Genomic DNA, 128,844 nt, shown 5'->3' on the forward strand with positions numbered 1-128,844 from the left:
TCAATACTATGTGACATTTATTCAGATTGGTACATACAACTCTAAAAAATTTCTTTTTATAGTATATTAATTGTTTAAATATACTACTGTTGACTGCTCCCAAAGACCACCCCCAAAATTTGTTGATCAAGTAAAGTTTATTGGACTTGAGTAAAGGAGAACTCAAGATTGGCATTGTTTTAAAAGTGTTTCAGAAGAGAAAGAAAAGAATGATATTTCCAGTTTTAGGAACTGGGCTGGATTTTAAGGTGGGCCTTGCAAGGCAGAAAAGTTTGGGACTGGCCAGGGTTTAGCATTATGTCCTTGGGGGCACAGAGTAGGGGTCTTAAAGAGAATCCTCATGAGTCTGAGAGTGTTGAAATGATAGAAACGTTAGATTTTAAAAGCAGATTACTTTAGATGATTCACAGGCTTATTTCCAGAAGTATTTCTCAGGGCAGGCTAACTTACTTTGCTTGTTCTCCATATCATTTAACAGGGCTATCGTTAATGTAGCTCACTTTTATTTAGCTGTAGGGCAGGAAAGTATTGTTTAACTTGCCATGATGTGATTCTGCCTAAATTCTCACCACAACTTTTTAAAAGTTTTAAAAAGTTTAAAACTTTATCAGTTAATTTTTTTCCAGGGGTACTATGAACAATTCTGTGATGCCATTTTCTACATGATTAAAACCTGGAAGTCTAATAGTTGGTTATAAGGAATGTGCATTTTTCAATTTATTAGATAATTGGAAAATTTGCTCAACAAATTGATCGTTATAACTTAAACTCCCATTGAAACAGAATTCTCTTTTCTCCACCCTTGCAACTGTTAGACTTTTTAAATTTTCCCCAAAGTTAAGTGATATTTTATTGTGGTTTAGTTTGCTTTCTTAGTTACCACTTGGTTTGTTCCCTGTCATATCTTTTGTCCACTATCCTACTGAGTCATTTGTTTTCCCCTATGTTGATTTTACATGCCCCGTAGTTTGATGGAAACAAGTACTGTCTTATGATATGCATTCCAATTTTTGGCTTGTCTTTTCATTAATTTATTTAGATTCCTATAAATGTTTCTTAATGCAGTAAAATTTATCAATCTTTTCATTATAATTTATATTTTTTGGTCCCATTCAAGAAGTGTTTACCTACAAAGAAGTTATAAAGATATCCTTCTGCATTATTTTTTCTTCTCCTTTTACAGGTTGGCTTTTTTCAATCTTTAGTTGACCAGGAATTGATTTTTGTGTTTGGTATAAATCAGGAAGTGATTTCAATTTTGGTTCCCATATATAGGTGACTAGTTTTCTCAGAATAATCAAGAACATCCTTTACAACTTTCTATCATATATCAAGCTTCTATATATGCGCTGTTCTACTTCAGGCTCTAAATTCTATTCCACTGTTCTATTTGTCTATTCCAGAACTGTTACTACATTTTCTTCATTAGTATAGTGCTAGGATACTTCCATATTTGGAGAAGTAAGTTTCCCACCCATTCTTTCTTCAAGCGTGTCTTTTTGTTTTTCTTTTCCATATAATTCTGGAGTCAGCCTAAGTTCTACAAAAACAAGAAAACCAACAACACACGGATTTTAAAATCCTGTTGCCATTTTAATCGGAATTATGTGACACTAGATTGGATTTCATAAAAAAAAAAAAATCTCAATTCTTCCCAAACCAATCTCTCTATTCATGAAGATGAAATCTCTTGCTACTTTTTTGTGGCTGTATGTTGTAGGGACCAAGAACATGCACTTCTCACTCTCTTACTGTAGAGGACATAGTGGGTTGATGAAGGCCTCAGTTGCTATCCCTCTAGATCTCTCACCATGGTGGGTGACGTGGCACTTGCCCCAGGCTGCCCCTAACTGATGCTTGAGCACAGTAGGGTCCTAAGGCAGACCATTCTGGCTGAATTCAGGTCTCCTCTGACAGGGATCTTTGGCTCAGGGACTCCCCGTTGGCCTGGAAGAAACTTCTCAGAACTGCTTTGTGGTCCAAGACTACTCCTACCCAACCAACCTTCTTTGCACTTTCCATCCACAGGTATCAGCCCCGTGTCACAGTCTACACTCTCCTTCTTTCCCCTTTATCCCTTAGACATTCCCCTCATCTATTTCACTGTAAGTGCATTTTGATAACTGCCTCTTGGAGCACCCAAACAAAACACAAAACAAAAACAATGCCTTTCAAAGAGTTTTGTAATTTTCTTCCAATGTAATCAGATTTTTATGAGATTTTTCATAAATACTTAAGGTTAAGAAATCATACTTTTGATTGCTATTGGGGTAGAGAGGTTGAACATAGGGACCAGCATATACCTTTGAGGACTTGCCTAATTCATGCTATTGTCTACCGAAAAGGTGTGAAAAGCAGTAGAAAGAGTGACTGTTACAACCACGCTAGGCCAGAATCTCTGAGGATCTACTGAAGCAGAAGCACACTTCTAGTCTTCCACCACCCTCACTTAGCGAGGATTTAGGTTGTGGGGAAAATAAAGGGCAAAGGGCAGGATTCCTGAGTCCCACCTGCAGAAAGAGGCTAAGGAACCATTGGGGTAGAATCACACAGCAGCTGAGCTCAGGAGTGGCATACAGACCTGGTTGTGTAAACCTGGAATCAAAAATCTAGTTTTAGTCCTGGTCTCTTGGCTTTTCAACATATCAGCCTCTGTTTTTGGAGGCTATCACAGTGAGGCAGATCCTATGGATAACTTCTGAGATTCTGGACATGGTACTTCAGCAATACCAAACTGTCTAGACAAGAAGCTATTGCAGGAAACACAACCTAAGAGAAACTGCCTAGCAACTAACCCTGAAGTAATGAAGACCATTGTCCAAGGGCTTGGTAGGGAAATACCGGAGGAGTTTATTCATAAATCTCTAAGGGAAGCCAAGAGCGAGTAATCTCTTTTTGCTGACAAAACAGCCTTTAGTTTGAATAGAATCTCACCTCGAGACAGGCTGTTCTGGAACAACCTCCAGGAAGAAGAATAGAAAAATCTCTTAGAATGTAATTACTGCCTTGGTTAGGTCAGGAAGGGACAGCGCAGCAGTGCCAACTCCTTGGCTCCTGTGGGGTATTGTGCTCACAATCCTTACTGCAGACCTCAGCAGCTAATCATGTCCCAAGGCTGAATGCAATGACCCCAATTGCTCACCGCCCTTGGGGTGATCTAGCTCATCCCACTTGGGTTCTGCCCCAACTTTGCAGGCTCCGAGGTGGCCCAGAGTCCTTTGTTTCATTCCATTGTTAATATCAGTTTGAGGTTTCATAGACCCTGTTCTCTTGCTATGCCCCTCCCTGTTTCACCTTTGGTCTGGAAGCCTCAATTCTATTATTTAGGACCAAAGAGGCTGACATCTGGTCTGCTGCCCTGAACCAGAGTACAACGCACCACACTTAGTGAAGTGTCCAATGAGGTAGAAGATTTCCATGGTTCTTTATAATTATTATGACATCACTATGAGAGATAAGACCAGTGAGTCTATGGAAGGCTGAATGACTTGCCTAAGGCTACATGAGTTGTCAACTCGTGAAATGCAGAGTCTGGATCTGAAGCCAGGTTTCCTGCACTTTGGATGCTGTGTTCCTTCCAAGCACTCAAATTCCCTATTTCTGTGTTCCCTCTGCAGGCTGGGCCATCCACTGCATCATTTCAGATATCCAAGAGCAAAGTGTGTGCCTGAACCTTGACAAAGCTCACTCAACAGCCAGGCCCACCTTAGGTTTCATTCAGCCCCGGCTTGAAGGGGGTGTCATTCTTCACCTCCTTCTGCTACGCTGCCTTCCTGATAAATGCTCAGAAATTGCAAATTCTAGGAAATCGTTTTCTTTTACATTTCTATTTATTTCCAGTGTCTTCTACATAGCCATTTCCATTCGACGAAAGCAATCGATTCCGAGATGCCATTATTATTTGAGAGAACAGTCTGCTAGAGAAAGTTTTATAACAAAGTTGTTATATTTACAGTCGTCTACTATTTAAGTCGTAATTTTTTTTCCGTTAGCTTTAATTTGCGCAAATGTGCTGTGAGAAGTCACAAAGTATTCAGAGAGCCCAGTTAAATAGGGCCGAGCACCAACACTCAGGAAAGGTTATGGCTCTTCAGTTAAGCAGATGCTCAAGTCATTTAAAGACTTACCTTAAAGCTCAAAAATTAAATTACCACCACATAGAGACATTAACGCAGGGCTTAAAGGGTATGATAGGAAAGCAATGAGTGATACAAATACCTTTCTATGGTCTATTAACAATTCCGTGCTTGAACTAGTAGTTATTCACATTATCTTGTAAATGGAGTATTGTTCAGAAGCACCGGGCTGTAATATTATGTATTACATTACCAGTAGAATAAAGTGATAAAAGAGTTGAACTACTTTCAAATGATAGCTGAAGAGCTACTGCCGCAGGATCAAGGAGTTTGGTGAACGAGAGTGATGGAGTGGGTGAAGAGAGCTCCATCCCTTTTGCATGCTACGATAAAGGGGACAGATATTCCACTGGGGTCCAAATAATCCGTTACAATACCAGAGATCAGGATAGCGGAGGTTGACACAAGCAGCGGAACATTCAGGTTTACTGGCCCAGAGGCTCCCACTGGACTGAGACAGAGACGTTGTTGGCAGGGACTAACTGGGATCATAGACCCCCAGCAAGGTCCCGGGAAGCCTTCGTACCAGGATTAGGGCCTCACTTATAATTTGATATCACACCTGTTGATCGAGTGGGTTTCTAACATGCGTTCAGCCTTCTTTCAACAACTACCCAGACCGAATGATTAAGCAACAGAGCCTATTTGCTAAAGCCTTCTGCAGATTACGAATAATAAACTCCTAGATCTAGAACCATCGTGATTTTTCCTGTCCATCTCTTGTTTAACAGTTGTATTTTACTCATTTTTGTTTTCCTCACAGAACCCAGATAAATTCTTGCCTGTTTTGAGTTCTTAATAAATGTTTGGTGGTGTTCTCTCTTCAAAACTAAACTAAGATGAGCAGCTCACAACAGATCCTCTCACAGAGAGTAACTATTGGGTAAATGTTGGTCAGTAGATTTAAAGAAAAGTAAGACTCCTTGGCAAGGGACATAGTGAAAAAAGGATGAAATAAAATGATCTGCGATACACAAGCAATAATAGGCTTCGGGCACCATGTGAGAGCCTAAGAAGAAAGAGCAAGAGGTAGGTATCTGAGAAGCAAAGGGGAAGTAAGGTCAACCAAGTAGACATTCCCAGTGGCAAGGGACTTCAACAGGGATGCTTATTGGGAATCGTCCCTGTTTCTTTGAAATCTCAGGCTCTGTGTGATATTTTGGGCATGATGGCATTCAAATGGTGTCCATAATGAGGCAAAGAAGGAAAAGAATTGTACTCTTGGAACACCAAAATGAATCCGAAATTTAACGAACTCAGAGAAAGCAGGCCAGGGAACCCTGGGTTGAACAGGTGAAGCCTTACTTCTGGTTTTCACTCCAGTAAATTTCCTGGAAAGACTGGGAGGGACGGACCTAGGTCTCCCTCTGCTGGTAGAGAGGGAAATCAATCCATTTAATGTAAATTTAAAGCATAAAGTTTTGGGGCACCTGGGTGGCTCAGTTGGTTAAGCCTGTTTCTCCCTCTCCCCCGCCCCCCCCCGCTTGTGTTCCCTCTCTCGCTGTCTCTGTCAAATAAAAAAAATCTTTTTTAAAATAAATAAAGCATATAGTTTTAAAAGACGTCCCGGTTCCAAGAACATTAGAGCAAAAAGAGATTCTCTACAAGCTTTATCTTCCAACTTTGTAATTCAATATGGAACTGGTATGAAAATAATACATATCCAGATCATAAAGAACTTCTGATCACCATAAAAACACATTTGTAATCCTTCAAAATGACGAATTCCTTAAATTAGCATACAACTACGTACTTTCATGTCCTGAAAGCGTATTTTTTAAGACTCTAGAGCGGAGAAGCCAGAATTTCACCACACACTAAAGTGGGTATATAGTACAGATCTCTGTCCATCAGCCTTGTTAGTAAAGGTTTTAATAAAGTCCCCTTCACTATTTTGTTGTTGAGAAACTCGTCTTTCTAAGTGATTTCTTACATAATACCAACCTTTAAAAGTCATCCTCAAGTCCTCTCACCTTATTTTATGGATTTTAACCAGAAGTCTGTAAGTACTTGTATTATCTGCATATACACAGGTGAGACAATTGATGCTCATGGATTGAGGTTTACAGAGTTTAAATCCCTATCTGGTGGAAGCAGCTCCAAACTCACAACTGGCCAGGAGACCCAAACAACAGGAGGTAACTGTAAGTGAGAGAGGAATCAGAGATGGCAGTCTGTGCCAAAAATTCTTTCCCTAAAACTTTCCACACAAAACTGTGCCTTTAATAGGCCAAGGTGGGCCTTGCTTAAGCCTTTTAAGAAAAATATGGAAATTAAAGCAGCATCTCTATTACTAACGAGGCCAGCACCTGGTAATGTCATAACATGAATTATACAATAAAGCAAGGTAATTATGCCACAATGATTAATCAGAACCACTAAGAAACTTGTATTATCATCTATTAAAAATTTATCCTATACACACAATTCTATACTCAGAATTATACCAAGCTAGACTCATGCCTTGAGTATGAAATAGAGACAAGTTTTCTCTGCTTCTCTCTCACCTTCTCTTCCTGGACAGCAGTAATAACAATGCTAATTTTAAATGTTAGGCTGTGGGGCGCCTGGGTGGCCCAGTCAGTTAAGCATCTGCCTTCGGCTCAGGTCATGATCCCAGGGTCCTGGGATCGAGGCCCGCATCGGGCTCCCTGCTCAGTGGGAAGCCTGCGTTCTCCCTCTCCCTTTCCCTTTGCTTGTGTTCTCTCCCTGTCAAATAAATAAATAAATAAAATCTTTAAAAAAAATGTTAGGCTGTGCAACTTCCACAGATTTTCATATCAGATTCTAATTTTATCATAACAATGACACCACAATAGGAGTCAAGGTATAAATGTATTATTTTGAAGACGAAAAAAAAATGTTAATCATAGAAAGTGCCATTGGCTTGCTTAATTTCATGCTAATTAATCAACAGGGGCATCGGGAGGCTCTAATCCAGATTTACCGACGTGCTTTAAATCTGTGGAGGAATAGAGAGGATTATCAGTTTCAGTTTAAATAAGCCCATAATCGAGCTAACGGATGCCTGGTGTTATGTACCACCAGTCCCTCAAGCCTGCAGAGAACCAGCTTTTCTTCTAGCCATGATCGTCCTTAGAAATCATTTCCCTTTCCATGACTTTGCAGTGGTTCCCAGATGCCTCTTAAGTGCAATTAAAATCTCCTGAGTTGGAGTTTTTGTTCTTGGAGTAATTGGCTTTCAGCTCCTCGTGTTCTCCTCAGGTTGGTCAAATTTTAGTTGTGGCCCTGCTTATACAATCTCCTCTGTGGCAAACCACATTTTTCCTCCTTTCAGATCATAACCACTTCCTTAAGAAGGGCTCAAGTTCTTCCCTTCCGCTTTTTGTTACTTCTCTGTAACTTTCCACAGCCCTCCCGGGGTGAGCCTGTGCTGGGTCAGATGCTGGCTCACTGACAATGAGTAAGTGGTTTGAATTAAGACCTTGGCAGGTGATCTTGAGGACGGGCCGGTTTTAGTCTAACAGCTTTTAAATTAAACCCCAAGCCTTTTCTGGAGGGGGAGGGGAGGTAAAGAAACGGGAGATGGGAAAGAACGATGTAAAGAGAAAAAAAGGGATTACTCAGGAAAGGGCTGAAAACTTCGGAAGGCAGAGGAAGCAGATTCATCTGCGAGTATTTTGGCCAATGCTTCTCAGTCTGGGATTTCTGATAGGGCTCCGCTTAGGATCAGTCTGTGAAAATTCCTCTTTCTCTCCCCTTTTTTTCTTTCTCAGGACTCCTGTGGATGTCAAGAGCTGAGTGTCTCCACCAGGCAAGCCAAGTACCCCCAGGAGGCCTTGGAAATGTCCCCTTACTGTTTTATGTGTTTTTCAATTTATAATTCCTTCACTAAATTAGACTAAGCTGATTCACACAGCATTTCGTCCTCCCTAAACAACTGAGTGAATGAGAAGTTCTAGATACACAGTGAACTCTCTATTCTATTTACAGGGCATTCTCAGAGCTTTCACTCCAATGAAGCCATGATGTGTGGGGGGTCTCAGAGTCACATCAAAATGAAAAGGAAAGTCTTGCAAACAATACCAACTTCAAAGTAATTCAATTTCTTTACTTTTTTTTTAATACCATTGGATGTGGGGAGGCTAGTAAATAGGAGCACTGCCTGAAAATGAGTCACTTCTGACCTGTCAGTAATTCACGTTCACATCTGGTCCTCGCAAGCATACCCTGAGTTAGAGCAGTCACATAGAATCAGTCCCACTTCCTGTGCTCGGGTGTGAGGACTAGAGGCTCGGTGACTTCCCTAAAGAACGTGCTGAGAGCACAAGGCAGAGCCGGGAGAGAAAGGGGGGTCTTCCTCCTCTGGGCCGCTCTACTGACCACATCCTATGGCTTCCCAATAAATATCAGCCTTTTTCCTGAAATGACAAAGCCTCCTTATTCACGTGGAAGGCACGTGGCAAATAATTAAGTCCATTTCTACAAGAAGAGCGTAAGCCACAGAGAATGTTATGCCTTTGTGTTTTATCTTAATGTGACATAATTTTTCTCAATAACAAAGAAAGTAACATTGTAATTCTATTTTAAAACAAAAAACACAACAATAAATGCCTTTCTGGTGCCTCTATGTGAGCATACGTCAAGTTTATGGGTGGATATCTCCCCCAAATATAATTCGAGTACACAGTCACTGGTAGGAAATTTTTGTGGTAAAGTTGTTCCCTTAAAGTTCTGGATTCCCTCACTACGGCAATGTGGAATGAAAGTGTTTTTGAGTAGGAATTCAATTCAGAACTTGAATGCTAAGATAAAAATAATTGTAGATTACTGTAGTTCCGCAACGCTTTTTTCCCCCCAACTCATTTGTTACCTCATTTCTTTAGCATAAGATGTTTAAAAATATCACAAACCGACCTACCTCATTCAAAATTTTCATCATAGGATGAAGAGATGATGAACAAATTTGCTGTTCCTCGTATCTCTTTCCTTCCCTCCTTCCTTCTTTCCCTCTTTTTTTTGCTCTAAACCCTCTCAGGTTATCCTTTTTATGCCCAATCACTCTGGCAGCTGACTTGGATATAGGACATATCAAGTCTCTAAAAGATAGCAGTCCTGATTTCTCTAACAGGCGCTTATTCAGAAGAGCTGTTTTCAATTTATTCTTCCACAGAACCCTTAGAGTGGGACAATTCTATGCGATTTGACAAAAGAAAAAAATCGGTTTATGTCAGTAATTTTATCAGCCTTTTTAGGGTAGTGTTGCAAGCATGAAGCATCAGAGATGTTTTCTGAAAAAACTGCAATGTTTTACAGGTTTGGGTGAACTTAACGGCCCCGGGGAGGTTCATAATGGATGATTAGCAAATGTATTTCAGTCTTGTTTTTCTCCCTCACCTAAAACTCCTCTAGGCATGGAATTCTAAAGTTTTTCATTCAGCGAACCCCAAAGAGCTTTAAGGGTCACATTCAATTTCAGAGTTATTAAAGTAATATAGTAAATCCCCTTTTTAAAATTCTTGGTGCAGTTCACATTTTTGTAGAAAAACCTACAGCACAAAAGTTTGATACTTTATGTAACTGTTAAAACCTGTGTTCATGTGTTTCCGTCTCAGAGAGCGTTGCCTCTAGAAAGCACAGTTCCGCAGCCAAAGTAATTAAAAATAATTTCAGTTTTTACTTAGATGCCTCATGAACTGGAAGAGACTCTAAATATCAAGCCCACGACTGCAATTATTAAATACCCTTATTCTTCTGTCCATTTCTGTGCCCCAGGCCAGTGGTTCAAAATCCAGAGCTACTCTTGCTTTTCTCCCTTTAAGGGATTTGGTCTTATGCAATAGTGGATTGGGGTTGCTGGTCAAGTAGTCTGTGCAAGTCTCCTGTTCTAGTGCCTGGTGCTGTGTGCTCCGAAGTCAGCGGGCTCAGCAGTTGAGAAGGGAGGTTGCACACAAATGGAGAGAGAACGGAAACCCACGCGGATGAGCTGGAGCCTGCATTTCCTCCTCATTGCCTTCAACTTGATGGCCCAGGTGGCCTGCTGGAGAAGGTGGCGAGTTCCTCAAGGAGCTAACCGTGTACCTGGTTCAGGAGTGAGAGAAACCGAAGGAGGCTCCAGAGGGAATTCTAGGAGCTCCAGGTTCTGCTGTCCTGCAAAGCTGGTGAACCAGCAGAGCAGTGACGAGCTGTGTAGACGTATTGGGCCCTGCTGTCCCTGAAGTGACTTTCTGAACATGAACTGTGGCTACGGCTAAACTCCCATGCAAAATGTCTTGTGTGGTCCATAATGAGCCAGAACAATGTAGGAAAGAGAATTCTGGAAAACGTAGTCCTAGTGTAAATGCTTTTCCTCCTCTCTCTCTCTCTCTCTCTCTCTCTCTCTCTCTCTCTGTGTGTGTGTATGTGTATTTCTGGGACTCTACAATGCATATAGTTTGGCTCAGTGGATGACGTCCCACAGGTACCTTAGGCTCTTTTTACTTTTCCTCATTTTTGTTTCTTTCTGTGTCTCAGATTCAGTAAGTTCAATTGTCCTCCTTAAATTACCTGATTTCCGGGTGCCCGGGTGGCTCAGATGGTTAAGCGTCTGCCTTCAGCTCAGGTCAGGATCCCGGGGTCATGATATCGAGTCCCACGTTGGACTCCCTGCCAGGCGGGGAGCCTGCTTCTCCCTCTGCCTGCCACTCCCCCTGCTTGTACTCTCTCTCTAATAAAAAATAAAAAATCTTAAAAAAACATGATAAATTACCTGATTCTTTTGCTTGTTCGTATCTGCTGCTAAACTCTTCTAGTGATTTTTTCACATTGGTAATAGTACATTATTTTTAAAGAGTTTATTTATTTGAGAGAGAGAGAGAATGAGAGAGAGCACAAGAGGGAAGAGGGTCAGAGGGTCAGAGGGAGAAGCAGACTCCCCGCTGAGCAGGGAGCCCGATGTGGGACTCGATCCCGGGACTCCAGGATCATGACCTGAGCCCAAGGCAGTTGCCCAACCAACTGAGCCACCCAGGCACCCGGTGACTGTACATTTTAGATCCAATGTTTCTGTTTGGCTCTTTTTTCTTGTTTTGTAATTTCTATATTATTATTGGTATTCTCATTTTAATACATTATTTCTGATGGCCCTGAGTTCTTCGTCTTTTTTAAAAAATCAGTTGTTTTACTTTGTTGAGTACGTCCAACCCTGGACTTCCTCAGGGACCATTTTCTGTCAGTTTATTTTGTTCTTTTTAGGGGGTTACTTTCCTATTTCTTTGTATGCCTTGTGATTTTTGGTTGTTGTTGAACACTGGATCTTTGACTCTTCATGTGGTAATCCCGAAAGGCAGATTCTGCCCCTCTTCTCTACGGTTTGTTCTGTTTTTCTTCCTTGAAGGCTGTGGTAGTCTATTTGCTTGGTTACTTCCCTGAACTAATTTTGCAAAGACCGCGTGTCTTTTGTTGTGGGAGGTCACTGAAGTCTCTGTTGCTTAGCATGTGTCCCACTAGTGTTTTTGAACGCCAGGAACTAGAAACCAAAAAAAAGCCCCCCCGTCAAAAAACCCATAACCAAACAAAAAACACTAACAACAGCAACAAAAGCCACCTGTCCTGGTCTTTGCAGATGCGCATGTATCTTGCTTTGGGCACGCGCAGAGTTTTCTGCAGGCCTCTGTACACATACATGGCTTTTTCAAAAGTGTGGAAGAACTCTGCCCCGCTTTCACTGGCCTTGTGCAGTCTACGGTATGTCTCAGCTGTAACCTTTGGCCCCCGGCATGTAGGGGTCGTTAATTCAGTTTGCAGAGTTTTTGCTGCTTTTCCAGCTTGAGTTCCAGGTTAGTTAGGCACAACAGGGTTGAGTGCAAGCTTGCATCAGTCCTTCAGGGAAGCCTCACAGGAGTAAGAACTGACCCACGCAAGCATTTGCAAAGCACGTTTGCTCTGCGTCTCTCTGGAATTGGGGACCACGGTCCCAGACAAGGAACCTCAGCTGTGGCTTTCTCAAGATCAAATCCAGGAGTGGCTTAGGACAAGGGTGAGTAAAAATGCGACAAAACTTCCCTGCTATTTGGAAGTTGCCCTTCTCTTGACTCAGCATTTGCTCAGTGGCTAGAAAATGACTGTTTTCCAGAGTGCTGAGGAGGTTGGTTCTGACAGTTTGTACTTGTTTCACAATGTTTCTGTGGGCAGTGAGCTCGCGGAACTGCCTGTTCCACCATTTTGCTGACGTCATGCTCCCTAATTTTTATTTTTGTTTCAGTAAATATACTAAATAATAACATATACCTAAAGCAAGTCCTTTGTTAACAGATATTACAAGTGTAAAGATAACTTTTTCAAATGATATAAATAAAATTCGAAACCTAGAGTACTCTGTAAAAACAAAAGAGCTGATAAAAATGAAAAGGAATAGTGTTCCATTTTGTGATGTGACAAGAAGATCGATTTGATTAAAGAAAACCATGTAAAAATCTGTCCCCTAACCTTCACTAAAGAAAAAGCAGACTTCAAAAAGTCAGGCTATATTGCAGTTATACGCTTGATAAAAAACTATATCTAGTGCCAAACACATATTCCTAAAATTCCTACATTCCATTTCAATGTATTAAAAAATATCTCAACATAAGCATCTCCTAAATATACTTTCTGTGGAAACAGTTAACTGTTCACTTGTTCCCGTTCTCTGCCAGAACCTTGATTTCATTTAGTGACGAAGGGCCCTTGAGCTTTCGTGAACCTTGAGCTTTTCCAACTCTGGAGCGTGAATAATTCTTATTATTCTAATCCGATGATGGTAAGTTTGTATCTCTTGCCAGTGATTGGTTTAGGCGTGAGCATCACTGCAGTCCTGAGCACACATACATGACTGAGGCTGCAAATGTTTCATTTCCCTCTTAATCACAAGCATTACTATATGATTTGTAATAGGCATATGCCTCAAGTGAACATTTTGAGTACAGACTACCATGGTTCATAATTTGTGGAAAAAATGGAAGTTTTTACTTGAAATTATTCAGACAACTGAGGGGAAATATGTTTGGTTCTCAAATATCAACTGATATTCTTATTTTCTACCTCCCCCCCCTTTTTAAATTTATTTTAATGCACGCTGCATTTATTTTGATGCTAGACGGCTAGATAAATGGAATGCAATGATTCTGGTCAGGTGGTCTTTCTTTTTTTCTTCCCTCTTTCCCTTCTTATCTCCTTTCCTCCCTCCCTCCTGTCCATCCTTCCCCAGATCACTGCTTCTTGAAGGAGTTAATGTCATTCACCATTCCAAAGGAAAGCTCCCAAATATAGTGGCACAGTTAAGCTCTTTTCTAGACTAGCTTGAGTTTAGTACAGTAAATCAATTACAAAAAGGACTTTATTGGTTTTAAAGACACAAATGTCTAGATTTAGGTGGAAAACCAGTACCCATATAGCCTACATCAATACAGCATGTGCAGCCCATAGGCACTGATCCTAGACATCTCAAATAGGCTGATATGCAAAGGATTCTTTTTCTTTTTCTTTTTTTAAAGAATTTATTTATTTGTCAGAGACAGAGAGAGAGAGAGAGAGAGTAAGTGAATACAAGCCGGGGGAGTGGCAGGCAGAGGCAGAGGGAGAATCAGGCTCCCTGCTGAGCAAGGAGCCCAATGCAGGACTCGATCCCAGGACCCTGGGACCATGACCCGAGCTGAAGGCAGACACTTAACCAACTGAGTTACCCAGGTGTCCCTGCAAAGGATTCTTTAATACTGTCTTCTTTACCATATAAAGGAAATACCTAGACAGTGCAGTTGAGCCCAAGGAATTAATAACCAGCTGAATGTAGAGCTAGGGTTTAGAGACAGTTTGTTCAGATTGTGAGTCTATTCTCTTAGTCACAAAATTACATTGGAGAAAAGTAGAAGACAAGTACTTAACAAGTAGAAGAATGTAACATGATAAAAGAGCATTTTCAGGAGGCCATTTCCAATAGTTCCAATTCCAAGAGAACATTTTTGCTTTTGCAAGTAAGAGGCAGGGAATCTACTCTTGGGTTACTATTTGTGAAGTGAGACTTCAGGAGTTGAAAGAAATGCATAAGCCCATTTTTTTGCTTATCACCATTAAAGAAAGAAGAGTAGAGCCATTCTAGACTAGTACTACTTTCTTTTTTTTTTTTTTTTTGAGAATGAGAGAGAGAGAGAGAGAGCACATGAGATGGTAGGGTCAGAGGGAGAAGAAGACTCCCTGCTGAGCAGGGAGCCTGATGTGGGACTCGATCCCGGGACTCTGGGATCATGACCTGAGCCGAAGGCAGTCGCTTAACCAACTGAGCCACCCAGGCGCCCCTAGACTAGTACTACTTTCTAATCACATGCCCCTCTGGGTTGGGGGCTTAGGAAACTTCAAAAGTATATTCTTCTCTAACCTAGATTTATATTTGATTGGGCTCCAGTAGTAATCACTGGTCTTTCTGCCTGTATACATAGACAGCTGGGGACAGGCACTGGGTTCCAGCTGACCTTCCACACTCTAAGATATACCCTGGTGATGGGCTGACCATTGGTAAGGTACTGTTTTGGCATGCTCAGGGTCACTGACCCTTGAGGGCTACAAATATCTCTCTGTCTCTTTCTTTGTCTCTTTCTGGTTGTAATTGTTGATGGACTTCATGAAAGACTTCAAAGAAGCGTAGTTGAAACTAGCTTCTATGCTCAAGATATTTGCATGCTGTTATTTAAAGTGGAGCAATTTACATTTAAAAATGTATTTACATTTTAAACAGTGTCCTAGAATGATGATAAATATTCAACTTAATTTAAAATGCACATCAAACTGAGCTCCATGTTGAAAGGACATTTTTGATCCACCAATTATCAAGATGCATATAGTGATGGGGGGCCTGTGCCTTTTCTCAGATGCACTGCTTTTTCTAACTTAAGGTTCAGTAAAAAGAAACAAACAAAAACTGTCAATACATGACCATGTAAAATAACCATGTTGTTTTTCTTAATCATCATATTATTACTGACCATGTGAAACCTAAGTTTTTCATCATCCCAGAATATATCATAAACCTTGCTACCTAACAGCCAAGTTATTGCGCATTCAGAGATTTTGATGGCCAGGATAAAATGTTTCCTCAAAAATGTATGGTTAGAGATTTTGCAAACTTGGCACAAAAAAACTCAACTCTTCCCAGTCCTCTCATTATTAAGAAAGTAATTAAATTAAAATCAATTAGATTACAAAGACAAAAATGACAAAAACTGTCATCCTGTGAAGAGCTCAATTGAAGTCCATGATTGGAAGGTGTTTCCATTATCCTTGGTATTTGTAATCTAGAAGCCTTAAACTTTGGAATATTCCATTTGATGTATGTCATATTAGAAGTCCCATTTAGAAACCAAGGAAGTTGAAATGGTTCAAATATAGATATATAGCAAGCATGAAGGTGTTCAATATGTTTATCCAGTGATTTTAAAATATTCCTTTTCTTTATTTTTTTTATTTTTTTAAAAAGATTTTATTTATTTATTTGACAGAGAGACACAGTGAGAGAGGGAACACAAGCAGGGGGAGTGGGAGAGGGAGAAACAGGCTTCCCACAGAGCAGGGAGCCCAATGTGGGGCTCGATCCTAGGACCCTGGGACCATGACCTGAGCCAAAGGCAGACGCTTAACGACTGAGCCACCCAGGCACCCCAAAATATTCCTTTTCTTTAGACAAGATTCCTAATCTCTTAAATATTCACTGAACTGATTTCAATGGAGCGAAATAATAAAATCATTTTGCAACAATGATTTCATAAAGGTGAAAGAAAATATGATATATTATGAAGTACAAGTGACTCCAGCATCTTCAGCGTGTGAACAGCCTCTCACACCCCATTGTCTAATTTTACAGTCTTCGATAGATGATTCTCTCCCAAAACAAAATACTTCATTCAGCCAAATTGGACCAGTACCTGCAAAAATCAGATACAAATGCGTTAGTAAGTCTGACTTTAGGGTTTATATTTGAGTGGGATAAAACCATTAATTTAATTTAACAACAAAGTATCGATCATTATATACAGGTTCTGTGCTTTCTGTTAGGATTCAAAAATTAATCTCCTGCCCCAGAAAACTTTATATTCTGTCAATGTGTAAACTACTAAAGTACAAAGTGATAAGAGCTATAACAAAGATACATACTCAGCTCAGTGCAATCATAGATAAAAGACTGATCGGTTTTAACAGACTGGTTTTGTTTTTAGAAATAAAGGAAATAAGCTTTACTGATCATAAATATATGCCGTGACCTGATGGTCTGAAGGCATCTGCACCAGGCATTCTCTGCAACGTTACGATATACTGGAGTTCTTTCCTTAGCTTCTGGGATTTTGCCATTTACATGTGCCTGGTTTACTAGATATGTTATCTATTTTTAATTAAACTAAGACTAATACAATCAGCAAAGGACTTACAAACTATCCTGAAAGAAGACCATGGATTATTAATTGCAAGCACAGGCAGACAACAACAAAATGGCAGAGCTAATACTCTCTTATCTTGAACTCTTCCTCAGACGCATTAGAAGGGAAAATGGCTGTCAGCAGTAGGCTACCTGGGAGATATTTAGCCAATTAAATACACAGACTTAACTGCCACTCTCAAGATAAGGACATTATTTTATCAATGAATACGAAAACAAGTGCTTTCTGAAAGGCATCCATGCATGCCAAAAAGAGTTCATTTTAAAAATAATGTGTGGAGGGGTGCCTGGGTGGCACAGTCGTTAAGCGTCTGCCTTCAGCTCAGGTCATGATCCCGGGGTCCTGGGATCAAGCCCCGCTTCTCCCTCTCCCAGTCCCCCCTGCTTGTGTTCCCTCTCTCGCTCTCTGTCAAATAAATAAATAAAATCTTTAAAAAAAATAATATTTGGAAATATTTTTCTGGTATTCTCTGAAGATTTTCTGCATGTATCATATATAAAAGTTCCCCTTTATTTTACACTTAAGACAGAAATGGAACCTTTGAAAAACTTCTAAATGAAAGATTGCATTGGGTTTTGTTTAATATATATCATGCAAACCTCCTGATGAGTTTTCAAGAACATTTCATGCCATCAGGAAACAGATGATTTAGCAGCTAAACTTCAAGAAACCCCTTAGCAAGACTGGTGGATGGTAAATAAATATCTTAATCCTGTCAGCATAATAATACATTTCTTCAATTTGGATCAATATGATGTTGAAAGGTTCTCTTTTGGTCACAGAGCTATAGAAAACCTATTTAGAAATAACTTCAGCTCACAAACAGACCCTGTGTAGCTATGAAACAGTGTTAGATGAAGACTTTTTTTTCCAAAGAGGCATCTATAATGGCATATATATAATGACATTACTCTTGCTGATTTTTCAAATATTCTGTGAGTTCAATAAGCAAGAGTTTATGTACATGGCTGACAATGTGCATAATTATATAGTAGTATGTGCATATATGGAAAAATTACAAATACTGGGAATTTTATAACCACTATGTGGACAACATTTGGCCTAACCTTAGAAAATGGACAGAGGTTTTCCATGTATAAAAAAGAAGTTATTCCATATAGTGGGGGCAGCATGAAAAGGCTTGATGTATTATAACAGTCAATGGTATCCTGGCATCTAAAACGCAAAGTACATTAATGAGTGGAGAAGGACTCATTGGGAAGGCTGGATATAAAGTCAGGGCCATGTTTTACAATATTCAGAATTTTATATTATGTCACAAAAGAAATGATGTCATCAGAGCTATATTTTAGAAAATATAGGTCTGACAGAAATGTGGAAGTTGGATTAAAGAAAAAAAAATCTGTAAACCAGAAGGACAGTTAATAGGATGTCTGTGGAGAGATTTTCTTTGAAGACTCATGTTTTGATTTACTCTTAGATAGGAAATTTGTATTTCCACCTCTAAAATACTGTATTCACTTAATCTTTAATGATTTGTTCCTTTACTAGAAATATCCAAACATGGGACAAAATTATATTTAGGTTTATGTGACCAAGGTAATTAGGAACTTTGTATTGTTCATTTCATATAATAGTAATTAAATCATTCGTGTCCAAACAATGTTTCTATTAGAAAAGAAAGGTTTTCCCAGGCTGATCAATTATAAAAGTAGTAACCCGGACAGCTCAAGTATTTTTTTTTTTGAAATGTTTATAACAGTATTGAGCCCTTTTTGGCTTGAAATGTTAAGGCAAATAAAAAGGAAAAGATTAGGGGAATATAATCTCAAAATCAGAAACCTTACAGGAATGCTGTTTTTGTTCCCAAGTTGCTTTTACTTGGTATAACCTAGTCTCTTTTGTGTCTTTGTGTTTGTATGAGTGAGTGTATTTGTGCATGTCTGTTTCTTTTTTTTTTAAGATTTTATTTATTTATTCATGAGAGACAGAGAGAGAGAGAGAGCGAGAGAGAGAGAGAGGCAGAGGGAGAAGCAGGCTTCCCAAGGAGCAGGGAGCCCGATACGGGACTCGATCCCAGGACCCTGGGATCATGACCCGAGCCGAAGGCAGATGCTTAACCATCTGAGCCACCCAGGCACCCATCTGTTTCTTTTTTAAATAAAGTTTATATAAACTTTTTGGGAGCTCCACAAGGTGACTCAAAAATATAGGCAAATAATCAATTGCACAAATGGTGAAGCTCCTCCCACGTGAATGTAGTAGAGAGCCCAAACAGTGGGACATTTATAAATTGTACTTCTTAGATGTGTAGACAAACAAACATAAATAAAACTTTTGGTTAAAGCAGGACTTGGTCATAATGGGAGCACAAGAACAGTCTGGCTGTCTGGCCTCTGTACCAGGACACTGTGATGCTTTCACTCCTCATTTTGTAGATCAAGTCACTGGATTTAGACCTCAGCAGTGCAGAAGTTTTACAACCCGGGAGAAGGGAATTAAGAATGAGAATCTTCCCAGTGACCGGAGCACCAGCAGGGGCATCCCCACAGGGGCAAAGAAGAAGATAGATTTTATTTCGTCAATTAACGTGCTGACATGTGAACACAAATTTTTAGAAACAGCAGTAAAGAAATTCATGAATGTGAGAATACCAAAGCTGTAGTAATAATAATGAGCATTTAAGCCCACTCTGAAGAATTTATGACACGGCTGAAAACATTCAAAGTACTTTTGATCTGGTACCTCATTGAATCCTCAAATGACCCTCAAAAGTTAAGTGCTTTCAAAGTGCCATTTTACCGTTGAGGAAAGGGAAAATCGGGGAGAATAAGTAACTTGGCCCAAGGCTATGTAGCTAATACAGGATGGAACCAGTATCCCCACCCGGTGTCTGCTTAGAGCCAGGGCTTTTCATCAATGATTCATGCAATCCCCTGCGTTCTCAGATTCAGTCATTCAACAAATCTGTTTTTGAGTGCCTACATAAGTGATCAAAATCGAAATCCATTCATTCTTGAACTGACTTCCTGGTGAAGCCTTCTGTTTTAGGTAGAGGCAGCAACTGAGGTCACGTAGGTCATTAGCAGCAGAGTTGCTACTTGCATCTAGAACCTCCAGCCCCTATTGCAGTGCCTTTCCACCAAGAACACACGGATAGGATCAATTCGCTGTGCAATTCATTAAGTCTGGTGTTTAGTGGTGTGGAGAAGATTCACAGGGAACACCCTAGGCCTTTCACATATGGTCTTTAAAATTTACATCTTCTAATAACCCTGGGAAATAATGGCAATTATCTCCATGTAACAGGTAAATAAACTGAGACTCAGAAAAAAATGTATGCTTTTCTCAAAATAACAGAGAATACAACCAAGGAACAGAACATGATGACATTTAAAACTTGGTGCTATTCACTGACAACACAGAAGCCCAAGTAGAATTATAAAAATAATTTTCCAAGATTTGTTTTTATTTTTACATTAATACCTTCAGGACTATTGAGCCTAAGGGAAAATTTATTTAATATGCATTTTCCATCTCATTCCAAATTGTTTTCTGTGTTAAAAATTAATTCAAAGGTAGCATAGAATTCATAAAATTTTACTTTCATGTAAACCCCAAAGATTAAAAAACAAATTTGTTTTTATTTCTTTACATAATAACTATTACTCAAGGATGTTTGGCATTGCTGCTTTCCTTCTTATTTGCCTCTGAACTATCTTTCCAGCTCATGGGAAACTATGCAAAATTGAGGTGTACAGTTTAGATGTTTTTTAATTTTCTAATCCTATTTATTTATCATCCATCTATCTACCTACCTAACCATGTATGCATCTACAATTCTCTTTACAATTTGGGGGCCGGGGGGAGGGCAAATTGATGATTTTGTGTTTCCAAAAGCACACAGCTATCAATGTGTTGTCCATGACTCCTGGAATTTCATGAGCTTGGTTTGTGATGCCTGAGAATATGATTGACCAATGATATCATATCCTCTTAATCTATTTAAAAAAAATAACAGACACTGATATCTATTTCAAGGATTTGAGATTTTTTAATCTGATCTTCAATAACTCACTACTTTTCTGAAAAAAAAAAGTGATCATATTCATGAGCCAGAAAGATGGTACAGTGATGAGATTTGAGATTAGCTGCTGAATAGATACGTGAAGAAGCAAAAACCACTGTTGGTTAAAAGTCTGAATGAATTTTAATTAAATCTAGTCATGGCTGGGTGATTTGAATCTGTATTTGAAGATTTCTAATTGGGAAGTGCTTTGTCAACCGCTTCCTCTTTGAGAGGAAAAAAAAAAACATCTTTTTTGTGAGTTTTTTAAAATCAAAGGTAGAATAGGAATCAGAATTGAGGATGGGTAAACTTAGACTATAGTTCTAAATTCTAGTGTAGCAGTTTGGAGAAGACACTTATTTTCCCTGTTTTAGCATATAGGCAGAAGGAGGAGGTGGGTCTAAGGTTTCATTTACCTTTAAAATTCTATAATTCTAAGACTTTAAAGAAGCAAGCCCTTTACAAATGAAATTCTTAAGGATAAAGAACTTAGAAGGGCATTCTGTTGAGTGGAGACCTAGGTTAAGGAGGGAATCTTGACCCCTCCCCTACAACCACCATAACAGTTCTATAAGTTTGGGCAGGTTTTGTGACAGCTCTGCCAAGTTTACTTCCAGAAATTTCTCTATGCAAATTGGAGCTCTCATGTCTTTTCTCACAGGCACTGTGAGCACCAAATGAGATTATACAGTATGCGCTTGGTTAACAATACTATTCCATACTTAGTATTGTCTTTGTTACCATAAGTAACAAAACAGATATGTTAAGAACTCTGTGGACTCCAAATCAGGTTCCTTAACACCCGCTGTCTAAACATCTACATTTTAAAACTTCCAGTGTACAGGGAGCAGTCTGTAAGAATTTGAGTTCTGACCCATTGATATATTTTATATCTGAGATTGTTTTTACTCCCTTTCGCTGAAGGATAAGTTCGGAGGTACAGTTATATTTTTGATCTCCTTCAGTTTATTCTTGTATTTTTAAAAAATTTCCATTTAGAAAATTGATTATGAAATATGAAAGGGGTATTAAATAAAAAAATATATTTAGGCTTAGAATTTTCTTTTGTTTCTGCTTTTAAGTTTGGAGTTGTAGCACAAAATCCTGTAAACTTAGAAGATGGGCTAGTTGCTCCAGGTCCAACTGCAACTCCCTGCCTAGCACACAGGCTCAGACACACCTGGGACAAATGCCTGGAGGACCACTATAGTCTGATAAAGCTCATTCAAGTTTGCTACCAGGAGGCCACTGGGACAGAGACTAGAATGCCTGCATAGCGAGAAAAGTGACTCACTCCCCCTGCCCATCCCCATCCCCCCCATGCCGTGACAAGGACCAGAAACCTCTCCATGCTTCCTTAAATTTAACCTTTTTTGTCTACTCAGGAAAAAGAAAGAACATTCCACTGTATGCAAAAGGTGCATCCAAATGAAAGAACCTATTTAAAGGAGTGTGCTGTAAGTTTTATTCCTATAAATCATTTTCCTTGCAGCTGCAAAGTAATTGTTCTTAAAGCTAACAAGGATTATCTCTGGTAAGTCAGGCTTGCTATTTTAAAACCAGAAGAAGAAGAAAAAAAGAAAGTGGGGAGAAGGGAGAAAACTATGTCCAGAAAATTGTGTTTTTTCTTTAAGGAGGGAATAACACAAAGGGTATAAATTTAAACTTTTTTTCTTCTTGTTTTAGTTCCAGTAATAATGTATAATATAGTGTTGATCTGATTCTTACTTTCCCAAGAGAACGACAAATAATTAAAACCTGAATGTATCTCTCTCGTCCATTCCCTTACCCCTCCACTCATATTTCTAAGTTTCCTTTTTGGTCTCCATCCTGCGTTCAGAATTATCTTTTCTTTTCCTCCTGAGTGAAACCATAAATTAAGGTGGAGGAGTGAATAAACAAGGAGAAGTTGAAACAGCTTCACATAAAAAAAGGTTTGCCATGTCTAATCCCATATCAGTTTACAATAGAAGCCTGTTTCTGAAAATACAACATACAATGAAGCAGATCATGAAATTTATTTCTCAGGTTCTTTTTCTTCCGAACAAATAACCTCAGTTCTATTATGTCTCCCAGCTCAGCTTGCTTTATTATTTTAAAATTCTCATCATCATTCTTCAATTGTTTGGTGTGGAACTCTACATAGAGTTGATACAAGAGCAGATTTGTCTTGAGTAGAGTGGGGACACTGTTGGATTCCCCATATGGGACACTTTCAGCCACACTTCTATAGAGTAGAAAATGCATGTGTTGTGATGAGCACTGGGTGTTATACACAACTAATGAATCATTGAACACTACAACAAAAACTTATGATGTACTATATGCTGGCTAACTGAACATAATAAAAAGAATTTTAAAAAATTCTAAATATTGTTAAAACACTAAAAAAAAAAAAAAATCACATTCAACTCCATGACCCATGGAACATCACTGATGTCACAAACAATCTAATACTAATCTGACTGTTTCACCTTTCAAAGAGGATGGCAAATACGCTTGGAATTATGCAGCTGGATCTGTTGCTAGCACTGATCTCTTCCACTGTATGGAGCAATGGTAGGAGTCAGGCTTTTTGTTGGGCGCTTTCTATATGCCAACTCATTTAAGATTCAGAGTAAATCTTATGGGTTGCTGTTATTATTCCTATTTTATTGGGAAAAAAATCTATTTCCTTAGTTACAAAATTCTTAGTCTTTCCAATTCACTCTAGTAGGCACTTAAAAATGTGAAAGGAAAAACCAATTCAGGCACACCTGGTGGTTTCATTATAATAAAACTCTAATATAATGTATAGAATCACCAAGTGCTTCGAATACACAGCCTCACTAAAAATGGCCCCTCATCTTAGAGAAGTAGTCAGTTATCTAAAGAAAACTTGAGAGAACCTGAAAAAGATGGTGGAGGAGTAGGGGACCCTATTCCAATGAGCTGGATATCTACCGCGGAATTGAGCTGGATATCTACCAGACCACTCTGAACACCCATGAAACCAGCCTGAGATTTAAGAAGGAAGATCTGGATCTCTACAAACAGAATATCGCAGGTGGTTGGTTTCGAGGTATGAAGCAAGGAGCTGTGATTCTGCAGGCAGATATCGGAGGATAAACAGAAGGGGGAGGGAGCCAGCCATGGGGATCTTACACCACCAGTGAGTGAAACCCTCCCACGCTGGGGAAAGGGCACAGACTCCCAGAGCAGTAGTGACGGGAAACGACTTTAGGGCAGCCCCACGGACGGAAACCCGGAGTGGCGGGGCCACCTGTGTGAACTGTGGGTGGCTGGCAGTTTTAGAAGCACAGAAGGCAGAGATGTCCTGACCTGGAGGCGAGAACTGGAAGCGCAGCTGAGGGCCGCACAAGTTAGGACAACACAGTTTATAGCAGCACAGACAGAAACGGAAATAGTGTGCCCTGGAGAGCTCACTGAAGAACAGACTGCGATCTCTCTGCGCTGAGGCAGAGGGTTGGAAATGATCTCTTCTGCTCTGACTCTCGGAAGAGATGCAGAAAGCTTGCCAGAGGAAAAAAGCCCCCCAAAAACCGGTTTCCATCAAGCCCATTCCCTGCCACAGAGGGCAGAGCAACTCTGCCCAAACAGGGTTGCCTGAGTAACAGCGTGGCAGACCCCTCCCCCAGAAGACAGGCTGGGAAAGCAGGCCAGCAAACCTAAGGTCTCTATAAAACAGTTGCATCTTGCTTGGGTTGTGGTCAATAATTTGGGCTCTATACATTCCCTCAGCCACCCCTCAACAGAATGGCTAGGAGGAGGAACCCCCAAAATAGGAAGGACTCAGAAACTATGACTTATGCCACAGATTTACAAATGGATTTAGATATAACCAAGATGTCGCAGATGGAATTCAGGGTAGCAATTGTGAAGACAATAGCTAGAATGGAGAAATTAATTAATGGGCAGAAATGAAAGCTGAATTGGCAGAACTTTAAAATGCTATCAGTGAGATCCAATCTAATCAAATTATCTAACAGCTAGTGTAAACAAGGCAGAAGAACAAATTAGTGATCTAGAAGACCAATTAATAGACAATAAGGGAAAAGAGGAGGCCAGGGAAAAACAACTCAGAATCCATGAAAATAGAATCAGAGAAATAAGTGACACCATGAAACGTTCCAATGTCAGAATTATTGGAATCCCTGAGGGGGTGGAGAGAGCGAGAGGACTAGAAGATATATTTGAGCAAATTGTAGCTGAGAACTTCCCTAATCTGGGGAATGAAACAAACATTCGTGTCCTAGAAGCAGAGAGGACCCCTCCCAAGATCAAGGAAAATAGGCCAAAGCCCCAGCATGTAATGGTAAAACTCAGAAATCTTAGAACCAAGGAAACCATCTTAAGGGCAGTTAGGGGGAAGAGATTCCTTATGTACAGAGGGAGGAACATCAGAATAACATCAGGCCTATCCATAGAGACCTGCCAAGGCAGAAAGGCCTGGCAAGACGTATTCAGGGTACTAAACGAGAAGAACATGCAGCCAAGAATACTTTACCTGGCAAGGCTGTCATTTAGAATGGATGGAGAGATGCAGAGCTTCCAAGACTGGCAAAAATTGAAAAAAATATGTGACCACTAAGCCGGCCTGCAAGAAATATTAACGGGGGTTCTATAAAAGGAGAAAGACCCCAAGAATGATACAGAAAAGAAATTTACAGGGACAATCTATAAAAACAAGGTCTTCACAGGCAACATGATGACAATGAATTCATATCTTTCAATAATCACTCTCAATGTGAATGGCCTGAATGCTTCCATGAAACGGCACAGGGTTGCAGATTGGATAAAAAGACAGGACCCATCCATATGCTGTCTACAAGAGACTGATTTTGAACCTAAAGATACATCCAGACTGAAAGTGAAGGGTTGGAGATCCATCTTCCATGCTAATAAACCTCAAAAGAAAGCTGGGTAGCTACTCTTATATCAGACAAATTAAGATTTTAAACTAAAGACTGTAGTTAGAGACACAGAAGGACACTAGATCATTCTTAAAGGGGCTATCCAACAAGAAGATCTAACAATTGTAAATATCTATGCCCCAAACATGGGACCAGCCATCTACATAAGCCAACTGTTAACCAAAATTAAGAGTCATATTGATAACAATACGTTAATTGTAGGAGACCTCAATATGCCACTCTCAGCAATAGACAGATCATCTAAGCAGAAAATCAACAAAGAGACAGCTTTGAATGACACACTGGACCAAATGGACCTCATAGATATATACAGAACATTCCACCCTAAAACAATAGAATACTCATTCTTCTTGAGCGCAAATGGACCTTTCTCCAGAATAGACCACATACTGGGCCACAGATCAGGTCTCAACTGATACCAAAAGATTGAGATTATTCCCTGCATATTCTCAGACCATAATGCTTTAAAACTGGAACTCAATCACAAGAAAAAACTTGGAAGAAATTCAAACACTTGGAAGCTAAAGATCACTCTGCTCAAGAATGTTTGTGTCAACCAGGAAATCAAAGAAGAACATAAACATTTCATGGAAACCAATGAGAACAAAAACACATCAGTCCAAAACCTATGGGACACTGCAAAGGCAGTCCTAAAGGGGAAATACATAGCCATCCAAGACTCAATGGAAAAAAATAGAAAAGTACCAAATTCACCAACTAACTTTACACCTTAAAGAACTAGAGAAAAAACAACAAATGGTGCCTAAGCCATGCAGATCTAATTAAGATTAGAGCAGAGATCAATAAATTAGAAACCAGAAACACAGTAGATTAGATCAACAAAACTAGAAGCTGGTTCTTTGAAAGAATAAGATCAATAAACCACTGGCCAGACTTATCCAAAAGAAAAGAGAAAGGACCTAAATTAATAAAATTATGAATGAAAGGGGAGAGATCATGACTCACACCAAGGAAATAGAAACAATTATTAGAAATTATTATCAACTATATGCCAAAAAGCTGAGCAACCTGGATAAAATGGATGCCTTCCTGGAAACCTATAAACTGCCAAGACTGACACAGGAAGAAACTGACAACCTGAATAGGCCAATAACCAGTAACGAGATTGAAGCAGTGATCAAAAACCTCCCAAAAAACAAGAGACCAGGGCCTGATGGATTCCCTGGGGAATTCTACCAAACATTCAAAGAAGAAATGATACCTATTCTCCTGAAGCTGTTTCAAAAAATAGAAACAGAAGGAAAGCTTCCAGACTCATTCTATGAGGCCAGCATTACCTTAATCCCCAAACCAGGCAAAGACCCCATCAAAAAGGGGAGTTGCAGACTGATAGCCCTGATAAATATGGATTCCAAAATCCTCAACAAAATCCTAGCTAATAGGATCCAACAATACATTAAAAGGATCATCCACCATGACCAAGTGGGATTTATCTCCGGGATGCAAGGGTGGTTCAACATTCGCAAATCAATCAATGTGATAGAACACATTGGTAAGAGGGGAGAGAAGAACCATATGGTCCTCTCAACTGATGCAGAGAAAGCATTTGCCAAAATACAGCGTCCTTTCCTGATTAAAACTCTTCAGACTATAGGGATAGAGGCAACATTTTTCAAGTTCATAAGATCCATCTATGAAAAACCCACAGAGAATATCAACCTCAATGGGGAAAAGCTGAGAGCCTTTCCCTTAAGATCAGGAACATGACAAGGATGCCCACTCTTGCCACTCTAGTACTATGTTTAACATAGTACTAGAAGTCCTAGCAACAGCAATCAGACTACAAAAAGAAATAAAAGGTATTCAAATTGGCAAAGAAGAAGTCAAACTCTGTCTCTTCACAGATGATATGATACTTTATGTGGAAAACCCAAAAGACTCCACCCCCAAATTACTAGAACTCATACAACAATTCAGTAATGTGGCAGGATACAAAAATCAATGCACAGAAATCAGTTACTTTCTTATACACTAACAATGGAACTGTAGAAAGAGAAATTAGAGAAACGATTCCATTTACAATAGCACCAGAAACCATAAGATACCTCGGAATAAACCTAACCAAAGAGGTAAAGGATAAACACTCATGAAAGAAATTGAAGAAGACACAACAAGATGGAAAAACATTCCATGCTCATGGATTGGAAGAATAAACATTGTTAAAATGTGTATGCTGCCCGGAGAAATCTATACCTTCAGTGCCATCCTGATCAAAATTCCAATGACATTTTTCAAAGTGCTGGAACAAACAATCCTAAAACTTGTATGGAATCAGAGAAGACCCTTAATCGCCAAGGAAATGTTGAAAAAGAAAAACAAAGCTGGAGGCATCGTGTTGTCTAATTTCAAGCTATATTACAAAGCAGTGATCACCAAGACAGCATGGTACTGGAACAAAAACAAACATTTAGACCAATGGAACAGAATAGAGAGCCCAGATATGGACCCTCAACTCTATGGTCAAATAATCTTCGACAAGGCAGGAAAAAATATGCAATGGAAAAAAGACAGTCTCTTCAATAAATGGTGCTGGGAAAATTGGACAGCCACATGCAGAAGAATGAAACTCGACCATTCTCTAACATCATACACAAAGATAAACTCAAAATGGATGAAAGACCTCAATGTGAGACAGGAATCCATCAAAATCCTAGACAAGAAACATAGGCAGTAACCTCTTTGACATCAGCCACAGCAACTTCTTTCCAGATTCATCTCCAAAGGCTAGTGAAACAAAAGCAAAAATGAACTTTTGGGATTTCATCAAGATTAAAAAGCTTCTGCACAGCAAAGGAAACAGTCAACAAAACAAAGAGGCAACCCACAGAATGAGAGAAGATATTTGCAAATGACACTACAAAGAACTGGTATCCAAGATCTATAAAGAACTTCTCAAACTCGACACCCAAAAAACAAATAATCAGGTCAAAAAATGGGCAGAAGACATGAACAGACACTTTTCCAAAGAAGACCTACAAATGGCTAACAGACACATGAAAAAATGTTCATCATCATTAGCCTTCAGGGAAATTCAAATCAAAACCGCATTGAGATACCACCTTACACCAGTTAGAAAGGCAAAAATTGACAAGGCAAGAAACAACAAATGTTGAAGAGGTTGTGGAGAGAGGAGAACCCTCTTACACTGTTGGTGGGAATGCAAGTTGGTACAGCCACTTTGGAAAACAGTGTGGAGGTGCCTCATAAAATTAAAAATAGAGCTACCCTTTTGCACTACTAGGTATTTACCCCAAAGACACAGATGTAGTAAAAAGAAGGGCCATATGCACCCCAAAGTTCATAGCAGCAATGTCCACAATAGCCAAACTGTGGAAAGAGCCGAGACGCCCTTCAACAGATGAATGGATAAAGAAGATGTGGTCCACATATACAATGGAATATTACTCAGCCATCAGAAAGGATGAATACCCAACTTTTACATCAACATGGATGGGACTGGAGGAGATTATGCTAAGTGAAATAAGTCAAGCAGAGAAAGTCAATTATCATATGGTTTCACTTATTTGTGGAACATAAGGAACAGCATGGAGGACATTAGGAGAAGGAAGGGAAGAATGAAGGGGGGGTAATCGGAGGGGGAGACGAACCATGAGAGACGATGGACTCTGAGAAACAAACTGAGGGTCCTAGAGGGGAGGGGGTGGGGGGATGGGTTAGCCTGGTGATGGGTATTAAAGAGGGCACGTACTGCATGGAGCACTGGGTGTTATAAGGAAACAATGAATCGTGGATCAGTACATCAAAAACGAATGATGTATTGTATGGTGACTAACATAACTTAGTAAAATAAAAATAATAAAAATACAATAGAAAAAATTTAAAAAAATTAAAAAAAGAGAACTTGAGAGAATTGTCTCCATACAGCCAAATAAATAATTTCACATGAGATGAAACTCTATTGTTTCATTTCTTATTTAAATGGAAAACATTTTCTTGCCAATAGTTCAGAACACTTAATTCCACCTTTTCTTATTAGTATTTGAGAAATGAAATTCCTAGAAATACAAACAGGAATGAATAAAGGCTTTGGGGAAAAGAATATTTTACTTGTGAGATGAGGCCTTAATGTTAATGCAAGCTTAACACAATCATCTCCAACTTTGTTTTTACCACCTGCATTTCGAACTCAATGGAAAACAGCTTTGTGCACCCCAATGTTTATAGCAGCATCATCAACAATAGCCAAATTATGGAAAGAGCCCAAATGTCCATCAACTGATGAATGGATGAAGAAGATATATATAGATAGATAGATAGAAAGATAGATAGATATAAATACACACACACACACACACACACACACACACACACACACACACACACTGGAATATCGCTCAGCCATCAAAAAGAAAGAAATCTTGCCATTTGCAGTGACGTGGATGGAGCTAGAGAGTATTATGCTAAGTGAAATAAGTCAGTCAGAGAAAGACAACAAATACTGTATGATTTCGCTCATATGTAGGATTTAAGAAACCAAACAGATGAACATGGTGGGGTGCAGAGAGAGGGAGGCAAACCATAAGAGATTCTTAACTATAGAGAACAAACTGAGGGTTGATAGAGGGAGATGGGTGGGGATGGGCTAAATGGGTGATGGGCATTAAGGAGGGCACTTGTTGGGATGAGCACTGGGGTGTTATATGTAAGTGATGAATTACTAAATTCTACTCCTGAAACTAATACTACACTATATGTTAACTAACTAGAATTTAAATAAAAATTTGAAACAACAATAACAACAACAAAAAGAAAATAGCCTTGAAGTCCAGGGCACTAGGCTTCATATTCAGTAACGAAATGAAACTGGGGAACATCTTGTTTGCTTTCCTTCCATAGATCATATTTTGCCAAACCTTATTAGTTTCCCCTTAATTAAGGTACATAGGCTACCGCTGTTGCTCTGAATTTGGTTTTCCCTTTGTAATAGATGAAGAGTTTACTTCAAGATAGAAGAGATTAATAAACTGCAGTATGGGGCTTATTTTGTAAAGATACAAAATTAAATGTCAACTCTTTGGATAATGTAAGCTATAAAATTAGTCACCTTGATGAAAGGTATTTTAGGATAGTTTTCTCTTTTTGGATTGAGCTATTTGGCTAGCCCATGTTGATTAAATTACCTGACTAAATGGCAAACTATATTTCACTTTGTCAACATAGGCACATCCTAATAGTTCAAATCACATGTTGTTATTCCTAAAACTGAAGAATTTTAGCCATCCACCAGGTAAGTCACCATCGATGAAAATTGTATACCATCTATTAGCACCACGGCTCTCCACTTCATAGATGCTAACAGTCATTTTAAATGTTTTAGGTGATTAAGTATTTGAAATAAATGGCCTTTATGCTGTGGGTCTTAGTTCCCATAGAAATAAATTCTCTCCCCATACAACATTGTGGAAACTCAGATTGGCGGTTTGGTCTTGCTAAATGATTGACTGATTCATTTGATTCTCTAGTGACCAAGAGTTGGGGATTTTTTAATTGTTTTCTCCTTCTCTGGGGGAAAAAAAAAAAACTGGCTTATTGACATTTAAAACATTTTGCTTTTTACAGGTGCAAGAATGATTTTAGCTCATACTTTTCAACCTGGGGAGAAAGTTCTAAAAATGTAGTCGAGATGGAACATATGGAAATTCCAAATATCTATTTGGTTGTGGCAATTATAGATCTTTTCTATTTCCTTTGTTTCTTCTATCCAAAACTATAAGGCACAAATAAAAAACTGGAGCCAGGGGCTGAAATTCTCACCATCACCATTCTCTTTTGTCTTATCTCATCTTTTCATAGGAGACTAAATGATATTTCTGACTTCTGAAGACTTTGGAACCTAGATCTCTGCTTTAATTTACCTCTTATATCTGATATAGTGAGTTCATTTAGGTAAAGGAATAAAGATTTAACTGTGAACTCTCATTGGTACTATTCACGTGTTTTGCACAATGCTGACCCATAGCAATAGCATAACATTACTATCTTTTATGAATTTAAGAATTCTATCTTATACTGTTGTAGTTTTTTTATATGATTTGACACACTCCCCTATTTTATCACTATAGACAGAATAGCAGCATCACCAGATAATCTTATCTCTATAATTTAGCACATAATTTATTCTTGCCCATATCTGTCTAAAATAACACTTATAAAATGAAGAGGGCCAATTTTCTTTGTCAACATCAACTTCAGAGAAGCCAATTATTTATTTATCAGATTTGGATGGTAGAATAAATAATAAAAAATATTGACTTTGAAAGTCTAATTTATATGCTTATTTTTTCTAATCTCTTTGTCATTTAGGATTGAAGCCCTTGTATGTTTAATTATACATAAAGCCTACTGTAAGGTACCTGTTTAGAAAAAAAATGAGACAGTAAAAATGTCCAAAGTATACATTCAAATATTCTGTCCTCTGCAAATTTTCTTCCCAGCTCTCTAATATGTTTATATAATAGGTTACTGAGCCATCCAGGTAAAAATACACAAACATGCATGCATCAAAAGAATTATTCAATGTTTCATCAACCTCAAATAGAGAGGAAAGTAACCTTCCTTTTCCCTTATTTCTCATCATGTCTGAAAGGATTTGGAGAAGTCATAAGTAGTAGGTATGGAGAACCCATATAATTGCTTCTTTCTCTTTTATGGTTCCTCACTGTCCTTTCAGAATATAGGTGCTCCATCACAGACCAAGAATAGCTCTCATTCCTGTGGGATATGACCAGGAGGTAAATGAACAAGCCAATGTCCTCCTTTCCAGTTCCACAGAAGACAGAATATGAGTGAGCACATGGGATTGCTCAGATAGATGCCCACAAGACCCAGATCCATCAAGTGAGCTTCCCAGGATTGTCTGTAGTTCACTTGTCCCTATTTCTCCTGTTCTGCTTTACCAATCACTCTGTTTTCCTCTATGTTAGTGTTCTCCAACTAACCAGATGAGTCTAAATAAAATTTAAACATTAAAGACTGCCTGATAGCATATGCCATTTATTTTTAATATCTTTCTTTTCATTTCTCCTTTCTAGGAAAGGCCATTCAAAAAACTCCTGTGTAGGATTTTTCTTCCTATTTTGTATGTTCCTGCCACTACTTTATTCTATGTATTAGAGAATGCCTACATTTCATTTAAATATGTGTGTGTGTATTTTTTTTTAATTACCTTGTCCAAAGTAAGCTCCTTTATGCACAGCTTGAACACCTTGGTATCCCAGACTCCTACAGATGACCTGTCCACCTCGCAGTTCCCAGTGGTCATCACAAACTGTGCCCCACTGGCCATTGTGGAAAATCTCCACTCTGCCCTCATGAGGAGCTCTACCACCAATCAGTCGTACTGTTTTAAGTGGAGCTGTAACAAAAACAACCGGTGGTTAATCACATATAAATATTGTTTTATAATGCTTAAAAAATTACATTTTTCCCAGTAAATTCCACTATTGAAATAAATATTAAACTTTCTAGCACCACCTGTTGGTCAAGAGTTTAATTACAAGTATCTCAGTCAAAACTGAAGAGTAAAATGTTTCAACATTTATGAGTTACACATACAATTTATATAAGTTACAGATAGGAGAACATTTCAAAGATTATGTTCCAATGACTTTAAAATTCAACAGCTACAAGTTTGTTAATGTCCTGTAGACTTTTCATACTATTTCGAAAAATTTATATAATGAATTGATTTATTTTCTTGCCACACTAACACACAAACTGGAACACATAATCCAGTGATTTTTTTGATATAGGAGGTTGAGGAGAAGATATTTTATAATATTATAAACACAAAAATAGATGACCAAACATCCTGTCTTTTACCAAGAGAATCAAGATAACCGTAGTGACAATATTTATTATTTTGGATATTCTGAGAAATCACTAAAGCAATAAACTTTGTGAAGAAATATACCCAGTTTGTAATTACAAAAATAATTTTGTTCTTCAATGTTTAGTCAAACTGCTATATATGATAAACTTTTATAAAATTTTGATCATGTGCAGGTTTAAATATGAAATGACTCCTATTTAAAAAATATATACATTATGAACCTAGAGAGAGAAAAATAAAAGTGTGTAATTAATGTTACAAAAACAAGTCACTTGGGGAGTCAAAATTTCTTTAAAGAACCTGTATTATTCTAGTAAGTTTTTGTTTAAAAATCATTTGGCTGAAGCAACAGAATGAAAGGCAGAGACAAAATATTTTTTAAAAAATTGTCTAGTGCTAAATAAAAATAACAGTATTCTCTAATAATCATAAAAGCCAATGAACAAGTGCAGTTCTATTTAAATATATCTTTTCGAATATAAGTTTGAGAAACACTGTAGTATAAAAAAGCAAGATATAACTTTCAACAAAAATATCCCTCTAATGTGAAAATGGAGCATTAGGAAATGGGTTTACAAAGCTCAATTAATTCAAGAGATATCCAGTAACTTTTTTTTTTCTAATTGGAATAAATCTTGTTGAAACCATAATCTAGTAACAAAGAATATCAGCCATTTCCTATGACAAAACTGACTGAACCACTCAGAAACACAAAAAGCAAACATGTTAATATGTGGTATTACAGTTATAATTATTTTCTTGATCCTTCCAAAATAGAATTCAGTGCTAAATACTGAATTAATGTAACCATGCCCAAGTGCATAAGCCATTCCTCACATAATAAATATGAGTATAAAACATTCTTAAAGGGAAAATAATTTGTTATTACAGTGTTCAAACTTTCAATTACCAAGTAAAATACCCATGTGACCCAATCATTCACTATAATTGCCTAAGAAAATGGGAAACAATCATCCAGGAGTGGATTGTTTGAAGTTTTAAAATATTAGAGTCATGTAGTATTAAGTAGTGCCACCCCCAAATGTTTGTTTTTACAGAAGTCAAATATAGCCAAGCATAATATGTTTATCATGATGCTACGACAAAACACACATCATACTCAAACATTTGATTACATGAGCTTGATGGTCTTATGGCCCAAATAAGCGTATGAAAGTGTTCTCACTGTGCATTCTTTATCTCTTACCCCTCCCAAAATGTCATTAAGAAGCCTTGTGTCTGGGGCGCCTGGGTGGCTCAGTCATTAAGCATCTGCCTTTGGCTCAGGTCATAATCCCAGGGTCCTGGGATCGAGCCGTGCATCGGGCTCCCCGCTCTGCGGGAAGCCTGCTTCTCCCTCTCCCACTCCCCCTGCTTTTGTTTCCTCTCTCACTGTGTCTCTCTGTCAAATAAATAAATAAAATCTTAAAAAAAAAAAAAAGAAGCCTTGTGTCTCCTGGGGCAGTAGTTCTCAAACTTTAGTATCTGTCTTATTCTCTGTTCATACTCTGTAACAGAATACCACAGGCTGAGTGGCTTAAAGAATAGACATTTATTTCTCACAGTTCTAGAGCCTGGAAGTCCAAGACTAAGGTGGTAGCAGATTTGGTGGCCAGCTTCTTGGCTTGTAGATGGTGTTAAGGCATTTCTGGAGTAAGAGCGGGGAGCCATTTCCTTGTTGAAGGTGAGTTTTGAGCAAAGACAGTAAGTCTAGGGGCGCCTGGGTGGCTCAGTCGGTTAAGCGGCTGCCTTCGGCTCAGGTCATGATCCTGGGGTCCTGGGATCAAGCCCCGCGTCAGGCTCCCTGCTCAGCAGAGAGCCTGCTTCTCCCTCTCCGCCTGCCTCTCTGCTTACTTGTGCTCTCTATCTCTCTGTCAAATAAAATAAAATCTTTAAAAAAAAAAAAAGACAGTAAGTCTAGACCATAAAAGATATTTTAGTAATCTTGGTGTATTTATGCAATACTAATTATAGTATGTTTTTGGATGTGTGTTCTTTTCTAGATTGTGACTGCAGAGAATAACTAAAGCAAAAAACCAAGAGTTGGATAATCTGAATTTTAGTTCTGCTTCTCTCACACGGTTTCTGTGACCTTATTAAACCATGTAACCACTCTAAGACCAAATTTTTCAACTGTCAAAAAGAGAAAATGATTATTTGCTGTTAGTTACATGTTCTTAGTTAATGCACAAAACTTCATGCCAGGCATTTTCCTGGGTTCCAGGAATTATTTGAAATAAACATGTCTCCCGCCTTTAGGATTTTTGAGGTCATTGTGAAAGTTAGAAGAAATAGCACATTCTTATTTATTTGTTTATTTATTTATTTAAAAAGTTCACTTAAGTAATCTCTACAACCCAATATGGGACTTGAACTCACCACCCTGAGATCAAGAGCTACCTGCTTTTCTGACTGAGCTAGCCAGGCGTCCTGAAATAGTGCATCCTTTAAAATGGTGTATAAATATTAGTTCTTATTTTTACAAGTTTAAAACATTTTGAGGTTGACATTTTGCTATGAAAGCATTGGAATGAATATTATCTGTGATATTAATTACCTAATTCATTAAAAAATTTTGTTTTACTAATTCCCTCTTTAATGATTATCCTTCTCAAAAAGGAGTTCTCAACCAACTGGGATAAGTTTCTGCAGATAGACAAAACCTACCCTATAATTTCAGATGTGAGTTTATTTGAGCTTTATTTCCAAACATGATTTTTTTACTATTTTGAAGGAACCCTTCTAGACCAGTAATGAGTCAACTAGGGTCCATGGGCCAATTACAGCCTGCTGTCTGTTTTGTAAATAAAGTTTTATTGGAATGCAGCCATGCCCATTAGTTTACATACTGTCTAAAGCTGCTTTTAGGCTACAACAGGAGAGGTGAATAGTTGTGACCGAGACCTTCTGGCATGCAAACCACAAATATCTACTATCTGGCCCTATGCATAAAAAGCTGACCAACCCCTGGTATAGTTGAACACACAATATGTGGACTAGACTGACGGAGGATTTCAGTAGGGATACTCCTGCCAGGGATCCTGGAACAAATAACATCATGACTCATTCCTGCTTCCTTCTCCAGTCTGTCTGAGAACCACTCCATCCCTGCACTTCTTGCTCTTTTCATTTCGGTTATATAACTGCTCACATTTCCCAAATAAGCCTTGTTCTCCCATATTTCTGGGGCTTTGATCCCTGTCTGGAATGCTCCCCCACACCCTCCCCTATCCCCCACACACCTTCCAGTTCTCTACCTTCAATCCCAGGGTTTGGATAGGGTTCCCTCTTCAAACTTCCACAGCACTCCTGACCCACCAGAGCACTCTACACTAGTGAATTTTCTCCACTAAATTAAGATCTTTACAGTTAACATTTCAGCGCCTGATAAAATGCAGGTTTTCACTTAGGAATTGATGAAGAGTTATGGTATGAATGAATGAATGAATGAATGAATCACTGTGAGCTCTTCCTGATGTGTAAACTGCATTGCCTGAGTGGATTAAGTCAGTAAATGCTTAAAATATCAAACAATAGAACACACAGAATTCAGTATTTCACAAGTCTCTACAGGGAACACTGTTTCTATGTATAGAAGCAATAAGAGAAACCATGAAGGAAAGACAGGTTTAACTGAGATAAACACGAATCCCATTATGGGGAAAAAAACCAAAAACGATGTGACTACTGAGAGCGCCCCAAGGTGGGAGGGATGATCAGAAGCCTTATGCATTCTAAAATGGTTTTGTAGGTTCAGAGAATTTATTTCTTATTGGCAGACTAATGTTAAATAGAATCTTGGGGCCAAATGTCAATTCAATTTACAATGAGAAATGTAATTGCCTCAAAAACTGAGATATTTGTATCTGCTTGACAAGGCCATTTTCTCCCCGAGGGCAATCTGCACAGAAAGTCAAATTGCAATCAGTGAATTACTGGCTTAATTAATTTATTAATTTACAATGAAACACCGCCGTGAGATTTTGCTTCTGGGACTGGCCAACACTGTTTGGTTAACACGTTTTTCCTTATATATGTTAATACATTCAATTTGACATATCTCTGCTCTGATTCATTGTAGTTTAACTTTCTACAAGCAATCTCACTCTTATTTCCCTGTTCTGAAGGGAGGAGTAGAGTAGTGATAATTTCTATGTATTCTTAAAAGTCTGTATATAAAATAAAAACATATAAAATATTTATATAGTAATAGCTTATTCATATTTCTATGACTGTAAGATACCAAAAGAAAAATATGTAATAGAGCAGATAATTTGCAAAAAGTTTTGTAATTTAAATCTGAAGAAATAATTCCAAATATAAGAAAAGTTAACAAGTTTAGAGGTTATTTTTGCTTTGTTTATTGTAGGCTTTTTTATTAAGATTTTATTTATTTCTTTGTTTGACAGAGAGAGAGCATGCAAGCACAAGCAGGGGGAGCAGCAGGCTGAGGGAGAGGGAGAAGCAGACTCCCCGCTGAGCTGGGAGCCCCATATGGGCCTCGATCCCAGGACCCTGGGATCATGACCTGAGTCAAAGGCAAACGCTTAATGCACTGAGCCACCCAGGCACCCTTAAACATAACTCTTGAGGAGTTTAGTTATTTCAACTATTATCATATCATTTACCTCATGGTCATGTTTTCTTTTTTCTTATTATTTATTGGAATTAGGATTTAGGGTTAAATTTATTTAAACTTTCTTTAAGATAATTAGTTTAATGAGGTATTTAGCTACGAAAGAAAGGCACAACCTGGGTATCAGATGTTTGGAGAAGTAGAGTTAAATTTCTCTGGAAAATTATTGTAACTGATTTTGAATCTTATTCTGGAAGTCAAAGGAGACAAACGTTTTGGAAATCCCTTGACAGAGCAGAGAACAAGGTAGATGGAGAGGGTCTCGGCGGAGAGCAGGTAGGCAGCGTTGTCTGATGTCAGGGGAGAGAATGACAATGTCCAGTGAGGAAATTTGAGGTGTAAGCTGGCTGGGAATTTCAAGACAGTGAAGTCTGAGGTTCAACTTTACACTGTGGACTGTTCTGCTCACGTTTTCCTATTATAACTAAACCTTCAGTAAAATCCTCTTAGATCCCCAGGTGGACCTAGGGTACTTCAAGTGAAGGGAGGGACCTGGTGCTCATTGTGTAATGAGTGGTGTGGAAAGAAAGTAGCAGCCAAAGATACCTAGGTTATTAGGTTCCTAAGGCAACTGTAACAAATGATCACAAACATGTGGCTTAAAACAACAAATTTAGGGGTGACTGGGTGGCTCAGGTCATGATCTTAGGGTCCTAGGATGGACCCTGAGCACCGGGCTCCCTGCTCAGTGGGGAGTCTGCTTCTCCCTTTCCCTCTGCTCCTCCCCCGCCCCTCATGTGTGCTCTCTCAAATAAATAAATCTTAAAAAAAAAAAAAAATTCTTCACAGTTCTGGAGGCCAGAAGTCTGAAATCAAGATGTCTACAGGGCCATGTTCCTTTTGAGGGCTCTAGGGAGAAATCCTTCCTTGCGTTTTCCTAGCTTCTAGTGGCTCCTGGCAATTCGTAACGTTTCTTGGCTTGTAACTACATCACTCCAGTGTCTGCCTCAGCATTCTTCCTGTATCTGTGTGTCCTTCTCTTCTTATAAGGATGCTAGTCATTCGACTTAGGGCCCACCTGAATCCAATATGACCTCATCTTAGCTTAATTATACCTGCAAAGATCCTACTTCCAACTAAAGTCACATTCTGAGGTTTCATGTGGATATGAATTTTTATAACACTCTTAAACCCAGTATCACAGAGGTGGCAGGGAAGACACATGGAGGGATACAATTTTTCTGTATTTTCGTCAAACTATTTTACATAGGAGGCACTTGAACTGCCTTAGAACATGAGTTTGGTGCTCAGTTTTATTTCATTATTAAAGAACAAACTGAACCCCAAGATTTGAGGACTGCAGAATAGCTGGGTGGTAGATATTTGGCTATACTGGAAATGAGTTAGCAAATTCCACCAGGATTATACTGAACACCCATAGTTCAACAGCTGAATAACTAAAATAAAGACTGAGAATCTGTTGCTTCAAAATCCACGGTACTCAACTCAGATGGTATTGAGCAAATCGAACTTAATTATGAGTGCGAGTAAATTACTTCAACGTATGAAAATTAAAAAGTGGCAGAAGGCTATTATTTCCTATATTTGTCAGTTTTGGAGCTGAATTATCAAATAAAACTTTAAAAAGAATCTTGCTAAAATAAGTGATAAATACTTAAGATGAAAGAAGAACTTTGTGTTTAAAAAGAATACCTCCCTAGTTGTGCAGATCCCCACAAAGGTGTGATGCTTAAGGATAAGTTTATGTGGGGGAAAAACAAACAAAATGGAAAGGTTGAGTAAGACAAGAGAAGCCAGCATGGTTGGGACTGTAAGTTGTCCTCAGAGTATCCTGAGCTATAATGTTGCTTCTACTACTGGATTTCCAAATCGCCAATTAGACATGTCTGCCTTTCAAAGACCATATTGTGTTCTTCAAGGGACTGTGCTCATATGTTAGGATATTTATTATCCTTTTAGAATAATTTTGTCATTATTTAGTATTTCATTTCTAAGTGAGTCTTAGTTTTTAGAGTTAGGAAAACTAAAAAAAATTTATAAAGGGGAGTTTTACCTACTTATTTTTAGACTGTTTACAATTTTGCTCTTCACTTAAAACCATATGGCATAAAAATAAGCAATCCATGAAGATATTGAACAGAGCTAATTTAGAACATGCACATCACAAACTGGCATAAATTACATTATCATTCTTTCTGATTTCTGAAAATGCAGGCCTCAGCCAGACCCCGTAAAGGTCCTATGTCCCTCTTTATAATCTGTTGAGACGTTGATAGTGATTTAGCCTACTTGATCCTTCACTTGCCTCTTTATAAAATACATATAATAACACCTACCTCCAACGATTGAGGTTTCAAATATGATAATATATGAAAAAATGTGCTTTGGGCTAGAAAGTACTACAGAAAGGTAGAGCTAGAATTTTTAATTATATTTCATTCTGAAAGTTACTCTAGGAAACTAAAATCATAGACTGTAGGGATTTTGAGTTGTGGATTTTGTGAAGAAAAATGTCTTAAATTTGGCCCAGGAAAGCTTAATCTGTTTAGTTATTGGCAGGACTGACAACTCAGTACAGATACTTTGACTTTTCATGAAGAGAAAATTATTTTCTAAAATAATCGAGTGCCCCTTGAATTGGATCGGGAGGTAAATTAAAAGAAAATATGCATTCTCCTTGTCATTGTGTGCTATATTTGGTTTATGCTCCTAACTGTTCAGAGCTCTAGAGTGTTATCAGGACTGCCTTGCTGGATCAGTAGGAGACATTAATGTATAAAGTCTCCATTCCCTTGGCATTTGACAGGAAAGGCCATGATTTCTGTCCAACAGCTGTGTCCACAGGTATTTAAAGATAGATCACCTGATGCCTCAAAAATCCAACAAATGAGCATTTCTCTCTCCTCCAGGAAACATTGCTTCCATTTGCTTAGCTTAAATTTTGGCTGTTTTAGTGTAATCAAAGTAGATAGGAAGAAGAAAAAAAGCATGGGATAGCAAATTTGGTTTGGGTAATCACAGAAAGCAGAAAAAAACAACTGTGAAGTGTGGGTTCTCAGTTAGGTTGAGGTACTAGATGCTTTATCTCCAAAGAGAGGGTCCCAGTGCTTGTTCGCCAGAGAAGGGGCACAGTCTGTATCAGGGAACAGGATGCTTCACTACGTGAAAAGCCAGGAGACCAGAGCCCCACTCTCCATTGTGATACAAACTTCCTTTATGACTTTAGACAAACTGTGTTGCCTGTTTTCATACTAATTTCTTCATGTGTTATGACATTTTTTGTAATCACCTCACAGAACTTTTGTGAGAACTATTTTAGTCAATGAATGTACTTTGAAGAAGTTTGAGAAAGAAAGTCAAGTTAAAGGGCGCCTGGGTGGCTCAGTTGGTTGGGCAACTGCCTTCGGCTCAGGTCTTGATTGCGGAGTCCCAGGATGGAGTCCCTCATCAGACACCCTGCTCAGTGGGGAGTCTGCTTCTCCCTCTGACCCTTTCCCATCTCGTACTCTCTCTTTCTCTCTCTCTCTTACTCTCTCAAATTAAAAATCTTTAAAAAAAATTCAAGTTAAGATGCAATATAATGTGATAGAATTTAAAAATGGGATAAACCAAGATTCAAATTCCTCCACATAAATACTAGCTGTGTGATTTTGCACTGGTTACTAAATCCTCAGGGGAAAAACAGCAGAGTGATAGGTTCCTTGTGAGGATGAAGTGAAGGAGAGCCATACAAAGTGCCCTGCAGAGCACCTGGCACAGAAGGGTCACTCTTTGTGCTATAGACATTAGTGTTATTGGTGTTATTAATTCTTAAAAATTCAGATTTGGGAATGGGTAATGGTAGCACAAAAGTATCTATCATGTGTTAAAGAAGAAATTTTCAACTACTCGTGCTTTGGAATTCCAAGGAGAGCTTTTGGAAATCACACATAGTGGTCCACAACCCAAAGCCCTGAAATAAGCATCTCTGTACGTTGAGTCAGCCATTCATATCTGATAGAAGCCTCAGAGGTCATTCTGATGCTCACCAGAGCCTGAGAACAACTGGGAATGATACAAGAACACAGTGTGGTTACTTAAGAGAGTTCTAAACCTCTCACATTATGGAGGAATTGACCTAATACATTGTTGTCCAGTAAGCACTAAGCACTTAACAAGAATATTACTGAATAGTATGTAATAGCAAAGTTAGGTTGATCCACGTTTTCAGGGCCTTTTACCCTATACTCTGAGATTCTGAAGGCGTGATCCTGCCTAACCCATCACTTGCTATTGACCCTACTTGACTGGGCAGTGAGTATGCCCCACTCCCTAAATACAACAGTGGTTAGTCAAGGGAAAATTCAGTATCCAAACAGAGATAACAAGAGTTCTTCTGAAGGAGAAAAGGTGGCATTCTTTCTCAGACATGGCTAGATGTGAATTTATATATACATATTTTATATATACATACACAACTTTGAATTTATATATATATAATATATATATATATATGCACATATATACACAGAGGAAGAGAGAGAGAGATACTGAGTCTAAATGACTTAGTTTGAACTCCTGGATCCATGCCTGAACACCATGCCTGAAGTAAAACCATCTCTTGGAATTCTTACTTATGTGAATCAATAGATTCTGTTTCTTGACTAAGCAGGTTTCTATTTCTTTCTATTTAAAAAGTTGTTACAAAAATATAAAATCTTTAAAAAATAAATAAAAAATTGTTACAAATACAGAGATGGTGATTATTTGACAATAAACATTGGAAGTGGGGCACCTGGGTGGCTCAGTCACTTGGGTATCTGCCTTCGACTCAGGTCATGACCCTATGGTCCTGGGATCGAGCCCCACGTCGGGTTCCCTACTGAGCGGGAAGCCTACTTCTCCCTCTCCCTCTGCTTGTGCTCTCTCTCTCTCTCTGTCAAATAAATAAATAAAATATTTAAAAATAAATAAATAAACATTAGAAGTAGCTTCCCAGGTCATTCTATTTCTCATTAATCTAGTCACCATTGGCTACTGTCTACTTAAACTGCATTAGCCTGACAATTTTTTATAATTTTATGGATTCCATAATGTAAAAGAAGATCCCTGAAATGTGAAAACAAAATACTGACAAGAAACAAATGAAAATGAAATTGCTTTCATAACTACAAGAACAGCAGAATGTCTCAAATTTATTTATGATACAATTTAGGCCTTGAGAACTGGTTGGCAGAGAGGCAGGGACACCCGAAGTAGATCTTCCTCATTCTTAAAGTTCCAGGCCCGCACAGCAAAGAATTAGACATGAGACTGCCCACACACATGGACATCAGTTCTTGATACCTTCCTGTTACGGACTGAATTATAACCCCCCAAAATGCATCTGTGGAAGTCCTAACACCCAGTGTGATTATATTTGGAGATAGGAGCTCGAAGGAAATAGGTTAAGGTTCTTTGAGACCATCTGGGTGGGGCCCTAATCCAATAGGACCAGTGTCCTGAGGGCACCTTGATCTTGTACTTCAGTCTTCCAGAACTCTGAGGGAATAGGTTTGTATTGTTTATGTCCAGTACCAGTCTGTGGTACTTTGTTCTAGCAACCCCTAGCCGACTAATAATACACTTCTCTCTCTTTTTTTTCCTCTTTGTGTTTTTGAGTACTTGCAAACAAAATGAGAAATAGAGTACCTCAATGGGTATAAATTTGGAAATACAGCTTTATCTTTAATTCATAAATGAGAACCAAGCACCCATCCCTGTTATGTCATGATCTGAACACAGTGAAAAACCTTTAACAAAAAATAATCACTTCGTCACTTAAATGTCTATTTTAAAGGCTTAGAAGTTCTATTTCTTTTTTTTTTTAAGATTTTATTTATGTGAGAGAGAGAGAGAAAATGAGCGGGGGGTAGGGGCAGAGGGAGAGGGAGAGGGAGAAGCAGACTCCCCGAGGAGCAAGGAGCAGGATGTGGGGCTCGATCCCAGGACCCTGGGATCATGATCTGAGCCAAAGGCAGACGCTTAACGGGCTGAGCCACCCAGGCGCTCTAGAAGTTCCAATTCTTATTTTAAAAACTACATAAGTATTTATTGAGTACCTACTAGATGTCTCAATAGTAATATTAATTATTCATTTGGCTACCTTCTGTGATTAATATAATACATGTTCTTTTGGGATAGAAATAGTGTTTCTAGGTATAGGTGATAGAGTAGGTAAGAGATTATAACAGGAGAATATAACAGGACAGTTTGGTGTGGAAGATGTTTTGGACTAGAACAATCATATTGTAGGAAAGGAATTATGCCATAAACCATGTGGAGTTCTGGTAAAAATATTGTGTACAGAAACTGAGTATTGGTGTTCAGGTAAAACAATTTACCTTCCAGCATTTCTAGGAAATGAGAAATCAGAATTACACAAAACTTCATTAGGACGAAGGGTGTTTTTCATTTTGCTAAAGAATTCACATTAGGATTCCTTTAACCAGTTCGCTTAGTGAGCATCTGAAAGGTTGCTGGGATTCAGGTGTTTCACTTGGCTGTGAGTGGATCAAGCAGATGTGAGTAATTCAGGGGAAGCTGGGAATGAAAGTAACTGGAGAGCCCCAGGAAAGGGCAAGTCTGTAGGATAAGCCACAACGGGAAATATTTCTTGGACACTTTATGTGCAAGTAACTGTGTGGTTCTAGGGAATTTGGTGTTGAGATTCCCACTGCAGGACAATGTGAACCCCTACTTGGACAGGCTTTCATTGGCACAAAATAAACAATCTTGGGTTGGTCTAAGACTAAACTGACTGCAGAATGGGAAGCCGGGACCCAGTTCTCTGAAGAGCAGCAGGAAAGCCATTTTACCCTCTGAGGTTGGTGTTGGGTTGATTTCACCTGCATTCCGGCCCAGAAATGGATGGATTTCAAATTTTGCTAGTGCAAAAGCCTGAGCTGGAACTGTACTGATTTTTTTTTTTTTTCTTTCCTTCTAATTGGCTCTGGGAGGAGTCAGGCTGTGTGAGCTGGGATAGGGACTCATTGGGGCAAGTGCTAACTGCTGGATCCATTCATCTTTTAAAGCTCTATTTCAGGGGCGCCTGGGTGGTTCAGTCATTAAGCGTCCGCCTTCGGCTCAGGTGATGATCCCAGAATCCTGGGATCAAGCCCCGCATTGGGCTCCCTGCTGGGCGGGAAGCCTGCTTCTCCCTCTCCCACTCTCCTTGCTTGTGTTCCCTCTCTCGCTGTCTCTGTCAAATAAATAAAAAATCTATAAAGCTAAACTCTATTTGGGTTTATAAGACGTATGAGTTATTCCCATCTATTGTGTTAGTGGAACGTTCGGTGTTTTAGCAACAATGCCGGGACTCACATAAAAAGAAAAGAAAAAAAGCTTTACTTTAAACACCACACGTGTGCTCCGCTCAGTCCTAACGGGGGCTGCCCAGAAACGTATAGTGAGGAGTTAAAAGGAGACACAGTAACAAAAGAGGAACATCAAAGCAGCCAAACCTCATTCAAAATCGTTAAAATAGAGCCAGGGACTGAAGACAAGACAGAATATTAACGGATAGCTCCTTCCCCGTGGGTCACAAGTAAATAACTCCTGTTACGGATAACGCAAGTTTCACGGGTATTCCAGGGAGACTGTGTTTCTGGATAATAGATTCGGGGCAGAGACTGGGCACAAGAGCCGAACTAATAGGTGAAGGTGGAAACATAAACAAATACGGATTTTTTGAATTTAAAATAACGGAAGTATATTGTAAGGATTTTCGTCTCCTTAGTGTCTTCAAATTATAGGCCCATTCTAGAAAACCAAATTGCTTATTACAAATATCTTTCTCAGGGCACATGGGTGGCTCAATTGGTTAGGCCTCTGTCTTTGGCTCAGGTCATGATCCCAGAGTCCTGGGATCGAGTCCTCATCGGGCTCCCTGCTTGGTGGGAAGTCTGCTACTCCCTCTCCCCCTGCTTGTGTTCCCTCTCTCATTCTCTCAAATAAATAATTAAAAAAAAAATTCTCTTTCTCTCTTTTCCTTCTTTCTCCACACCCTCCATGCTATGTATTTGTGGCATTTACATATAAAAATACATAAAACTAGTGTGGGGTTGTTGAATGGAGTCATAGTTACAAACAGGGCCTTTGGAAATTCATACATCTAGCTTTGAATTTCTGCTCTTCTATTTATCAGAAGTGAGCTTCAGTTTCCAACCTATAAAATGGGAATAATCATAGTACCTACCTCCAAGGCTCTTCTGAGGTTTAAATAAGAGAATGTGTCAAAAGCCCCTAGTGCACAGCCAGTGTTCTCTAAATGTTCATTGTTGTTAATTATTTAGTGTTTGGAGGAGAAGGTTTGACTTTGGTCAATTGAATGCTTTGAGAAAGACCAGAAATCACTTAATATCGTGCTGAGTCCTCAGTAGAAATCAACCGGAAGACAAATTGATATTTCGTATCATTGTATGAGTTTCAAAATAAGACACCTTAAATTCACATCCTAATTATCAGCATGAACAAAGCACAGTAAGAAATACTAACCAATGACATATTGCTAACTGGTATGTTTAGGACAGAGCCTCACGCAAAGTGTTTAACTGTACAGCAGGAATTGTTTTTGCTTGACTGAAACACCCTTCCAAGTTGGGTGAGAAAGAGCAGACAAACCCTTGTGACAAGCATGAGAGCTTGGGGTAGACTTCTCTTCACTGCACATTACTCAAGTTGGTATAACTTGTGCATTTGAACTGGGCACTCAGCATCTATTTTTGTCTAAACAGAGAAGAGAAGCCCTTATCCCCTAATCTGTGGTCTGGGCTGTCAGACAACTTGTGAACTGAGTCCCCCTGGAATTTTCTTCCACGATCTCTGGGATCAAGGTCATGCTGTGGCCAATGTTGACCAACGGCTGCTAGCAAGAGAAGAGGCTCCCCAGGTTTTAGCTGTCCCCCAGCGCAGAGTGGCATAGGAAGTCACATCTGATTAAACCATGGACAAAGAGATCCAACTCATCTCCATGTGTTTGCATTCATGGACTAGTCAACATTGCCAGTTTTCTAATAATAAGGACCATCTGAAGACTGGCTGATTCCTCTACCTCCTCTTTTTTTTTTAATTTTTTTTTTCTTGGAGACTCTGGTGTCACACAGGTGCAGACCCAGAGTACCACTGACCATTCTAATTCGTTTCAACCTTTCTTGGCGCTTTCTCATCCTGCTTTGTCCTTCAGAGCCTGGATTCTTGTTTTATTAGGCTGACATTTTGTTCTGACCTCTGTTGACAGCTTCTGGCCTCTGGCATGCACTCTGTTGCGTCACTTCTTTTATTTATAACTTATGTTCTTCAGCTCGGCTCAGACAAACTCATTGATTTGTGATCTGGTCACACTCGCGTTGCTCTATCTATCGTAAAATCTTATCTTATTCTCTAGCATCGCTCTTTTTGTCCGTGACATTTATTTGGCTTCTCGCATTTTCATTTTGCTTTCCCTCCTACCCTGATTATGGATTTTACATGTCTGCAGGATACCAGCAAGGAAGAGCGGTTCCAGTTCACAGAGACCACTGTGAAGGGTACCCCCGTGTTTAAAGCACTTTATGGTTTTACAGAGCATCCTTCCCCACACAATACCTTATGTGATCCTCACAACAACCCTGTGAGGTAGGTGTCACGATGTCCTTTTTACAGGAGAGGGAATGGAAGGGCTAAGAGACACATGCACACACGACTCAGAATTTACTAGAAATTTAAGACTATGAAGCTTGGGTCTATGTGTAAACCTTGAAGGAAATGAGAGGTGTGACAATGTGATCTGTTAATTGATAGAGAGACCTACACAAATATCACACTACCCTACATCTTCCCTGTTCCTTTTTTTTTTTTTTTGGTCTGTCTTTTCTTACCTTGTCTCCTTTCTCATTTTTATCCCTTTCTTCACCTACACAAAATATCTCCAGATGTACTGAAATATTTCATCTTCAGGATCTATAATTGATATTTAAAGTATAATATACAAGGAGCTTTTTAGAATAAAACATTTCAGTGTTATTTTTTCATGATCAAAATATTCTTGCTTCAGATAGCCAGGTCATTTAAGGAAACAAGTTCTATTTTTTGGTCTAAATGTGTTGAATGAACTGTCCAAGCTCTACTTTACTTCACTATAAACTTGGGGAAAAAAAAGGTTGTAATTTGTAGAATAAGAAGACAAGAAGGTAAACTAAGCTAATCAAAATCAATTTACTTTTTAATATTTTAAGGAATTTAATAATCTTGATCTCCTCTGAACACCTCTAAAGCCCTATTCCTCCCCTTATATAATTCTGCTGTATCGTAGAATTGCCCGTTTACATGCCTAGGGCTTCCAGGGACAATTAGCTCTGTAAGGTGAGAGGCAATAGTCATCTTATTAGCTCCTATGTCCAGCTCCAGGAGGTATGCAATGAACATATGCTGAGTGAATGAATGAGTGAATTAACAAATGCATTTTCTTTTATGTATCCTATCATTTATTGAGAGTATTGTTTTTAAATGTCAAGAACCCACATAGAATCAGTATCCAAGAGATGTCTCCTAGAACCCAACGGATTAAACTGGGTTCAAAAAACATAAGGTGAGTGGATGGCAGAGGGCTTCTGGCCTGGCTCTGAGAACTGGCATGAGCGGCCCACCAGTCAGTACATGGGAGGCATCCCAGCTAAGGGTGCTAGAAGATGGTGGTGATGGTGAGGTACTGGAGTGGGGAGAGGTAGGAACGTGGGAACAGAGGCCCAAACAGCACAAAGGACCAGGAGAGAAAGCCATGTGGAAGCTGCACACCACACAGGAACCAAAGCCATTTGGGGGAGCCACAAAGGGATCTTGGAGTTGGTTGTGCTGATGACTTGTCCAGAGGTGAAGGGCCTTTTAATGAGATGGTAGCAGAAGGTGTCTTGCCCAACCCACCTGATCTTAAAAGGGCCCTGCCCAAATACGATCAGGGGGTTGTACCGGTGCTGACATATATATAAAAGAGGAAATCAGTGATTATTCTTTTTATATTTAAATCATGCCTGAAAAATATTAAAATTATGTATTAAAATAACTCAATATAAATTATTATTTATCAGAACTAACTGAAGACGGGGAGAATCAGACACTTTCATGCAGAATAAATTGGTACAACCTTTTTGGAGCCATTTACAAGAAACCATCAAATTGTAAAATGCATGTCACCTTTGAACTATTGACTCTACTCCTAGCAAATTCTCTATTATGAAATAGTTCCACAAGGTCATGTATGAGACTGCTGAATGTAGCACTTCTTATTAAAGCCAAATCATGGCCAACAAAAATCGTCAAGTGTTCATGATAAGGGAATAGACTGATGTATTATGGGCACTATGGTATAGCTATATAATGGAATACTGCATAGTCATTGAGAGAAAAGAGCTAGAGCCACATGTCCTGACATGGGCAAGTTGACTGACATATTACCTTCAATCAAGTAAAAGCAGAACATACTGTATAAATGTTTGTGTCTATGATTCTTTCTTTTGGAAACATTATGGAGTTACCTATACTCTCTAGAGGGGGAGTGCATGGAGGCAAATCTGGAGGCCATAAACACTTATACACAGAAATATCTCTATTGTTGCTTTCACAAAGAAAGTATGAGCATAAAGTTCAAAACAGCCAGAAAATACCTATAGCTGAAAACATTTCTGAACAAATCTGAAAAAAAACACTCAAAGCATTTGATAACCTCAGGTACCAGAAGACCGGGTAGGTGTTCAGTTTAAAAGACTACAAAATAGAGAAGTTCTTTACTTGCCAAGCTTACCCAGAGTCAAGGTTAAGTAGCTCAGGTAAGTCTCAGGAAAAGGCGAAAAAGAGATAAAAACTGCATCAAAGATAACGATAAAGGCAGAGATAAAGACAGAGATAAACAGGAAGATAGAGAAAAGAGTTACACAATGAGCTCAAGTGAAAATAACCAGAGTGACAAGGAGAAAGGAGACCAGGTAGGATAGAAAGTATTACAGCAGACAAAAGTAATCACATTAAAGAAATGGACAGGAAGGAGAAAAGGTACACTAATGTTTCCATTATCTTACTATAATAGTAACACTAATAATCACTGAAAGATGCTAAAGCACTGTGAGGAGACACACAATAATGTTGTTCAATTTAGGGGCAAGAGCCATCAACAATGCAACAATTGTGAAAAGCATGTACTTGAATGGGGCTGGCATTCAAGGTGGTGAACCTAAATTGTCTAAGGGCCGTATCCATACACACTACAGGTTAAAATAATTACTTCTGCCATAAGGGAGAGAAATTGGTACTATATTTTTAAATAATAACTACAACTGAAAAATGCTAGATTTTTGGTACATTAAAGAATTAGCCATAATCTGTCTAAAGCAGACGCTGTTTGGGTAGAGATTAGGATCACCGTGTGTGTGTGTGTGTGTGTGTGTGTGTAGTGACGGCTATCCCCAGACTTGCACACATCACATGCAGCTCCTACTGGGAAGGCAGGAGGGGGGATTCCTCAGTTCCTTTTCATAATCCTTTCACTTGATCTGTGTGGATTCAGCCTAATACACAACAACTGACTTAAGAGTGTGGCATATTGAAGACATCCCATCTAATTTGTTTTTAAGGGCCAATGTATATGAGGTCAGCATCCGATCAACAGAGTTCCCTGTGTCAAATCTATTCTGCTGCAATTTTGAAAGTCTAGGATATAGAACACAACTTTTCAAGTTTTTAGTAAAACAAAACAAAACACAAAAACACCAGCCATCAGAGGATTATTGGTAGGCCAGGGTTCTCAGATTGTCCACATTCCTAGCTGGAGTCTTTCAGTTCGCTCGGTCAGTAGGTAAGGAGGATACAATTGTTTCTATTCATAAACTTGATTTTCCTTCAGTAGATTGAAAGTGGCTTGAAAGTTGAACAATTTTCTATGTGGAATTTTTAGAAAACTGTGCTCATCAGGAAAACAAAATACAAGTGGGTAATGAGAATCAGAGTTGTATAATTTAATCTATTTGTTTTACTCCAATTAGCATGCTTTATTTGGAGAAAACTGTGGCTGACTTCCACAGAACCTCTATGGATTGATGCTGAAGTTGCCCACACTCTCCTCGAGCCCAGACCACTATGATCACAGGCTTGTTTATTATAAGGCACACATAAAAACAATGCAACAGAAACTTACTTAGTATGCTTCCACTCCCTCTGTCCCCCTTCTGGCCTTTTGGTCCAGGATTTCCTTGAAAACAAACAAAGAAAAAGCAACATTTTTTTTTCGTAATTAGGGCAATTATTAAAAAAAATAATTGTTGTAAATGGAGACAAAAATGAATTGCTTTAAATGGAGACAGAGCATCACAAGGTAACCCGGAATATCAGCTTACCATAACCTACTGTATTCAAATACAATAATGTTGATGTTGATAATAATAATAATGGCTATCATTTTATTTTCATTATTGAAAAAAATTTTAAACTTATTTTATTTAAATTCAATTAGTTAACAGAGAGTGTACCATTAGTTTCAGATGTAATGACTATCATTTTAAAAGTCCTATTAGAAACCTGTCGTTGTTCTGAGTAAGTCCCTTCATCCATTATCTCAAATTATTTATAAAGGCATTAAATATCCCATTTTCCTAAAGCAGACAAAACTGAGGTACAGCACTTTTTGTGCTTATTTATCTTGTTTTTTCCTCTTCTTTGACTTTGCTTTTCTCCCTGCTCCAGGAAGTTTCATGTCGTATCATCTCATCTGAAACCATGATTCTGTATTTCCCATTACACTTTATCTGGTTTTCCATTTCTTTAGAGGGGAGAATCCCAAAGATGGGCTATGAATGAATTTCTGAGAATGCTAAGATCCTGATGACCTCATCCTGGGGGAAGGTTGGAAGGTCTCAAGGGCATCCAAGCCTATAGGCTACTTCCTTTGGCTTTGAGAAACCTCACCCATGTACAGAAGAGTATGGAACAAATGCTATCCTTTGATTTGAGGGTCAGGACTTCAAATAGGTACTGGAAACATTGTTAAGACCTTTGATGACTATTCACGCACAGCTCCACTTTCGAAGGTATATTCAGAAGATCACCTCTTAGTACCAACAAAAAGATTTTAATGGTAACCATGTCATCTCCTGAGAATGAGGCTATTCTTGTTTATTGATTCTTCTTCCAACATTCCTCAAATATTTACCTTGTAAGTAATCACCTTTCTTGGCATAAATGTAGGGCTGATCTTAGTACTCTCTTAAGTCAGAATCTTTGTTAATGTTCTTGACTTCCCCCAACAAAATCAAGACCCTCTGTCTCTTCATCCAAGAGCTCAGAGGACATAGTTTCAAATCCATGGCTTTGTAATAGCATACTAACAGCAATTTTAGAAATCTCTATTTGAATTATTTTGCTCTGCTACTTACCAGGTATGTGGCTCAAAACAAGTTTTCAAACCTTTCTGAACTAAAAGCTTATTTTTCTATCAAATGAAAAAATAACACCTTCCATTGCACAGTTACCTTAAAAATTAGCAACAATGTTTATAAAGCATCTTGCCCATAAAGAGATGAATAGAAGAGATGGTAGCTCTTACGTTTTTACATCTTCCAAAGCTTAACTAGAATGGTCTCTCTGTCATTTTATTCTCAGTGAATGAGAGAGGACTTTGTCATCTCTGTTCACTTTTTATGGTACAATTATTTTTGATTTTAAAGTTTTAAATTTTATTTGGATTTTGTTTTTTTCTTTCTTTCCCTAATTTACTTTACTTTGTCTTCATCTGTCTTTGTTCTTGAACATTTGTTCTTATTTACCATTTAAAGATTTTTTGATCCTCAATTTATCAAATTTAAAAATATAAAATTACACTGATAACATGAGAACTGAGATTGAGCACTTAAAAAGCATAAGTTGTTTCCAATTAAAATTTTATTGTGAAGATTTCGTGAAATGCCAACCATTCCTTATCCGTGTATGACAGAGAATGCCTCTAATCATTTTGCATATATGAGTACACTGTACATCATTATATTCACTTTTTAATTGTGATTTAGTCATTTCAGGTAATGTGAAATTGGCAAAAAATCATTAATTTATAAAAGTACTCAAAACCTTTCCTATTTTTTGGATGATATACTTTTATGAGATACAGTACCTAAGTTTCAGATTCCCAAGAGGAAAAGTCTAAGATATTAAACAAAAATTGGGAGAGGGGGGATTTAAAAGGATGTAATAATGATAAGTTCCAATTCTTTACAAAAAGATAATGTAATAAATCAATTTGATCATTTTAGCATTATTTAGTAAAAAGGAAGAGGCTGTACATTATTCTTGGGAGTCTTTTTATACCACAACTGGTTTTGGAGAGTTTAAGAATAGAAATGCTTGCTCTAGCCAGGGCACTGAGCAAATGACTCACTTAAATCCTGATAGCTCTAGGTTCCTATGATAAATAAAAAAAAAACTCAGGTTTTTTTTAATTTTGCCTTTTTATTTTATACCACTTTTTAAAAAATAATAAAATCTTCTTATCAAAAAATACAAATGTCTTATGTCACTTTAGCCTGACTCAGAGATCTCCTCAAAGAGGACACTTGGAAATTTTTTCTCACAGGTGAACACATCAAAAACATCCTTGCTAGAGAACAGGGGTATATTTTTCCTTTAGAATGGTACCTTTTGCTAAAAATGGAGCCCAAGAGCTTTGTCAAAACCTGGAGTTAATCTCCTTTATAAATGACACTCTTCAATCAAAAATAAGGAATTGTATTTCTGAAAGCCATTGAAAAATAAGAAATAGTATGTAATAAATTGACATTCTAACTAAATATAAGGGGAGATATTTTCAATAACATCATTATGATTTCAAATGTTTTTAGTGCCCCTTCTATTAGCTAGATGCTAGGTTAGTTATTTTTACAGACCTGTCATAATTAGCCCAGCTGTTTAGCTATTTCTTTTTTTTTTAGATTTATTTATTTATTTATTTGACAGAGAGAGAGAGAGAGACAGACAGACAGAGAGAGAGAGAGAGAGACAGAGAGAGAGGGAACACGAGCAGGGGGAGTGGGAGAGGGAGAAGCAGACCCTAGGCTGAGCAAGGAGCCCAATGTGGGGTTCGATCCTAGGACCCTGGGATCATGACCTGAGGTCTAAAAATTTATTTATTTATTTATTTATTTATCTATTTATTTATCTATCTATCTATCTATCTATCTATCTATCTATCTATCTATCTGAGAGAGACTGAGCACATGCAGGGGGAGCAGCGGGCTGAGGGAGAAACAGGCACCCCAATGAGCAAGGTGCCCGTGACCCTGGAATCACGAGTTCAGCGATTTCAATTTAGATGTGATCATCCTCCATCCTAAGCCTACAGCTGTTTCTTATTTCCTGAAGTCTCCACCTTCAACCTTCTCACTAACCTTACCCTCTTTCCTCTGTCTCTTCAACCATTCCTTTATCTTATCATCAGCATTTAAATAGTATTTAAATCTCTTTCAAAGAAAAAAAAATCAAATGAGAAAACGCAACAAACAACTGACTTCTTTCTTCTCTGAGAGTCAGATCGCTCAAGAACTGGCTTCTCCTCCTTGCCTGATCCTCACCCGCAGTTCATCTCTGAGCATCCCTGATCTGGTTTCCACTCACCCCACTGAAACCTCTCTCAATAAGGCAACGTCCTTACAGCAGCAATGCAAAGAGCTTTCTGTAGAGTTCATCTTCCTTGACCACCTTTTAAAACTCCCTCTTGCCTTTGACTTTTTCATCACTCCTTCCCCAGATTTTCTTCCTCACTCTGGCTACTTTTGTTCAGTCCACTGCATTGTTCTTCCTGCTCAGCCTGTACCTTCACTACTTAAGGCTTCATCCTGGGCCGCTTTTCTTCTGTCTACTCATGAAATAGTATTAAAATCAATGATTCCAGACTTGATGTGGAGAAAGGGGAACCCTCCTATGCTGTTGATGGGAATGCAAGCTGGTGCAGCCACTCTGGAAAACAGTATGGAAGTTCTTCAAAAAGTTGAAAATAGAGCTACCATATGATCCAGCAATTGCACTACTGGGTATTTACTCCAAAGATGCAAATGTAGTGATCCGAAGGGGTACGTGCACCCTGATGTTTATATCAGCAATGTCCACAATAGCCAAACTGTGGAAAGAGCCAAGATGTCCATCGACAGATGAATGGATAAAGAAGAAGTGGTATATATATATATATATATATATATATATATATATATACATATACAATGGAATATTATGCAGCCATCAAAAAGAATGAAATCTTGCCATTTGCAACGACGTGGATAGAACTGGAGGGTGTTATGCTGAGCGAAATAAGTCAATCAGAGAAAGACATGTATCATATGACCTCACTGATATGATGAATTCTTAATCTCAGGAAACAAACTGAGGGTTGCTGGAGTGGTGGGGGGGGTGGGAGGGTTGGGGTGGCTGGGTGATAGACATTGGGGAGGGTATGTGCTATGGTGAGCACTGTGAAGTGTGCAAGACTGTTGAATCACAGATCTGTATCTCTGAAGCAAATAATACATTATATGTTAAAAAAAAAAAAGAAGAAGATAGCAGTTGGGGAAGAATGAAGTGGGGGAAATTGGAGGGGGAGACGAACCATGAGAGACTATGGACTCTGAGAAACAAACTGAGGGTTCTGAGGGGCGGTGGGAGGGTGGGTTAGCCTGGTGATGGGTATTAAAGAGGGTATGTTCTGCATGGAGCACTGGGTGTTATACTAAAACAATGAATCAGGGAACACTACGTCAAAAACTAATGATGTAATATATGGTGATTAACATAACATAATAAAAAAATCAATGATTCCAATAAACATTTATATAATCATAGCTACAACTTTGTCTTTCCATCTCTGGCCTCTCCCCTGAACTCCAAACCCATATATTCACCGATCTACGAATATATCCATGAAGGACACAGAGAAAATGTTCAGTATTTGTCAAATAAATAAATGAACCACAAATGGCCTATAGTTTTAGATACTTCTAAACTTTTTGAAGTAAATATGTCAGATTATAACTGCTCTACCCTATAGATCAAGACACCATAAATTGTCCCCTTCTCTTAAGGACCGTTGCTGACTGTGTCTTATGTACCTCTCATTTCCTGGTGCTGGCACTGCACCTCGTATACATAGTAAGTAGGTATTATATGTGGAAGGAAGGGCACAGGGTGGGGAAGAAAAGGAGAGCAGAAGAGAAAATAGGGTGATCTTTCTTAAAACTTTTTGCTTTGAAATCTTTCAATGCTTTCAATATTATCCCGATAGTCTAGGCTATGTCGTTAGTTAGAATATGAGGATTATTGGATTTTATTTTTAATTTTACTACCTTCATTGGACTCCTTTGGAGGAGAGACTCTATTATTCATTGTTTTAATGTACAGTGTAACTAAAGTAATACCAGGCACTGATGCTCACATTTCTACCAAATTTGAGTTTTTAAATAAGGCAGTGGTATCCTAAGGATATCTTTTGTCAAAGGAAATCCTGCCTCTGCCCTGGCATTTATTTTTTGCAGAGTTCTCTTTCTCCACTCCTTTTTTTTTTACCTGAAGATTTGGTTCTCAAAATGTGGTCCCTGGAACAGCATCACCTCGGTCACCTGGAGACTTAGGAGGACTAAAAATTTTCAAGGGAGCGCAGACCCCAAACTACTGAATCAGAAACTCTGGGGGTAGAGCACAGTATACTGTTTTAATAGGCCCTACAGGTGATTCTTTTTTAAAAACTTTTTATTTATTTATTTGAGAGAGAGAGAGTGAGCATGAGCATGAGTGCGGGGAGGGGCAGAGGGAGAAGCAGATCCCCCGCTGAGCAGGGAGCATGATAGGGGCTTCATCCCAGGACCCTGGAATCATGACCTGAGCTGAAGGCAGATGCTTAACCAACTGTGGTGCCCCAATGCCCCTCCTACAGGTGATTCTAATGCCTGGCCACGTTTGAGAACCTCAGACCTAAAGAAATTATACCTTTTTTTTTTTTTAATTGAAGTGTAGTTGACATATGATGTTATAGTAATTTCAGGCACACCGCCTAGTATGCATCTTTTAGGCCAGCACTAACATGACTTCCTCTGTAAGAATTCATCACTCTCTACTTTCTGCTCCCATAGTATTTTGTCCTAATTCATGAATGTTTATTACTTACCACGTTGCATTACAGCTAATTGCTTCTCCATTTTTCTGTCCCTGCTCCTTAAGGGCTGTGCTATATTTATCTAGGGCACCCAGTGAACCCTCATAAAATTGTGCTGGATTGGTGACTGAATCAATGAATGCTCTCTCAAATACTTTGACTGGAAGGCATGTGTTGAACTGTAGGAATCTGATAGTAGAAAAAAATCCTACAGCTTGTGTAGGCAGTAGCTACTAACATAAATATAGAGCTTGCTTTGTGACAGAACTATTTGAAGCACTTTAAGACATCTATTTATTTGAATTCTGCAAAAATTCTAAAATATGGGTCCTCTTAATAGCCCTGTTTTTTAGATAAGGAAACTGAGGCACAGAGAGGATAAATGGGTGGGGAGGTAGGATATACGATGCTATTTCTGTCAAGTACCAACCATACTCTGCTATCCCTGTATTTCCCAAGAGTGTAAATAACAGACATGGAAGAATTATTTGCCAACATGAAATTCAAAGTCAAACCACTTGACAACTGTTTACCCTTCCCAAATGAACCACGTAAGGTTAGATAGTGCACATAAATGTTACAGAATGATCTTGTTGATTAAAGTTTAGAAGAGAGGTCATTGTGAGAAATTTCTGGGAGAAAACTCCAGGGTGGAGAGCTGGCTCATCTTGTATCCTCAGCTCCAAGCACAGTGTATGAGAAAACACAGACGCTCAAAACAAAGTGAAATTATTTTTCATTAAATCAGCTAAGTTGTGCTACAGTTACACATCCCCTCTGTGGGTTATTCTTAACATTGTCAGTGACCACATAGGAAGGCTATATATAACAGACAGATGGTTGTGAGAAAGAGTGAGGCCTTCTTAACATTCTTAAATTTTTTTTGCCATGTTTCCACTTCTTATGTACTTTCCAGAAAGACAAACTAGTAACTCTGATTTATTTAGAGTGCATAGTGATATTCATTTATGAAGTTACCTCTTATGATTTAATGTAAATAGAAAGTTACAAATAGATTGTACCAGAAAGTGCCCTGGACAAAATCTTACCATGATTTTGTGAGAGACCTATTTGAGAGAGATAGTAGATGAATATGCCATTTTAGCTTTAAACTTAGAATGCAGATAAAATATGTTTTCTCACTTCATGGAATTATTTTGAATTATCTTAGAAACTATAAGTAGCTTTGCAATTTTGTCAAATTCAGGGTTTTTAAATATATTTATCTATTGCACACAAATTGCCCATTTAGGAAATTCAGCAATTCCTGAAGGATGTGGATAATTTCAAACAAATTAACAAATGAACGCTTCTTCCCTTTTTGCCAAAAAGGCCTGATTAAAGCTAGACAGTTTTAGAGATGGTTGGTATATAAATATACCATTCGGTTCAGGTAATTGGGTCTGATTGTATCTTGCTTATTTGTGGCTAGCTGATTTTTCTGCAAGACCAATTGCCATTGACACAGTCCATAAACACTGATACTATCAAAAATAACTCAACACACCTATTAAAATTGCTAAAATCCAAAATGCTGACAACACCAAAAGCCAGTGAGGATGTAGAACAATAGGAACTCTCATTCACTGCTGGTGGGAATGCAAAATGACACAGGCACTTTGGAAGACAGTCTGGTCGTTTCTTACAAAATTAAACACAGCAATCATGAGATCCAGCAATCAAACTTCTAGGTCAGCTCATGTCAGCAGCTTTATTCAAGACTGCCAAAACTGGGAAGGACCAAGATGTCCTTCAAATAGGTTAGTGGATAAACCAACTGTGGTACACCCATTCATTAGAATATGCTGAGCATTAGAAATAAATGACCTATCTGCCCACAAAAAAGATATGGAGAAGCTTAAATGCATACTGCTCAATGGAATAAGCCAGTCTGAAATGACTACATACTGTATGATTTCAACTGTATGGAAAAGGCAAAACTACAGAGAATGTCAAAAGATTAGTGGTTGCACTGAGTGGAGAAGGAATATGGTGGTGATGAGTAGGTAGACTACAGGGGATCTTTAGAGAAGTGAAACTACTCTGTATGATACTCCAGTGGTGGGTACATGTCATTATACAACTGTCAAAATCCACAGAATGTATAAAACCTAATGTGAACTCTAGTATAAACTGTGGACTTAAATTACTAATAATGTATCTATATTGGTTCATCAGTTATTACAAATACACCATGTTAATAATGTTAACATGCAAGATGTTAACAATAGGGAAACTGGACAGGGGTTTATGAGAACTCTGTATTTTCTGTGCAGTTTTTCTATAAACCTAAAACTACTGTAAAAAACAAAATCTATTTTTAAAAAACATCTCAATGATAAGGATCCTATTCTCTTAGTCATCCTTTACTTTGAAATTAGGAAACAATAAGCCCGCCTCTTTGTAAAACTTCTGCGTAAATTTCACAATTCAAGCTTAAGCTACGGCCTTTTTCTAAGGAGTAGAAAAAATGTCATCATGTATATAAATTTTAAAGAACCTGAACAATGTAGTTTATTAAGAACTAATATATAACAGCAGTCAGTTTATCTTGCACAGAATAGGATTTCTGACCTATCCGTAGATTGCTAACTATAACTTTCCAAGGTTTGGTCAGTTTTGGTTAAAAGGGTATTTATACTTTGCTTGTTTGTTTTTCTTTGTTAGTCTTTCCATTCTCTTTGTTCTAACATAGACACCATTCTTCATGTGATTTATGGTTAGGTAGAGTTTATAAATCCTGTCGTCTTTTTTTTTTTTTTTTTCCTTATAGACTATTTTCCTTTGGGGCATAGAAACTTTCCTCAGATAGAGAGAAATTAGTTTCAACATGTTTCAGACCACAAAATAAACTTCATGTGAGTCTACTCTTCATACTAGGATGGCCATTGCTTTTGGTATACAAAGAAAATATACATCATCACAATACCTGTCCTCCCGGTCTTCCCCGGTGGCCCTGGGAATCCTCGAGGTCCAGAAAAGCCAATGGCTCCCCTATCACCTTTAAGACCTGGAGAACCTACATGGTTAATGAAGAAAAACACAGCAGTGATAATTCATTTTTCATATAGATTTGTGGTATAATGAAACAATTTAGTTTTGAATATGCAATAGGCAAATCTCCAAATGAAAGGATAATATTCTTTCCCAAAATTTCATGTGTGACATTGATAAATAATACAAGCAATTGGTAAAAATATTAGCGCACTTAGTACAAGGTAGATATCAATAAATAACATACTGCTATTACAAATAAGAATTCATGAGAAATGGGCGCCTGGGTGGCTCAGTTGGTTAAGTGACTGCCTTTGTCTCAGGTCATGATCCTGGAGTCCCGGGATCAAGTCCTGCAGCCCACTTCTCGCTCTGACCCTCCCCCCTCTCATGTGCTCTTTCTCTCTCACTCTCTCTCTCAAATAAATAAATAAAACCTTAAAAAAAAAAAGAATACATGAGAAAAAAAATCTTGGAGTTTTGACCGGAAGGCTTATGCAGTCCAATTGGGAATCCTCAAATGGCAGGATTTTGCTGTAGCTGAAATGGTAACTTTGAAATGTACAAGGTAGAAACTGAATTCTTAAGATTTGTTCCCAAGAAAGCACAACTCAAGCAATGAGAAATATATAAAAAAATATATATTTTAAAAACTATATTTGTATATATTATATATATGTATTTTAAAATTGGGGTCCTAATGCTGGAATATATTAATCTTTCTTTTGTGCACTTGATTTTACATATTCTATTATAATCCCAAACAATAATGTAACCCTATGTGTGTGTGTGTGTGTGTGTGTGTGTGTGTGTGTGTGTGTGTAGTATATGAAGATTCATTTATGGGTACATATTATATAAATATACAAACCCAGGTTTTATGTTCTCAAATGAAAACAGCCTTTCTCCCCCTCCCCCAATTACTGTGGTGACCATGAAAACTGCATATAAAAGTATTATTTTCCTGTAGAATAAAATATTTCATCCTGGAGCTCTAGCAGTTTGAAATAAACTATTGTAAAAATTTCATTTTAGATTTTAATATCAGTTCACAGAGATCCCATTAATTCAATTTTCAGTTAACTCCTTGGGAAGCACATTATGAAAAATTTAAAAATTATACATCTTTTTCTAATATCAATCTTTTAATATATTTTCATTACTTTATAAGTTCCAGGAGGCAGGACTTACACATATTGAGTAAAAAAAAAAAATCTTGGGGCGCCTGGGTGGCTCAGTTGGTTAAACGACTGCCTTTGGCTCAGGTCATGATCCTGGAGTCCTGGGATGGACTCCCGCGTCGGGCTCCCTGCTCGGCAGGGAGTCTGCTTCTCCCTCTGACCCTCTTCCCTCTCATGCTCTCTCTCTATCATTCTCTCTCTCAATAAATAAATAAAAATCTTAAAAAAAGAAAAAAAATCTTTTCTTGAGGTATATTCATACAGACACCTAAAATTGGGCTAACTTGTCTCAAGAAATGTTAAGTGTATCTTAAATTGTTAAGAAATATTATTCAACTGAGTCTAAACTTTGATTCCAACAGATATTAAGCAGAGATCTAGAACAATAAAATGATAAATTATGTTTAGAAATATTCGTAAAGTTAGGCTGTCTCAATTGAATTTACTCAATATATATTACTTTGTATATATATATAAATTCATATACCATATGTATTAAAAATACAAATGTATATATCTACATATGTATAACAATATATCCATATATCATCCATAGATTCATATATTCAACATACACACACACATACACACACACACACAGACATACTCATACACTCCACCTTGTAGTATCTATTAGCTGGACTTCGTAGCATACAGCCTAAAAAAGAACTAACATCACTTCTCAAGACAGGCTGATTGATTAATACTTACATCTTTCTTCCTCATCCAAGCAAGACAGTCAGACCTCTGTATTCAGTTATTAAGATCTGCCACTCAAATTTACATACAAAAATACTGACTCTAAATTCTCTCTTTTTTTTTTTACTCTTAGAACATTCCCAACTCTTTATAGAGACTCTCTCACTGGTGACTCCCATTTTTACCATTTGCTCCATTAATTCAACAAAAATACACTGAGCACATATATGCCAGTCCGTCTGTTCCTGGAATTACAAAGGTTCTTATCTAAACAGATCTCGCAGTGTGGAGACATATAGCAAGGAGGTGAACAAATAAAGAAAGAAGGTAATTTTGGAGATTATAATTTTAGAATAAAGGGAGAAATGCAATAGAGGATGCCTTGCTTTAGAGAGGGGGGATCATGAAGAACCCCTCCAAAGATGGCTTCCTGAGTACATTACAGTGATACTCAGGATACAGCTGTTCAACTAGGAATTCTGTCACATTGTCAGTGGGCAAACAAATGAATCTATAAATAAATAGAAGTAGATGTGATCCTTTCATAGAAATCACGTTATCTCTAGACATCTATTATGGGAGATGTTTAGGCAGGCTCTGTATGGCCTTTGGAGTTATATGACCTGTTTAATGATGTCTGAAAATATGACCCCTAAATGTAAGTACCATGACTGAACTTTATTCCACGACATCAGATTCTCTGAACCTTTCCAGTGACAATTAGCTAATGTTCTACAATAACCTGTGGCAAGCGGAAAGGGCCTGACACCTGCTGCTAACCCAGAGGCAATCTAAGTACACAGAATCTCAGTCATAGAAATTAGTGTTTTGAGGGACCTGACACATCATCTGTCATTTTGTAGAGGCAGGAACAGAAGACCAGAGAGATTCAACCATTTATAGGAAGCTGGTCTGATAATTAGTCACATATCCTGGGTTTGCAGCTCTCTATTCAAGCTTCTTTCTGTGGTCCAGCAGACTGGGGAAGAGCAGGGACTCTGAAATCATGCCCTCTGGGTTCAAAGACTTGCTCTGCCACTTACCAGCTACTGGTTGATCTTGGGCAAGTCATTTAACTCCCCTGTGCTTCTCTAAAATTGGGGCATTGTTTATCCCTAATCGTAAGTTTGCTGTGATGGTTAAGAGAGTTAGTAGTAAGTGTAAAACACTTGGAAAAGTGCCTGCCACACAGTAAGTGATTTGTTCGTCTTCTTTTCTTCCTCCCCCTCTAATTATTCTCCTTCTCCTTCTTCTTCATGATACCATCATTATTTTCACCAGCTTTTTGTCAAGTCCGCTAAAATTAATTTTATTTAATGATATGTACACAGTTTGCAGGCATTTTTGGATTCCTTGGCACAATGTGTTACCTCCTGAAGAAACCTGCTTTCGACGCTCAGAGCAAGAGTCTGCAGCCAGCAATGCTCCTTACTCATTTGTATATTTAGGGAGTGTGATCCTTGTTGAAGGCTGGGTGAGAGGTCTTTCTGGGACATAGACTGGGAGAAGGGGTGAGGCATGGGTAGATATAAAGATTAATGAAATACAGTTCTTGTCCTTTGATAACCACGGTGAGGATGGACTTTATTTTCTCCTCCAGAAGCATGATTCCTATGGTGGAAAATTCAAGCCAACTAAGAAAAGTAAACAGCACTGGATGATGATCAAAATTTTGCAGCCAAAGGAGCCCTTGGTTCCCTCTTGAGGTCTCTTCCCAGGTCTACAGGTCAGGCTACCCTGGTATTGATCCCAGTGGGCAGAAACAGCCCAGCAATGGCTATCCTGGGGCAATAGCCCAGAAAGTGGCCCCCAAAGGACCTCAGATGAGATCAGGAATCCTTGACCATAACATTCAGCACTTACAGAATTACTTATCATACTGAGAGTTTTGTGAAAGCAGAAATTCTCTCCTTCTGAGTATGGGATCCACAAGGCCTTGTAGGGCATCAGGCACAGGAAAGGGGCTCGGTAAACATGGTGTTGAGTAAAAGGCACTAGGTCATTCTCCCTGGCATGCTTCTAAGGAGCTGCCACTGTGAAATGAATTTCTATTATGTTATTTTGAGATAAAGCAAATTTTAACAGAATGTCCAGCCCAGTACCTGTAGTATATTTAATGCACTGATCATTTAGGGCTACTAGAATAATCCTTTAAGTTTCTCAGGTTTACATATCATGGTTGTGAATCTAGGGGACTTTGAGTTGGTCAAACTGAGTTTAATGAGCTCAACTGGAAGTATAGGTAGGATTTGAATGAACTCGCTGTAATCAGGAAGTAGAAATACAACTGCCCATCATATACTTTTTACTTCCTTATTCCAGTACTTCTATTGGGCAATCAGGCAATCTGGCAGAGAACAAAACAGAATGCAGCAATTAAGTAGGGAAGAATCCATGAGGAGAGATGCCTGGTAACCTGAATATTTCTGCTGCAGTGCCCTAAACCAAATGGCAACTTCATAATCTAAAATAGTCAATTTATTCCCCAACAACAAAATCTAACTCTTTTATATGAGAAACTGCATAATGCCTATTTGTGTAAATGAGCAGTCCCAACAGCAACAGACTAAACTCTCATGAAAAGAATCAAAGCAGCTTTGCAATGGGATCTGTTTAGGGTATTAACAAAAGCTGGAACTTTTAAATCCATCTTTCTATTTCACACATCCATAGTTCAGAAGCAGTTGCAAAAGATGCTCCCAAGATGAAGCTTTGTACAGCAAGTTGTAGCCCAGACTGAACTTACATGGTTGAGTTAGAAAGCTTTGACAATTGCAGTTTGTTACGGAGGTGCTGACAGACCCCTGATAGTATTAGCTCTGACAGCTGACAGCATACTGGTTACTTCCCTTGCTATGACATGAGTACACGATTGTGAGGATCTCCTGAGTGCTAGGCAAGCAGAAAGACTTTTCTGAATAAAGAATCTTACCTGGCAATATTTTCAAAGGCATACCAATAACCCACCTGATATACATATGTATACACACACACGTACATACATATCATATATAATAAAATAATTTTAAAATCTTTTTAATGTGAACTATGTACTGGCTTTTTAAGCATAATGTTGTTAAGGTCAGAGAGGTGTCAAATTCACATCTTTCATTTTTAAATACTATTTTTCTGATGTAACCTGGGGGCTAGTCAATATATTGATCAGAAAGAAGAACATTTTATATAACCAAAAGACAGAATAACAGGATGAAGTACATGGTATTTAGACATGATTCTGGCAGCGCAAACCATTCCGGTTATAATTAAGCCATGCGGTATACTCCCCACTTTCAAAGAGCATGCGGGTATTTGATTTCTAGCCAAGAATAACATGACAATCATGCTGTTGCTATTGTCTCCCCTATTTTTGTGAGAGCAAGGAAAGTTCATGCTCTTTCTCCTTTTCTGTCTTCTATGATCTTCTCTCAAAATATTGCTTTCAAGATTGCAACATCAACTGAGAAGAATAATTTAAGCCAATTTTGCTCTAAGTAAGATAAAGAGAGTAGCTGACAGTAAAAGTAAAAGTCATCCGTATTCTAGTCAATATTTACATTTAGGTTTCATTTTTTTTTAAGATTTTTATTTATTTATTTAACAGAGATAGAGAGAGAGCACAAGAAGGCAGAGCGGCAGACAGAGGGAGAGGGGGGAGCAGGCTCTCCACCGAGCAGGGAGCCTGATGCGGGGCTCGATCCCAGGACCCTGGGATCATGACCTGAGCCGAAGGCAGACGCTTAACTGACTGAGCCACCCAGGCGCCCCTAGATTTCATGGGTTTAAACAGATACATCCCAGTTAAGGACTATATAAGGAATGTGATCCAATTTCCTTTGAAACACACACACATGCAAATATATTCAATGTGAAGATGATTTTCATATTCTCCTTCTCTTGTGACCTAAAGCTAGGGCTACCATATACTGTGTGCGATCAGTAACACAGATAGCACTCCCCAGACAATGTGAAAACCCCCATGTGGTGGCTCTGGCTAAAGCATTTAACTTTCTTCAAAAAGCGAAAGTCAGTTACATTTGGTACATTATAGTGCTTAGGCTTTCGGAAAACACTTAATATCCCCCTTAGCACACACATGTCCAGATACACACATGTGTGCACCCCACGGGAGACAGCTCAAATAGCAATTCCCCCTACACACATATATGGATGTATATTATCAGGTCCTGAAGGATATGATGAAGTAGTACTATTACCATACCTACTGCACCTGGAATGCCTTGTGGACCACGTTCTCCAGCAGGACCTCTATCTCCTTTTTCACCAGGGGGTCCAGGAGGACCTTTAAAAAATAAGTGACAATTACCAATTACAGGTTTAAAACATAGGTAAAATGAATATGTCATGTTTCAAGACAGTTCTATAAGTAAAGCCAGTCTTCTATTTGTTGTGTAGTAACATAGAACGAGTAAGACTGACCTTCCTGAATGGAGGCGTGCCCGACTATGGAGGAGCGCAGTGCCCTATACTGACAAGGCTGAGATAGCACTAGAATAGATAACCTAATCATGTATTACATATTTATGTGTGCCTAGCACTTTTTTAGGTTCTTAGAACCCAGGAGCAGAGAAAAGACTTGGAGTCAATGATGCCATAAACCCAACTTAGTATTGTGTACATACTAGGCAGATTTCACTGTATTGATTTAAATGCTGTGTGGAAAATGTGGAAGGATGTAAAAATCATGTGTGATTCACACATAGTAGACAACCAAAAACCATGTTGTTGAAAATGACAAACTCAGACGTTTGTTAGAGAGATGCAGATCAGCAGGAGTAGCAATGGTTGAAAAGCCGTTGAGAGCAGGATTTGAAAGGTAATTTGAACAATGGAGAGAATGAGATGAAAGAATCTGGGTAAGAGGGAAAGACTTGGGGAAAGGTAGGAAGGTGAAAATGAGTAAAAGAATACTTTTCAAATAAAATATGGTTGACCCTTGAACAACATAATGGGTTTGGATGTTGGGTCCTCTCATATACAGATATTTTTCGACAAATACAGTACAGTACTGCAAATGTATTTTCTCTTGCTTATGATGTTCTTAATAACATTTCTTTTTTTCTAGAATACAGTATATTAAGACATATAACATACAAAATACATGTTAATTGACTGTTATTGTTAAGGCTTCTGGTCAACAGTAGGCTATTAGTAAAGTGTTGGGGGATTCAGAAGTTACATACTCATTTTCAAGGGCACAAGGGGTCAGCACCCCAAACCCTGCACTGTTCAACTAGAGTTGTATTAAGTGATTATATTAAGTAGAATCCCTAAATAGATATAGAGATGATAAAATCAGTTGGGAGAGGTTGCAGGGAAAATTTTGACTACCCGGCCTCACAATTTCCCAAGTGTCCCCTGAGTACTGAATTTAATCAATACTGATTTAGTCACTTGAATTTTCTGTGCCCAGCAAAATGGTTATCTAGTGATCACCTCTTGAGAATGATGGCACTTTGGAACTTAAAGGTAACCCTGCTAGTAGTCTATCTTCTACGCAGACCGCATAGGACAAGTATTAATCCCTTCACTTCAAGCAGAACACTTTGCAATTTCCTTTTCAACTCTAAAAGGAAGAAACAAACTTGGATATACTACAGAATAATAAATAGCAATGTTTTAAAAGAGGCATTTTCAATCGCTGTGGTTTAGCCAAATGCATAGTCCAAGGATGACACACAACTATATTTAGCATCACTGGTTGGAGAGCACTTGCTTACACATTTTAATCAGGTACGAGAATAAAATACCTGAAGAATTTGAAGAGAGGACCACATGAATAAAGATTATCTCATGAAAAAGTATATTCTGTTCATGTTCCTTATTTCTTTTGAAATCTTGTCCCTGCTTCTCTCCATTTTTCTGATCTGTTCCATTTTTCAAGGTCCAGCTTGGATTTTAGAACCTTTCTTCCCTGGTTACTCAACTTTCAAGATATCATTGTTCTTCTCAATGGCACTTTGCCCCTTTCTCTTCATATGCAACATGGGGCAGTAATATCTTATTATACTTTCATTACAAAAGCAACTCTACTTATTACTGGAAATACAAAAGCCTAGAAAACTATAATTCATAATTCAATCATCTTAAGAGACTAACCATTAACATTTCTTTTCTGTGTATTTTTTGTTTTGCTGGACTACATTTTTTTAAACATAATCACACACAAATTCCCCTAAGCTATAGCTTTATGTTGGAGACATATATTTAGATGTTGCCCGAGAAATGTCACAGTTCTACACCAGTGAGGAGTTACACCTCCACAACCATGAACATGGCTGCAGTTGATTCATCTCTACGTAGTGACAAAGTTAAGGGCAAGCAGGACAGAAAGACTCAATTTGCAGCCCGAATTTTGCTGAGCAAATTGAAAGGAAGCAAATCCACACTACTCAAGCGTGGTGTTTTGAAAAAAAAGTGGACAAGGAAAGACTTTGATTTAGTAATTAGAGCTCTAAAGCAAGACACAGACATTCCAAAAAAAAGTAGAATGTATGAGATAGGAAACAAGTCACTGACAGACTGGATCTTGGCTCTTAGCCTCTGTGGTTAAGAGTTTTCACCATTTATTCAGCCAGTAAGAGATGGAACTCTTTTATAAACACTTCCCTTTCAATTATTTTGCAGGTAACTCTGTAGAGTAACTGCATAAAGCTCTATTGTTGGAGAATTAATTCAATCATAACTAATACATGGGTTATTTTATATAATTCTGAGTCAAAGTTTTTTATATAAAATACTGACACTAGGTTTCTGAATCCCAGAGTAAGAAAACCAGGCATGCCTTGAAGAATTCTAACTAGGTGTGTTGGCTGTTACATTTTTATCCTTATTTTATTGTTCCTGTAACATTAATCTCACTTATTATGTTTCATTTTTATACATTGTTATATCTCTTCTACTGCCTAGAAAACATGGAAGTATCTCAATAAATATTTTTAGTGTCTTTTACATATTTTGGGAGAGAGAAGTACACAGATCATACACCAGTTTTCTCTTAGCTTTGTGTGTAGAACTTTTGAGAATACAGTCAAAATCACGCTATCATGCTACCTTCCAAAAGTGGTCTCCTCTCCATCCCTGCTGTAGCTCACACCTTATCATCCTGCACTTGGACTAGTCTAGAGATTTTTATCTGGTCTGAATGTATTCTATTTCACCCTCATCTTTCCTTCAGTTCCAGCTTTAAAAATATAGTACCTCTATCAACTATATATAGAAATATAGATATCTATTCTGCCATGTTGTGGAAGAAAGAATGAAGAACTTAAAAGTCAGGAGACTTGGTGTCTTTGCAGTCACCCTCTTTGCTCTGAATTACTAGCAAGCCATAAGAATTCACACTATTTTTCTTCAAATTTAATACCTTCTAACTGCAAAGTTACAGGGATAATTCATAAATGCTGCAGCAGTAATTTGCCATTCACAATTCCCTCTATAAAACATACATACAAAATCCACTACTTAGCTCCCTTCCTGTGATTTTTTTTTAAAAGGAAAACTAAGATCTCTACATCACCACAAAAAAGAACTGATTTAGAATACTCAGTAACCATAAATATCGGAGATCAAAATTACACAGTTTACTAGAAAAGCAAACCCAGGCATATCCCATCATTTAAAATCCTCAGATGATACCAAAGAACTAATAATGTCTGCCTAAATTTCCAGAGCTATGGTTCTCTGTGTCCTATTCATTATGATCACACATTTTCTACTTCATTCTCAATCATTCCTTGTCATCATAAAAATCTACAAAAATCTATTGCTGCTTAAACCTGCCTCTTTTTTTCTTTTAGTTTTCATGCTCATTGACTTAGATCTATCTTTAATCTGGAAGAGGCCTTAAAGATTTCTTAGTCAAACATACATATAGAGGGGTCAGAGAGAGTAAACTATCCAAGGTCTTAAAGCTAGTTGGGTAAAACCAGAACTAGACTACTTCTTTCCTGACATTCTAGGCTATCCTATTCTAAACTTAACTGACTTCATTTCTGGTATCTGTTTTTCTATTATTCCTGGGATGAATTTTTCCACTACACAGTGGTTAAAGACAACAATTTTTTTATTTTTTAAATCATGATAATTGGTTGCACAAATCTCCAGATTTATATTCTATCAATTGTTTATTCTTCTTCCTTGACATGAATATGTTTATGTTTGAATATAAATATGCTTTTAGATCCTGGAAAGAAAATTTGCTTAAAATTTCTTTTCAAATAAACATCACATTAGCTTTTCTCACCACTGAGCCATATTGTACTTTATTTCTCTTAACTCCTCTCCTGAAATGTTTACCGACTTTGTTTCTCTAAATCATGCTATGTCTCACCCCCTACCAAACTACTCCACTATTGCAGTGATGAAATTCCATTTAGTCCTTTAGACTCTAATGACTATAATTACTTGAAAATGTGTTAAATTTTCTTGTCTCTTTTATCTTCATGATTACTTAGCAACTGTTAATATCAAAAGGGGGGGCACAAAGATGGCTAATCCTACAACCAACAAATGATAGGGCACTCATTAATTTGTACAATTTGTTTTTCTTGGGTTATAGTTTCATAAGTACCTGTTAAAAATTTCTTTTATGCCTAGATTTGGTAGAGAATATAAAAAACAGTCCCTAATTTTAAGGAATGTATTGTTTCCAAGAAGAGGCAACACTGCTCTAGAAGACAATGTAAGGTACTTTTCGAGATGATTATCATGTGAAGATTTCTCTGATGAAATAATAACTAATGTCTAATATTAAGCAAGATACAGATGTCAGGAAGAGTATTACTCTGATGGAACTAGAGAAGGCTTCACATATTAGATGGACATTGAATGAGAGATACGATATTTTCAGATAGAAATAGAAGATAAGATATTTCAAGTGAAAGCAAAGGCATGAGGCAGGCTATAAAAACTACTGGGTGTTAGAATCACAGTTAAATCACTTGAAGTACTTGGTATCAAAAAGGGAAAAGGGAGGGAATCAGATATTCAAAAGTGGTTAAAAGACACATTATAGAAGACCCTGAGTGCCACAGAGAGAAATGTATAATGAGGAAGTGATAGGCTCATAATCTAGGGTTTCTCTTCAGGAAGACTGCATTTTAACAAGAATGTAGATAGGATTATAGTCTGAAAAAAAGAAATGAGGAAGGAAATATTTGGGAGACTATTTCAATAGTCTGGTAGAGTGGTGGTAAGAAAAGTTTACACAAGAATATAAAGAATCAACAAGGGGATAGAGAATATAGAACCTAAGAACTAATAGCAGTCTCAGAAGAAAATAAAAACAATTAAAATTGCTATGTTGGAAATCTGGAAAAATGACACTGTCATTACAAAGTGTGACTCAATAAGAAGAAAGTGCTAGTTTCACTTATTTATTCAATACATATATATTTGCTCACCCACTGTAGAGCAGGCCCTTTAACAGGCGTTGGGTAGGGGGAGACTGACAAGAGAGGTGAAACTCAACCTCACTGAACTCACATGCTATTAGAGAAGATGTATGCTAAACAAATAAGCCAATGTGTATATGGAAAATTTCATCAAGTGGCAAGTACTGTTAGGAAGTTAAAGCAAATGATGACACAGAGGGATGGGGGAGGAAAAACTAACCTCCAAAAAGGTGTTTTTGAAGAAGGAGTGGAGCTCTAAGAGAAGAATGTTTCAAGAGAGCGGGAGTGTAGTGCACATTACAGACAGCAAGAAGTGAAACTAACATTTCCTCCTTCGTTACTTATACTTTTAGGTAGCATTTTCACTTTTCCAGATTTCCAAGCTAGACAGAGGGAGTGCCAAAGGGGAAATGGGAAAATGAGGGCAGATACATAGAAGAGTTCCAGACCAAGTAGGAATTTAGATTTATTCCAAATCAATGGGAAGAATATCGAAGGGGCTTAAGCATGAGAGCTAAAACATCTACTAACTTTTTTTAATACCACTTTTTTGCTCTCCATAATATAGAATGAATTAGAAGTTGAATCAGGAGGAACAGAGAAGTTGATGTAGCGCATCAGACAAGTATAGTCACTTGAATTAGCGTAGTAGCAGAGGAGATAGCGAGAAGTGGTTTTATTTGAAATATTGTGTGTGAGAAGAATTAACAGGACTCATAAATGGATCAGATGTAGGAAGTGACAGAAAGACATCAAAGAGCTTCTGAGATCTTGGAGTGGGTAACTAGTTGGATGATACGGCTGATAAGGCTGGGGAAGCCATAGAGTGGGGCATAGATGGGGTAGGATGCTCAAGAATCAAGGGTTTGGTTTTGGATTTATAAAATTTTGGATACTTATTTGAAATCCAAAGTGAACCTGTCTGATTGTTAGAGGAAATGATGATTAATTCAAATTTTTCTTTGTCATCTGTATTAATGTAATAATTAAAGAGTGCATGCAATGCATTCCACATAAGTAAGCTATAAAGCACAATAAAACAGAGAATAACCCTGCAACGTCACAAATCAAGAAATAGGTCTCTATTTAGGTGCTCCCTGATCTCATTTATCTTCTTCCTTTTCAGAGTTAAAACATTAGCCTGAATTTTGTGTTTCTCACCTGCTTTCCTGCACTTTATAAGCCACCATTCTTATTATATATGTAAGCATCTATAAATCCACATTATTTGTTTTTGCTAAGTTGTGAGCATTAGAAACAAAATTGTACTATATATAGTTTTCTGTGACTTGCTTTACATTTTTTTTCTTGTAAACACTTGGATATTAGACAAAGTGTTTTTTTTCCTAAACTAGTGATATGTAATAAAAATCTTATGGATTTCTATTTATTACTAATACAATAAAAATATTAAAATTATAAATCAGCATTTAACAGACATGGAGGCTAGAATAAGAGGATCTAACACGAATTTAATTAGAATTACAGAAGAAAGGATAGGGAGGGTTGTGAAGAAGCAGTATTCAGAGACTGAAGCTGATAACTTTCCTGAATTTATGTTGGATTTAAATCCACAAATATGAGAAGTAAAAACAAATGCAAAATGAATAAATTATCAATATAAAAACACAACTAGTGAAATTGCTGGTAATGAAGACAAGAAGGATGACAGGCAGATTGGCAGTCATTTTTAAAATAGCAAGCAAAGCCAAAAGCCAAGGAAATATCCTCAAAATATGGATTGAAATAACCAGAATAGGTGTCAACCAAAGAAATATGTATGCAGTAGAACAATTTAAAGATCAAGGACAAAATTGAGAAGATGAAATCAAAAGGTCTCACCTTTTAGACTTTCACTAAATGAACCTCCAAAAGATATACTTTAGGAAGAAGGAAAATGATCGCACAAGTGATGTCTGAGGCACATTTAGAAGAAGGGAAAATTGGCAAACTCATGTACAAATTTTAATACTGTCCATATAATGTAAGAAAAATAATACTGACTAAATTCTTGGTTTTTCTTAAACTATATAAAATAGAAATAAAGTATACTCGAAAACAGAAAATCAGGGAAAGGGGCCATCAGACAAAGTTTTTTAAGTTCCCTGTATATTTAGGATCAAGGTGAAGATATCGATCAATGTTAGACTTCGTCAAGATAAAGTTTAAGGACAACCACGAACCAAACAGAAATAGATTAGAAAGTTTCCAAAATTTTTTTGGTGGAAAGAAAAATTCAATGAGAAAAATCTCAATCAATCCAAAAGTCGACAAGAAAGGAAAGCAAATGAAACACAGAACTGGACAAAAACAGCACAAAATAAGATGGTAGAAATAAGTACAGTGAAAAGAAATGGTTAGATTGAACATTTTTTAAAAAGTGTTCTTGGAGCGCCTGGCTGGCTCAGTCGGTAGAGCCTGAAACGCTTGATTTCAGGGTTGTGAGTTTGAGCCCCATGTTGGGTATAGAGATTACTTAGAAATAAAATCTTTAAAAAAAAGGGTTCTTTATGTAAGAGAAGCCTAAAACAAAGTAAAATATGAGAAAATATTTAAAATGTAAATAAAATCTAGAGTAAAAATGTATATGATGTGTATATTAATTTAAAAATCAGTAAGATTCAATTTACTATGGTTTACCAATAGCAACCAAAGCAGAAATTGACAAACTTATTGTTATTTTACAGAGTTCAAAGATCTTTCTAATTAATAATACAGTCAGGTAAGAAATAAAAAAGACTCTGGAAGTTTTGAAAAACAGAATTAACAAGCTTGATTTGTGGACAGGCAGAGAATTTGGTGCCTTATAGAAAATTTGTATTCATCTTCATTAATATAGCATATTTTGAACAATGACTCATTAGATCTTAAAGGCATTTTTTTATCACTTTCAATTAAAGAACACCAAGATACTGTTACCTTACTGTGTCTTGATAATATCTCAAAATTACTTTCTCCGGACATCTGTAGTAAACATATGCTCAAAAACTATTTTGCACCATAGGATTTCAAACACCAAATCTCTGCACATAACAGTATATTTTAATATATTATTTTCTGGAGGAATGAGAAAATATTTTACCTTGAATTAAAGTGATATTTTTCAATGTCTGAGAGTGTTCCCAATCTTTCAGTCTGAGATCATTAGTGATGTTATTCAGTACTTTCACTTCTCCTTTTATTTCCTGTTCCAAATTCACTTGTTTTTCTTTCACAGACATAATTTCTGCTGATGCATTGTACACAAGCTCCTCTAATCTACTCATGTCCTGTGAAATATAAGCATCCACAATTTTTATTACACACATAATTATCAATCTGTAAGTTTAAGAAGCCCTGAGAGCCAGGTATTTTTTTTTAATTATTACAGAACATTATGGAATAAGAATACGGACATTAGAGAACTGTCTTAAAAGAGTAATTTTTTGGCTTTGAAGCATTTCCTCTTTTAACTGAATGGCTGAATTGTTACACCCTCTGTCCCCTCAAAATTAGTTGAATATACCCAAGGTATGCTTCCATTCCTAAATATATAGATGTCAAAATGCTAAAAATGAAACAAAAAACTTGTATTTTTATCAGAAGTGAAATTTCTTTGTACTGTACTTAGAGTAACTACATATTCCAATTCTGTGAATTTGATAGAATTTGTATATTAAAATGTTTTATAGCAATAATAAAGTTTAATGTCATAATTCTCAGTGGTAATGGGAAATACTTCAGGATAGTTTTTCACATTCAGTAAAATCTCAACTAGAATTTTAACAATCTCTTACTTCCAATTTTTTTTTTTTAGATTTTATTTGAGAAAGAGAGAGAGAGAGTACAAGCAGGGGAAGGGGGAGGCAGAGGGAGAAGCAGACATCAGGGAGCCCAATGGGGGGCCAATCCCAGGACCCCAGGATCATGACCTGAGCCAAAGGGAGACACTTAACTGACTGAGACACTCAGAATGAGGTTAAGTATACAGTCATAATAAAGTTTTTGACAGTGTTTGTCTTTATTTTCCTTTCAAGACTTTGGCTTGGTTTTCCTTTGGCTGTTGGGCTGTTTCTGATGCAGCAAACCTTCTCATCCATTTTGGTGACATTTTCTGTCCCTCTGTTCTTTTATCGTATCCTCTGCTTCATGGTATGCTCTATACTTTTCTTTCTTTTATTTTTTTGAACAGATGTGTAAACTCTAGCACATTCTTATTGCCGTATTGATTCTGAAGATAAGCACATCCTACCCACAGCAGTGTTGTTCCAGGAAGCAGGGCAGGAATAGTGGTAAGTTAGAAAAGAGACTATGAATTGCACAAATACTGTAAAAGTAAAAACATGTTTCAAAACTACGATAAGCCCATATCCAAAGGAGTAGTCTATGTCAGTGGCCTGCTGGACTGTGAATCCCGCATGCCCGCCCTGCCTCCCGCCTGGTGGAGGGGGAATGCGCTATGTGGAGCTGGGAGGGTTGCTACGGGGTGGGAGAATTCACAGAGGTTTCCAGGTGACTCATGTCAGGATCATTCCTTGTGCAAAATCTCATGTAGATGAAGATGAAGTGGTTTCTTGGTCAGTAACTGCAATTTCTTTCTTTTAAAAGTCAGGGAGTTTCTTGTATAGTTTTATTACAATCGGTCCGGCTTTAATTTCACCCATCTCCATGAAAGCAAAGCACTTGGTGCTGGTGAACCTTTTTTTAGGCTTGTAGTGTTTGAATTCAAAGAAGATACCGGCACCTTTGGTTAATTTTTCAACATGCTTCTGGAGCTCAATGTCCACAATAAAATGAACATATGTATCTTCTTTTCTTGAAGCCACAGGAGTATCTTGCACAAGAGTTAAATCCATGCCATTCAGATCCTTTAGGCTAACTGTGATATAGGGATTGATGCACTGCCCCGCATCCTTCAGACTGATTTTCTCAATTCTGATGGTGAGTGACGTTATTCCTTGCTCTGACTGCAGCCTGGGTAGGAAAGTGCCAGGAACTCTCGCAGGAAAGGAATCAGGAGACCCTGCTCCAGCACCACCCTCTTCTTCATCTTCTTCAAATTCCCAATTCTCTTCTTCACCAGGTGCTAAAATTTTTCTTAAGGGGACAGGCTGCATGTCAAATGGGAATTCCTTTTTATATGTAATATTCTTTAGGATTGGTTCTAGCTTCTTCAGGTCCCCAAGTTTAAATTCTTGAGACTGGACTATAAAGCTGAACTTCATAATTCCAAACATGTTGCAATTTTGCCTATGGTTTTCTTTTGTTCTTCTGTGAATTCAGAATTATTGTGTTGAGCTTGAGCCTCTTTTTATCCTAATATCTGATACTCGTCTATTGCCTCCACCAGCTGGCCCCAAGAGTCGAAGTCGGTGCCTCTCCTAAAACTGGTGCCTCAGAGCCGCAGCAGACTCCAGGTCACCTCCGACATGGCTGGTGCCCACTCCGACCCCTCTCGCCCCTACCCCAGCAAGGCTGGGCTCTGGGGTGCCATCCTTCCCGGGACTGGCCCCGACATAAACAGGGCCAGGAGGAACCCCTACGGCCACCACCGCCACCCACTGAGGAGCTGCCCAAGCCCATCTGCCCTATACTTTTCTAAGGACATGTCTGCTTAACTGCTGATGTTATTTTCATTTCCCACTGGCATATAGAAATAAGCCAGCGGTATATTGCTCCCGAATCCAGGTACAAAGAGAAAATTACACTTGCCTTGACTAGACTGGGCAAGTGACTAGACTGGTCAAGGGAGTTAGGGTGTAAAGCCTTTGAAAGGAAATGAGCAGATACCTAGATTGGCCTCTTCGGTGGCACTACACTCAAGCAGAGAAGCTTATCAGTTTTTACAGCTCTAACTGCACCTTCCCCTCATCCAAATCCCTATTCTTGTCTCTACTCTCTATCTCCTCCTTCCTTGACTATCTGACATTTCCATATCATATGCTACAAGTCATGATAATGAAAAGTACAGCACAAGGAATACAGTCAATAATATTGTGAGATGTATGGGGATGGATGGTGACTACACTTTTTGTGCTATTAATGTATAAAATTATCAGTTCACTACGTTGTACACCTCAAATTAATATGACATTTAAAATAAATACAATTTAAGGACATCTGGGTGGCTCAGTTGGTTAAGCATCTGCCTTCAGCTCAGGTCTTAATCCTAGGGTCCTGGGATTGAGTCCTGCATCGGGCTCCTTGCTCAGTGGGGAGTCTGCGTCTCCCTCTGCCTCTTCCCCCCACCCCGCTTGTGCTCTCTCTCTCTGACAAATAAATAAAATCTTTAAAAAAATAAATACAATTTGGAAAAAATATGTTTAAAGCTTGGATATGAGCATGGATGTTTGTAAAGCACAGCAACATAAAAAATACACTCACCTTCATTTGGGTCGCTCCAGATAGCCATGGAGCAGACGGCAGGGGGCTAGCATTGATTTCGCTACCAAAAAACCAGGAGTTGTCCATGTTTTTCATACACAAAGCTGAAACTACCTTTTTATTCCCTTTTTTGAAAGCTGCATATGGTGCTCATATTAGCCAGATTTCACTTGAAATAATTTTTACTGGGAAGAAGGAAAGTGTACTTTATTTTTTTTTTTAAACCCTATTCAGCATCCATACACACCTTCCATACTCCACCATCAGCAGCCCCACTGGAAACTGACATTTAATTTTGCAGTCTTACAGTCCTTTTTATGAATAATGGACATGATGAATTCCCACCTCTCTCTTTTCTTTTGTGCTAGTGTACTTTTTTTTCCCTCAAACTGATGTTTGGTCTGTCCTTAATAGGCATCATACTGGTATCACTTATAAGCCCTTTCCTTCAAACAGCATTTACTGATTCAGGCATTCATTTAATTTACTTATTCCTGCATTGGGCTAAAGATTTGAAGATGAATAAAATTGTTTAAGCAGGGGCGCCTGGGTGGCTCAGTCGTTAAGCGTCTGCCTTCGGCTCAGATCATGATCCCAGGGTCCTGGGATCAAGCCCCGTATCAGGCACCCTGCTCTGGTGGAAGCCTGCTTCTCCTTCTCCCACCACCCCTGCTTGTGTTCTCTCTCTTGCTATGTTTCTTTCTGTCAAATAAATAAATAAAATCTTTAAAAAAAACTGTTTAAGCAATGGAGATGAGAGTCCAAATATTGTTTTCAATGAGCGCATGTGTGCAGACACACACACACATCCATATACATACCTAGTACTGACCCAGTTTCTAAATCTCTACCAGCGATTGTTGCCTGGAAAAAAAAAAAAAAAAAAAGCTTTGGAAGTCCCTCCATTCCCTTGTAATTTCATTTCTAATGCTGGGACCCTCTCTAAAACATAAGTGTGATCTACCCAAACTCAAAGAGTTTAGTGATCACCAGAGTTTAATTATTTACAGTAATTATCACTTCAAACACGTTCAGGACTTCTACTGTCTTCCAAATAGTTTCCAATTTGGTTTCAACTCTTGATGTGAGTTCATAGATATCCTATGGTCTCTACTGAATCTGGGACATTAGCAATACCAAATATATCCTGTCTGTGCATCTGGTCCATCTTAACTTTCTCCTTGCTCTCTTTCACTGCTCTTCTGTTTTTACATAAAGTAGTATTTCTTTTCCCTTCCTCTTTCCCTCCAACTTAATCAGTTATTACTCTCATAACTGAAATTTTATTATCTCCCATATTCTTCTGCCCTGCAGATAGTTACTATCTTGTGACTCTCTCTGCCCTTCCATAGCCTAAGTCCTTAATATTTCTTTTTTTTAGGATTGTATGTATGTATGTATGTATGTATGTATGTATGTATTTATTTGACAGAGACAGAGAGAGAGCACAAACAGGGGGAGTGGGAGAGGAAGAAGCAGGCTCCCCACTGAGCAGGGAGCCCAACACGGGGCTTGATCCCAGGACCCCAGGATCATGACCTGAGGTGAAGGCAGACACCCAACCAACTGAGCCACCCAGATGCCCCAGAGTCCTTGATATTTCAGTAGTAAGGAATATACTTAGATACTTATTAACAGTGTGGGAAATGCTTACAGTCAGATTTTGGAAGATGTGACATGGATTATCAAGGCTGGTGTTGGGATGAGGTTTACCAGCAAAGTCCCCATATTTATATAGCTATGCTGTTGTCTTCTGACATCTTAAAACCAGGATCATGTGAAATTCAAAGTTCTGAGTGATTGTACCTTACATATAAAAATGTAGACTATTTCTTCTTAAACGTTTTTTTTCTATTCCCTAGTCAATACTTTAGTTGGTCTTCATCTGATGTTTTAACTCTAGAGGTTTATTGTTACTCTGTAAGTGACATCCACTTTTAAAAATCACTACTGCTAATACTGTCTCTATACAGAAAACAACTTCAATAATCAAACATGGGTCTATTCAAATAAAATCTACTACCAAGATGCCAACGTTGCTTAGCTAATGGTGGAAACTTTATAGGCTTCACATTAATTATGATCTTAGGTCTTAGATATTTGATAATACAAAGATTATTTTTTTACAAGAGTAGTTAAATTTTAGTCATATGCTTATTTTTCATGGGATGGAACAATTGTAATTATTTAACAACCAAAAAAAATACAATTTTAAAATAAGGGGTTTGCTTTTTAATTTCTTTCTCATCAATACAAAGTAATCTGGCGGGTTGGCCACAGGATAGTCTATAGCAGAAGTGAGAAAATTATGATCCATGCGCTGGTCTGTTTTTGTAAACAAAGATTAACTGGACCACAGCTTCCCTCCTGTGTCTACATAGTGTTTCTGGCTGCTTATGCACTAGAATAGCAGAGCTGAATAGTCACAAAGGAGACCTCGAAGTCCCCAAAGACTAAACTGTTCACAACTGACCCTTTACAATGAAACTTTTGTTGACAAGTTGGTCTAAACATGGCTTGCTCTCTTATCTTGTGTATGTGAACCTATGATAAAAATAAAATGTTGTAAGTATTATTCAAAATTTAACTCTTTAATTATAGTTATCTTTACATGTTAAAACTCATGTATACTTCTTGGGAATGCCAAAATAAACTATTTTAAAATGTAGATTCTGTATGTTACTCATGTAAATGAGGTTTCCATTTCTTTAATGATGAAGAAATGTGGGTCTGTTGTAAAATTTACAAATACAGAGTACCCACTAAGACAATCTAAAAATTGTAATTGATTTAGACAGTCTCAAGAAGTAGTATAACAGGATTTATAGAATTAAAATACCTTGAGAGTCTATATCTAATGGAAAAAAATCCCCCATTTTGTTGGGAACCTGGAGAAGACAGTAGGTAAATTCATGTACAACCTTTTGGTAAGATTGCCAGAGGAATCAGGGTTAATTGGATGATGTTGAAACGGGGTTTACAAATTTTGTTTTCTTGAACTGTCTGAGGAGATAGGATCTAGATGGATTCAATCCCAGCATGTGACGTTCTAATATAAAAGCTCTTACCTCTTGCTGTTTTAATGTATTGTCTTGGACTTTGCCATTCAGTGTTTCGATACTGAGCTGCAAATCAAGCAATGTGGTATTCAGACTTATTAACGACTTGAAGATTTCATCTATCGTGTTTCCGTGTCCCTGAACTGAGGAAACCAAGGTACTCAACTGGAGAAGAACATCATTAAATCTTTGATCAGTCACCAGACTAAAATTTTGGAAATGCAATGAATCTATGAGATTGGCTTCTGTATCTGAAATATATTGGATTCTCTTCTCCATGTTGCTCATTTGTTCCTTAACAGCTTCTTGAAATCTCATCTCATCTTCACTGTTATTTCCTTTTCCTGTGAGACTTTGAGATATTTCATTTGCATTAATTGGACCAACTGTGCAATTCTTCATTTCCCTCTTCAGAAGCTGTGCTGTATAGTTAAGTAAAAATAAACAGAGTCATGGCCTGTATCCTTAAATGCATACACCACTCCATTCTGTATCATTCCATTCCATTCTAACATTTTGAATGCTATCTGAAACTGGGTATTTATTTTAAATATACAATGTGTGAACCACACTATGCATATTGTTGAAAGGAAGACAGCCAGCCTCCTTTTCCCACTTTACATCAGAACTGATTCCAGGATCAAGTCATTCTTTCTGAATTGCTGCTTATATGCATCTTCTGAGCCACTGCATTTAGCTTTGACAGTAAGATTATGAAGTGCATTGTATCCTACTCTTCAGGTCTGTTAGGATAAAATGAGGTAATGCTTAACACAGTATCTGAAGCAAGCATGTTGAATACATTAGCTGTTACGAAGATAAATGATGTGACAAAAACGATATGTAGTAAAAATAGAAGTATTAGTGTTATCCACTGTATGCATAAATTGTTGGCTCATCTTCCTCATCCAATCACTTAAGCTGGCAGAGAATTGTCATTTTCAGTTGATACAGGCCTATTTATTATTGGTGGGACAGGAAATTGAGCAAGTAACTTTTTTTCACTTTAAAAAATATTTTTATAAGATTCCTCTTTACCTATTATGAAATATATATTCGTAACAGAAAACCTTTAAAGGATAGGTAATAAAGAAAAATAACTTACTCTTAATCTCACCATCCTGAGTTAAAATGCTAACATTTTGGTGTATATATATCAAATCTGTCTCTTTTTTTCACTAGCATATTATTATTACAAAAATAATTTTAATACTTACATTGTATTATCTGTATGGATCTACCAGATTTATTTAACAAAACTCCTACACTTAATTTGTTCTGTTTTTACTAATATATCCAATGCTTTGAGAAACAATCTTTTAGGTAATTATTTCCTAAAAAAAAAAAATCTATTAAGTTGTATTTAAGGGATATATAGAGCTGCCGATATATATTTCCAAATGTGCACATGTTCTCTAAACAAGGTAATTATCCTTCTGAAAAGATCTAGAGCAATATGTTTGGAGTTTCAAATCATGAAAAGCATAAACATCCGCTCTGCAAATAAAAATAATACGTATTTATACACAATAAAAAATGTTAAGTACCATTTTATCACTAATCAGTGATAGTTAAGATTGTTTTTCCTATCTCCCTCTATTTCTATCCATATTATTTTATCTATATATATATCACTTTTATTCATTTATTTTGAATGCATAAGATTTTTTACATTTGACCATTACTGAGCAATAAAAAGAGTAACTCTATGGTTTAAAAATATATCTACATAAATAGCTAGCTACACCTGATACATCAGCTTTCTTAATAAAAATGATATGGCAATAGTATCAGCCTTATGGATTTTTGAGAATTAGGTGAGATAACACATAAAAGATAATTAGTTCCACCCTGAGCTCAAAGTTACCTGTTATATAAATGAGAGGCTGGTATTTACTCAGGAACAAGCTGCCTGATTCTAGAATCTAGCTCCATTCCTCAATTACTAGCTGGGGTACTCTGGGAAAGTTCTCTTCTTAAGTTCCTGAAAGATTGAAAAGTAGTAACTGCTTCCAACAGTGGTGTTGAGGATGCATGAGGTAAGGATGTAAATCCCATAGCACACAGATGGCCCATAGGACAATTCTCTTCAAATTAAAATACCTTATCCATGAAAGATAGGATCTTAGAGAGTTTACAGTCTTCACCATCTTTACTTAAAAAAGATGTTTGATGATGGTTGCTATTGTAGGTATTATTATATTAGGAATAAGTATGAAACTATATATGCAATTAAATCCCAATTTTAAAAAGCCACATTATATCATATTTTCTTAGATTCTTTAAAATTAGCTTATTTGAATTAATACAATATTCGACAACATGTTTATATGATCCAGAGTATTATTTTACACTTCTTAATTTATTAAGGAAATGGACAAAAAATATATTTCTTAGTTGGATCTCATCACATTTATTACATTAAGTGTGGGGAGCAAGTTCTGGACTGACAGCCTCATTCAGGCATTTAATTCTATGATTTATTTATTAAGCACCTACTATGTATAGAGCACTGCTTGAGGAACTCTGGGAATGTAAAACTGGGAATGGATTTTGACTAAAAGAGAGACCCAAACTAACAATTTTTACAAAACTATTTCAAAGATGTCCCTTACAAATGTTCCCTTCATGATGATTGTTGCCTTTTTTAAGTAGCAGTTAAGAATCCAGGTTCTGGAGTGGAACTGCCTGGGTTAGCAATTCTTGCTCTTTCCTTTTTCATCTGTGATCTTGGGCAAATTATTCTGTCAGTGCATCTATTTTACTAACCATATGACAGGATACTAACAGTCAGTATTCAAATAATTAAATAAGCTAATATATAGAAGGTGCTTATACTACTTCCTGGCATATGATAAGCATTTGATAACCTTCAGCTTTTTTGTTATTAATATTTTGGATTCGAAATCTGTGACTTATGTGTCTGTATGTACAATACTGAAAATATTGAAGGGCAATTAATAATGTTTAATATAAAAAAACTGGGGGGAGGTTGGGTGTTCCAATGAGCACAGTAGTTTTTGCACTTTATTTTATTAAGCATAGTGATCTACTTGCTCAACCATGTCATTTTTCTTTCCCTGGAAATAATTTCTATTTCACATGGATAAAGCAAATCTTTTTCACAGTATGGAAAGGGAAGACTTCAACTGACAAAATATCATGTGACCAAAGGTTTCTATCTGACATGGACTTCAACATAAAGTTGACAATAAAGACTACATTTTTGCTTATAGATTTACAAACACAACTTGGCTTGTTTTCCCAAATCCTATATGAAAACTAATTTAATCCTAACTTTTCAAAAAACTGTTTAATTCTGTATCATAAATCTAGGTAAAGAATGCCAGAGTTCAGATCTTCAAATGCTCATTTCTTTCATTATCATTGGAAAGATGGCATTTTGTGACTTTTCTATTTCACATTTGAAAGGAGACAAACTTTTATGGCTTGTGTAAACCCCCAGGGAGAAAGTGATATTTGATTTCACAGATCACATTTACTCCTTAATGTTGCTAATATCTTCTCCTGCCAAAAGTTTGTATTATTGTGAGCTAAAGAATCTTCAGTATTTCAGCAACAATTATATATGCATTAATCCTAGATTGTACTTTATTGCCAGAGACATTATTATGTTGTTGTATTACGATAAGGATCCCGGAGTTCCATTAAGAAATGATAGCATATGGAGTAGCTTTCATCATTAAGAAGCTTCTTTCATCATATAAGATATTTTAAATTTAAACAGTCTTTCTGCACAACATTTTATTTCATCCATCAATTCATATTTGCCAAAACAGTAATTTCCATCTTTTACGGATATATTTTGTCTTTATTTACAATTTCTTGATATCAAGTGCAGATATGTATTGCATTTGTCTTGTTTTGGTTTTGGAAAATATTCTGATCTGTAACTTTAAATTAAAGTTGAAAATGGATTGTCAATTGTTTATTCAAGTGTGATAGAAACAGTGAGATCTATTCCAAGTTCTGATGAATTTGAGTGCTAATGTGACCGTACAGGATTTTAACATTTTTAACTTCTTGTCAGTCTTACTAGGTGCCTGCTATAGTGTTAGGAAACAAAGCTCCCTCCCTTCCTTTTCTTTCATTCTTCCATTCTTTCATTTTTTTTTCTAATAAAACTACTTTGGATCAGTCATTTCAACCCAACAATGAATGTGGAAACTTGGTAGTATTTTCTAATAGCCCAAAGATTTTGAGCTTGGTTAGAACCCTGAATTCTTTCCAGACTTCACTGGCCCATTCTGCACGTGCCTGTTAGATAGAAGTTGCATTCCCTGGCATTGACTCTGTATGCCCCATGGTTTGTATGAAAGGGATGGAATTTACCCAGACTCTAACTAGCTTATAGCTAATGATCCCAAGCAATGAAGCATCTTTCAATTGTGTGTTTCAAATGAACATAAGCATATACATAAACAACATACAGATAATCTCAATTCATCAGGAAGTCAGCTGTGTAATGACAGACATAGCAGGTCCTTTTCCAGAGATGGCCGTGGTTGGTTTGCTTGGTTGATCAGTTTCATTTGTTGTGGTGGGTTTTATTTTTTATTTATTTTTTAATGGCCAAAATAGGAATTAATTTTTACCTGTGGAAATGTTTTTTGAGCTAAACTCAAACTGTTTTGCATGTGTGTGTTTGTGTGTGTGTGTTTAATTGGCCAATCCCATTTTGTTCTAAAAATTCAATTACATCGGGAGAGAGTAGACCATAGAGGTTAGGAGTCAAGACTCATGGGTGGCACCTGCAGCTCTACTACTGAATAGTCTTAGTTTCCTTTTGTGGATAATGAGAATAAGTATATGTCTGCTCAAGGGTAATTGTAAAGGTATATGAAGATAATCTGTGGCATATTTATAAGACCAGTGTCTGAACATAGTAAATGCCCAAAAGTGACAGCTACTGTCACAGTTGTTGTGGTTTTATTATTATTTCTTAGCAAATTTTGGCTCTGTCTTAGAATATTCCTTTAGGTTGCCTCTTCACAGAGGAGGTTTGGCCTTGTGTTTAGGAGCACTTTTCTTGTTAAGTTGATTAGTATGCACATAAAAATGTATCTTACTCCCCGTTTGTTAGAGCCTACGTCCAGAAATTTTGCCAGTCAGAAAGAGGACAGCCACAGGCATATAAATTCAAATGCCAATCAAATCCATCAAAAAGGCTACCAAGCAGAATAATATTTACAGATCTGACTGAGTTATATGCAAGCTATTCACCCCTGTGGAAACTCAAATCCATCCCCTCCTCAAGTTAGACTTGCCAAAGAAATATATACTCTAAAGTGTTTTTTCTAATTTTTTTAGGTTGTGGGGATGTCATCAGGTTATTTTTAGAAATATTTTCAATAATAGCCTTATGAAACATGTGGCCATATAAACTGGAAAGAGATTCCTGAAGTACAGGCCATTATTGGGCAAGGTCTCCTCTCGGTGAGTACTTGCAGGAATATTTCTTTCTCCTCTCAGCGCAAGGAGCAGAAAAGCTTATTTTCAAACAACTGGCTTGTTTTCTTGTTGTTTTGCTTTGTTTTAGGCATTGTGAGTGTAAGTGGTCCTGCTTATATCTTTACATTGGCAACTGCAGTACTTATCATAAAATTCTTGACCCACCACAAGAAGTACATAGGACTCCAGCGGATAACATATTTTTTGGAATGGTCTAGTCCATTCCATCTCACCTTTACATAGCTGTATTTTTATTTTCATCTTCTATTTTCTATTCTATTCTTATTTTTTAAACTAATCACTTTGAAGAATCTTTTCTTTTAATTTATGAATTTGAGAAACACTTTGTAAATGCTTTTTGTTTCTACAATAACTAATTCACAGGATGAATTGCTGAGTTTCAAAACTCTAGAATACTATACCTGCCATTATTCCGATGATGGGTATGAGAACTACAAACACAAGAAGATAAAGGACAATCAGTGCAGCTTTGAGGGACTTCAGTTTCTCTTGAAGGGTAGGGCCATTTTTAGGATCTAAAAAAACAAAAGCCCAACCTACTATTAGAAAAACTTACCCTTCTTACTTAATTAACATTTTGATAATCTCCAATTCTATCATTACTACCAAGCCTATTGGAATAAAAGGGGAACAATAAATCTGTTCCCCGTTTATTCAGTAGGAAGCCAAAAGAACAGTCACAGGAAAAGCCAATACGGGCATCACTACTGATTTACTTTCCATTAACTAAACATCCATGACAAAGTTACTGTCCTCTACAACTTGTACTTGTCTCATTTGGGGACATTAGTTAGTTGACAAATTTTAATATTTTGAAACATTTTAATATTCATATCAACATATTCAAACATAAATTTTATTCTGTTTCATATGGGAATATATTCAGAGTAAAAATCAGATTCCTCAAGTAACTACATAATCATGATTTTTTTTCAGAGTTTAAATCCGATAAGAGACATCTGTTTTCAATAATTATGCAAATTTTCTTTTCCAATTTCATCTCAATAATTCTGTATTTGGATATCTATTATGATTTGCATACAATAAAAAATGAAAGAAAACTGCACATTTTGACTAAACTTTGGAATGGATCAATGAAACCCATCCTCTGGGTATTTCAGAAAATATTAATATTTTCATATTATACATTTATTTGGAACAGTGATTCACATAATGGGATCCTAACTGTGGAAAAGTTAACTCAATGTGTACGGGAATCTTAGTAGAGGACAACATTTTCTCTGATTAGGTGAATAAAATATCCACTAACAATTTCTTTCCAATGACCATTACTTTGATTGCACAATAAAAAAGAAGATTTTGTTTTCAGGTTGTAAGTTCCCAAATTAAAAATAAAAGTTTAGATATTATTCAATAATGTTCTATGAGGGATTGGAAGGAAAAGGAGAGAAAATTTTAAAGTAAATATAAGACCAAAAAAAGCTAAAAAAAGAGAAAGGTCTAAGGAAAAAGAAAAAGAACGACCCACAAAACAAGCAAGATGGGATATCCCTTTGCCAGGCTGAATGAGCCTGAAACTCATCAGTCATCTCCCTTATCTTTAATTTACAATCAAATCCTCTGCATTCTGCCTTTTAAGTAGCTCTCCAAAGTTCCTGTTGCCTTTTCTCTGTCCCCAGTGCCTCTGTCCTCCCTCCTCAATCTCTCAACATCTTTACCTTAAACAGCTTTTACTAGGATCCTTTTTCCTTTGGTCTCATCCATGCCACATTCTCTCACCCGTCAATAGTGTTGTGCACTTTACCCGTCATACCTTGGGGTTACGGTCTGTATTTCAGGTTTGTCTGTGTAAGACCTCATCCATCTTGTCCCCTGCATATGCTGCTTCCTCTGACTGAAATTTCTGTGGATCCTCTTTCGCCCACCCTACCCTTTTGGGGGAAATGTACTCAGCCTTCAAAGCTTAGCAGAATTATAAGTAACGCAGTCCTGCTGCCTTAATAGAACCTGTCCACATATAACCGAATAATGATTCTTTTGAGCTCTTTTGAGCTCTTCCAGCACTATTGTGGATTGAATTGTTTCCCCACAAAAGATACCACTGATGTCTTAACTCCAGTTGCCTGTGAATGTGACCTTATTTGGAAGTGGGGTCTTTGCAGTATAATCAAGTTAAGATGAGGTCATACTAGATTCAGGTGGGCCCTTGTCCCAGGATTGGTGTCCTTATAAGGAGAGTAGAGGACACAAAGGCACAGGAAGAAGACCATGTGAAGATGAAGGCAGAGATAGGAGTGATGCAGTTACAAGCCAAAGAGCAAGAACAGGCAGGAGCAACTAGGGTCTAGGAAGAGGCGGGGAAGAGCCTTGAAAGGGAGCACTGCCTTGCTGACACCGTGACTCCAAATTTCTGGCTGTCAGAGCTGTAAGAGAACAAATGTTGTTGGAAGCCACACAATTTCTGGTGATTTGTGACAGCAGCCCTAGGAGACTAATAAAAGTACATACCACCCATGATTTTCAAATATCAATTAATGGTGCTAGGGGTATAGTTTCTTTCAGGACTTCATCCAATGGCTGCTAAATCAGAGGACACCATCAACACTGTGAACTAATTTAACCTGTAACAAAGCTTCCTTAGTCCAACCTAAGCTTATTTTCTATTCTGTCTCAGAAGAGGAGAAGACCTACTTGTCCACTAAGTCTTCACATTCATACACATGAAAGGTAAGTCCCAGGACTGTAATTTTACATAATGTCACTAACTCTAAGGACAACTGCCACATGCACTCCCCTCTTGTACTTACACAGAGGGAGCAAGGCTGTCATGGAGCGGGCATCAAACTTCACGGATTCTGAGCAGTTATCAGTGTCATCCTGTTGATCAAGAAAGCTATTCCACCGTTCCATCTTTCTGTCAGACACATGGAAAAACACATTAGTTACACATGAAAGGTCTAGGGCCCTGTGGCATAATGTCTCAAGTTGAAATTTAAAATTAAAATTCAATTTTAGGGACGCCTGGGTGGCTCAGTCAGTTGAGCGTCTGCCTTTGGCTCAGGTCATGATCCAGGGTCCTGGGATCAAGTCCCGTGTGGGGGGAGTCTGCTTCTCCCTCTGCCCCTCCCCCCGCTTGTTGTCTCTCTCTCTCTCTCTCTCAAATAAAATCTTAAAAAAAATTTAAAAATATAAAATTCAATTTTATCAAGGGAACAAGTATGATTAATTACTTAAATTTATCTATTTGCCACATCTAGCAATATACCGTATCTACCCATAAGTTTTAATTTTCACACTGAAAGACAGACCTGCATGGAATCTACTCACGTATCTTTCTATAGACAAATGCATATCTGTCTTTATAGATGTGTGTCTTTTTTTTTTAAAGATTTTATTTATTTATTTGAGAGAGAGAGAATGAGAGATAGAAAGCACGAGAGGGACGAGGGTCAGAGGGAGAAGCAGACTCCCTGCTGAGCAGGGAGCCCGATGCGGGACTCGATCCCGGGGCTCCAGGATCATGACCTGAGCCGAAGGCAGTCGTTTAACCAACTGAGCCACCCAGGCGCCCTAGATGTGTGTCTTTTGAGAGTGAGAGGTAACATGTCTTCCTTACCTAAAAAAAAATAAAAATAAAAAAAAATCTTTTCCCAAGTGACAGAAAACAACTGTGTAGCTGGAAAGAAAAATAATTTCCCTTAGAACAAATAGTTGGGCAAAATTTGGAGCAAATATTTCCTGTGATCTTTCATCAGAGGTTCTGGATAAAACAAATAGTTATGCAAAATTTGAAGCAAATTTTTATCAGAGCTTCATGAGCCAGTTTTTCTTTTGCCAAGGCATCTGTTTATCACATTAGAAAGATAAAAGTCTAGTCACTAGATTGAAACCAAAGGAAAAACTTAATTTTCCCTTTCCCTTCTTTGTATTGTTTCCTTTCAGGGCTTCTCTCATAGATTGGTAGCATCACAAATATGTCTTTGTAGCTTTTTAAGCAGTTATATTCTAGGACATAATCTATGCCTACGTCTCTTTGCGATGCATTAGAATCCTCTGAGAGGCTTGATTGATGGGCCTCACCCCAAGAATTTCTGATAATTAAGGTGGGGTCAAGAATTTGCAATTCCAACAAGCTCTCTCTTTTTTTAAAAAAAAGACTTAGTTATGTATTTGAGAGAGAGAGCAGAGCGAGCGAGAGAGAGCATGAGAAGCGGGAGGGTAGAGGAAGACAGAGAAGCAGACTCCCCACTGACCAGGGAGCTGGACTTGGGGTTCCATCCCAGGACCCTGGGATCATGACCTGAGCCAAAGGCAAAGGCTTAACTAACTGAGCCACCCAGGCGCCACCCCCAACAAGTTCTCTAAATGATGCAGAGTGCCACCAGTCTGAGGACCATATTTTAAGAACATTTTTCAATGAAAAAAAATAATTGTAGGACTTTTTCTTGGAAACAGTTCAGTTCACTTGATTGATAAATTTAGCATAAAGTCAACATCTTCTGATCATTTCTTATTTTCTCTAATGCTGAGTTAGGGATTTAGTACAGCTGAGGTTTTAACGGAGTGCACAGGCAGCTCTGGAACACCAAACTCACATCTTGTCCAGCAAATGGAGGCCAATCATTCCTATGCAAACATTCATCCTGCTTTGGGAAGAGGTACTGACAAGTAAGGATGTGACTAAACTTATATATATATATTTTAAATATTACCAAAGTGATTTTTTATTTTGCAGTTTGCAATGACAATCTTTGTATATATATCATTCTGTAGATTGGCCGTAGTTCCTGTAAATCCTATTGATCTGACTAAGGACTATCTTTAAATGATATGGCTACTGTGGAGAAAGGGGACATAAGGGGAAAGTAAAGGACTTATATCCTTTTCTTAGGCAGAGACAAAGTAAAAGAAATAAACAATTATCTGGGAAAATTGACCATTATAGGAAACCAAATTGGATAATTCAGATGCAGACTCTCCTGCTATTTCCCCCCTTTTAATTTATTCTATTATTTATTCTATTATTATTTGATTTGATTCTATTATTTGCTGATAGCTTTACTTGCCAAGCAAAACAATTTTTGAAACGGAGATGACAAGAAAGCTTAGCTGAATCCATTTTAAAACTATAGTTCAAAGCAATTGGGACTATGTAGCAAAGCTGTTTATCTTTTAACTCAGTTTATAAAGAATGGGCTCACACATACGGAGGGGGGGAAATGGGAGGGAGCCTTAAGATACTCTTAATGCTAGAGAACAAACTGAGTTGATGGAGGGAGGTGGGGGGGCTGGGCTAGATGGGTGATGCAGAATAAGGAGGGCACTTGTGATGAGCACTGGGTGTCCTATACAAGTGATGAACCACTAAATTCTCCTGAAACCAATTTTACAGTATATGTTAATAAGAATTTAAATAAGAATTAAAAAATGGGCTCGTGATGTATACATTTATATATACCTGCTATTAACCAGAAATCTTTTCCTTTCAGGCTGCTTACTGGTCCCTTCTCTTTGGGCATGACCATGGCTTTTGTCCTAATACTTGTGATATTATAACTCCATTTTCACTTAAATGCAAAGGAAAGATCTCTTATATTACTCAGTCTTCAAAATGGGAATATATTTGTAAAAAAAAGAAACCTTTTGAATCTGATAAATGTCTCTAGACCTTGAGCCACATTAGAGGATGGACCATGTGTTTTCATTCGACATTCAATTAGCAGAGCCTAAAGCAACCTGTAATAAAGAATATACTTAATATTTGCTGAATGAATGGACTGGATTTTTTTTTTTTTTTTGGTAGGATATCAGTCATGTAATAGTTATGTTTTTGTTTTTTGAACAAGATGGATGTTTGGAGATACTGTGACCAAAAAGATGTGCTTCTTCTGATAAAGAACTTCCTCGCAGATGAGTTGTGTCCATGATTCAGATTCATTCTTTCTTTTTCTTTTTTCTTTCTTCCTCATCGTTGTCATCATCTTCTTCTTTTTTCTATTCTATATTCTTACTTTTCTGGTAGATTCCCTGAACTGAAGCAAATCTTAGGGCTGGGTGACTATGTCATGCTGTTGAGACACTGCCACTCACTCTAGCTTTGTCCTTAATAAGCCCCATTTTTACTTTGTCAGGTCCAGTCAGCAGCTAGCTGTGACCACATCCCCCTGTAGTTCTCAGGGGAGTGTTATTAGCACCGTGGTTGGAACAACTCTTTTTTGTGAAGGACTATCTTTGTTGTGGAGGATGTTTATCATCCCTGGTTGCCACCCTTTACGTGTCATTAGTATTTCCTAGTCCTTATATTACTGCTTCCCTTGCAAAAAAAAAAAAAAAAATCCAAAAAGTTTATCTCCACACATTTCCAAAGACCTATTTCTCTCAGAACTACTCTTCAACATAAATCCCTACTGTGGATCATTCTCAATGATCTCTCAATCCCTAATGTTAAACAATCTGATTGTTTAACATGTTTTTAATGAAGATTTGTTTTCATGAAAAAAAAATTATCTTCATGAGCTTCAGCAACAATAGATTCCTCAGATTGTCTTTGGAGATGGCTCTCAAATCATTCCCTGTGTGTTTATGTATACATATAGGACAACTGTTAAAGTCTATATGGATGCTTCTTACAGAAAACTTAAACATTTCATTATTTTAAAGAGGAAAGAAAGTGGCAAATCCAGAATAATGTACTGATCTAATCTTGGCCTCAATAAAGCAGGATGAATGTTATTTTTATCCATATACTTGTTTAGAAGCGCCACATGTTCTACTAAATTTGTAATTTTTTAAATTTAATTTCAATTAATTAACATATAATGTATTATTGGTTTCAGAGGTAGAGGTCAGTGATCCATCAGTCTTATATGATATCCAGTGCTCATTATATCACATGCCCTCCTTAATGTCCATCAGCCAGGTACTCCATCCCCCCACCCCCTTCCCTCCAGCAACCCTTAGTTTGTTTTCTAAAAGCCACAGGGTTAAAGGAGTTTTCTTGGGAGAAAGAAAGAATTCTACTTTTTTTTTTTTAAAGGTTGCTCTAGAATGCTAGATGCTACACCATGAAAACAAACAAAAAATAGATGGTATTAGGATTATTTCCCAACCAATGACTTTAAGATGGAAATACCTATCCCTTCATGTAGGCCAATCCAACAAATTCCTACTGTGTCATTGTATCAAGTACTGAGCAAGTCACTAGTATGTCAAGATCAATGTGCACAGAATATTCACAACTCCCAAAGATCTTACACATTAATATGGAAGAGTAAAATCTTTATAATCATCTGACAGTGATGTGTGTGTGTGTGTGTGTGTGTACATACATGAAGCACATAGTCCAAAAGGGAGTGATTAATTATTTGAGCAAGGGGGTGGTCAAGGCGGAAACATAGAACAGATGATGCCTTTATCAAAGTTTTGTCCCAGGGATGGAAAAGCTATTAAAGGGCATGAGGGCATGGACAGCATGGGGACTAAAGTGGATCAGCATCACAGAAGCAGCAGCTCAGGGCAGAGGGCCCAGCAGACAAGGCCAGAAAAGCATGTAGCTGGGGGCATTCTATTCATCAGCTTCTTTTCTTTTTTTTTTTTAAGATTTTACTTATTTGTCAGAGAGAGAGAGTGAGAGAGCAAGCACAAGCAGGGGGAGCGGCAGAGAGAGAAGCAGGCTCCCTGCTTAGCAGGGAGCCCGATGCGGGACTCAATCCCAAGACCCTGGGAACATGACCTGAGCCAAAGGCAGACGCTTAATCAACTGAGCCACCCAGGCATCCCTCTTCTTTTATTTTTCTGATTGCATAAACTTACCTGGCTTTCACAACCTACCCAAAATATAATATTGAGGAAATACCTATACAAATTAAGTAAAAAATTATTCTTTGCTTTGGCAGTAGTGACCTGGTTTATATTACTAGTGACAAAATATACACTGTCCATTACATATTTTACTTATTTCCCTTTCACCCTGAAGTAGAGATGAGGCTCAATTTTGCTTTTCTTTAGGCCTCTAAGCTTTGATCTATCTTTTATGGGCTTATGCAAATGATAAACATGGTACAAGTTATTGGATTTCAAACTATAGTTTCTTTGGGTAGATTTTTTAAAACTTTGAAAAAGACAAATAGACTAGCCTAACTGACTATATCTGGACCATATAAAACCCGAGAGGTACAGAGGGCTGGCAGGGAGATGAACACTAAAATCTGTTGAGTGGAATGATGAGTGTAAAACATTCCCTTCTGGCTACACTGGTACACCAGGGGAAGTCTTGTTTGTTTTCTGGGGCAGCGTATCAGAGAGGCTGGTGAATCATCAACTGTATGAAACATGGGTATATGCTTTTCCAGAAGAAATGTTTTAAAAAAGCTGCTTAGGTTAATCACAGATGGTGCTGTCATAAGACTGCTGGTATTTTCTGTCATTATTTTCTTTTGTTTTTAGACACCATCCTCTTTCTGAGAATCTCATCTACTTCTATGGCTTGGGATATTATCTGCATACTGACCAAACCAACATATCCAGCTCAGATCTCAAGTCGCAGAATCAGATTTTTTAAATAATACAACTCGTTACAATGGTGTATTTTCCACATTGACCTAACTTTTCCTTTTCTAGAATTTTTGATGTTGGCATAGCATCCATTCATATTAGTCTATCATTATTACAATCATTTATTATTATCTTCTATATATTGTGTAGTGGGGCATACATGATGCAGTCAGACATATAGATGGCTATATATCTGTAATACAGAGGTGGTAGCAAAGCATCATCACCCAAACCAGAAGCCAGGGCTTTATTCTAGATTACTGTCACCCACAAGACCCATATCTGATTGCAAAGCAACTTCTGACTTCCCAGGACACTTTCCTTCCTCTCTACCTCGATTTTTGGATTTCAGCTCCTTTTTATCTACCCCAGGCATGCATCCTGGTTAGTAGCATAGGGTTGGCAATTAAGGGGAGAATCCAGTGGCATCGGGAAAGAGGAACAAATTAAAAGAATTGATGAACCAGGACAAAAATGTAGCACTTTAACAAAGAATAGGATAAAAAAAAATCGGAATAGAAAATATTTTTCAGGAAAAAAATATGAGGGACATAAACTGGACAACCAACATACTGAGTGGGCAAGTAGAGGAAGAAGAGCTAGTACTAAAGATAAGAAAGAACCTTTGAGACCATGATAGAAAAACAAGTCAGGGCCATAAAAAGGAAACAAGAATTTCAAGATGTACAAGGACATTCATAACCTGCCACATGGAATTTGAGCTGTTTTAGTTGTACGGTAGAGGCAGAAGCGGACTTGAAAGGTCCAGAAGCAGTAAATGTGTAACAATGAAAGGTGCTGACTGTACACCAGAAATCTGGTCATGTTCATGCTTCTCTGCCGAGAAGGGACTGAAGATTGCATTGTGACAGTTCCCAACCCATCCCATCTTTATCTCCTGCCCAGACCTCTCCAGACCTGTATATGCAATTGCCTAATAACATCACTCCTTGGATTTTTGAGTATGGCCCCAGCCCAGGGTCCTCCTTGTCCCCCCACCTTCTCTCATCCTTCTGTCATCACATCTTGTTGGTTTGTTTTCAAATCCTCCGGAGAAACTGACTGCTTCTCATCACCTCTGCTACAACCATCCTTGTTCCAGCCCCATGATCTTGCTCACCTGGACTATTCTGATAGCCCCCCCTACTGGTCATATCACTCCTCTGCTCAAAACTCACGAAGACCTTCTCATCTCACTCAGGTCCTGACTAAAAACCTCACTGTTTCAAACCTTTCTTGAGCATCAGATTTAAAATTATCACCTCTTCTTCTATAAAATTATACATCCTCTTCTCCTTCCTGGTTGGATTTACTCCCCCCAATTTATCACCAACTAACATAAAAAACAATTTCCTTATTTATCTTGTCTATTTTTTTAAAGATTTTATTTATTTGACAGAGAGTGAGAGAGAGTGAGAGAGGGAACACAAGCAGGGGGAGTGGGAGAGGGAGAAGCAGGCTTCCCACAGAGCAGGGAGCCCGATGCGGGGCTCGATCCCTGAACCCTGGGATCATGACCTGAGCCGAAGGCAGAAGCTTAATGACTGAGCCACCCACGCGCCCCATTTATCTTGTCTATTATCTGTCCCTTTTGCCCCAGTAAGATCCAGGATTCAGGAGTTTTTTCCTCTCATTCAATAAGCAGAAAGTTCTTGGCACTTAGCAGGTGCTCATCATATACACAAATGCATTACAAGAAGTTACATGAATAAATGAAAGACAATTATTTTTTGCAAGATGATTAGTTTTCGTATTTGATGTTATGCCTCAAGAAAAGTTCTTATTTCACTCATGTGGAAATTTTAAAAGTCCTTTTGTTATCATGCAATAAAAGGTTTTTCTCTGAATTGTGCATAAACTGAAACAAAAAATTTCACCCCCAATGTTCTCACTTTACCTTAATGTCATTTATTAGACTTACCGTTTTACTTTAGTTCTTCACACTGATTATTATCATTGTAATTTTTTAGTCATATTAGAGAACATACACATGCAAAGTTTTGTCAGCAGCCAGTGAACAATTCAAACAATTCAAATGTGTCTTTAAATGTCATTTCTGAAGAGAAAAAGTAACCTCACATTTAGTTACAATTCCTATCAAATGTCAATGCATGAAAAAAGGGTTGTGAAATCTTTTGAGTTTGTATAATCCATTAAAAGCATGTTCTCATGAGAAGTGAAACACATCTCTGCAATATCAGCTTTTTATAAAGTGGGTGAAAAGTTTACAGAAGCTACAACAGAAAAACCATAATGAAAGTGTTTCGATGTTAACCTGTTTGGAAACATACCCTTCAGTTTTTCCTGTTCTTATTATAAAAATATTATAACAATATGAAAGATAAGTTGGGTCAGATGGGAGAAGATATTTGCAAATTATATTATCTGATAAGGGATCAATATTCAAAGTATATAAAGAACTCATACAACTCAACACCAAAAAAAAAAAAAAAAACCAACCCAAAACAAAAAAAACCACCAAACAAAAACAAAAACAATTGGATTAAAAGAAGGGGAGGGCAGGGGAACTGAATAAACATTTTCCAAAAGAAGACATTCAGATGAGCAATGGACACATGAAAACAATCTCAACATCACTAATTATTAGGAAAATGCAAATCAAAACCACAGCGAGATATCACCTCATACTTGTTAGGACAACTAGTAATAAAAAGACAAGAAGAGAAATAACAAGTGCTGGCAAGGATGTGGAGTAAAGGGAACACTGTGCACTGTTGGTGGGAGTGTAAATTGGTTCAAGCACCGTGGAAAGCAGTATGGAGGTTCCTCAAAAAATTAAAAATAGAAATATCATATGATCCAGCATTTCCACCTCTGGGTGTTTTTATCTGAAGAAAATGAAAACACTAATCCGAAAAGATATATGCATCACTTTGTTCACTGCAATTACAATAGCAGAGATATGTAAGCAACCTAAGTGTCCATCAATAGATAAATGGATAAAGATGTACTTCTTTTATATATATATATATATATATATATATAATGTATAATGGAATATTATTCAGCCATAAAAAATAATGAAATATTACCATTTGTGGCAACATGGGATAGAACTAGAGGATATTATGCTCAGTGAAATAAGTCATACAGAGAAAGACAAATACCACAATTTCACAAAACAAATAAACTAGCAGTTAACAAAAGAGAAACAGACTCATAAATACAGAGAACAAGCCAATAGTTGCCAGAGGGGAAGGAAATAGGGGGGTGGGCAAAATAGGTGAAAGGGATTAAGAGGTATGAACTTCCAGTATAAAATAAGTCACAGAGATGTAAAGTACAGCATAGGGAATACAGTCAATACTGTAATAATTTTGTATGGTGACAGATGGTAACTAGACTTATCATGGTGATCGTTTTGTAATGTACATAAATGCTGAACCATCATATTGTATACCTGAAACCAATATAATGTTGTATGTCAACTGTACCTATACTTCAATAAAAAAAAATTCTGTCATCCCATCACCTTTACATAAGAAAAAACACCTTCATTTTTCAGATGAAATTTCAGTCTTTGTACATATGTATCCATGTTACATAGCTGATACCATGGTGTATATTATCATCTGGTCTTATATATTTCCCTTAAAATCATACCAATATTTTTTTACTTCAAATGATTTTTTTCTTCAAATTTAAACCAATGGGCCAAATAAGAATACATCAAAAGTATCTACCCTACTTATGTAGTCATTTTCCTATAATGTAATTTTTAAGAAATTTTTCCCTTCTCTTTTGGAGGGCAGTGTTTTACTAATATAGATGATGATGTTATAAATATTTTCTTTTTTTAATCAAATTTTTTTTATTTTATGTTAGTCACCATACAGTACATCATTAGTTTTGATGTAGTGGTCCATGATTCATTGTTTGCATGTAACACCCAGTGCTCCATGCAGTATGTGCCCTCCTTAATACCCATCACCAGGCTAACCCATCCCCCCACCCGCCTCCCCTCTAGAACCCTCAGTTTGTTTCTCAGAGTCCATCGTCTCTCATGGTTCGTCTCCCCCTCCGATTTCCCCCCTTCATTTTTCCCTTCCTTCTCCTAATGTCCTCCATGCTCTTCCTTATGTTCCACAAATAAGTGAAACCATATGATAATTGACTTTCTCTGCTTGACTTATTTCACTTAGCATAATCTCCTCCAGTCCCATCCATGTTGATGTAAAAGTTGGGTATTCATCCTTTCTGATGGCTGAGTAATATTCCATTGTATATGTGGACCACATCTTCTTTATCCATTCATCTGTTGAAGGGCGTCTCGGCTCTTTCCACAGTTTGGCTATTGTGGACATTGCTGCTATGAACTTTGGGGTGCATATGGCCCTTCTTTTTACTACATCCGTGTCCTTGGGGTAAATACCTAGTAGTGCAAAAGGGTAGCTCTATTTTTAATTTTATGAGGCACCTCCACACTGTTTTCCAAAGTGGCTGTACCAACTTGCATTCCCACCAACAGTGTAAGGGGGTTCCCCTTTCTCCACAACCTCTCCAACATTTGTTGTTTCTTGCCTTGTCAATTTTTGCCATTCTAACTGGTGTAAGGTGCTTAGCTCAATGTGGTTTTGATTTGAATTTCCCTGATGGCTAATGACAATGAACATTTTTTCATGTGTCTGTTAGCCATTTGTATGTCTTCTCTGGAAAAGTGTCTGTTCATATCTTCTGCCCATTTATTGACTTTGATTATTTGTTCTTGGGGTGTTGAGTTTGAGAAATTCTTTATAGATCTTGGATATCAGCCCTTTGTCTGTAGTATCATTTGCAAAATCTTCTCCCATTCCGTGGGTTGCCTTTTTGTTTTGTTGACTGTTTCTTTTGCTGTGCAGAAGCTTTTTACCTTGATGATGCTCTGTGGTTGCCTGGTCCCCGAGTTTGCCCCTTAAGCCCCTGTGTTCTGTTTGAGCCCTGTTATCAGTCCCTTCCCGACCCTCGGCCACCGCTCTCCGAGCTATAGCTGGTCCCCAGGAGCAGGACGCTTTTGCACTGGGGTATTACTTTCCAAAGGCTAGCTTCTGACGGTCCCCTCATCCTCCAACATCTCTCCAAGCAATCACAACTCAGTATTTTGTACCTCTCGACTGAGGATCCTCTGCCCCTGTAGAGATCCAGACGTATAATCTTATCTCTTAGGCTGATTTCATGGGTGTTCAGAGTGGCTTGGAAGATATCTAGCTAAATTCAGGGGACCGGTTGAAATGGAGTCCCCCAGTCGTCCGCCATCTTGCCTCCCAATATTTTCATAATTTAGTTTTTTTCTTTTAAATATTTCTTTAGGATAATTCACTATATGTTGAACTACCAGGTGAAAGAAAAATTATCTTAAACTTCCTGGTATCTACTGCCTGACTACTCTTTAAAAAGATCATACAAATTTACAAAGATTCCAGTCACATATGAATATGGCAATTTTAAGCCAAATTAACCATTATTCAGTAATAATATTTATTTTAGAATCATTTAGATTTTGATAGGCATTCAATGATATCTCAAGGTGGCTTTTATTTGTCTTATTTACTATTAGTGTGGGAGAGAGAGTTCATATAATTATTTTTTATTATTATATATTTATTTTTCTTCTTAGGCTTTTGTTTATTCATATCAATTGCTTATACATCCCCAGTGGAACTTCCTTTATATGGATATGAATAAAGTCTTTATATGTAATATATATTTAATGTACATTCTTTTCTCCTAAGCTGTTCCCCATTCAGATTTATTATCAAACCCTTAATTTTATCTTTAAGATTTTGGGTAAATAAGAACTCTGTAACCTTTCTTATTATTTAAAAACAAAACCTCTGACTTTGTATGAACAGTCAAAAATATATATGAATGAGAATAGAATTAATGTATTCGTAAAACTGATAGCTCTATACTTGAGGAATATATCCATAAAAGGGATTAAGGTGAGAATGGAAACATCCATATTGTGCCTGATGCCAATGATGTTCATCCTTAGTAGTGAATTCATCCTTGAATTGGAAGTCTAGGTCTGAATACTGGTTGTGCCATTTCCTAGCTCTGTGACCACTAGCAAATATTTCAATTTATTTGATTACACTTCCTTTATATATGTAAAATAGGATTATAATATCAGTCTAAGAATTATTAAGAAAACTTACTATTTTTATAAATTGCCTGGTACACAGGTAACCATCAGTAAATAATTATTTTTAAGTACCATTTTTTTTTAATATGGACTTTTCTTCTTTTTACCCTCACAGACTCTCCATGAGGCAGACAGCAGTATTTTCTCCATTTTACAAGGCTAGGAAACTAAGACCCAGAATGTTTAAATAATTAGTTAATGTTATACAACTAGGAGGTAGGGAGGCTTGGATCTAAATATAGGCACTGTACCTGCAGAATATTAGCTCCTAAATACTGCATAAAACATTACAATCACAGTTCTGTGACTTTTCTATTACTATTCTCACATGGCCAATGAGAATGCTAACCCCCATTTTATGCTGTGTAAATCTCACCCATTCTTCAAGATGAACCTAAATTTAAACATCTCCATGAAGACCTTCTCAAATCCTTTCCCCTTGAGTAATTCTGGCCTCTCTTACATTCCCAGAGTAGTTATCATCTATAGCACTCTTACAACTAATTAAGGTGCTCAGATTATATTATGCCTATTTGCCTTAGATCATGAACTTCCTGCAGATAGACCATATTCTATTTTTCTGATCCCTTCCCTATGTCTAGTTCAGCCAAGTGCTTAGAGTAAATATCCACGCAATACTTGTTATATAAGCAAATACAGGTAATAATAGGTATTATATGACAAGTAGGGAAATGAGACTAATTAAAATAGCCTCAATCATATTTTGAATAAGGTCAATAATTCTTCTAAAAATATGGACAGTTAAATGCCCAAAATTTCTTGCTAGTTTAACCTACAAAGTATTTAGTATATTCCATATATATTTAGGCACACACATACATTTTTTTCACTCACAGAAAACCTAGCAGAAATCTCTATTTTTTTTTTATCATTGAAACAACCAGACCAAATTATTAGTGATAGGATAAGAAATTCTACCAAAAATTATTGATTATATAGAAACATATATGTACATATATATGTATAAACATATATACATACATGTTTATACATCTCACCTATCACACAAACACACAAACACACACAGACACAGAGCAGACACATATAATCAATAGAAGCAATTTTGGAAAAACATTTAAATAAACTTCTTTTACCATTTGTCCTAAAGACAGCAGCACTGATTTATCCACTTCTCTCTTTACAGTTGAGACCTAAAATCTTTTACCACATAGTATTTCAGCAACTGGTCCATGAAGAAAGGAAATGACATTTGTGTGCTGAAAATTTTTCTTAACAATGCATTTCAATACTACTCTCATCAGTGCACAAGTTTGCGAAATCTACATTTGTAAGATAACTCGTTCCTCTTCCCATTTAGGACATTACAAAAGAAAAGAGAAGTAAAATGAAAAAGAAACAAAGGGTTATTGTAACAGGGTCCGTGATGTGCACTGGATTTATTTTTCCCTTTTTGTAAAATCTGGATGCCTTCTAGAACACCCTCATTTTCTATTATTATTATCTCTTTATCTTCTATTAATCCTAATTACGTTCTCTTTCATATTCTACGTTGAGAGAAGACTCAATCCCGCTCATCTCTAGCTTCAAACACAACACACATGAGGGAAAGATATGGATACCTACCAAGTAAAAGTAATAATCCAATAATGCTCACTTCTCAGCTCTATCTATACTGATGTTAACGTGATTTATAGATCTCTTTTGAGCACTTAACAATTTGTTGATCTCCCCAGGAGTGTAGTGAAGGAAAGAGGTCTCGGGCATGGGGTTCGAGGAAAAAAGTTCCTGCACCTTCTACCACCCTGTCAGAATTTACACTTTGCATCTCATTTAATCACATTCAAATTCCAGTTAAGACACACACAAAAAACATACATTAATGAACTGATTTAGATCTAATTCTTCTGGGGGAGACTGTTAATGTTTCATAGAAACTTCTTGGTTTCCAAACAGGGAAGGATCATACTTCCTATTAAGAAACTGCCAAAACGGTCTTGCCATGATGCCCACGGACACCACAGAACACTATCTCAGAAGAACACTAGGGCTGGTAGAAAGATTGCCGGTGCAGGAACAATGCACACAGTGTCTGGGAGACAGAAATTACCAGTATCATTCAGCCATTCTTAAAGGCTAAGAGTAATACCGCCAGAGACATTTAAGCAAGCAGCAGAGCCGCTGAGCCAGACAGCTCTAGACAAGAAGTTAGGATCACAGACATGGGTGCAAACTGACTCAGCATGAAGTCTGTTAGGCTACTACTCCTTAACTACATTAGTTTAAATTTATTGCCAAATTCTTAGTGAAGAGGAACTGCAGATGACATCAGAACTCACTCTATTTCCTTTATAATCATTTGTAAATACATCATATTATAGAATATGGTCCTTTTGGCATCTTAAAAAATCAGCAGTTTAAGAACCCCTTCGTATATTGTTAAATTTATGTGCCCCTGTCAACACTGTGTGATTAGAAAAGTCAGACTCTGGGATAACAAGCTAAGACATTAAGTTTCCAAAATCCTCTCCTAATGAGATTTATTTCTGTCCAAGTGGACTATATTTCTAGGATGACTCTGTAATATTGCATGTATGTATTTTTACTTCCACAATGTGAATCACTTCTCTATTTGATTACTTCCACAATCCTCAGCCACACTATCTCCGTGTATTTGTGTACATACACACATACACACATACACACACACACACACACACACACACACACACACACATCACAGATGACCCTTGAGCAAAATGGGTTTGAACAAAATGGGTCTCCTCATGCATGGATAGTTTTTCAATAAATACAGTATAGTACCATAAATGTATTTTTCTTCCTTATGATTTTAATATTTTCTTTGTTCTAGCATACTGTATTGCAAGAATATGGTATATAATACACAAAACATACAAAATACGTGTTAATCCACTGTTTACAATATCGTTAAGGCTTCCAGTCAATAGTAAGCTATTAGTAGTTAAGTGCTGGAGGAGTCAAAACTTAGAAGATTATCTTCAGGTGTGTTGGAGGGCGTGGAAAGTCAGTGTCCCTAACCCCCATGTTGTTCAAGAGTCGGCTATATATATGTATATATTAATATTATACTACCTAACAATATTAGCTATTAGGTCTTACTATATGGAAGATGCCCTACCAGAGAGAACTAGGTGCAAAACGTTTAAGTCAAGCTGATGATTAATCAAAAGAACACAAGGAATGTCAAGGAGTTTGACATCCATTTGATTTCACAGCAACTTTATTGGGTCATTTTCCCAATTAAGAAATTGAGCCTTAGAGGGACGCCTGGGTGGCTCAGTTGGTTAAGGGACTGCCTTCAGCTCAGGTCATGATCCTGGAGTCCCGGGATCGAGTCCCACATCAGGCTCCCTCCTGGGGTGGGGGGAGGGAGTGGAGGGAGTCTCCTTCTCCCTCTGACCCTCCCTCCTCTCATGCTCTCTCTCTCTCATCCTCTCTCTCAAATAAATAAATAAAAATCTTAAAAAAAAAGAAATTGAGCCTTAGAGGTATTAAGTAAACTGGTCAAGATCATAGAACTATGAGTCATCAGAGCTGGTACTCAAACACAATTAAGTCTGATTTCAAAACTAGGTGAAAGACCCATTTTTTTTTTTTTTTATCTGAGATCAGTGTATGTATTCTCAGGGGATTTGGAAAACAAACCACAAACATGGGTACATACCAGACCATCTACATAGTGGCTTTACTATCAGTTACTGCCCTGGGATTTCAATGGCTTCATTTAGGTTGCTTATGAACATATGTGTCTAGTGTGAAGGCTATATAACATTATGCCAATGTGCAAATAAAGTTTTACAATTAAATAGAAAAATGGGCTGGAAAATTGACTTCAGTTTCATGAGGCTCACTGTGGTAGACGTATGCATACTGAACTAAAAAAAATATACATTTTACACTCATTAAGAGACACTTTTATATATCTAAAATTGCAACAGTTCATTAGTTATAAGGTAAGCTATACCTTATATTTATGTGATAAATTTGCAAATTATATTCTGAACCCAAAGCTGTGATTTAAATATAGGTTTTCATAATGTTGCAATGGACACATCTCTCCATGTGAATATAATGCATTTAAGAACTACCAAAATCTACTTCATCAAAACTGATATTGAAAAATTGCATTCTAGGGGCGCCTGGGTGGCTCAGTCGCTTAAGCAGCTGCCTTCTGCTCTGATCATGATCCCAGGGTCCTGGGATTGAGCCCCGCATTGGGCTCCTTGCTCAGCGGGGAGCCTGCTTCTCCCTCTCCCCACTTTCGCTATCTCGCTCACTCTCTCAAGTAAATAAAATCTTTAAAAAAAGAGAGAGAGAGAAAAAAACTGCATTCTAGCAGACCTTTGTTTGATGATTTTACACAGAAAAAAAGGAAAGCCTTAATGTTATCAGTAACATTTTATATAAACAGAAGTTTCCTACTGAAGTATTCACTGAAGCTAAAAGAGACTAAGTATGGTATCAGAATGGAACAGTACCTTCTTTTTATGAAACCTAATAAAAATGTTTTGGTTTGGGATGCCTGGGTGTCTCAGTCCATTAAGTGTCTGCCTTTGGCTAGGGTCATGATCTCAGGGTCCTGGGATGGAGCCACACATCTGGTCCCCTGCTCAGCTGGGTCTGCTTCTCCCTCTGCCCCTCTGCCCCCGCCCCTGCTTGTGTGCTCGCTCTCATTCTCTCAAATAAATAAAAATAAAATCTTAAAAAAAAAAAATGTTTAGTTCAACCACACAATCTTAAGGCGACATTGTTGATTGAAGTTTTAGTATTCTTGTAGGGTTTTTTTTTTTTAGATTTTATTTATTTATTTAACAGAGAGAGACAGCGAGAGAGGGAACACAAGCAGAGGGAGTGGGAGAGGGAGAAGCAGGCTTCCTGCGGAGCCCGATGTGGGGCTCGATGTGGGGCTCGATGTGGGGCTCGATCCCAGGACCCTGGGATCATGACCTGAGCCAAAGGCAGATGCTTAACGACTGAGCCACCCAGGCGCCCCTCTTGTAGGATTTTTAATTTGACTTACAAATGTTTTTCAAAGTTGGTTAGGAACCACAGATCTAAATTCCTAGATTCCATAGAATTTAGATCTAAATTTATGTTTAACATAAAATTGTAATAAAATAATATATCAACACTCAGTGAGATGGAGGGACCAATATAATTACTTTCTTTTGAGAAACAATGCACTTTACCACATTTAGGTTTTAAAAGAAAGTGTATGAAAGGTTTCTAGGTCCAGCCTCAACATCTGAAGAGCTTGGAAGTCATCAACCACGTCCCAACGCCAAGAAAAAAGCTGAAAACAAAACAAAGCAAAACCAAAACCTAAAATTTGAAAACAAAATGAAAAACAAAAACCAAAAAAAGAAAAAAAGAAAAAAGCTGGACACACTGAAAACCAATGACTTTTCCTGGAGCCATCAGAGAACTGAGGTCTTGGGGCAAAGGGCCACCCACATTTTAGAGAGGTAAGTACAAAGGCACACAGCTGAGGTCGGCTTACCTGGAGCAGAAGCCGCTGGAGCCACCAACTGGTGAGGACACAGAACTGGCAATTTTGACAAACTGTTGGAGGACTAGGGAGGACTCCTGTCAAGAGACTCCTGGGGCTAAAATCCTAAGGAACCCTCACACTTCTCTGGGCTTTACCTCCAGTAACCCCACCAGGCTTTTATAGGGAAGAGCCAAGGGCAATCACCCGGTGCCTCAGGCGGAGGGAGGGGAAAAGTAACCATTTTTAAACACACCCAGAGCATTCTCCACAATAAAGACTTCACCAGAGCCTTATCTCACCTGCCAGGCTGGAGGGTAATCACCCAGCTCCAGCTTCCTTCTCGTCCTGGAGTCTGACGTGGGGGGAGGAGCTAAAGAACAGGTGTGAGGGGCGCAGTCCTGGGGGAGGCACTGGGTTAGTCATGGATTATGGAACACTTCCCTTCCCAAATACCTTACCACCCCAGCCACCGGGCTGCAGGGTGATACCCGTGAATTAAGGCTCAAAGAGCTTCAAGGTCCTTTTTTAAGGGAAGCATGTAAGGAAACCAAAGGTAGCAGAGGAGACAAAAACAAGGAAGAGTAGAGGGATTTTCAGCCTCAGACGGCGACAGATCCAAGCACAACCCAATTCCTAGCCAGGTCATCATAAAAGCTCACATTAACAGGCCTGTTAACCTCAGTTCCTATTACCGGCTCTATCATCTCTAACTTTCAACACAAAATTAAAAGACAGGCTAAAAAGAAAGTGCCTGCCAGGGCCTAAAAGTCGCGCGGTCCTTGGGCCCTTAGGGAAGTGGAGGGGGTAGAGGGCGCACAACATACTAGTGACTCATTTCCTTGCAAGCTCAGCTGTCTCCCCAAAGCAACATTAATGATTCACCCTTTCCTCGTGATTCATGTCTTAATGACACGAAAATACCAGTTTGGAAAAAAAAAAGTAAATGTGAGCTCATTTTTAAGTGATATTTTAAAAACACGAAAGCACATTGCCCTGAGTTTAGGGAAGTGTGGCTTCCGAATTAAAATGGCAGACCCATGTGGTTTAAATAAGCTTAAAATTGGTAAAAGTGTCAATTAACCGATGCCTGAGCAAAATTCATTAAGTGATTTCTTACCCAGAAGTCTCCTGGAAATATGAGATGGCAGCCTAGGTGCTCAAAAAGAGCACAGGACTTGTACCATAGCCAAGGGAATTGCAGCAAGGTGGATATTTACTGTATAGCAATTTCCCCTGTTCTGTATCCTCTTTTTCTCAGAGTGAAACCTTCTCAATTTAAAATGACAGAAATATTATCAGAGAACAAAGAGCTCTTCATTTGTCTTTTGCCTTTCACATCTCTTGAGACCACCACAGACTCTAACCAGGAGCCTTTTGGGGAAAGTGATTCTGAGCAATGCAGTTTCTGGCATCTCCTCTGGGGAGCAGAAAAGACAAAATGGGGAGGCAGTGATGTGTAGTGAGGCAAACAGCAATACTCCGTATCTAGTTAGTCCAGGAACTCAGAAAAAAACACCTATCTTTTGAAGAAGGAGTGGAAACTGAATTGCTGAAGAAAAAGAAAGAACGTCCTGGGTGGAAAAAGTGCATTCAAATGCCTGAGGGAGACAAGAACACCAAGAGCATCAAAGACCCAAAGACCGAAGCAAGGCCAATGAAGCTGGGGTGAAAAAAGCAAAAGGTGGTAAACAAGGTCCAGATAAGGCTGAGAGTTAGGTAGGATGCCAGGGGGTTGAGGAGCTTTTCTTTATCTTAAGAGCAGTGGAAAGGCATCCATTTTACAGTGGGGTGAATGAGGCACATTTGGATTTTGAAAGTTGCCTTTGCAAGATGGAGAATAAATTGGAGGTGGGAAGTTCAATTCAGTGCAAGTAAAATTAGAAAGTTATTGCAAAAGTGCAGGGGAAGTTGGTAGCAGCCTGGACGTGACTGGTGTCATTGGTAATGGGGAGTAGGAGATAAGAGATATATTCAAAGGCAAATGTAATGGGACTTGATAATGGACTTGATGTGAGAGATGGTGGGCTTGAATTTTTTGCATTTACTACTGCATACCCACTTGCCACCTTGCTCCACCCTTCTATTTTCCCCAAGAGGCTTAACTTCCTGTACTAAAACCAATGGCTTCCTTGACCTTGGGCTTCTGATCAGGTTTGGCAGATGGGCAGCCCAGCAGGAGATGTGTGAAAGAAAGGAGAGTTCTCTCCTATTAGTTGTCTAGAAATGAAATAAATATTGATTGTCTAGGAATGTTGGGTGGCCTCTTAAGGAGCATCATGACCTTTATATGCAGAAAACTTCTTAGTCTGGTAGGCAGAAACCTAGCTCTCATTACTGTGGGGATTTTTTTTTTTTTTTTTAAATTTTGTTTATTTGTCAGAGAGAGCACAAGCAGGGGGAGTGGGCAAGCAGAGGCAGAGGGAGAAGCAGACTTCCCACTGAGCAAGGAGCCTGATGCAGGATCCTGAGATCATGACCTGAGCCAAAGGCAGACAACTGACTGAGGCACCCAGGCGTCCTACTGTGGGGATTTTAATACCTTAGCCAGTTCCTAAACTTCGAGAGTTAATGAAGTCCACTCCTTTTAAAATGATGGGCCCTTTGAGGAACAGCCCAGAAACCTGGTCATAGGACTTGTGGTAGGCAGAATAATGACCTCCCCCAAGAAAGACATCCACATCCTAATTCCCAGGACAATGTTATGTTACAGGGTAAAGGGAAATTAAGGTTGCATATGGAATTAAGGTTGCTGAGCAGCTGACATTCAAATAGGGGAATGATTCTGGATTATCTGAGTGGGTCTAGTGTGATAACCAGGATCCTTAAAAGTAGAAAAAGGAAGCAGAAGAAGAAAATCAGAGCAAGTGGTATGTTGATGGAAGAATGGCCACGGACATACAGGGTTTCAGGCTTTGATAATGGAGGCAGAAGGTCTCAGGCTAAAGACTGGGGGTGCCTTCCAGCAATTAAAAAAGGCAAGGGCATAGATTTTCCCCTCCAATATCGAGAAAGTAATGCAGCCCTGCTGATAATGTGGTTTTAGCCCAGTAAGATCCATTTTGGACATCCAACCTATAGAACTGTAAGAAAATCAATTTGTGTTCTTTTAAGCCACGAAGTTTGTGTCTTGTTTTTCCAGCAGTAGAATATGAATACAGAAATGTATTAGTTTGCTAGGGCTGCCATAACAAAGCACCACAGCAGATGGCTTAAACAGTAGACATTTACTTCTCACAGTTCCGGAGGCTGAAGTCCAAGATCAAGGTATTGGTTATCCCACTGGGATAAGGTGATCAACGTTTGATTTCTCCTGCGGTCTCTCTCCTTTTGGTTCTCTTTCACATGGCAAAATTCACATTTATTTCTTGATCTGTGGAGTAAAAACTCTCTTGGTGGAAAGGGTCAAATAGAAGCCACAGAAACTTTTCCCTTCCCACCAGGATAGTAATCCAAAAGCCGTATTGCACCCCTGGGAGAACTAGTGAGATCAGGGCACAATCAAATATTAATGTTGCAAAGTGGTTATTTCAGGGGGAATGACATGGGAATGAAATTTTCAGAATGGGCAAGGGCATGAAAACATTCATTTCCCATGTAAATGTCCACTAGAGGCCATCCACCATGGCTGTCCAATAATGTGGTTGACAAGATGACTTTCTCGGGTGAAAGTCAGCTTTATCCTCCAGTCACTGTATACACGAAGTAATGTTGCAACAGGGATGGAAGTGATTCATAGGCTGAACAACATGGGCTTTCTCTCAACACAGCTGATCCAGGTACTGCTGCTACTGAGTTTTTGATTTGTCAACAGCAGATGAAAACACTGAAACATCCTGATATGGCCCAACCAGTCATCTGATGGCACCTTGATCACACTGGACCTCTTCCAGGGAGGAATGTCCGATCTCACTAGGATAAACACTTGTTTAGGATGTGGAGTTGCCTCTCCTGCTTTCAATACTTCTCCCAGCACCACAGTCAGCAGATACACTGACACCCTCATTCAACACTGATGTAGGGACACCTGGGTGGCTCTGTCGATTAAGCGACTGCCTTAAGCTCAGGTCATGATCTCAGATCCTGGGATCCAGCCCCACGTTGCTGGGCTTCCTGCTCCATGGGGAGTCTGCTTCTCCCTCTGCAACACCCACCTACCCCCGCTACTAGTGCTGTCTCTCAAATACATAAACAAAAAATCTTAAAAAAAAAAAAAAAACTATGATGTATACCATGCAATATTGCTTCTGATCAAAGAGCATATTTTATAAATGGTTCTAGGTTTAAAGGCTTCAGGAATGAGCTCTGATTGGTTAGGCTTAGTGAGGCGTTTTTAACAAGCCCAATCACTTTTGTCTACAGGTGGGTTCTGTAAGACTGTCTCTCACTGATTCCGGAGAGCTAGGTTATTATTTCACGGAGTCAAAGAATGAATCTCCCAGACAAAGGAGAGTGAGTAAAGTGATAGAAGTTTATTAAGCAAGGATATAGAAAAAGTTCTCAGGAGTGAGAGGGGTCCTGACAGGGTCGCCACTGAGGGCTCTTAGGGATGGTCTTTTATAGAAAGCTACCCAGGGAACTTAAATCTTTTTAACATCTCTATTGATAGCCCCATTGAGTAAGGACTAATGATAATACCTTCAATGGCTTACTTCCTTTTTAGGGTCCAGTAATTCTTGGTTGGTCACAAGTAGCTGTTATAACAAGACCCCCACCTCTGACACCTAGGACAGAGTGGTCTGGTTTGTTCCCTTATGTCTGATTTGTGAGCCTGATTCCATAGTCCCCTGCCTAGCCCCACCTGTCCCTTACTCATCACAAAAACTGGATGGTTGGATTGGGAGAAAGAATATGTCTCAGAAGAGGAGTGTTAGTGGCAGGGGGGGGAATATATCCGCATTAATTTTCTGTTCTAAATTTCATATTTATCTGTCATTTGACTTTTCATCTATTTGTCCCATTTTTTAAACAGAATGATAAATAAGGGCTTGTATATTCTCAATGTATTTTTAAACTAAAGAATTAAAGTGTTGATAATAATATCTCACATATATTATTTAGAGCATAAATTTTTACTATTTTTTTTTTGCATTTTTGTCTCACACATAATAGGCCCTTAATACATATTTTTGGGGGGAGTGGGAGAGGGGTAGAGGGAAAGGGAGAGAGAGAATCTCAAGCAGGTTCCATGCCCAGCAGGAGCCCATTGCTAGGCTGGATCTCACAATCCTGGGATCATGACCTTAGCAGAAATCAAGAGTTGGATGCTTAACCGACTGAGCCACCCAGGTGTCCCTTAATACTTTTTTGAATGAAAAAAAAAATGAAAGAACTTTTACACAGTTTATCTCATTTCCTTCTTTACAATGACTTTATGTTCTGGACAGAATATTACCACAGTTTAGAACTCAGGAAACAAAGGCTAAGAGAAGGTAAGTGCCTTAGCAGAAGGTAAAAGATTGTTTGAATCAGAACAACTAATCCTTCTTTGATACATTGTATTATCTGTAAATCTGATAATGATGATCCCTGTGGGCCACTGTCTCCTGACAAAATGGCATTAGAGACCCTTTCCATATTTGGTAAATTCCCCACTGTGAGGATCCTTCGGGAGGTAGGGTTCCCCAACCATGCAAGTTCCCAGGCTCTCTCTCCCTGTTCCTTGATAACTGGGGTGCCTGCTGTGAGTCAGGCCAGGCCAAGACTAAGTCCTACCTGGGTTTTGAGTCTTGAAAAAATATAACAAAGTTGTTAGGATAGGTAAGAAACAATCCACGGTAATGGCAGGAATGAGGGTGTAGAGGAAGATTTGTTATCAAGAATCCTGTGTTGATGTGCTATTGGCATCATCCTTAAGTCAAAGAGGCTTTGGACCTATGTGCTTTGACTTTGCTTCATGCCCTTTTCTCAGGCTGAGTTCTCCAGCCTTCCTGCGGATTGTGGGAGGGACCAGTCTTTAGTAAAGTTCTTTGCTGCTTCCATTAAACAAAGTTCTTACTACTGTAGTGTTGATGATACTTGATGTAACCAAATAGAAGCTGATGTAGTCTCAAGAATCCCGATTACTCTCCTCTCTCTAATCACCATTGTCCAGAGGTTTTCCTTTCTTTTTTCCCCCTTCTTTCTCAATTCAATTGTTAAGAGTTAAAATGCGGGTAATTTACACTATTCCAATTGTAGCTTTATAAATGGCATGTTATCTCTCTTGAATCATAGGCAGTTTGAATAAATGGATTCTTATATGGAAATTGATCATATTCTATCTCTTCCCATTAGATACGTAACATGGATATGGGATAAGCTTTGCAATCTTTAATAACGATTCATTTAAAAATATTCACTCAATCCCTAACAGCTTAGAGGTAAACACCTTAATTTCCCAAATCTATGATAAAAAGAATAGTTAGAATTTTGTTAATTAGTTCAGGTGGCTGAACAGATCTGATGGGGTCCTGCAGCTCTGCAGGACACGGATGTCATCCAAAAAGCACCCAACTAAGGAGAACCGTGAATATGATAATAAGGATGAAAGGAAATAGCAACTTTTTATCATCAGCCAAAGTGAAGGATACCCCACAAAGGACAAAAAACACCACCATCTTTTGAATAATAGTTCAAAGAAAAGGATGATTCAGAAAAATGAAGAAATAAAACTAATGTAAATGGCTCAAGATTGCATTTTTCTTTGTAATATAAATGGCAATTGCAATGCTTAATCTTGAGCCTTCCATTATTTAGATGTGAATACAAATTATCTTAGGAAAATTCCTTTGTGAGGCAAAAGTTTTTTGAAATTTAAATGAGTTCTTTCCCATCTGTCATAATGCTTACAACAAATTTACACAGACTTCACATGGCATTGATCTTCACCAAAGGCAACAATCTTCCCTGGCTGCTTTTACATCATATGGAAGAGATTTTGTTTTTATTTTATTTATTTATTTATTTAAAAAAAATTTTTTTACACGGTAGACACTGGCATTTTAAATATTCCAGCTTGTCCTTAAAACCTATACCAAAAACATTGCATTACTTATATTTTAAAATACCAACTAGTTAAGACAGATTAAGAATTGTTAGGAAATTCGTTACTGACATTATTATATTTACATTCAAAATAAATTCCTTGCATTCAAATCACTTGCTATATTCACACAACACAGGAGAAAAGGAGGAAGGTGAGACCACTAATAACAAAATTAAATACATCAGCTAGTAAAAACTATTCAATAAAGAAACATGGTGTTATTTATTCAAGAAACACATTATGGAATCCTGTTTTCCAGGAACTAAATATTTTTATTTCCTTATGATAATTTACTCATTATTGTGCACAGGATTCTTTTTTTAAAATTTTTTTTAAAGGTTATATTTATTTATTTGACAGAGAGAGAACACAGCAGGGGGAGTGGGAGAGGGAGAAGCAGGCTCTCCACGGAGCAGGGAGCCCGATACGGGGCTTGACCCCAGGACCCTGGGATCATGACCTGAGCTGAAGGCAGACGCTTAACGACTGAGCCACCCAGGCGCCCCAATCATGCACAGGATTCTTATTTAAATAGCATGCAAGATTAAGTATGGATGCTAATCTTGGGAGTCTGGAATCCTGCCTCTGGAATTTACTGTGACATCAGGAAAGTTATTTTACTTACATTTTTTACCAGTAAAATGGGGATTAAAAAAAAAAACTACTAGAATTGAATAAATTCATATCTGTAAAGAACATATGACAGCATCTAGCACTTCCTCAGTAATGTGCATTGTTCAATTGTTAACAGCAAATTAAAATGTTAAAATTTGAAAACATAAAACCAACATTGAATCCTCTTTATTAATATTAATTTTTTCCTAAAAGATCAATTTCTAGGAAATATTAACTAATTAGCGATATTCTTTCATTTTTAGTAGCTGATTTTTAATATTGGCAAGCCATTTTACCCAGTAACCTCAACTGAGGAGTTGGTTTTGATTGTAAATGAGATGGATTGTTGCATTTTCTATTCTCTTGTTTACTTTTATCCCCTGACAAAATTCTTTTTGTCCTTGATAATTCAGTTATTTATTTATTTACTTACTTATTTTAAAGATTTTATTTATTTATTTGACAGACAAGAGACACAGCAAAAGAGGGAACACAAGCAGGGGGAATGGGAGAGGGAGAAGCAAGCTTCCCACGGAGCAGGGAGCCCAATGTGGGGCTCATTCCCAGGATCCTGGGATCATGACTTGAGCCAAAGGCAGATGCTTAATGACTGAGCCACCCAGGCACCCCTAATTCAGCAATTTAAATTAATGATTTAAATCTTATAGTGGTTGAAAGGATTCTTGTTAGGTAAATCATCATGGTTTCTTTGCTTATAAAGTCAAGCATTATAACATCATGGGAAAAATTAAAGCCAAACTATATGGCTTCAAATCCCAGAAACACCACTTACTAGTTATGTGACTTTGGGCAACATATTTAACCTCACTGTGCCTCAGTTTCCCTCATCTCTCAAACAAGGATAAAAAAGCAAGCTATCAGGATTGTTGTGAAAATTAAATGAGTTTTATAGCTGTGCTTTTGAAGTAGGGAAGTTGAAGGGGTTCCATTTTTAGAAAGGCTCTGTCTCCGTTGGTTTTCCGCTGTTTTATTCATGTCTATATTTTGCCTCTGAATAAGCCAAAGAAGCTATGTTCCCACTTTATGGGGGAAGCGAAAAAAAAAAAAAAAAGAATCATTCTCTGAGTTTTGTCCTAGGCCCCAAACACCTGATAACACCTGAGAAGAGCTGGATCCCAAACATGATCCAGCACATTAGCTTTAAAGACACATAGGCTGATGCTGGGTCAATACCCCTACCTTCAGTGTGGAATAACCTATTGTTCACCTGACACTCACCTTTGATTGGACCCTACTCCAGATTCCTGGAGGGACACGTACCCTAGAGCTTCTTCTAATATAAAACCCTTGCCCCAAGCAATGACAAGACTCCTTCCCTTTCCTTTATGAGTCTCCCAGGCTTTCTGTCTGCAATTCTCTACCTGTAACTTACACTATTCAGTAAACTCTATTTTCACTTTTTTCTGGCTAGCATTTGATTTCTATCCTTCGTGAAGCCAAGGACCTGTTGGCAGGTCCTGTGGGACCCTTCCCTGGGTTCTTGGACTCAGTCTGTATGCATCGCTTTTACAGAGTGAATAATCTTAAGTGTTAATTAGCATTATTGGTATTATTATAATAATTCTCATTGTGATGTCACTAGAGTTTGATTTTTGGTGTCTACTCCAGAGCCTTTGAAATGTATATTGGCTGTACTTTTTAGTAGATGTCAACTTCTTTGACATTTCAAAAATACATTTACTGAGGATCTATTATGAGTTAGACACTTGTGGGTGAAATAAATGTAACAATAAAACACTCCTTGTGTTTACATTTGAAATCTGGAAGGGAAACTTGTTAGTACTCATCAATAGTAGGTTCTCCTTGCTTTCCTGAGTATTTGGGAGATCACAATTTTATTTGAGTCATTTTTGGGCTAAGGCAATGAAAAGTACAAGTTCAGGTAGGAAGGCATACTAGAATCTTACACTTGCAAAGATTATTCAATAATGGATTACACATTGCAAAGAAAATGACATGACATCAAAAACAACATGGCATTAATATGCAAAAATACATTTGTATTAGTATTTAAAATACTATTTCTTAGAATAGCAACTTTGTCTCTTTTCAAATAAAACAGAACACCTTAAAACTTCAGACTTTCACAAAATGTCACTAAGAATAGTTTATAAAATTCCAAATAAAATGAGTTTTATAGAATTCTCAGAAATATTTTGAAATATCTTTAGAATAAAATCAATTTCATTATATTTACAGAGTGTGAAAAAGAATGCCATCTTGTTCATGAAACACAGGAACTCAAAATCACATTTTCTCTTATTTACTGAAACAAAAGGAAAATTATAGAAATATGTGTATCTATTTGAGTCATGGAATTTAATAAAATAATTTCATTTAAAAAACACATTTAAGTTTCTCAAAACATTTGACTCAAATGTTTATTATAACTTTAATGTTCTTATCCTTATAGTATGGGTCAATAATTTATGGTCAACTCCTTTTTTTATAAAATAAAGTTTTTTGGAATACAGTCATGACAATTTGTTTACATATTATTTATGGCTGCTTTTACTACAACTTTAGACGTGCGTATTTGTGACAGATGGTATATGTCCCACAAAGCTGAAAATATTTACTATGTGACCCTTAATGAGAAAAATTTGTTAAATCCTGCTTATAGAGTTAGTAATTTTTATTAACTTATCAACTTTTAAGTATTTTTAATTTAACTCACTTCAATGCACTAAAACAGAAACCTATAGTCTTTAGTGTATTGGGGAATTGTAAACAGAAAAGTTTTTTTTTTTAAGATTTTATTTATTTGAGAAAGAGAGAGTACAAGCAGGGGGAGCAGCAGAGGGAGAGGGAGAAGCAGGCTCCCCGCTGAGCAGGGAGCCCGATGTGGGGCTTGATCCCAGGACTCCAGGATCATGACCTGAGCTGAAGGCAGATGCTTAACTGACTGAGCCACCCAGGCGCCCCACGTGTTTTTTTTTTTAAAGATTTATTTATCCATTTGACAGAGAGAGAGAGAAAGAGAGAGAGAGCACAAGCAGAGAGAGTGGCAGGCAGAGGGAGAAAGACAGACTCCCCCGCTGAGCAGGGAATACGATGCGGGGCTCCAAACCAGGACCGAGGGACCATGACCTGAGCCAAAGGCAGACAGTTTTGACTGACTGAGCCACCCAGGTGCCCCAGAAAAGCATTTTTTAAAAGTAAACTCTACTCCCAATGTGGGGCTTGAACTCATGACCCTGAGATCACAAGTCACATGCTTACCTATTGAGCTGGCTAGGCACCCCTAAGCAGAAAAGTATTTAATTCAAAGAATAAGGTATCCACCAAATTTTTAAAAGAGCTGAAAGGGGCCAAATCTAGCTTGGGGCTCTTGGAATGTATCCCAAAACAATTTAGAAATGAAGTCCCTGGGGACCTACCACCTCTAAGGTCTCCACTGGAGGGATCTGGGGCCAAAGAAACAGGACTCTGCCTCTGCCTCTGCCTCCTCAACTGCTTCTCTCCCCATCCAGAGAACTGAAGAATGAACACCATTCTCCAGACCTTTGCTACAGGCAAGGTGTTAAGTTCCATGTATCAGCTTGCCAGAAGCTCTGGGCAAGGACACCAGGAGGACGGCCTCTATCACACTTCTGCCTCCTGATTTGCAAAAGAATTATTCTAACTGGGTCCTTTGCACCCAGGCTCAATCTGCAAGGGAGTCTGGAAAATGTTAAATGTAGTTTTTTTCTTTGTTTTTTGCTTTCAGTCTCCTTCTAGAAGAAGGGTGGGATGGGCAGATGTCGAATGAGACAACATAGAGAACTCACCTGGTAACATAATAAAAACAATGGTAATGCTCATTAAAATTATCTATTTAGAGGATAACAATTATAGGTTATTTAGAAAGTATATCTACATACATAGATTTACACATGCACGCATCTACATATATAAATGGTGAAATGCTAATTAATATTCCACCAGCAGGGATCGCAATCATATTTTCTGGTTGACATACTGCTTTTTTTCAGTTAACGTATTGCTTTCAGCTCACAACAGATTAAAATCTCAAAGCAAAGGGAGACTTTATGTGAACTTAAAATTATCCCAGGAAATCTGACACTTTTTGCTTTTATTCTTTCTTTTTTTCTTACCCCATACTCTTTCAAAGCCACCTCCTCTGAAAATTATACATATATAGTAGAATAAAAGTAAATACCTGCAAATATTTTTAACAGTTGCTCCTATGTGGTGAGATTATTGCTGGTTTTCATATATCTTTCAACATTATGACACAAAAACGTATGTTTAATCATATTGTTTATATAGGTAAGAATAGCTTTCATTGAGTTAAAATTAAAACTTAATTTAGTCAATACTGAAGTTGTGTTCCAGAATTATACCATTTTGCCTTTCCATTAGCAGTTTATGGAAGCAAATACCTGTTTCCTTAAACCTTTATTGCTTTGAAGTTTGTTCTGTTATTTTTAACTTTGCCGTTTAATAAATACAATTTTTTTCTTAGTAATATGTTTTATGCATTTAGTTGATGTAGGTGAGGTTAACCTAAACTTCTCAGTTCATTGGTCATTTACATTAATTTATGAATCTCTTGCCCATTGCATAGTCTTTTGAAGTTTTTCTTTTTTTCTTACTGATTTTATGAGAACTTATGTACTGAGGACCATGATTTCTTATGTTTTGATTATGATTATAATTATTTCCTTTTTTTGCATTTGGTTATGCTTGTGGTATTTTTATAATACGATTTTTAAAAATGTTTTACAGATCTATCAATCTTTTATGAGTGTTTTTTCTGCTTCTTTTTTTGTTTAAAGAATCTTTCTCAACTCACTATCATATAAACAATGTTTTAGTAAGGAAATGTCAAGAAAAGCCACAGAGTGAGAAAAAAAAAATACTTGCAATATACCTAACATGAAAAAACCTGATATTCAAACCCTATGAAATATTCCCACAAAGTAAAAGGAATGAAAGAATAGAAGATATTCTATTTCAGTAATTTCATTTTTAAGTATATACTTGTATTAGTCAGGGTTCTCCAGAGAAACAGAACACTAGGAGATATCCCTCTCTGTATAGATATAGATCTCTGAAGGAGATTGATTAAGAGAAATTGGCTCATGTGATTATGAAGGCTAAGAAGTCCCATGATCTGCCATCTGCAAACTAGACATCCAGGAAAGCCAGTCCAAGTCTGAAAGCCTGAGAATAGGAGCAGCCAACTGTGCAAACACTATTCAGGTGCCCAGTGGATTAGCTCATGTCCAGCTGATACACTGGGATGGGCAATTGACTTTACTGAGTCCACAACCCGAATGCTAATATCATCCAGAAACACTCACACAGACATACCTGGAAATAATGTTTAATCTGGGCACCTTGTGTCCAGCTAAATTGACACATAAAATTAACCATCCCAACACCTCAAAGAAATTCTTGCACATATGCAGTAAGAGATGTAACTAAACATAATCTTCAAATAAATGTTTTTGTAACAGTCTTAATTGGAAACAACTGAAATATCCATTAGGAATAAAATGAATAGATATTGTGGTGCATTGATTTTTAACCCTTTCATCTTAGGAAACTTTTATACTTTTGCAAATCACTAACTAGCTAAGGGCTTCCTTTAGGTGAGTTATATTTCAATATATATCATATCAGAAATTAAAATAGAAGATTTAAAAAATGATTTAAAATAATAATAAATCCATTGCATACACTCATATAAATATCTTATTTTATGAAAAATAAGACTATTTCCACAAAGAAAAAAATTGGCATTGCTTTATATTTATGCAAAATGTAAATCTCTTTAATGTCTGATTATGAGAAGATAGCTAGAAAATCTCATATCAGCTTCTACATCCAATTGATACAATATGTTTCATGGGTTAAAATATATGAAAAAAATACAGTTTCATACAGACTGGAAATTGGAAAAGCGAGAAGTATTTTAAAAGCTGTTAAGACTATTGTGGTTATTTTATGTTCATACTACACCACAATTTGACAAGGGTTGGTTTCTTTTTTTTTTTTTTTTTTGAGATTTTATTTTTTTGAGAGATAGCGAGAGAGCACAAGTTGGGGGGAAAGGGAAAAACAGGCTCCTTGCTGAGCAGGGAGCCCCATGTGGGGCTCGATTCCAGGACCCTGGGATCACGACCTGAGTGGAAGGCAGATGCTTAACCAACTGAGACACCCAGGTGCCCCATCAAGGGTTGATTTCTTAAAGGTTAACTGCAATGTGAAATCTGAAGCCATATTAATGAACTTTTTTTTTACTCTATTACATTAAAAACTATTGACCTGTTTTGTACTATGAATGAACCTTTTTCTCTGCTTGATTTTGTAACATCATGTAGGGTTATAAATGCAAATCTCCCAAATGTTTATATCTGTCTTCATATAATATTCTAAAAAACTACATTTTAAAAATATCACTATTGATCTCTTTAAAAGTCAGTAAGTTTTGGGACTCTGTCAAGTTCACATTTTTTTAAAATTTTTGCTTTAAGTATTAATTATATCATTGACAACACATATATCCCCCCTTTTCATTTGAAATGTAAGCTCACTTTGTTCTTTTTTGAGAACATGTCTGTCAAATACTCAAGTCTCAATAACCATATTTTGTCTGCCAATAGTTCTTTAAGTAAAAACAAATTTCATGAAAAAGTGGCTAATTGAGCTAACAACTCAGACAACTGCACAAGTGTTTTTCTTTCATATTTTGGTATATGGAAGAGTGCATAGGTTCACACATTCCCATTTTAACATGCTGAATGTTTTGAAAGGTGTACTTAGGCTTTGCGTTTAAAAACATAGTAACATTTAGGGCTTCCTCGAGGATACTCTGTAGTCAGACTGACAGGGTTATTTTTCCTGTGATGCGTGGCAGTGAAGAAAGCAATGGGTACTAGGATAGCTTGGTGTCACTGCATTGACTCTATTAAGGCACCAGCAATTTTACTCAACTGTGACTTTGACACATTGATGCAAATGAAACATAGTGAAAAAGTCAAATAGCATCATATTGTTATCATGAAAATAGCTCTGATCTCATGGACGCCCTGAAAGGGATTCAAGAACACAGGTATCAGCAGACCACACTTTGAAGGCTACTCTTTTAGGGTATTATCATAATGGTATATTATTCAGCAATGAAAATGAGCAAACTAAAGATCTGTATCGGTACAGATCGATGTTATACCTCTTGTTTAAAAAAGAAGCAAGATCCAAATAACACATGAGATTTTAGTCATACAAAGTTCTGAACAGGCAAAAGTAGACTCTTATTTTAGGGATGCATACATGTGGTAAAGAAAAGCAAATAGATAGGACACCTGGGTGGCTCAGTCAGTTAGGCATCTGCCTTCAGCTCAGGTCATGATCCCAGGGTCCTGGGATCAAGTCCCACGTCGGGCTCCCTGCTCAGCCGGGGAGCCTGCTTCTCCTTCTGCCTGCTGCTCCCACCTATTTGTGCTCTCTCTCTCTGACAGATAAATCAATAAAATCTTAAAAAAAAAAAAAAGCAAAGCAAATATATGCTTATCACAAAAGTCGTAATAGTAGTTACCTCTATACCTCTGGGGAAGTGATGAAGTTGTGGATGGGAACAAGAATGCTGGGCTTCTGAGAGGCTGTAAATGATCCATCTCTGAATCCGAGGAGGGGTTACATGTGTGTTCATTTGCTAATAATTCATTAAACTATATATATATATATATATAGTTATATGTGTAAATATATATAGTTATATACCATTTCATTTAATTTTTTGTATATGCATCACACATGAAAAATAAGTAGCAAAACTGGTGAATGAACATTTATTCTAGTTTTTATTTATTTTCTAATCTTTGTTGAGAAAGAGTCTAGCTTTCCTTTCTCAAATGTTAGTCAGATACTGTACTACCCCTTCTTAAATGGTTTATTTTTTTCTCCACTGATTTGAAAAACCACACAAGGAATGTTTATGATCTATATAACTCTTCCCTTTTTCATAGCAATGTCTAACACTGTATGTGGAGCAAAATTTCATATGGTGACGATAGTCAACTTACTTCATGTTGAATTTTTTTTTGCCTGGAGAGTTATTGCTTAATTCGTTTTACCTATTACTCATTACAGGCCACTGCAGCCCTGGTATATTCCTCTCGTCTGTTCCAAAGATAGCATAATGAGATCCCCTTAACCACATACTCTGTAAGTTTGCATATCTGAAAAAGAAGTTTACTTTTTAACCCCTCTCTAGAGAGGTTCTAAAGATCAAGAGAAGGCTGGCCTGCTCAAGAAAAGATCCAGTAGACTTTTGGTATTTGAGGTTTAACAATTCGCAAAAAACCTGAAGGTCCAGAATATGTAGTAATTTCTAAATTAGCAGAGGCACAAATTTAGATGACAACGTGCTGGGAGGGTGTTGTATAGGAGCATTACTTAGCTAATGAGAAAACCTCAGGAATCACACAGCAACCTTAATGTGACATCATCAATGTGACTTAATTATTCAGGAATGTATGTGCGAACATCTAATTTACTCTGTATTTTATTGAACAGGAGCCCTAAAAAGAATGTACTCAGTTGGTGCTCATATGGAAAGGTGATGCAGGATACATAAAATTAAAACTTAGGCAATAGTGCAAAATTATTTTAATGAAGGTTAAACTCATAAATATTAAAACTAAAAGATAGTATATATTGTTTTTGCTATGTATTTGTAACTCTTTTTTTTAAGATTTTATTTATTTATTTGAGAGAGGGAGAGCACAGGAGCTGGGGGGAGGGGCAGAGGGAAAGGGAGAAGCAGACTCCCTGCTGAGCAGGGAGTCCTTTGTCACAGGGCTCCATCCCAAGACCCAGAGATCATAACTTGAGCCAAAGGCAGATGCTTAACCAACTGAGCCACCCAGGCACCTCTGGATTTTTAATTCTTATTAATTTTTTGTAAAGTCCATCTGGGCATTACTTCATTAGAAATGAGAAATTTTATTTTGGAGAAGAAAACCAGTGTATGTTCTTAATTATGAGAGTTCTCAGGTGACCTTAATGGGTTTAAATCCAAGCCTAGCCCCATGATTTTCACCCCCATTTAGTTACTGACATGTTTTGAAGGGTAGGGACTGGATCTTGTCATTTTTGTTCCTGTTTACTTTTGAGCAGTAATGTATCTGGAATTTATTAGATTACACTAAACATCACCTGAGTTTATGTTAAAATAACACTAATATAAACAATTAGCATATATTTACTGTTTTCTAAATATTGATGCCCCCATCCATTGGCACATTTGTTCATGCATGCAGTCATGACAGCTTTTATTTAAAAGTGTTTGTTCCTGGGACGCCTGGGTGGCTCAGTCAGTTAAGTGTCTGCCTTCGGCTCAGGTCATGATTTAGGGGTCCTGGAATCAAGTTCCGCATCGGGCTCCCTGCTCAGCGGTGAGCCTGCTTCTCTCCGTCTGCCACTCCCCCTGCTTGTGCTCTCTCTCTCTGACAGATAAAAAATTAAATCTTTAAAAAAAAAAGTAGTTTGTTCTGACCGATCAGAAAACTCATAAAGGTCCTTTGCAAACTTAAATAGTACAAAGTAATAATTATTATTAGTAGCAGTATTTCTATATATTTCATACATATATGATTACTGCTAGGTTAGTTGACACAGGGCATGTTATGAAGAGATCCTTGATAATTAGGACAGAACAAGGCATGACAAATTATTGACTCTTACATAGCAGGTAACATTTCTTGAGGACAACAGAATGAAGGTAGGGAAGCAAGAATGCAGACAGTGAATTGGAGAGCATTTGGTTCAGGAATAAAGATGTGAAAAGAATCAATAATTAAATTTGAAAGGATTACTATGGGGACTCAGGAAGGGAATCATCAAAATATGAGGAGGGAAATAAAAGATTTCAGAGATGTGCACTTGCTGTGAAGAAGTCAGACGTTGTGATTTTGTAGTGAGGCAGGTCATCACAGTTCTGTGATAATCACTAAAAACATTTTCTGGACATATAAAAAAAAAAATCCCTTCACTAGTTTCTTTAACATTTTGTTACCATCACATCTCTAGTATATATGAAAGAAATCTATTCTAAGTGTGGAAAAAGGAGTGAATTAGTTGTCTTTTAAAAAAATTATGTAATTTGAAAGTAGTTTTTAATTAAATAATTCCTGGGTAATATTTTGATACTAAAATTTCAGCTGATGCTCAGAGTAAAAACTCAGCTAGATCTTGTGAACCTTCAAGTCAGGGAAGAATTTCAATGTTAATAAATCAGAGTATGAGAAAAATGAGTTATTAATCCTTTAATGTCTGTGTCAAGCTTGAAGCTAGTGAGCCATTAGTCTTTCTAAAGAAGAGAATATTCTCATTATTTTAAATGTCTATTAAACAGGAACTAGCACATTTTAATATTGATAAAGATAGTAAGTAAATATTTCTGAAAACTTTTATGCATTTGAATGTAAACTGAATCAAACCATATCAAATTTTATGTCATGTCATAGGCCATGTGGACCTTCAAAATATGAGAATGTATTCTGATTTCTTGTTATATTTTAAACTACAGAAATAAAATCTGGTTAAGAAAAAAATATTTTAACAGATAATCCAATCTTCTCTGTTGTATAATTTCATTTTTTCTGCAACCATTAATAAACAATACTGATTCCTTTTATGTTATTGCCCGAATATAGTAATTCCAAATCTTACTAGGATAGACTGTAAATCTAAATGAAAACTGAAAAACAAACTGAAAAATTGCTGACTTTCAACTTGGAGGCAATAAAGTTAATAGCTGTTTATTCTACAGTTGACATAATGATGTGTATCAGTATCAGAAATAAATATAAAGTTTCCGAAGTCAGAAAGTGAATAGTAACTAGATTTGGGATGCATACCAGTCTAAGCATATGACTGAAAGGTGAGGAACACAATTAAGTCATCCATAAGGGAAATAGCCATATAACACTGATATTATCATATACATTTTTTTTTCTTTCCAGGTGTGATAAATAACTGTTTTACAATAATTCTGAATTAAATCGTTTAACTATCAGTATTGTTTAAGATTTGGAAACTTCAAATATAGACTACAGAGAACAATGAATACTTTTTCATAATTCAACATAAAGAAATGGATCTTCTTGTAGTTTGTCACCTGTGCCTTCAACTACTCCTAAACATAAACAATTTAGCTGTTCCCTAATTGAAGTATCATGTTTTAAGTTCTCATCCAAGTCAAGTCGTAGAGGGTGAAAAACTAACAAATTACTTTTATAAGTCACCAATGCCTTTTAAAGCTTTGAGACACCTGTGTGTCACTTAACTGTATTTGCATGTGAGTTACTCTCACTTGGGTACTACTGATTAATAATTGTAGAGCTGTGATTAAAAAAAAATTCTCATAATTTGGGGCACCTGGGTGGCTCAGTCGGTTAAGTGCCTGACTCGGTTTTGGCTCAGGGCTCAGGTCATGATCTCAGATTTGTGAGATCAAGCCCCTCATGGGGCTCCGTGCTCATCCGGGAGTCTGCTTCTCTCCTTCAGCCCCTCCCCCGTTCGCATGCACGCACTCTCTTAAATAAAAATAATCTTTTTGTAAAAAAATCTCATAATTCAAGTGTAAATATTCTAGATATGATAAAAGTTTTAAAATAGAATTCTATAATATTTCAGAGGACAGATCTTAATTTAAAAATGTTTGACAGACATCACTGGACATCCCTTAAAATTGGGTAGTTGGAATTGAGAATGAGAGAATCCGTCAAGTTAACCCAAGACCAGCTATGACTTATGTCACTTTTGCAGGCACTGTGGTCTTCGGTCTTTTAGCTTTTTCCATTTTACTACTCTGCATTGCCTTTATCATTTCTGACCACAAGGAGAAAAAATTTAAGTATTAGAACTACTTGATCACTAACACTTTAAACAAAGTTTCCTTTATTTTTTGAGTGGCTGCCCCTCAAATCTCCTACTTTAATCAAACCGATGGCTTAACTCCTCAGCTCCTTTTCCTGGGTAGCAGGGGCTGGTGAGGGATCAATAAGATGCTGCAGAGTGCTGTATTACACATTCTCATCTCCAATTTGACTGAGCCCTCATAACCTGTCAATCTTTTTACTTGTCCTTATTTTTCTCCCCAAGCTTCTATCAAACACTAGCAAATTATCTAAACTCATGCAACCTTGATAAAATTGTGAAAAAAAGCTTGAACTTCCTCCAGTTACTGACTCCAGTGTTCACACTTCCCTACAGGCGCCTTCATCAACCCTGCCCCTGGTATTAGAGGGTGACTTTGTCCCTCCAATCCCTGCTTTTTAGAAATTATCCTGAATTCTGTCCCTCCCTATAGCTTGAGTTCTACCCAATCAATCGTGCTCTCTCTTGTCTGTTTTTTTCAACCTTCCCAGTTTTCCTAGCACCTGCTCCTTGACCTAGAAAAACATTTTAATAAAAATAAACAAATGTTAAAATGCTATTATGAAAGAGCTTTATTAAACCTGTTAATATTTCATAAAATCTACTTTTCTGATGTTAGTAGAACCAGTGTGCATGTGCATGCACTTGTGCATGTGTATTGACATGGAATGTTGTGTTCTACCCTTTAACTTTTAATGTGTTCATGTCCTTATAAAGACCATGTTCACTTTGAATAATCTGATGAGTCATTTTCAGTTACCACTGTTAAAGTAACCAGGTTGGGACATGATGGAGTCACTCATGCTAAGTCCCACATCAGCAAACTAAAACTTCACTCTATTTCTATGCTCAGATCTCCCAGAACAGGAGGGCCTACACCGCTTGGCACAAGTTACTAATTTGGCTCCAAGACTTCCCTTTGCCTTCTATGAGGAAAGTAACTCTGCATTAACAAATCGGCAAATGCCCAGTATTGTTCTTGCTCACTTTGGTCTATAAAAAGCTCTTGCCTTGCAAGATCTTTGGAGCTCCTGTCTATCCTTTGGATGCTGCCCAATTTATGACTCACTGAATAAAACTGCTAAGATCTTTGACATTTACCCAGTTGAATTTCGTTCTTTGTCACCACAGTTTAGTTAAATAAACTTGTTACTTCCTCAGCCACGTGCGTCAGTTTTCAGTTACCATGGTGTATTCACTCTGAGTGTATTCACTTCTATGCTAGCTCTTTAATCCATATACATTAACCAACATGTGCATTTCCTGACTTTGTTGATCGCTGCACATCTGGTGTTAGGTTTATGCACAGACAGCAGAGCATGTGGTTGTGGTGACTTTTGTTTCCTAGTGATAAACCCACATGACATTTTACAAAAATGGATGTCAAAAGAGGAAACTGGCTAAGAAAGACAAAAGAAGGAACAAGAAAATGTAAAGTGTTCATTCTAGAAGTCAAATTCAAATCAAGTGTAAATGGAGTTTAAGAGAGACAGCTGACTAGGGAACATGGAACGAGCTACTATTCAAGAGACTAGCTATGCAGCTAAAGGCACATGGTGAAGGCCAACGTATTCACAAAAATTTTGCAAGTGGTTGTGACAAAAATAATTAAGATGTTCTGGACAAACTGACACTGGCTAAAACTTCACATTAAAGGAACTCTCAGAGATATTTCATGACTTGAAAGCAAAAGATAAAATGCTGAAGGTATTCCACCTTAGAAAAGAGTATAAAAAATTGCCAACGTAAAAAAAAAAAGATGCTTCTTCTGTATAATGTTATATAACCAGCAGAAGGCAAGTGTTATTGATCCTTCTCCTGATATATTTTCTTTTTACAAAGGAGTAAAAGACTTAAATCCTCAATGTTTCAATTTTAAAAATTACAGTGTATTAAGGAAATAACAGTTTTACTCTTTTTTGTTTTTAAATTTTCCTATACATTTATAGCATATGGTAAGAGAGTCCTTAATGTTTGGACAAAAATTAATGTTAAAGTTAATGGAGTTATTATAATTTTTTTCACTGACTAAACTTGCTTATCACATTTTCAACTGGCAGGGTCATTTTCACTGTCTCACACTACCATTCAAAGTGACAACTGCTTATATTTAAAGTGGATGTTTTCATGACAGTGAAATGATGTTTTATCCAACTGCCAGTATGTTCATATTGTGTAAACATAACACATAATAGCAATTAAGACATAATGACAATCTACATGAACAAAAATGTGATTTGTAGATAATTTCCTTCTAAAACATCAGACAGAATGACAGAAAGAAAACTCTAATTACACGCATTGTTCTGTTTGATGGAACTCTGCCAGCAAGATGGTATCATTTTATAAGTTGTGACCTGAAATAGCATGCTCAAGAAACTAAGTACAAGTACGTCATTTTAAAAATCAAACAATTTATAATTAAAATAAAATGATGCAGATGTAATGATACAGTTAAGGAAAAGCATGATGAATAGATATTTGCATGGGGTAGTTCTCAAAAATGTTTGTAATCCGAATTCTTTGACACAGTGAAGTTGGTTTGCTTTGTCTGTTTTTACTTTGTGATTTCCCTTTATCTATAAGCAATATCAATATTGACAGTACCCACGGCACCACGGTAGCATTTGCTCAACCTTTTGCAGATGTGTGCACATAGATTAAAAGACAAAAGTCAGGTTTTAATTCCCTAGTTTCTAAGATTGCTTTGTCCCTAGACTCCTTTTACGTCATAGAATTGCCAAGCTCTGACTTTTGCTCAGGTATCATGCTTTTCCAGGCTTCTCCTC

The 128,844-nt window shown here is 37.6% G+C and overlaps 1 protein-coding gene and 1 pseudogene across 3 annotated transcripts; both read right to left on the reverse strand.

The window, feature by feature from the left end:
* Positions 1-15,860: 15,860 nt before the first annotated feature.
* On the reverse strand, positions 15,861-106,665 carry MSR1 (macrophage scavenger receptor 1). 3 transcript variants are annotated; one of them, XM_027600370.1, is made up of 10 exons: positions 106,513-106,665; positions 89,104-89,210; positions 86,737-86,850; positions 80,852-81,264; positions 74,503-74,689; positions 66,227-66,307; positions 60,063-60,152; positions 51,149-51,202; positions 32,706-32,894; positions 15,861-16,024 (listed from the first exon to the last, which is right to left on the reverse strand). In XM_027600370.1, the coding sequence occupies exons 2-10, from the start codon at positions 89,204-89,206 to the stop codon at positions 15,891-15,893; spliced, it is 1,365 nt and encodes a 454-aa protein (XP_027456171.1). In that variant the 5' UTR covers positions 89,207-89,210; positions 106,513-106,665; the 3' UTR covers positions 15,861-15,890. The 3 variants fall into 3 exon arrangements, with proteins under 3 accessions (XP_027456171.1, XP_027456170.1, XP_027456172.1); XM_027600369.1 differs by lacking the exon at positions 106,513-106,665 and adding an exon at positions 102,107-102,255; XM_027600371.2 differs by lacking the exons at positions 15,861-16,024; positions 32,706-32,894; positions 106,513-106,665 and adding exons at positions 47,508-48,935; positions 102,107-102,255.
* LOC113925763 lies at positions 75,928-76,830 on the reverse strand (annotated as a pseudogene).
* Positions 106,666-128,844: the final 22,179 nt, after the last annotated feature.

The sequence above is a fragment of the Zalophus californianus genome, chromosome 2 (assembly GCF_009762305.2).
Source record: "Zalophus californianus isolate mZalCal1 chromosome 2, mZalCal1.pri.v2, whole genome shotgun sequence".
Classification (NCBI taxonomy): domain Eukaryota; kingdom Metazoa; phylum Chordata; class Mammalia; order Carnivora; family Otariidae; genus Zalophus; species Zalophus californianus.

Bases quoted from the DNA above. Each gene is read 5' to 3' on its own strand.
- MSR1 (XM_027600370.1), bottom strand. From the start codon at position 89,206: ATGGAACGGTGGAATAGCTTTCTTGATCAACAGGATGACACTGATAAC. The intron at 86,851-89,103 runs GTAAGTACAAGA...TTGTTTTTTTAG, and splicing joins GACAGCCTTGCTCCCTCTGT to ATCCTAAAAATGGCCCTACC. The intron at 66,308-74,502 runs GTAAAATATTTT...TATTTTTTAAAG, and splicing joins AAATATCACTTTAATTCAAG to GTCCTCCTGGACCCCCTGGT.